The sequence below is a fragment of the Carcharhinus amblyrhynchos genome, chromosome 4, assembly GCF_965287045.1.
Source record: "Carcharhinus amblyrhynchos chromosome 4, sCarAmb.v2.hapA, whole genome shotgun sequence".
NCBI lineage: Eukaryota > Metazoa > Chordata > Chondrichthyes > Carcharhiniformes > Carcharhinidae > Carcharhinus > Carcharhinus amblyrhynchos.
In genome coordinates, this window is record NC_137327.1 from 16,505,340 (window position 1) to 16,649,518 (window position 144,179).

At 42.6% G+C, this 144,179-nt stretch overlaps 2 protein-coding genes across 2 annotated transcripts; one reads left to right on the forward strand and one right to left on the reverse strand.

Annotated features, from left to right (window-relative positions):
• Positions 1–17,880: 17,880 nt before the first annotated feature.
• Positions 17,881–80,336, reverse strand: LOC145341803 (solute carrier family 66 member 2). The gene is made up of 5 exons (XM_080186747.1): positions 79,763–80,336; positions 78,914–79,361; positions 68,351–68,484; positions 41,023–41,239; positions 17,881–21,132 (listed from the first exon to the last, which is right to left on the reverse strand). Exons 2-5 carry the CDS (start codon positions 79,114–79,116, stop codon positions 20,958–20,960), a joined length of 729 nt encoding a protein of 242 aa, XP_080042873.1. The 5' UTR covers positions 79,117–79,361; positions 79,763–80,336; the 3' UTR covers positions 17,881–20,957.
• An 11,186-nt stretch (positions 80,337–91,522) lies between these two features.
• hsbp1b (heat shock factor binding protein 1b) lies at positions 91,523–106,375 on the forward strand. The gene is made up of 4 exons (XM_080186748.1): positions 91,523–91,642; positions 98,083–98,149; positions 101,459–101,556; positions 104,738–106,375. The coding sequence occupies exons 1-4, from the start codon at positions 91,598–91,600 to the stop codon at positions 104,747–104,749; spliced, it is 222 nt and encodes a 73-aa protein (XP_080042874.1). The 5' UTR covers positions 91,523–91,597; the 3' UTR covers positions 104,750–106,375.
• Positions 106,376–144,179: the final 37,804 nt, after the last annotated feature.

Here is a 144,179-nt window from a genome sequence, read left to right on the forward strand (position 1 = left end):
GTTGTCCAAAAAAGATATATGCTGTCAAAGCTTTTCAATCTGTACTCATCAGGACAGACACAAGAATATTAAACTTCAAAGGTTTATACGTGCTTGAGAAAAGATGCTGATTAGTTGGCAAGTCAACTCTGATCGATTCAGATTTTACCATGGAGAATGCGCTAGGGATCAATTGCCCCAGATGGTGAAAGGGTGCAAATGATATATATATATAGGCTAGAATTTTACTGCTCGCCCGCCACAGGAATTGGGGTGGGCAAGGGGTGCATGATGGAAAGGTCTGTTGTCCTCAGGCAGGATTTTATGGTTACGGGACGAGTGTGGCCATAAAATCCCACCCATTATGTTTTTCAATGTTTCGTGAGAATGTTTTAAAGTTCAACTTTGTTCCACAGGTAGTCAGTATGCCTGGAAGGAAAACATCCCAGATGCCGGGAGAGCAGAATAATTACTCATTTCAACTTTGCAAGTAGTTATGCGAAGTAGAGTTAGTGGAATTTTATTTACTTAAGTTCCCTTGGGATTTCAGATTAGCATAGTTGACAGGGTCGTGTGATGTTGTGGTCACGTGTAGTCCTGGATTTGTAGAAGAGAGAAATGGGATTTTTGTAGAAAGGTGTTGAAGTTTGGCTGTTCTGGTTGAAGTTAAAATTTTATAGGCTGCTGGAAGTACTATATCTCTCTAAAAATTGCAAGAGTTTCTACAGTCATTATGGCAAGTATATTTGTGATTGTTAACTATATTTAAAATTGGTTTTAGGTCTGTAAGAAGAATGTGCTTATTTGGAATTCAAATAATGAAATGCTAGAAATTAGAGTTGTTTCTTTTCACATTGGGTAGCACAGTGGTTAGCATTGCTGCCTCACTGCACCAGAGACCAGCTTCGATTCCAGCCTTGAGTGACCGCCTATGTGGAGTTTGTACATTCTCCCTGTGTCTATCTGAGTTTCCTCTGAGTGCTCTGGTTTCCTCCCACAGATATACAGGTTAAGTGGATTGGCCATGCTAAATTTCACTTGAGTGTCCAAAGATGTATAGGTTAGAGGGATTAACAGGGTAAATACTTGGGGATAGGGCAAAAGGGTGGGCCTGCGTAAGATGCTCTGACAGAGAATGGGTACAAATCCAATGGGCTGAATGGCCTCCTTATTGATTGTAGGGATTCTATAATTCTATCTTTAAAGATTCCTCAACTGTTAAGAGTTAAGCTGCTTCATTCTGTTAGAATTATGCTTAGATTGTGTTATGGGATAAAGCTTGTTTTGATAAAAGATCCCTAATTTGTTAGTGGAATTACTCCTGGAGTGAATATTCTATCCTCACGTTTATGCCAAAATAGAAAAATTGTTGGGATCTATTCTGGCGTCATAACATACTGTGGAGTTCTTGTCCAAGAACATACCAGATCCTCCCAACCCCCCCGGAGTTTTTTTTTAAAAGCTATCTAATAGCTATCCCAATTAGACCATTGTTTGCTGTGTATTGCACATATGCACAAATGGACTTAAGGCTGCCATATTTGGACCTGTAAAATGCCCCGTCAACCTCAAATTGACCTCAAAGGGTAAAGTATCTTAAAAAATTGAGCAACAGATGAAGCCAGTTGTCTCACGCTGCTACAATGCAATAGCAACACAAGTGGTATTTTCCACTAACAGCATGCTGCTGTTAAGCCTACAAGATGTTCCGCCGACCAAACAAATTATTAATGTGGTATATTACTTTCATTGTTAATGTGATGCCAACTACATACGCTATATGTCTCAGTAACTGGTGGATCAAATCAAACAGCATGTTCCTTCAGCTGATTGCAAAAGGCAGAATATTGACTGTACACAATCAGCCCTTGCTTACAAAACTCTGAATGCTGGATGTGATTCTGCAATTGAACAGCATTTGCTGAACATTCTGAAGCCAAGAATAATACTAGCAATCAAGTTAAGATTATCAGTCAAGCTTGCATCTGGCTTGCTTCCATTTGCTAGAAAGTATGTTCATATGTTCATATATGTTCATATGCAGGAACCTGTCCATTTCAGGCAAAAGGAACATGTCCAGGCTTAGCACCTTTTCTTTGAATTAAACAAAAACTCTGGGTGGGGGGGGGCGGTGTGGCGGTGTGGAGCGATTCCAATCAATCAGCACTCTTTACCTATGCAGTATGAATTTGTGTTCCCTTTGAAATTTGACATTCTAATATTTGGCCTGATGGGCGCAAAATGAAAAAATTTTGACAGCATGTGGGGTTTTTCAGCAATACTCAAGTCTGTACTACCAGGTAGCTATGGTTGGTATTTTACTACTTCCTTCAGGCAAGGCTTGTAAAATCCCACTTGAAACCAATGGAGAATTTCATTCTGTGCACCGTGCCCACTCCGAATCTGGGATGGGCGTGGTGCTAAATTTTGAGCATATTTCTTCATTATTTGAATAATCCATTAAAAGTGCATCATTTGCAATGGACCCAAGTCTTGAGAATTTCAGCAGCAACTTACTTTTAAATAGCACCATTAACACTGGAAGATATCCAAGGCATTTTACCAGAGTGCAATAAAGTAAACATTGACACCTAGAACAAGAACATAAGAACATAAGAACATAAGAAATAGGAGCAGGAGTAGGCCATCTAGCCCTTCGAGCCTGCCCCGCCATTCAATAAGATCATGGCTGATCTGTTGTGGCTCAGTTCCACTTTCCCGCCCTCTCCCCATAACCCTTAATCCCCTCTCTTATCAAGAACCCATCAACCCGCTTCTTAAAAATATTTAGCGAGGCAGCCTCCACCACTTCAACGGGCAGAGAATTCCAGAGATTCACCACCCTTTGAGTGAAGAAGTTCCTCCTCAACTCCGTTCTAAACCGCCTCCCCTTTATCTTGAGGCTGTGCCCCCTAGTCCTACTGTCTTTTTTGAGCGGGAAGAGTCTCTCCACCTCTATCCTATCCATCCCATTCATCATCTTATACGTCTCAATGAGATCTCCCCTCATTCTTCTAAACTCTAACGAGTACAAGCCTAGTTTATTCAGCCTCTCCTCATAGCTCAATCCCCTCAACTCCGGTATCAGCCTAGTAAACCTCCTCTGCACTCCCTCCAGGGCCAAAATATCCTTGCGCAGGTGCGGCGCCCAAAACTGCACACAGTACTCCAGCTGCGGCCTCACCAATGCCCTATACAGCTGCAGCAAGACCTCCCTACTTTTATATTCAATCCCCCTCGCTATGAAGGCCAGCATCCCATTCGCCTTCCTGACCACCTGCTGCACCTGCAAGCTGGGTTTTTGCGACTCATGCACAAGGACCCCGAGGTCCCTCTGCACCGTCGCCTGCTGCAGTTTTTCGCCACGTAAGTAATAGTCCTTCCTACCATTCTTCCTACCAAAGTGGACCACCTCACACTTGCCAACATTAAATTCCATTTGCCATTTCCTGGCCCATTCGCCCAGCCTATCTAGATCCTTCTGCAGACTCTCCACACCCTCCGCACAATTTGCCTTTCCCCCAATCTTGGTGTCATCAGCAAATTTCGACACCCTGCACTCGGTTCCCTCCTGCAGATCATCTATATAAATGGTAAATAGCTGAGGCCCCAGCACCGACCCCTGGGGCACCCCACTAGTCACCAACCGCCAATCCGAATAGCACCCATTGACCCCCACTCTCTGCCTCCTATTTGACAACCAATCCTCTATCCACGCTAACACCCTACCCCCAACTCCATGTCCCCTGACCTTCTGCAATAACCTCTTGTGAGGTACCTTGTCAAACGCCTTCTGAAAATCCAGAAAGACCACATCCACCGGCTCTCCTCTATCCACTGCCCTAGACACATCCTCATAGAACTCCAGTAAATTTGTCAGACACGACTTCCCTTTAATGAAACCGTGTTGCGTCCGCCCTATCAAGCAATTCCCTTCAAGATGCCTCGCAATTTCCTCCTTAATGACGGATTCTAACATTTTACCTACCACAGACGTTAAACTAACCGGCCTATAATTCCCCGCCTTTTGCCTAGCGCAGGTGACTAAAGGCTTGGTGAATGAAGTATGTTTTGAGGAAGGGAGGTGAAAAACAGAAGCTTAAAGAGGAAATTCCTGTGTTTAGGAACTTGATGGCTGAAGAAATGGTCTTCACAGGTATAGCAAAGGGAGGGATTACATAAGACTCCAATGTTCTTTGAAGGATTCTGAGGTATTCATAGGGGGCAATAAGAGAAGCCATTTTAGGTGATTGTCTATCTAATACTGGATAACTGAGGGGAGGACTAGAGAAGGGAAACCTCCCTCAGTTGGACAATGGAAGAGAGGTGTTGGAGGACATGGACAACCGTGTCAAAGACTATAGAGAGATTGAGAAGGACAAAGAGAGTTAGTGCACACTGATCACTGTCTCATGACACAGGGGTTAATTCATGTCTTTGATTAGGGCCATTGTTAAGCTGGAAGAGTCACCAAACCAAGATGAGGTTCAAACAATGAGTTGTAAGAAAGATGGGTAAGAACTTTGGAGGGGACAATTCATTTAAGGACTTTAGAGAGAGAAAAGGAGTTTGGAAATATGGTGGGTGGAAGAACTGAGGCATCAAGTGGGTAATGATGGCAGATTTTGAAGAGAGGGATATCATACTTGAGAAGAATGGAAAAAAAACTGCCGAAAGTTGCAACACAAAGAGAACTTCATGGTACTTTGCATGAAACACCGAAAGCTAGTACACATGTATAGTTATCAGGATGGCTAATGGAATATTGACCAATAATTCAAGGGGGTTGGAAGAGTAGGGAAGCTTTGCTGCAAATATACAAGATACTGGTAAGACCACATCTGGAATACTTTGAGCATTTTAGTCCCGTTGTTTAATGAAAGATATAATTTCATTGGAGGCAGTTCAGAGAAGGTTCACGAGGATGATTCCTGGTATGTCTTTTGAGAAAAGGTTAAACTGGTTGGGATTCCCTACTCACTGGAATTTAGAAGAATAAGAGGTGATCTCATTGAAACATATAGAATTCTTAAAAGAGTTAACAAGGTAAATGCTGAAAGGACATTCCTCCTCATGGGAGAGTCTAGGACTAGAGGAAATAGTTTCAGAATAAAAGGGATCCAATTTAAGACTGAGGTGAGGAGGAATTTCTTTTCTCAGAGGGTTGTGCGTCTTTGGAATTCCTTGCTACAGAGAGCTGCAAAGGCAGAGTCCTTTTATCATCTGTTCATGTGGTAGGGTACTCTGGTGCAGTGAACAGAAAGAAATCCCACAATGCCAGTTTAATGTCCAAACAGGTTTATTTGCAGCAAAAGCCGCAAGCTTTCGGGACAGCTTGTCCCTTCATCAGGTGGCTGGGCGTTCTGGGCGAGAGAATGGCCAGCCACCTGATAAAGGGACAAACTGTCTCGAAAGCTTGTGGCTTTTGTTACAAATAAACTTGTTTGGACTTTAAACTGGTGTTGTGGGATTTCTTTCTGTTTTACCCCAGTCCAACGCCGGCATCCCCACAGCAGTGAACAGAGATATGGCTCGCTGCCAAATTCTCTGCTGTGGCTTCCAGCGGCAGTGGGGTTTGAAAGGCTGGAAAATTCCAGCGCTTGTGTATATTTAAGACTGATATAGATGGATTTTTGATCAGTAAAGGAATCAAGGGTTTTAGGGAAAGGGCAGAAAAGTGGGAATGAAGAATGTTGGATCGCCATGATCCTATTTAATGGCAGGGCAGCCTTGAGGAGCTGAACAGCCTAATCCTGTCCTATTTCTTATGGTCTTATGGAAACCATTGCAATATCAATTAACAAGACTTTTAAGGGTTACAAAACTATGCTGGATAGATGGGAGTTTGAGATACATGTGATTATCATTTTGATTGGTGATACAGGCTTGCTGGGCTGAATGACCTCCTCCTGTCACTTAGGGCAGGATTTTCCCACTGCATTTTGCCCCAAAACTGGAAAATCCCACCTGAGACCTTTGTATGACCGGTGCCCCACACCCCCCCTCGCCCTCTACGATTCCCATGTTGGGCGAGATGGGAAAATTTCCTCCTTTGTTCTTTCCCACATTGCTATGGAGGCCAGTATGGGAAGGTGGATATCCAGCTGTTTAATGGGAATTGCTTGTATCATTTCTGATGATATTGAACATATTCCCCGTCAAACTTTTTATTTCTTGCTCTCATTATGCCTCCATTAACAGCAGGGATGTAATCATGTATAAAAACGAAGCTGATTGAATTCAGGGATTGTCCTAAAGTTAATTATGAATTCTGAAACATAATGATCATTTGTTAGTACTTGCAACTTCAGTTAATGATGAGAATTGAAATGACAGGAGTTGTACTCTAATCATATTTCTCAATATGCTTCTCCTGTGGCAAATATCACTTTTAGTTAGATGAACTGAAAATGATAAAAGAAAATGGTCCTTCCAATCCATATTACAATGTGTGATGCAGTAATGACAATAAAGAAAGGCTTCGGCCACTGGTCAATTTGGCACTGAACCTAGTAGAGTAGTCCATCCAACCAAATACTGAATGACGAGCTGGAAGTACTTGTTGCTGGGGGTGTGACTGCAGGATTGGTTTGGATTCTTGTTGCTGCAGGATATACAATTCAATGGCGCACAAGGATGGTCTCTGGCACATGATGGCAGAAGGCAAGCAGAGAATTTCTCAGATGTTGACCGACAAAATTCTTGCTATGATCCCAACCGATGATAATACTGGACAAGTCAGATTCCAGAGTGAAAACTAGCTTGATAGGTCCTAATTTTGTTTTTTTCCCTTGAATTGTGAAGATCAGTTATTGAACATATTCACAAGGGTCCGCCAGTGTACTTTTAACACAAAGAGTAAAATGCTTATTAAAGAAGAGAAATGGTCTCTATTACACTGGACAAAAAGGTTGGAAAAATTCCAATAGAATCTCCAGAAAAATTATTCAAACTCACGCTGTTACTGTCTTACCAGTGATACCCTTACAGACACAAAATCCCAGGGGAGATTTACCTCTATTACAACACCAAGGCTTCTTGCTTGGGCTGACTCAGTTGTAAATGGTTTTCTTCCATCTGACCTCTATGCATTCACTAGATGGCTTTCTCCAACTGGTATCTCTCCCTGAGACACTCAAAAGAATACATTCTGAACTCTTAATTACTTCAACTTCTAAGCAAACATGAGTTCCCCAAAATTCTTGCAGGCTTTCTTATCAGAGAGTTTAGAACTTCTGCCTTCACTCACTGGCATATGCATACTGACTGAACTATCCTTCTGTCTTTCCCTGTGTGCCTGTGTATCCCTGGACTCTTGTCACTTGGCAACAGTAGTTTCTTCCTACTTTATATTTTTTCCTAAATTCACTGAACTACTAATCCCTTTGTAAACCATCTCTTCACTTCAAGTGTTACAAAATCCCACTAAAAATTCATGTTCACAAACAGGACCTCCAAACTTCCTGGCACCAAGCTCACAAAGCAATCTCTAAATTAAACTAGAACCTTTCCAACCCACAAATTCAAATATAATTCAAAGTTAAAGATGCAGATTGGTCTTAACACTCTTAGATTAGATATGCCAGAGTAGAGGGTTCCTGCTGGGTTCACAAGGATGCCAGTATAACCATTCATTGGTGTTATATGGAGAGAGGTAGCAGTATCTCAGAATGCTACCTGTCACTCCCATGCCAGTGGAACAATGCTGCCAAAGATTTAATGATCTGATAAGAACAGCTATGGTAAAAGGAGTATGAGTATTGTTCCACTGTGGCAAGTCTGTGGTGGAGGATAGAACTGGAGCCAATCTTTACATACTTTTACTTACAGATTTACACTTTACAAGCATACACCTCCTCACCCAACAACCAATGTTTTAGGCTGTGTCTACTTATAGGGGGCTCAAATGAATGGCCACCACCTCTATATATTTGAACACAATTAATATATAATAAGCAACCATTGGGAACCTCCTCCCCCCACCCCATTCCTCCATCAAACCTCCTCAGCATTTAAATGGAATGACATTTTTCTTCACAATGCACAATGTTCAGTGTCGCTGCAAATCTTCCACATGAATCCATTGTTTGGAATTCACCTCACAAGCCCTTCTTTCAACCTCAGCCAGTATTGTATGTAGTTTTGATGTCCTTATCTGAGGAAGGACATCCTTGCTATAGAGGGAGTACAGCGAAAGTTTACCAGGCTGATTCCTGGGATGGTAGGTCTGTCATATGAAGAAAAGCTAAGTCGGTTAGGATTATATTCACTGGAGTTTAGAAGAATGAGAGGGGAATCTCATAGAAACTTATAAATTCTAACAGTGTTTGACAGGGTAGATCCAGAAAGAATGTTCCCAATGATGAGGGAGTCCAGAACTAAGGGTCATAGTTTGAGGATAAGGGGTAAACATTTTAAAACTGAGGTGAGGTGAAACTTCTTCACCCAGAGAGTGGTAAATGTGTGGAATTCATTATCATGGAAACTAATTAAGGCCAAAACATTGTCTGATTTCAAGAAGAAATTAGATGTAGCTCGAGGGGCTAAAGGGATCAGGGGAAGGAGGGAATCAGAGTATTGAATTTAATGATCAGCCATGATCAAAATGAATGGCAGAGTAGACTTTAAAGGGTCGAATGGCCTACTCCTGCTTCTAGTTTTTCTATGTTTCATTCATTGGTCCCTCTGATAGAGGTTTATAAAATAATGAGAAGCATAGATTGGCTAGATAGTCAACATCTTTTCCCAAACGTAGGGGAGTCTAAAACTAGAGAACATAGATTTAAGGTGAGAGGGGAGAGATACAAAAAGGTCCAGAGAGGCAATTTTTTCACACAGAGGATGGTGAGTGTCTGGAAAAAGCTGCCAGAGGCAGTAGTAGAGGCAGGTACAATTTTGACTTTTAAAAAGCATTTAGACAGTTACATCAGTAGTATGGGTGTGGAGTGCCAAATGCAGGCAATTGGAATTAGCTTAATCATTAACAAAAAAGGTGGCATGGACAAGTTGGGTGAAAGGCTTGTTTCCAGGCTGTAAACCTCTGTGACTGAATCGATACGCTATCTGGTTGCATTAGCTGTCCACTGCCACTTGAAAAATTCCCTTCAGTTCCTTCCTTCACTGATTTCTATCAATACTGGTGCAGCAGAAACTCAGATATAGATAATTGACACATTATGAACAATAGGCCAAAAATTTGAGAAAGCCCTGGATGACAACTGCGAAAGTAGATAATGGCGATGGCAGAAAGCCAGTGATAACAGCAGATGAGAGCATTTATTTCCTCCATTTCTTTATTTCCTTAACATTACTCTTCAGTCTCACCACCACATTTCCATATCATCATAATTTCCTTATCGAGTCTGTATTCAATATTTCACTGCAAGCAAACCCTAAATCCCTCCTGTCAGTTGGTAACAGAATGTTTTGCATGAATATCAGAGACGCTGCGTGATGTGTATGTATAACTCCACGAGGATAATTTATTTGCAGCAGTTCATGCTGGAGATTTCCTTCAAGTGGTTTCAGTTATACATCTTATAGTTCCCGCATGGACATGAGTGATACATTCATTTATAAAATGGAACATTATTCTTTCAGCTGAATTGAATTATCAATTACAAAAAAATGCATTTTGAAGAATAGATCAGTCTTTGTTACAATGCTCAATTCCTCACGCTATCCAAACTCTATTTTCCCTGGCCTTGTAGAAATGGGAGTGCAGGCAGAGTACCTGGGAAATAGGGAGGGGGGCATCAGACTGGCTTCTGGACACATTCCCATTGCTGGGGAAATCTTCCCAGGTAACATGTAGTGGCCAGTTAGGGTGTTAATGCTTCAATTAGGGGCAATCACTAGCACCAATGCACCCCTCCCCAATGAGCTCAATGCATTCTAAGCCCGTTTTGAGCAAGGGGCCAGCGAGAGCATTCCCTCCAGCCCAGAGGCCTTGGGCGAACCTATATCTGAGATCACCATTGCAAATGTCAGAGTAGCGTTCTCGATGGTCAATCCACGGAAAGCCACTGGCCCAGGCACGTGTCCAGATCCTGCACGGAGCAGCTGGCGGGGTTATTTGTGAATATTTACCCTCTTTTTACACCATCTGCTTTAAGAAGATAACCATCCCAGAACAAAAGTAAAGCCAGGCAGCATGCCTTAATGACTATTGTCCAGTGGCTCTGACATCCATCATTATGAGGTGCTTCAAAAAGTTAGTCTTAGCACAAATCAATTCCGGTCTTCCAGAATGCCTGGATCCACTACAGTTTGCCCACCACCGCAACAGGTCCACAGCAGATGGCCTCAATCCTGGAACATCTGGATTACAAAAACACCTATGTCAGGCTCCTATTTATTGATTATAGTTCAGCCTTCAACAGCATTATTCTGAAGAAGCTCACCTCCAAATTCTGTGGTCTGGGACTCGGTTCCTCCCTTTGCAACTGGATCCTGAACTTCCTAACCCACAGACTGCAATCAGTAAGCATAGGCAACAACATCTCCTCCATCATCATCTTCAGCAGTGGTGCCCCACAAGGCTGTGTGCTCAGCCCCCTACTATATTCCTTATACATCTGTGACTGTGTGGCCAAATTCCCCTTCAACTCGATTTTTTAATTTGTTGATGACAGCACCATAGTCGTTTGGATCTCAAACAATGATGAGACAGAGTACAGGAAAGAGACAGAGAAGCTGTTGAACTGGTGCGGCGACAATAATCTCTCCCTCAATGTCAACAAAACAAAGGAGATATTCATTGATTTCAGGAAGCATAGAGCAGAACATGTCCATGTCTACATCAATGGGAATGAAGTAGAAATGTTCAAGAGTTGCAGGTTTTTGGGTGTCCAGATCACCAACAGCCTGACCTGGGCCTTCCATGCTGACACTGTGGTTAAGAAAGCCCACCAATGTCTCTACTTTCTCAGAAAACTAAGGAAATTTGGCATGTTAGCTACAACTCTCACCAATTTTTTCAGATGCACCTTAGAAAGCATTCTTTCTGGTTACAGCTTGGTATGTTTCCTGCTCTGCCCAAGACCACAAGAAACTACAAAGGGTTATGGGTTGCAAATAAAGCGCCATCCATTACACAAACCAGCCTCCCATCCATTGACTCTGTCTACACTTCCCAATACCTCAGAAAAGCAGCCAACATAATTCAGAACCCTATGCACCCCAGACATACCCTATTCTACCTTCTTTCATCGGGAAAAAGATACAATGTACCAACAGATTCAAGAACAGCTTCTTCCCTGCTGCTGTCAGGCTTTAGAACAGACCTACCTTGCGTTAAATTGATCTTTCTCTACATCCTAGCTGCGACTGTAGCATTATATTCTGCACTCTCTCCTTTCCTTCCCCACACATGGTATACCTTGTGTGTATAATGATACTTTTCACTATACTAACACAATGTGACAATAATAAATCAAATCAAAAATCAATTCTGCAGCATCATCTGAACTTTCTCACCAGGGGACTGGTAGCCTGCAGCAGTTGTCAGCTTACTGGAGGAAGCCTCTCCCTATGGCAAGCTGAGGGAGGGAAGAAGGAGGAGGTGGGCGAAATTCTTGTTGAGTCTAATTGGACCGACAGCATTGGGTGCGAGCATCCCTCCCAGAAGATTGAACCATTAATCTTGCTAATTGAGAATCTCATTTGGTTCTGACATTGGAGTCCTGAAAGCCTGAGGGAACTCCAGTCCGTGCTCTCAATAAACACATACTGAATACTAGAACCAGTTTCAATGTAGTTTTGCTCTTATTTTATTTTCCAAGATGATCAGGGCAAGAAATTCATAGCCATGGCATGAATGGAGGTGGCTGATTCCCCATCCCAGCATTCTCGCTGTGCCATCAGCCACCATGACCCACTTGGTGCACCATCTTGAGAAGGACACTCACATGGAAGCATCCACTGCAAGCACTGGAAATGATTAAACTATACTTGCCATGATGTTACTCAGTACCAACAGCTGGTGGGATGCTCATTCTCCAAATATTAATCCAAGTAGGTCCATTCGACTAATTCATACATACCCCAACAAAAGATCGAGTATTCGGCTTATAAGAGCCCAGTACTAATGGCATGTTAAGAGCTAGACACATAATTTGCAAGTAAAAGTTTATTTATTAGTTGCAAGTAAGGCTTACTTTAACGTTACAATGAAGTTACTGTGAAAGTCGGCACACTTCAGCACCTGTTCTGGTCAATGCATCTAACCAGCGCATAGAATCATAGAATCACTACAGTACAGAAAGAGGCCATTCGGCCCAGCAAGTCTGCACTGACCACAATCCCACCCAGGCTCTACCCCCATATCCCTATATATTTACCCACTAACCCCTCTAACCTATGCATCTCAGGTCACTAAGGGCAATTTTAGCATGGCCAATCAACCTAACCCGCACATCTTTGGACTGAAGGAGGAAACCGGAGCATTCGGAGAAACCCATGCGAGATTATGTTGCAACTGTATAAGGTGCTGGTGAGGCCACACTTGGAGTACTGTGGACAGTTTTGGTCTCCTTACTTGAGAAAGGATATATTGGCACTGGAGGGGGTGCAGAAGAGATTCACTAGGTTGATTCCAGAGTTGAGAGGGTTGGCTCATGAGGAGAGACTGAGTAGACTGAGGCTATACTCATTGGAATTCAAAAGAATGAGAAATCTTATAGAAACATATAAGATTCCACTGGCAGGTGCAAGTAGAACTAGGGTGCATAGCCTAAAAATAAGGGGAAGCAGATTTAGGACTGAGTTGAGGAGGGACTTCTTCACACAAAGGGTTGTGAATCTGTGGAATTTCCTGCCCAGTGAAGTAGTTGAGGCTACCTCATTGAATGTTTTTAAGGCAAGGATAGATAAATTTTTGAACAGTAAAGGAATTGAGGGTTACGTTGAGCGCGCAGCTAAGTGGAAGTGAGTCCACAAAAAGATCAGCCATGATCTTATTGAATGGTCGAGCAGGCTTGAGGGGCCAGATGGCCTACTCCTGCTCCTAGTTCTTATCTTCTTAGGTTCTTATGTTTCCTGGTGGTGAAAGGTCCAGGCAACGGGAAAATCTATGGAAAACCGTGGGACCAGACAGAAGATTGCACAGCCGGCCAATGGCAGGCCACTTCCGCCGCTGCAAAACACATAGGTGCGGAAAATTCCACCCCTTATTTCTAGTATCCAAAAATAAAAATAAAGATTAATTAAAATTACCACTGTTACCTGACACATAACTGAGGCGACCAATACTGTATACAATACTTCAGATGGGGTCTCACCAGTGTCCAGTATAACTGAAGCATAATCTATCTTCACATACATTAGGATTAAATAATTTAAAAAATATATAATATTAATGTAATTAATATGAAATAAGCAAGAAAATACATTTTCATTCAGTACTTTAATACAACACTCCAATAATTCTCTTCCTTATCAGCAATGAAATATTAAACAGGACATCAAAATGAAACATTCTCAAGTTATTTAGTAGAATAACAAACATTGTAGAATGCAAGATTTTTTTTAGTAAACAGGATAATTCATAGATACATTCTTAAAAGTTATATTTGTCTTGGAAGGTTAAAAAAGACCCAAAGGCAGTTCCTTGCACAGGTCAATATAAACTCGTCTACAATGTGTGTAGACATATCAGGGGAAATTTTGAGGAGTTTCCAGCTTGGTGCTTGATCAGATAAGGAGTGTGGATCAATTACACGATCCATTCATCTAGTAAGGCATTGGAACTCTTTCTTCACAAAATCACTCCCTGCATTAAGCTGGGCACCATTCAGTGAACTACGAGGTAGAGCCCTAGTAAAAAATTCAGCTGTGTAGAACAAATGGCATAACAGAATTCAACCGGAGGCAATTAGAAAAAAAAATCTCACAGATTTAACACCAGTGATGTTGGCAGCACACAAAACAAAACTGGAAATCATCAAACAAGTAGCAGATTTCTCATTCCCAAGTACATATTCTGGCAATCTTGTGTCGGCCACTAAGTACTGTATCTGAAATTCTCCACTCAAGTTCCAACTAATGGGGGAATCACAGAATCCTACAATGCAGAAGGAGACCAATCCACCCATTGAATCTGCATCGACCTCAATCCCACCCAGGCCCTATCCCCATAACCTCGTGCAATCCCCCTGACACTAAGGGACAATTTAGCATGGCCAACCCACCTAACCACGGAGAACATTTAGCAGACGGAAGTTACATGTGAAGTTTCACCATTGTTACTTATTTTTTATTCATCTGTGGGGCCTGGGCGTCACTGGCTGGCCAGTGTTTAATGCCCATCCTTAGTTGACCATAGGAAGTAGTTGAGAGTCAACCACATTGCTGTGGCTCTGGAGTCACATGTAGGCCAGGCAAGGACAGCAGATTTCCTTCCCTAAATGGCATTAGTGGGTTTTTCCGACAATGGTTTCATGATCATCAGTAGATTCTTAATTCCAAATATCTTTTGCTGAATTCAAATTCCACCATCAGCCATCACAGGATTTGAACCCAGGTCCCCAAGACATTAGCTGAGTTTCTGGATGAATAGTCTAGTGGTAATACCGCTAGGCCATCGCCTCCCCTCTTTGCATCATACAAAAAGCTGTGGTTAAGGTTCAGTGGTGTAGCATCTTGGCTCTTGGCATAAATACAGAGGTTTGACTTAAACTCTTTTGCTGCTGCTTCTGTCAGTCTCATGTAAAATCTGAGAGTGGTTCTACCTTAAATTCACTCAGAGGTACCCAGCATTAATATGTACATGAAGTCACAATTTAAAACAGAAATCAGATTGAGTACAGTCTTGTTCAATCACCTGGACTGTATATTGTATCACAAATGACTTCAAAGAATACTTGTCCTGTATTAAAGCCTCGTAAATATTACCAAGCTGCTGAAACTAAAGCTGTGTCATGCATATATGAATGAGTAGCTGAACTAAACCAAACTGCAGTTTTACCACATAATATATATCAAACTGGGTCATTTGGCATGATTTTTTTTGAAGCGACTGACTACAATCTCAGAATGTGTAATGAAATCAATACCATAGTGACTGTAGGCAATGGTTCATGCCAAAACTTAAAAGAATAAAACTAAAATACTGATAAAAATGACTGAAAACCCATTTCTGCACAGTGGGAGAAATGTGTACTGCTTCCAAAGATATTTTGTTAATTCAGAGGATCAACATATTTGAATTATTAAAAGGCTTTGGCGAAGGAAGTGATAGATGAATGTCAAACTATGGACTGCACATGAACTTGCAACGTTTCTTCAGGAGTTACCTTAATATCATCCTCACCATATAGAAGCACCTATTGGATAAGAGTTCAAAAGCAATAGACAATAATTGGCACTGGTGTCTCAGGTAAATTCACTGCCAGTGTATGACCCATGTACAAAAATACATGATTAATAATGTAATATAAAGTTGCCCAGCCCTGCTGGGTCTCAGTAACGCTGAACCTGAGAATTACAGCGGCAGAACATTCTGTAACAGCACAGGCTAAAAAATAAAACCTTTCAGAAAGGTGACAAAAAGCTTCGCCACCTATAATTGCAAGTGTTCAAGCCATGTGATTTTTTTTTTGCATTGCACTAGTCTGCTTTATTTATGTAACTTAAATATATTTTGGAAGACCAAGCTGAAGCTTTTGTGCAAATATTCGTAGAGAAAAAGGAAGAGAAAATCATATGCAAAAGTTTCAAAATGTGCAAGTTGCAATCTCACTAATTGCTTGGCTATTCACTGTTGGTGTAGTGTAGCACTTACTGTGTCACAGCTGCGGTGGTGAGTAAGAGGACACACCATTTTTGTAAAGTTAGCACTAACACCACAATGGCCTTTCCTATGCTGTAGGAAGTTCAATTGTCTGACTTCCTTCTAGGAGTTAGGGAAGAGGGATAATTGGGCACTGGCCTGAACTTGATTAGCAAATAGTTGCCCATAGCCTCTGGATATCCTATGTATTTAGGGGACTCAGATTGTCTCTTGGAGCCAGTTGCCTAGTGGGTTCATCTCTGCCCTCTGAGGGCTGGTGTGCCTCATGTAACTGGGCTAAGGATATCCAGATTTGCACCAGCTTCTATCTGGGATGAGGAATTCCAGGGACAACACAATCTCATGTCTGCCTACTCGGAAATAGCTAGGATAGGTAAAGTGCAGAAGGATGCGCCATCTTTACAAAGATTAATGGGATTTCCCAACCAAAGTTGACCTTTATCCAAACTGATCCACCAGACTTTTCCTGGAGGCACAAAAAAAGCCTGGTGAAACTGCTTAAAAATATCCGGCATAGTAGCTGCTGAAATAAAGGCATGAATCAGTCCTGGGAGGCAGACAAAAAGGCCAGAATCTTATTTCCAATCATGCCATCAAGAGTTTCCCATCCCACTGCAGTGAACAGAGATTTCTGGGTGCTCCAACCTCGCTGCAGTAGGAACATGATGTGAACAACTGGTAAGATTTCTCCCAAAATGTTGGATGGGCTTTTCTGACCCCTAGCAGTGGTGGGCACCGTTGCCGTTGACTTTTTATGGCCACGCCAAATTTTCCCATCTCACCTGCAACAATGCCCATTGGGGTTGAGGCTGGAAAATCTCGTTTATCTTCTTTTCAGACTTGATACTAAATGATATTAATGAGTAAATAGTCAATGAGTAAGGTCGAGGTAAATTCCGCAAACGTAAAATCCTGCAGTTAAAATTTTAGGAATCAGGATGAGAATGCTGAATGAAATTCCTATTGATGTGTTGGTTGGATGATAGATCGCAACATTGTACATTTTGTTTGGTTAAAATAACACAAAACAAAATGTGCCAATGCTGACAACTAAAAGTAATAACAGTCTTATCTTTAATACCAAAACAAAATGCAGTGAGAATTGAGCTCTGATGAACGGTCATTGATCTGAAAATTTAACTCGCCCCACAACTGCTGCCTGACCGATGGGGTGTTTCTAATATTTTATGCATATTTCATTACTGCTGCCATTCCAATTTTTGCTCAGAACCTAATATGGTGTAAGGAGCAAGGTAGAGGGATAATTCTAGCTAATAGCTCTGAAAATCCTTGTGATGAAAGACTGGGGGTGATTGTCAACTGCTTGTGATCCTTAATCACTCGAAAAAGAGATGGGCAACAATTGTAAATCGCTCTGTGAGGTGTGTGTGGGAGATGGACGCAGATCTTCCTGATGGAGCTTTCAGACGAGCCTACAAATATGCAAGTATCCTGCTCATCTGAAACCGGGGCAGAATGCATAAAAATGCAAGTCACTGCTCTCGCTGGCTGTTGGAATCAATTGCCATTTTTAGGTCGACACTGAATCCAGCTATAGAGGGCATTATGCAGCATGATCAACAATTCTTAATGGACTGCTGCGGATGGTTCCCAAAAAATTCTATTTTGTTTTCATGGGCAGAAGGGGTTGAACTATGAGGAGAGGCTGAATAAACTAGGCTTGTACTTGTTGGAGTTTAGAAGAATGAGGGGAGATCTCATTGAGACGTATAAGATGATGAATGGGATGGATAGGATAGAGGTGGAGAGACTCTTCCCACTGAAAAAAGACAGTAGGACTAGGGGGCACAGCCTCAAGATAAAGGGGGGGCGTTTTAGAACGGAGTTGAGGAGGAACTTCTTCACTCAAAGGGTGGTGAATCTCTGGAATTCTCTACCCATTGAAGTGGTGGAGGCTGCCTCGCTAAATATTTTCAAGAAGCGGGTTGATGGGTTTTTGATAAGAGAGGGGATTAAGGGTTATGGGGAGAGGGCGGGAAAGTGGAACTGAGCCACGACAGATCAGCCATGATCTTATTGAATGGCGGGGCAGGCTCGAAGGGCCAGATGGCCTACTCCTGCTCCTATTTCTTATGTTCTTATGTAGAAGCAGAGGTATTGTTTGGGTATACTGAGGGAGAATTCAGCATTGCAAATGCACCTAATCAGGATGCCTCTCACACTGTAGGAGGAAACCGGAGCACCCAGAGAAAACCCACACAGACACGAGGAGAATATGCAGACTCCACACAGACAGTGCCCCAAGCCGGGAATCGAACCCAGGTCTCTGGTGCTGTGAGGCAGCAGTGCTAACTACTTTGCCACTGTGCTGTCTGTATTGCTTTTGTATCCCGAGAAAAGGGCCACAGTCTACTGCCACCCTGCTCCCATCTGGGAGTCAGGAACGCACCTCGTTCCACCAAATCAACCTGAGTTGCTTGGGAGCTGGCCAATCTCTTGCCCTCCTGAGCTTCACAAGCTGCAGCTCACCAACAGCCTGTAAGTGAGGCCCAGGCTTCGAGTGGCCTGCGTCTCTCACATTGGCAAGTGCGGACAGGCAGCCTGGTCACTCTGACCCCTTTCTGCCCATTGGCAGCAGATGGTGAGGATCAATTGTGTGCAGTTTTGGTGTCTTTATTTGAGGAAGGATGTCCTTGCTATAGAGGGAGTGCAGTGAAGGTTTACCAGGCTGACTCCTGGGATAAGACGTCTGTCATATGAGGAGAGACTAAATCAGTTTGGATTATATTTACTGGAGTTTAGAAGAATGAGAGCAGAACTCATAGAAACTTATAAAATTCTAACAGAATTAGGCAGGGTAAATTCTGAAAGAATGTTCCCAATGGCAGGGGATTCCAGAATTAGGGGTCATAGTTTGTGGATAAAGGGTAAACCTTTTAGAACAGAGGTGAGGAGACATTTCTTCACGCAGAGTGGGTGGGGGTGGGGATGTGTGCAATTCACTGCCACAGAATATAGTTGAGGCCAAAACATTGTTTGATTTCAAGAAGAAATTAGGTATAGCTTTTGCAGCTAAAGGGATCAAGGGAGATGGGAGGATATTGAATTTGATGATCTGCCATGATCAAAATGAATTGTGCAGCAGGCTCGAAGGGCCAAATGGCCTACTCCTGCTTCTAGTTTGTATGTTTCTATATTTCTAATTCCGAGTAAAAAAAAGAAAAAAGATGTTTCCCTAAACTCTCCAGAAAGGCAGGTAATGTTGCAACAGAAAACCAAGTTTTAGATTTAATCAGCACAGCGTCGCTGCAAGTGTAACATGCATACAATCTCTCAGCTGCAGAGGATGTGGGACAATGAATGCATTGATATCAGACTGTTACCTTCTTATCGAAACAAAAAGTGCACTGTGTAAGTATTAAGAATTAACTTCCTTAATGTTATCATAAATAATCGTTTGGCACCTGAAAACTTAATTTCCTTTTAAGATAGTTAAAAAATCCTACTAAGCCGGAAATATTTTTTGAAACACTTTTCCAGTAATAATCTGTAAATATTCTAGACTCTGTTGTATTTTCAGCAATAAAGGACATCTTTATCACATTCATTATCCAAGGTTACTTTTCCCCTAATTATCCAATCACATTCATTCAGTGCACATTACAACAAATTGAATTTGTGTGTATGTTTGGTTTGGAAATTAGAAAATCACTAATCACGAAACAATTTAATGCGGGGGGATGGGAGGGCAGGCGGGGAACAGGCCAAGAATAAAGCCACGTGGTTGTTGCATTAAAAAGACAATCTGGCTGGATTTTCTGGCCCCAGTTGCCACCACCAGGATTGTCGTGTTCCTCCAAAGGTTAACAGGCACCCTACAGGGCTGTTAAACCTCCCAGTGACATGTCCCATCATGGAAGGACTGTAAACTCCTGCCAATGTGAAACACAAAGCACAGCAAGTAGAAATGTTGTAAAACAGTAGAAGCAACATCAATAAGGCATTTTCACTGTTTCCAATGCATTGTGTCATGCAGTAAAATGCTGGAACTGATCCTTTAATAGAATCCATTGAAAAATAAATTCTCACTGGTTTAGAGTCTAAATTTGCTGCAGTTTCCCAGGACTTCCAATGATCTTAAATTAAATTCTTCTCTATATAAAGGCAAAATTCCGCGGATGCTAGAATCTGAAACAACAACAGAAAATGCTGGAGAAACTCAGCAGGTCCGACAGCATCTCTGATGAAGATTCAAAACGTTGGCTCTATTCGCTCTCCACACATGCTGTCAGACCTGCCGAGTTTCCCCAGCATTATCTGTTTTTGTTTCTTCTCTATATAGTTTGGTTTATGATGGTGAGCCTGCAGAATTCATTATCACATAAAGTCTGTATGTGTTTTCAAGAATGAGTTGGATATAGCTCTTAGGGTGAAAGGGATCAAAGGATATGGGGGAAGGCGGGATCAGGATAGTGAATCTGATGATCAGCCATGATCATAATGAACGGTGGAGCAGGTTCAAAAGGGCCGAATGGCCTACTCCTGCTCCTATTTTCTATGTTTCTATGTTTTAAAATTTTGTCATTAAATATGACACACAGAATGCTATAAAGACAGTATCAATTGGACTTAGATGTTAGACATTCGCCCAAAAGTTTTAAAAGATTAAAAAAGGAGTGATTTTCTGAACACTTGCTGACAATGGGGAACTAAGCCCATCACCCGTGCATAATGGAAAGTGACAGGCAAGGCATTGGCAGTGGGTAAAGTTCCTGCCACCAACCAGTACACAGAAAGTTTAGGCTATAGTACAAAATTAATTTTATGTTAAGGCTTGAGGAGATTTTTAGAACTGTTCTGTTCATCCTGTCAGACCTGACTGTCTGCTTTTAACAAAGCTGTGTGCTTTCTCTGTTCTTGCTGCTGGTGTCCTTGTTTGTCTCTCCCTGCTGATAGCTAAAGCACAAAAGACATTTAAAGCTACCTCTTCCCATTTCATGTTGGGGGCCTGGTTTGGTGGTTGATTCGGACACTTTAGGCAGAATGCATCCTGTAAGAAACAAATTATGACAGGAAATGCTTTCTTTGGTTAAGGCACTTTAGACACTATAAATAATGTCACAGAGCAGCATATTCTTCCATAGAAATGGGAAGAAAAATATTCTAGCCACACTGTGCGCAGAATTGTACACCCCAGGCAGCCATTCTCTGCCACTATGCTATCTTGTTAGATGTATTTTTCATGTTCTCCTTGTCCGTAGATGAACACCTGAAAGAAAATTGCAATGTCAATGCAAATTTGAATAGTCCCACAGACCCAGAATTGTACTGGAGTTGCATTAATAATGAAGTACGTAGTCTTAAAGACATCACCCAGGGTCCACAACAGCACCATCTTCACACTGGAAAAGAGATTAAAAAAAAACAAAAATTATTCTGCTGCATTCAGGTAATGTGATTTCTCCGATGCAAATTTATATTCACTATATTAAATATCAATTAGCAACTTGCATTCTACATAGCACTTTTAACATAGGAACAGATTGCAAGGCATTTCACAGGGATGTAAGGAGATATGAATTGGGTAAAAATTAGAATCGTACAATCTGTAGTACAGAAGGAGGCCATTTGGCTCATCGAGCCTGCACCGAAAGCAATCCCACCCAGGTTCTATCCCCGTAACCCCATGTAGCCTCCTAATCCCCCTGACATTAAGGGATAATTTATCACGGGCAATCAACCTAACCCACATATCTTTGGAGGAAAACAGAGCACCTGAAGGAAACCCACACAGATACGGGAAGAATATGCAAACTCCACACAGTGACCCAAGCCAGGAAGCGAACCTGGGTCCCTGGCGCTGTGAGGCAGCAGTGTTAACCATGGTGTCGCCATGCCACCTCTTAGCTTAAGACTTAAAAAAATTAACAACCCACATCACCCTAACCCACTACCTTCTTGGGGTTAACAGTACAGAAAGAGGTTGCTCTGCCCGTGGTGCCCCTGTTTGCCCTTTGAAAGAACAATCTAATTAATGGCACTCTCTTTCCCCACAATCCTGCAAACTGAGGTTCAGGAATACAGCTAATTATTTCCTTCTAAACCTTACTATTGAACCTGCTCCCACCAGTCCTGCACTCTGGGTCACAGAAACTTGACGTGTAAAACAAATTCTCCTCATCTCTTAACCCCCCTTTGGGTCTTTCGCCAATTATCTTCAACTCCCACTGATCATGCAATTCACATGTCATCCCTTTATTTCTGCATCATACCAGAGTACTGACCTACATATCACCATTTTCACAAACTTTTTAACTCCCTGACTTTTTTCACTCATTTCCTTGCTCCTTAACTTTATTATTATATACACACCTTAGTCACACTTGTCTCTGCCATTTTCTTTTTATCTAGAGGTGAAATGTAACTCCAACATTGTGTGCAACAGGCAGTAGCAAAGGGAAATGAACACTCAAGCAAGGTAGAGAACAGTTGCTTATTTGCTACAACTCATTTTGTTCTGCCAGCCCCCTCCTGCCGAGGGTAAGTTTGTCCCCTATCTTTTAATTATAAGTATTAAAATGCAAAGTATGTGAATCAAGTCAAGAAACAAGTCAGCAGCAAGAGCTTAAATAAATGGAATTTGAGCAAATAACAGATTGCACAAGTGTCCACACATTAAACTCTCCTTTTTAGTACATCATCATTTGTGGCCTTTGTTAGAGTATTATCAGATTAAAGACAAACCTCATTTTAAATGATATTTATTAGTGTCACAAGTAGACTTACATTAACACTGCAATGAAGTTACTGTGAAAATCCCACTAGTCGCCACACTCCGGCATCTGTTCAGGAACACTGAGGGAGAATCTAGCATGACCAATGCACCTAACCAGCACTTCTCTCTGACTGTGGGAGGAAACCAGAGCACCCAGAGGAAACCCATGCAAACGCAGGGAGAACATGCAATCTCTGCATTGACATTGACCCAAGCCGGGAATCGAACTCGGGTTCCTAGCGCTGTGAGGCAACAGTGCTAACCACTGTGCAACCATGCAACTCTTAGCTTGAGATTTTAAAAACATCCCACACCACCCTAACCCACCACCTTCTTGGGGTTAACAGTACAGAAAGAGGTCGCTCTGCCTGTGGTGCCCCTGTTTGCCCTTTGAAAGAACAATCTAATTAGTCCCATTCTCTTTCCCCACAATTCTGCAAACCAGGGTTCAGGAATACAGCTAATTATTTCCTCCTCAACCTTACTATTGAACATGCTCCCCTCCTGCATTCTGGATCACAGCAACTCAACGTGTAAAACAAATTCTTCTCATCTCTTAATTCCCCTCTGGTTCTTTCGGCAATTATTTTCAACTCCCACTGATCATGCAATTCACATGTCATCCCTGTATTTCTGCATCATACCAGAGTACTGACCTACATATCACCATTTTCACAAACTTTTCTAACTCCCCAACTATTTTCACATAGTTCCTTGCTCCTTAACTTTATTATTATACTGCACGCTTTAGTCTCCACTTGTCTCTGTCATTTTCTTTCTTACTCTTGCAACTTGGCCAACGTTGTCTACCTGATACACTGTGGGAAAGGATGTCCCGAGGCGTGGTATATTGGGGAGACCATGCAGACGCTACAACAATGAATGAAAGAACAGCGCTCGACAGTTATCAGGCAGGAGTGTTCCCTTCCAGTCGGGAAACACTTCAGTGGTCACGGGCATTTAGCCTCTGATCTTCGGGTAAGCGTTCTCCAAGGCGGCCTTCACGACACACAACAATGCAGAGGCGCTGAGCAAAAATTGATAGCCAAGTTCCACACACATGAGGACGGCCTCAACCAGGATCTTGGGTTCACGTCATACTATCTGTAACCCGCACAGCTTGTCTGGGCTTGCAAAATCTCACTAACTGTCCTGGCTGGAGACAATACACACGTCTTTAACCTCTGCTTGGCCCTCTCTCTGCTCACATTGTCTGTACCTTTAAGACTTGATTACCTGTAAAGACTCGTATTCCAACCATTATCTTGTAAATTGAGTTTGTGTCTTTATATGCCCTGTTTGTGAACACAAGTCTTCGCTTACCTGATGAAGGAGCAGCACTCTGAAAGCTTGTGCTGCCAAATAAACCTGTTGGACTTTAACCTAATGTTATGAGTCTTTCTACTGAATTTTCTTTTTATCTAGAGATGAAATCTAACTCCAACATTCTATGCAACAGGCAGTAGCAAAGGGAAATGAACATTCAAGCAAGGTAGAGAACACCTGCTTATTTGCTACAACTCATTTTGCTCCACCAACCCCCTCCTGCCGAGGGTAAGTTTGTTCCCCCATCTTTTAATTATAAGTATTAAAATGCAAAGCATGTGATTCAAGTCAAGAAGCAGGTCAGCAGCAAGGGCTTAAATAAATGGAATTTGGGCAAATAACAGATTGCACAAGTGTTCACACATTAAACTCTCCTTTTTAATACATCATCACTTGTAGCCTTTGTCAAAGTTTTACCAGATTTAAGAAAACCCTCATTTTATAGTTCATTTTGAAGGTTAAAGTTTATTTATTAGTGTCACAAGTGGGCTTACGTTAACACTGCAATGAAGTTACTGTGAAAATCCTCCAATCGCTACAATCCGGCACCTATTCGGAAACACTGAGGGAGAATTTAGCATGCCCAATGCATCTAACCAGCACGTCTCTCGGACTGTGGGAAGAAACCAGAGCACCCAGAGGAAACTCATGTAGACGTTGGGAAGATGTGCAGACTCCACAGACAGTGACCCAAGTTGGGAATTGAACCTGCATCCCTTCGCAGCAGTGCTCACCACTGTGTCATCATGCTGCCCACATTATGGCTATAATTAAGTACAACTATAAAATAAAAAAACTTCCACCTCTGTTCACTATGTTGATCTCTAGTGATCTGACAGCCACACCTCATGTAGCTCTGCTTATTACTCAGTCGCAATGATCAATCACTCTTGCTGCATAAGAAACATTACTGTCTCTAGATCAAATAAGTTCAGTTTTCAAATTAAGCTAAAACTAAAATGGCTATCACGTATAAAATGCCCCAGAGCATTTCACAGGACCATTGTCAAACAATATTTGACATGAGCCACTTAAGGAAGTACTGGGGTAGACACCAAAAGCATGGTCATATGAGTAGGTTTTAAGCATCATCTTAAAGAGAGGTTTAAAAGTTTATTTATTATTAGTCATAAGTAGGCTTACATTAACACTGCAATGAAGTAAAAACACCCTAGTCGCCACACTCTAGCGCCAGTTTGGATGCACTGAGGGAGAATTCAGCATGGCCAATGCACCTAACCAGCACGTCCTTTGGACTGTGGAAGGAAACCGGAGGTGCAGACATGGGGAGAAACTCCACACAGACTGTGACCCAAGCCAAGAATTGAATCCTGGTTCTTGGCACCGTGAGGCAGCAATGCTAGCCACTGTGCAAGGTAGAGAGATTTAGAGAAGGAATTCTGGGGCAGCTGAAGGCATGATCTCTATTGATGGAGCCATTGAAATCAGGAAAGATCAAAATTGGAGGAGTACAGATATCCTGCAGGGTTGTGGGGCTCAAGGGGATCACAGAGATAAGCATGATGAGGCCATGTAGAGATCTGAAAATAAGGATGGGAATTTTAAAATCAAGATGTTGGGAACCAAGAGTCACAACGGCAAAGAAACAAACCCAGTTTTTGCTAACTGCAGAAACAATTTAATAGCACAGGCTCCAAATTTCAATTGCTACATTAAAAAGACTACTTGCTGATGGCCTTGCAATTAAATATTGTTAAATTTATCTGGCTCTGGTGATTTACTGAATTTGAATCTGCAACTTTAAAGACCCTCATAACAAATTTCCACATGAGTTCTTTCATCTGTGCACTGTATCTGTGGTGGAAATCCCAGGAAAATAAAGTTGTGGCAAATGAGTGGGAGAATCTCATGGGAATTGATGCCTCTGACAGTCAGTGCTGAACACTAACACCTCCTTACACTGCCCAGAGCTGTGTGTCTTTCTTGTCTGTACCTTCCACATGATCTGTTTCCTTGTAAAGAGGAGCCTTTGACCTTCGTAAACATGTAACCCAGCCACGCTTTGGTAACTTTGATTAATAATACACTTAAAATCCTTGGAGTGGGTGCATTTTTTAACTGGGATAAACAAAAGCCGCTTGACAACGATCATGGTTTGTTCCCCAATTGGTATTAAATGTCAACAACATTACTCCAGTGGATAAAACATTTCAAACTATAGGTAATTACTTTCGCGAATACAGCAACAATCTACTAGATGAAGTGGGTAATTATAAAGGTGATATAAAGCTTACTGAAGTATATCTCATTATATGCCAACCTGAGTAACGTACACCCTGGACAATTTTTCTCCACAAAGTTTCTTTTCTTTTCTCTGCTCCTGAAGGCTCCTTGCTAGGGCATAATGTCTGACCAAAACACTCTGGCTTTTGGAAGAATACTTTACTATGACAGACATTACTACCAAGACCAATGTTCGTTCTCACACATGGACACGCTTTTACAAAGGTCACTGAAAGCCTAACATATTTTCCTTTTGTAAATAGGCCACACTGAAAGCAACTGAAGTGTCCCAACACCATCTAGTTAAAGTTAAAGTTTATTTATTAGTCACAAGTAAGGCTTACATTAACATTGCAATGAAGTTATTGTGAAACTCCCCTAGTCGTCACAGTCCAGCACCTGTTGGGGTCAGTGCACCTAACCAGCATGTCTTTCAGAATGTGGCGTCAACTAATTCAACACATAGCAGGGGTAAATCCAGGGCTTTCCATGTTTTTTGACTCAGCTAGTCACTAAATGAATTGAGTGAGTCACCAAAGAAGCTATGTGAAGACTGGATTTCAAATGAACCACTGAAGGGGATAATGCTTTGGCTGAAAAATGCAAGAAGGCAAAATTGATTATTTAAGTTGTCTCCCTCTTGTTCATTTGTGGCATTTCAAAGGTGCCCACAGGCAGTGAAAAGTACCATGATAAGTTCATTCTTTTCTATCTGAGAAGTGCATTTTTATGTAAGACTAATAACTGAAAGTACTAAAATATCGGTAAATTGTTAAGCGATTGTACTTCCATTCTGCAATATTGATGATGGTGAAAAAATAACTTGCAATTTATTTCACAGCTGGACTCCCTGCCTTCACCCTTGGCTAGGATTCTCTGATCCCACTGTTGCGAATGGAGGTTAGGCTGAGTGTCAGTTTCTCCGTCTTCCTGGCAAGACAGGAGAATTCTGGCCATGTCTTCTGTGACTTGGGATGTTCGAAAGGCTAAACAATCAATTAAGTACTTTTGGAGTGTAGACTCTGTTATTATGCTGGTAAATCCAGCAGCCGATTTGCGCCCAGCAAGGTCCTAGGTGATAATGACCAGAAAATCTGCTTTGCTATTAAGTGGACACATGGAGAACTCCCTGTTCTCATTTGAAGGGCACCATTGGCACTTTTTTAGATTCATTTGAGCAGATAAATTTGGCTTAATGTCTCATCCAGTCAGTAATAAATGTAGCAGTGCATTTGTATGACATTGTTTGACTGTCATTTATACAAAGATGGTAACAGAATGCAATTTCATTTTACCGTACCCAGCTTAAGGCTTTCATCTTGATTTACCATCAAAGTCAAACAGTGAAACAAAGTCTTCAAATGTATCTCTCACCCGCAGAAATATGTGAAATGAAAATGTGATGGCAACTTAGATGAGGTGTGAAAGAATTGAGAAACACAGAAAAGAAATAAAAGAAACAAACAAAAAGGGACCCGGGTTCAGTTCCTGGTTTGGGTCATTGCCTGTGTGGAGTTTAACCGTTCCCCATGTGTCTGCGTTGGTTTCCTCCGGGTGTTCCGATTTCATCCCCCTTTCTGAAAGACTGGTGCTGGTTAGGTACATTGACCCAAACAGGCGCCAGACTGTGGCGACTAGGGCAATTTCACAGTAACTTCATTGCAGTGTTAATGTAAGCCTTATTTGTGACTAATAAATAAACTTTAAAAGATCTTGTATAATAATTACTTGCTGAAATTAGCTCATAGAATGGCATTTTCTTGCCCCACCCACCACGGGAATCGTAGCAGGCAGGGGTGGACCATGAAAAGATCCGTTGACCTCGGGAGGGATTTTCCCATCCAGGGGGCGAGTGCGGTTGGAAAATTCTGCCCACAGTGTTAAAATCTACAGGATGTTGTTTTGGGGAAGGTATTTCCTTGGAGTTTAGGGACATGTATAGATTTGGATGAGAAGGGTAACTTAAGAATACTGTCTGGGTAACCATTATTGTTGTTAATTGTAAATGCTGTTACCCTCTCTGTTGTGTGTTTTAAAGTTTGAGAAACATTTTGTAACTTGAATAACTTACAACGAGACTGACCATTTTCCTCATCAGGTTTCATCGCTTTTCTCATAGTGTTTCCAAATCACAAAATAAATAGCTAAGAGCTGGCATTCCAAGTTTCCCCTTTGGAATTTGGGTGCCCTTACACCGAACAACAGTGGGGTTCTTAACGTTTGCATGGACATTTTGGCTGGCAAGACAATGGGAATCAGCCAAAAAAAGAAGCATGATCAAGAAACGGGTAAACAAAAACAGTAAAATTTGGAAATGACTGGGATACTGGGTTTTGTATTTATGAACATGGGACTGCAGCGGTGTTGGATTTTGATATTTTTGAACTGTTTTTGAAGCAGTCAGCTGCTTACTGAGACCAAGTAGACACAAGAAATGACAGCATTCTTTCTGGTTGTAGCACAGCTTGGTATGGCTCCTGCTCTGCCCAAGACTGCAAGAAGCTACAAAAGGTCATGAATGTAGCCTAATCCATCACGCAAATCAGCCTCACATCCATTGACTCTGTCTACACTTCCCGCTGCCAGGAAAAAACAGCCAGCATAATTAAGGACCCCACGTACCCAAGACATTCTTTCTTCCATCTTCTTCCGTCGGGAAAAAGATACAGAAGTCTGAGATCACGTATCAACTGACTCAAGAACAACTTCTTCCTGCTGCTATCAGACTTTTGAATGGACCTACCTTATATTAAGTTGAGCGTTCTCTACATCCTAGCTATGACTGTAAAATCACATTCTGCACTCTCTCCTTTCCTTCTCTATGAACAGTATGCTTTGTCTGTTTAGCACGCAAGGAAGAATACTTTTCACTGTATGCTAATACATATGACAATAATAAATCAAATCAAATCAAATTTTTAAAAAACATACTACAGTGTTCCTATGACCAGGGAGGTGGGGCAGGCTGGGGAAGGGTGGGGTTGAGGGTGGGAGTGGCAGATGTATGTTGGAGGAAGCCTTGTCAGGACTGGAGGAATATCCCATGCTCTTCTGGCCCCCACGTGGAAAGAAAAAGAAAAAAAACTTTAAAATATTTTGCAATATACCTTTCTTGGGCTATAATCTCCCCTGCTTTTTTCACCTGGCAGGTAACTGACATTGACAACCGACTCAAGGCAGTTACAATTGCAGTTGTGTTCTGACAACATCAGTTGAGTCGCTAAAATTCAGGAAATGTCAACTGCAGGCATCTTTCATTGCAACAGATTAACCGGACAATTTGAACTGTCCACTCACCTGATTGGGGGAGAAGGTAATTGTATTGCAATATAGAATCCCGACAGTGTAAAAGGTGGCAATTCAGCCCATCAAGCCTGCACCAAAACATTCCCAACCAGGCCCTATCCCCTTTATCCTCCGACACTCAGGGGCAATTTAGTGTGGCCAACCCACCTAACCTGCACATCTTTGGACTGTGGGAGGAAACCCACGCCAGTGCAGGAAGAATGTGCAAACTCCACACAAACAGTCACCCAAGGCCGGAATTGAACCGGGTCACCGTAAGGCAACAGTGCTAACCGCTGTGCCACTGTGTTGCCCAGGTACTAAAGGTGTTAAAGAATGCAGGAGTAATATTTTAAAAAAAAAGCATTTCAATGTGCTATATATCGCGCATGGATATGTAGTAAAAAATAGTTGACATCTGAAATAAAAACAGAAAATGCTGGAAAATTGCGGCAGGTCTGACAGCATCTGTGGGGAGAGAATAGAGCCAATGTTTCGAGATTGGGTGACCTTTTGTCATCTGCTTTGATGGGCTGGCACAAAAATAGACCAATAAATTAACACACTTAATATAAAATCAAACCAGTACACAGGAAGGGCTGGCTACAAAACTGTAATCTGAGTCTTGGAAATGATTAACTCTGAAGCCCTACTTTGATTACTATTTTGAATATCTGTCTGTCAACTAACTTTTCCCCCTTTGCTGTTTTTCATAGTTGTGTTTGCTATGCTCTACACATTTGCCATGTAAATGCATTGCTACTTCTGAGATTTCAGTCTATTAAGGAGATTTCATGCGGTGGTAATATATTTTTTATTCATTCACAGATTGTGAGAAATCACTGGCAAACCCCATTCCTGATTGCTATTGAGACGATGGCGAGTTAATCACCTTATGAATTGCTAACACACTTCTACAGGCCAAGGAAACCTTGGTTTATCCGAGTGATATCTATGAAAGCCAAAGGCCACAAAAAACTGAAATAGCAATCAGTAAGTGAAATAGGATTTGTGTGATTTAGAGCAGTGTTGCTGGTTCTCCTGTCCTGTAGCATTGTTTCAGATGGGTACCTTACAGATGCAAATATGACTGTGGAATAGCAAAGAAAAAAAAGCAAGATCTGCACAAATAATGTTCTCTTTGAAGTGGTACTGATGGTGTATAATATTTCCCAATGATAGTTTAGCAAAGCCATAAATGCAGGACCTGACTTGTGACAAAATTAATTTGTTTTATATCATCATCAGATGTGAGCAAATCAATGGAAATTATTGATGTTTCATCTGTAGTACTTTATAAGCAACTTAACATTCCTGTCGGTTCCTTATACTTCCAAGTAGGTCATTAGTCAGGGTTAGATAACTGAAAATGTAGTACATTCAGTTTCCATGTAATGAAGAAATGTCAGGCTAGTTTAGGGTTGTATTTTCTCCGGCTGCAAAATTCTGAATAAAAAGCTGAGGGGAATTTTAACCAGGCCGGGCGCATTATGTTTGGTTGCAGACGGGACGGTGGAAGCGTGAGTGCATTGAGAATCCCACTCCATAGCTGATTCCCACAGTAACTTGAGGCCAGATACTCTGACTTCAGCTGGGATTCTCCAGTCCCGCTGCAGGGAACAGAGATTTGGCTGAGCGCCAGATTCTCCATTCTCGCTGGTAGTGACGGCAGGTCCTGAACAGTCGGAGAATTCCGCCCCCAAATGCATTAGGCCCTTTGTGCCCAACTCCCAGGATTTTGGTAATGTGCACTGATTGCTAAATTGAAATGGTGGCTGGAATTTTCCACAGTCCGCTCCCTCCAATGATGGGATTTTCACAACTGCAAAGGAGGCTCACCATTGACCGCTGGGGGCATCTTCCAGTCCTGATGAAGCCAATAACAATTTGCATGGTTTTGCCCGTACCACTGCTAGGGAACATATGGCGGGGTCAATTTCGACGAGGTAGGGAGATTCCACCGATGGTAGGGGTCAGGAAATCAGCCCAGTATTTCCACACACTTTCAAAATTAGTTTAAAGTTTATTTATTATTATCACAAATAGGCTTACATTAACACTGCAATGAAGTTACTGTGAAAATCCCCTAGTTGCCACACTCCCGTGCCTGTTCGGGTACGCTGAGGGCGAATTTAGCATGGCCAATGCGCCTAACCAGCATGTCTTTCAGACTGTGGGAGGAAACCGGAGCACTGGAGGAAACCCATGCAGACATGGGGAGGACATGCAAATTCCACACAAACAGTGATCCAAGCCAGGAATTGAACCCAGGTTCCTGGCGCTGTGACGCAGCAGCTCTAACCATTGTACTACCGTACTGCCCATTAATTAAAACTGTCTCCACAGATTTCTCAAGCTTCCTCAAACCTGCCAGCAAAAGAAAGATGAGAACAGAACAGCAACTTATTAAAAGTAATGGAAATACCGCAATAGGTACTTTGTATTCAGAGCTGCTTTCTTATCCATTGATTGTTGGGAAGGGGTTCATTCACAGTATCTCTGCTGGGAGTACACTTCCTGAAGCTCATTAAAATGAGTGGTATTTTGGTTTCTTCTGACTGGAGCTCAGACAAGGAGCAATATGATTAGCACATCAGCAGTGCTGGGTTGTAGAGAGACCTGCAGCTGGACAGAGAGGAGAGCTGCAAGGGGACTGCACCTCACCACAAGAGGCACTACCCACAAGACAGGAGGGTACACACAGAGGCTGAGTGTCCTTGAGATGTCAGAACAGTGGGGTGCTTGAGGACGACCACCGGATAGTGGTAATCCCCATTCCAGGAGAATCATAGAATAGATTTGCTCTCCACTACTCTGCAGTACATTCTGAAATGGCTATACAGAATGACCATCAATGTAAGCCGTCACTGGGGAGAATCTGACCAAAAAATAGCAGTGTTGTTTCCAGCGAGAAAACTGGTGTGCTTCTCTCCAAACAGGCCGCTTTTCTGTCCAGATCTTATGACACTCTGCTGAATAGAATCAAAGGGGCACGTTTCGCGCCATAATTTGGGAGAGGGGATTCAAAACACCAGCAAAACTCAGCTGCACTGAGATCAGGGTACCATCAATCATAGCAGGAATAACCCTCTCCCCAGCCCACCACAGAGGTCTCAGGAGCTCACCTCCCCACCCTGATCAGAGTCATCATTTCTTCCCCCCCTTCCCCCTCTCCAATCATCAGCCTCTCTACCCTGTCAATCATTGATCACTGGCATCTTCCACCCCCTTTCCCCCAACCTCCAATCATCAGCTCCTTCCCTCCCAATCATCAGTCATTGGCACCTTCCATCCTCTCCAGGTCATTGGCCCCATCTCCTGTTTGTCGCCTCTCCTGCCCTTACTCCAATCATTGGTTCCTTCTCCTCCTTCATCAGCCCCTCTCCCATCCCTCATCCCACAACAGTCATTGCTGGCATCGCCTGCTTCTCCATTCACTCCTGGCACACAACCAAATCTGAATGAATTCCACCTCCTCTCCATCATGAGTGCAGGTTGGCACTGCTAGGTTGGCATGGGGACATGCCAGCCTGGCAGTGCTGACTTGAGCCAAGGGGCAGTGCTAGAGGGCACTGCCAGGCCACTGCCTGGCAATGTCCCTCTCCTCCTGGGCTATACTCATCTTTACACCCCACCCCCTCCCCGGGAAAACCCCCACGACAGGTTCACTTCTGGGTGGACCTGTTGTAAACGGCGCAAGTGTGACATCACAGCAGCATCCGCTGAATATCGTCTGCTGAGAGGGGATGACCTGGGCAGAGTGCTTGCTAAAGTCATGCTAATGTATTAAAATGAGCTTCCTGTGGTCCCCCAGCATGTTTCACACTACTCTGCTGGCGAGGTGGATGGGAGTTTAGAACTCGGAAACTTGCTGGCATGAATCTCTCCGGATTTTGAATGCGCACCCATGGGCATGGGCTCAAAATTGCCCCCAATTCTTTTGAAGCACTAGACCTACAAAATTTAAAACAGGGTAAATGAGCACAAATAGGTCTGGGCTCCAATTCTGACTCAATGGCCTAATAAGCTTCTGTGTAGACATCACTAGGCTATGTGAAGGTTTGGCAGTTTTTCACCATTTCCCGGTGGGCATTGCAGTTATGTATAAAATTGCCTCATTTATCGAGGCAATATTAGTTGCTAGTGTTGGAAATAGATCACCATGTTGACAGTAGTAGTGTGATTAAAGCTAGGCAACTTCATTGTAGCAGAGTTGTCATCCCACATCAAATCCTCCACCAACATTTTAAACCCTGAGCTGTGAATACCTGGTTCCTTCAATACTGGGAGAAAAAAATAAACAGATATTCCATTTCCTAGTGCTGGTGAACAGTCAGGTGTCTGCTAACTCCAAAATTGGGGCCAGTATAGTCTGATTTTGCAGCCTTCACCATTAACCTTGAAGACAACCATCCACAAGGATCTGGTGATCTCTGTATATGGTTTACTTCTTTCCTGATGATACTCAAGCAAGGGGTTTCCTGGCATGGGAACAGGCAGGTAAGCAGCTAGCCACATTGAAATATTCATGGAAAGCAAACCGGGAAGTTAAAAAACACTTAATAGCTCTAATTTTAAATTTCAGGTGGCAAAGTAAGTAATTATGATTGGATTAAGTTAGAAGTTAAAATATTTTTTTTTAGAAACGAAAAATATACTTCTCTTAATAAAAAATATGGATTCCATTTTTGATTACAGAGACATTTGACTGCATGGTGGCACAATGGTTAGCACTGCTCCCTCACAGTGCCAGGGACCCAGGTTCAATTCCAGCCTTGGGTGACTGTCAGTGTGGAGTTTGCACATTCTCCCCGTGTCTACATGAGTTTCTTTTGGGTGCTCCGGTTTCCTCCCACAGTGCAAAGATATGTGTGTTAGGTGGATTGGCCAAGCTATAATTAGTGACCAAGGATGTGTCAGTTAGATGGATTATCCATGATGAATGGGTGGGGTTACAGGGATAGAGTGGATAGAGAGCCTGGTAAGATACACAGTTAGAGAGTCAGGGCAACTCAGTGGGCCAGAAGAATGGCCTCTTCTGTACTGTAGGGAATATATAATTCTATGGTGAGTTTTCAGGACCAGTGAGGATGTTTAACAGTAGTCACAAAATTAGTAAGCCATTAAAAATCCACTTATACCTCATTCAAAAAGGTGCAACAATTACATAGATTTTTACAGTGTGTCTGACAACACGATAGTGGAAATTTTTGTCAAGTCATGCTTGCTCTAGAAATAGTCATGTGAGAACTTGTACCTAACAGACCAGCAGATACAGTGCATTTGCAGACTCCTAAAACTAATCACTCTCAGTAGGGTGAAGACAGTGAACACTGATCATTTCACCATCATTACCACTTCAAAAACAAGGCCTACTATACTTGTCATGAATAAGCAACAAAAGTCAGGGATAGAATTAAAATACATTATCACAGATAATCCATAAATGTTTTAACATCTTTGAAAATCTAGAACATTACAATTACTCAGCGAGAATAAGAATATGCATGGGATGGAGAGGAAATTTCTGCAAAAATATTGGGCAGAGTACATGAAACATTCAATAGTCTGTGTCGCTGTATTATTATCTTCCTAAGGGGCAGCCAGAATCTGAATAAAATATTTCATTCAGGGACCATGTCCCCACAATGATATCTTATGGTGTTGCAATAAAGCATTTGGTAGCATCTGCTGACAGGAACAAAACAACAATCTCCCAAACCAGGAAATATTTGTTACTGTTTTTACACAAAAGAATGTGCTTGCACATTTTGATTTTCAATGCTAATTGATCACAGATTTGCTATTGAATAAAGCTAATGATGCAAAAGTATTAAGGGGGAGATAGTGGCATAGTAGTATTGTCACCAGATTAGTAATTGAGAAACCCAGGGTAATGCTCTGGGGACCTGGCTTTAAGTCCCACCATGGCAGATCGTGAAATTTGAATTCCATAAAATTCTGGAATTGAAAGTCAAATAATGCCCATTGACAATTGTTATGAAAATCCATCTGGCTCACAAATGTACTTTAGGAAAGGAAATTTGCCATCCTCACCTTGTCTGACCAACATGAGACTTCAGAATCTTAACTGCCCTCTAAAACAGCCGAGAAAGCCACTCATTTCAAGGGCAATAAATAGTGACCCAGGCAGTGATTCTCACATCCCCTGAACAAATATATATATATTCAGCTTTTTAACATTTGACCACAATGACTTAATGGATACTTCATGGCAACTTGAAGATTTATTGAAAATGAAGAATTATTTATAACTATAGGTTTAACAGCACAATGATAGAGGCCTAGTCCCAACAATGCCTCACCCGAAAGATCCCCCAACAATGCCTCCCAATTTCCAGCCCCAGGGATGCATGTCCTTGCTCCCGATTGGTCAAGTTTTTGCGCGCTCATGCTCCATTGGTTCTGGCCCGGTCATGTGGTCCTCAAAGGATTGCTTCTTAAAGGGGCCAAGCTACCACATGATCTGTGCCTCATAAGGGATGTATATTGTGTAAGATAAAATTAGAACAAGCTTTGTTTTCATTAAACAAAGTACAAAATTTGTTGTTCAACAAATAAAGGAACTATAGCACATTATTTAAAATTGAAATAATCATGAACCTACCAAAAATTCAAATGTAGGTTATTAGCACAACAAATATCTGGAGTGTATCTAGAGTGTTCAGGTTACATCTTTAAACATAGAACTAATATAATGTGCACTCACGATATTGGTAAATAGGGTATTTTACAAATTATTAAATAAGTTGTAACTGATTTCAAGTAATCACTTGAATCTTTGCAGAAGCATTGGGGGTTTGAAGGGGAATCTATTCTAGAAATATGAAATTTTGTAAATGTGTGATTTGCAAGAAGGAACCTTTATTTGTTTCAGTCTAGTTACAATTGAATCTTCTATGTTCTTTATACACAATGCCATTCATTTATAATGAGGTTAACTGATGGTAGACCAAACCGTATCATTGAGCTACAATCAACGCAGGGCAGCACGGTGGTACAATGGTTCACATTGCACCAGGGACCAGGGTTCAATTCCCGGCTTGGGTCACTGCCTATGTGGAGTCTGCATATTCTCCCGTTAGCTGCGTGGGTACTCTGGGTACTCTGATTTTCCCCCACAGTCTGAAAGACATGCTGGTTAAATGTATTGGCCATGCTAAATTCTCTATCAGTATACCTGAATAGGCTGGCGTGTTGCAACTCGGGGATTTTCACAGTAACTTCATTGCAGTGTTAAGGTAAGCCTACTTGTGATTAATAAATAAACTTAAACTTTAAACATTTCCAATTATAGGGTCAGAGTCAATCGGCATAGAAAAGGCCCTTCAGCCCATTGAGTCTGCATCGACAATAACTACCACCAAAGATGTGCTAATCCCATTTTCCTGCACTTGTCCCATATCCTTGAATGTTATGATATTTCAATGGCTCATCCAAATTGTTTTTAAAGGATGTAAGGTTTCCGGCCTCCACTAACTTCCCAGGTAGTGCATTCCAGAATCCCACCGCCCTAGCGGATATTCACAATAACTTCAATGCAGTGTTAATGTAAGCCTACCTGTGACACTAATAAATAAACTTAAACTTAACGTAAATCCCCTGAATGAAAAGGTTTTTTTCACAAATCCCCTCTTGAATCTCCTACCCCTTACCCTTAAACTATGCCCCTTCACGGTTGACCCCTTAACCAAAGGAAACAGCTGCTCCCTACTCACCCTGTCCATACCCCTCATCATAACTTTATATACTTCAATCATGTGCCCCCTTAGCCCTCTCTGCTTGAAAGAAAACAATCCAATACTTTTTTTTAAATCATAAAGTGCCATAATGAACCAGGTATAGGCTTATACATGTGTAAATTGTATCTCATACAATTGACCAAACTAAAGTTTATTATTTATTAATTAGTCACAAGTAAGGCTTACATTCACACTGTAATGAAATTCCCCTAGTCACCATATTCTGGAGCTTTTTCAGGTCAACGCACCTAACCAGCATGTCTTTCAGACTGTGAGAAGAAACCAGAACACCCAGAGGAAACCCACACAGACATACCCACACAGACATAGGGAGTATGTGCAGACTCCACACAGAGAATGATCCAAGCCAGGAATCGAACCTGGGACTCTGGCATTGTGAGGCAGCAATGCAGACCACTGTACCACCGTGCCACCCTACAGCCATGTTTTCTGGAAGCTACAAAACATACCTGGCAATATCTCGTTCCTTAATGTGCACTTCAGTAATTTAGTTTTATAAGAAGTGTGTTAGCTCTGTATTTAAGATTTTAGTGTCAACCTGTGCTGCTGTTATTTAATACAATAAGCTATAGTGCAATTGGAATGGTGTTCCTGACATTAACATAGTTAAATGGTTTATGCATGAGTAACTATTTCAATCTGATGGATTGTTCATCTCTAAATCCGTACTTTAGTACAGAGTGAAACTTGGCACAAGTAGATAAATCCCAATGGTCTGGGCTGTACTAAGCCCAGAATCAAAAGATTTGTCTATTGATCTTTTATGCAATCTACCCAAGAGAACTACAAATATTTCATCAATAAGCAAACTCAAGATTGTTGAAACCCTAATGATGGCATCCAATCTGTTACATATTCTGCCTATTTTCCTTTGTATTGGTTTCAAAGGGAAAAAAGAAAGTTGATTGAGGTGGCTGATCAAAAATGCCAAGTTGACCATCCAGCAGTGAACATTCAACCGTGCCCAAACCAGATTTATGCTTCAGTTACATCTTCCCTTCGAAGGAGCAGTGAAGATATTTTAGTCTGATGCCCATATTGGAATTACCCAACTTTGCAATTACCTTCCATAATTTTCATAAAACAAAGCCTTGTGCAAGATTAAAAGACCGCAAAAACCCACTTATTGTCACTTGCATTTCTCAATTTTAATAAAATACATAGCTTCCTTATTGTATATATTGTACTTATCACATGGTTATTGTTGTTGTGTTTGCATGATATCAACATTTAGGACACTCAATTATTTACCAATTTCATAAACTTTTGGGAGCTACCCTCCATAATAATAAATCATAAAGGGTTCTGCAATATATCACAGTTAATTCTATAAGCTATTGGGTACAGAATCAGGCCATTCAGTTTTACTAGTCTATGCTGCACTGGCGACGCTTTATGTTAGCATCCTCCCAACCTTGTTTAACTATCAGCATTACCCTCTACTCTGATTATCTAGGCCCCCTCCCCCACCTTCCCCCACCCCAAATGCTTCTATACCATTTGCCTTAGTACTCCCTGTGGTAGCAAATTGCACATTGTCATCAATCTCTGAATTCCTCCATTGATTCCTTAGTTACTATCTCATATTGATGGGTCTCTCACTTTGCTCCTTCCCACATGTGGAAACACTCCCCCTGTGTCCACATTACCAAAACCCTTCATAATTTCAAAGAACTCTAATAGCTCATCCCTCAGGTTTCAAGGTAAAAGAGAGGCGCAGCCTGTTCATTCTTTCCTGATAGATATAGTTACAATTTGCTGGTATCATTCTTGTAAATCTTTATTGCACCCTCTCCCTCGATATTATTTTAATGATATGACAAGTAGAAGTATACACAATACACGAAGTATGGTCCAGCCAAGATCTGATGCAAGTTCAGCAAAACTTTACTTTGTAGTGGAGGCAGGTAGGCGACAGACATGGCACACCTCTAGATGGCATGGTCACAGTGGTTAGCACTGCTGTCTCACAGCGCCCGTGACCCGGGTTCAATTCCCGGCTTGGGTCACTGTCAGTGCGGAATCTGCACATTCTCCCCATGTCTGTGTGGGTTTCCTCCGGGTGCTCCAGTTTTCTCCCACAGTGCAGAAGACATGCTGGTTAGGTGCATCGGCCATGCTAAACTCTCCCTCAGTGTACCCGAACAGGCGCTGGAGTGCGGCGACTAGGGAGTTTTCACAGTAACTTCATTGCAGTGTTAAGAACATAAGAACATAAGAAATAGGAGCAGGAGTAGGCCATCTAGCCCTTCGAGCCTGCCCCGCCATTCAATAAGATCATGGCTGATCTGAAGTGGATCAGTTCCACTTTCCCGCTTTCTTCCCATAACCCTTAATTCCCTTGTCTGTCAAAAACCTATTTATCCGTGACTTAAATATATTTAGCGAGGCAGCCTCCACCACTTCAACTGGCAGAGAATTCCAGAGATTCACTACCCTTTGAGTGAAGAAATTCCTCCTCAACTCCGTTCTAAACTGCCCCCCCCTTATCTTGAGGCTGTGCCCTCTAGTTCTGCTGTCCTTTCTGAGCGGGAAGAATCTCTCTACCTCTACCCTATCCATCCCTTTCATTATCTTATACGACTCTATAAGATCCCCCCTTATCCTTCTAAACTCCAACGAGTACAGACCCAGTCTATTTAATCTCTCTTCATAGTCTAACCCCCTCATCTCCGGTATCAGCCTAGTGAACCTCCTCTGCACTCCCTCCAAGGCCAAAATATCCTTGCGCAAGTGCGGCGGCCAAAACTGCACACAGTACTCCAGCTGCGGCCTCACCAGTACCCTGTACAGTTGCAGCAAGACCTCCCAGCTTTTATATTCTATCCCCCTCGCTATAAAGGCCAGCATCCCATTTGCCTTCTTGATCACCTGCTGCACCTGCAGACTGGGTTTTTGCGACTCATGCACAAGGACCCCCAGGTCCCTCTGCACCGTAGCCTGCTGCAGCTTTTCGCCCTTTAAATAGTAATTCCTCCTATTATTATTTCTGCCATAATGGATAACCTCACACTTGCCAACATTGTACTCCATCTGCCAGGTCCTCGCCCACTCGCTCAGCCTATCCAGATCCCTCTGCAGACTTTCCACACCCTCCGCATAATTTGCTTTTCCACTCATCTTTGTGTCATATGTTCTTATGGTGCTGCAAGTAGACTTACATTGGCACTGCAATGAAGTTACTGTGAAAATCCCCTAGTCGTTACACTCCGGTGCCTGTTCGGGTACACTGAGGGAGGATTTAGCATGGCCAATGCATCTAGCCAGCACGCCTTTCAGACTGTGGGAGGAAATCGGAGCACCCGAAGGGAACCCATGCAGACATGGGGAGAATGTGCAGACTCCGCACAGACAGTGACCCAAGCTAGGAATTAAACCCTGCTCCCTGGTGCTGTGAGGTAGCAGTGCTAACCACTGTGCCACCGTGCCACCGACTTAAAGTCTTAAGGCATAATCTTACTGGCCGTTCACATCCCACTACTGCTGCAGCGAGGATGGAGAATTTGGTGTTCTCTGTGGTGAAACCAGAAAATCCCACCAATGTGATAGCTGTAAAATCCTGGCCTTATTTGTTAATATAAATTGGCTCTTGTGTTTTCTGTCTTGCAGTCAGCTCGCTTCTCCATTCTGTTACTTTTCCCCAGACACTGCATGCTCTGACCTTATTCATTAGTCTATGACGTGATACCTGATAAAAGGATTTTTGGTACTCTAGATAGGTTCTACTTACTTCATTACCCTAGTCTATGCTTTCCATAAATGTTCAAAATGAACACTACCACTGTTATCTTTTTAAAATACTCACGCATATTATTTTTAGCAATGCTCAAGGACTTCCAAAATATTTGAGCTTCTAAAAACAAAGAACATTTTCTCACCTCATTCCAGCTGTTGATTTGTTCTTGAAGTTCCGGAAAAGCTGAGGAACTCCCAACATGGCTTCAATGAGGACAGCTGAGAAGCCAAGGGTTTCCACGTAGAGTTGAGAGTCAATCAGGAGATATGTAGTAACAAGGCAGAACACACTGAAGGTCAAACAAAACTGGATGTAATCAAGGAACCGGCTCCAGGCCCAAAAATATCTTGGATCAAAATCTATGAGAAAATAAAACAATTTTGATTATGTGTGCACCTATTGAACTAACTCATTGTCTTAATTTATCCCAACAGCTGAGACAACAATAGTCTCTAACAAGGCGCTGTATATATGCTGTTATCTCATGATTGATATGAGGGATATAAGCCCTGTAGTTCCCATTGCAAGTGTCACAGGGTCTCGGCAGATTTTGTATCCTTTCCTAACTGCACCGGTGGTATACAGCAAATAGACTGCAGCAGTTCAAGAAGACTGCTCACAATCACCTTCTCAAGCGCATTATGCAACAAATCCTTGCCTTGTCTGTGATCCTGACATCCCAGGGAAAAAGAAAAGAGCAAGTGCCATGTCACATTTAAAAATTATACTGCCCCCTTTGCCTCTCTCTGTCTCCCTAACCCTGAAGGTGGCATGGTGGCACAGTGGTTAGCACCGCTGCCTCACAGTACCAAGGACCTGGGTTCGATTCCTGCTTGGGTTGTGGCGTTTGCACATTCTCCCCATGTCAGCATGTGTTTCCTCCAGGTATTCCGGTTTCCTCCAAAAGGCATGTTGGTTAGGCCCACTGGCAGTGCAAAATTCTCCCTCAGCGTACCCGAACAGGTGCCGTAATGTGACAACTAGGGGATTTTCACAGTAACTTCATTGCAGTGTTAATGTAAGCCTACTTATGACCAAGTAAACTTTACACTAACCAAGAGTCCTGAAAGTTAATGTGTACACATATACATAAAACAATTGCACAGAAGTAGGTCATTAGGCCCAATGAATCAGTATTGGTATTAACCATCATATAAATAATTAGTCCACACCACATTTATAATATTCCTTCATGCCCTGATGTCAGTGCAGCCAGGCTTTGTTGGTGTATTTTGCACCCCCCCACTTCGTGATTTGCTCCCCCGCACCCTCCTCAACTTTGATGATGTAAAACAGGGCCCCTGTTCATTTTTGACAGAGTGTGGCACGATCTGGAGAAGAAAACAGAAACAAGCCATTTTTCTTGCCACAACCAATACTCTACAATGCTAAATTCCAGTAAGATCACCCCGAATGTGTCAATGATCTTTACACGGAAAGTGCGATTCAATTTTGGACAGGATACATCAATCATCTTTGCAGGATTAAGAAAACAAGAAATACACAAAATTGCATCCTTCAGGGTCCCTTAAAGAAAAGGAAGCAAAGCAATTAGTCAAAGCTTGTCAGCACTATGCATTTTTAATGTAGCTAGGGGGAGCTGACAAATTGTACAAAGGTGAGTTTTCTGTTGTTGCTCTGATGATACATGACATACCACTTCCTACGACTTTGGTAGGAATAATAGTAGGAAGGACTACTACTTACAGGGCGAAAAGCTGCAGCATGCTACGGTGCAGAGGGACCTGGGGGTCCTTGTGCATGAGTCGCAAAAACCCAGCCTACAGGTGCAGCAGGTGGTCAGGAAGGCAAATGGGATGCTGGCCTTCATAGTGAGGGGGATTGAATATGAAAGTAGGGAGGTCTTGCTGCAACTGTACAGGGCACTGGTGAGGCCGCAGCTCAAGTACTGTATGCAGTTTTGGTTGCCGCACTTGCGCAAGGATATTTTGGCCTAGGAGGGAGTGCAGAGGAGGTTCACTAGGCTGATACTGGAGTTGAGGGGGTTGAGCTATGAAGAGAGGCTGAATAGACTGGGCTTGTACTCGTTAGAGTTTAGAAGGATGAGGGGGGATCTTATTGAGATGTATAAGATGATGAAAAGGATGGATAGGGTAGAGTTAGAGAGGTTCTTCCCGCTCAGAAAGGACAGCAGGACTAGAGGGCACAGCCTCAAGATAAGGGGGGGGGGGTAAGTTTAGAACAGACTGAAGGAGGAACTTCTTCACTGAAAGGGTGGTGAATCTCTGGAATTCTCTGCCCGTTGAAGTGGTGGAAGCTACCTCGCTAAATATATTTAAGACGCGGGTAGATGGGTTTTTGGTAGGCAAGGGGATTAAGGGTTATGGGGAGAAGGCGGGAAAGTGGAACTGAGCCACTTCAGATCAGCCACGATCTTATTGAATGGTGGGGCAGGCTCGAGGGGCTGGATGGCCTAGTCCTACTCCTATTTCTTATGTTCTTACGTTCTTATGATAAGGAGTATCCAAGTACACAATCATTTGGATTTTGTGGTCGTAATGACAACAAAACTGTCAGTGTTCACCGACATTACAACTGTGAGGACGATGGAATCTAATGGTATCCACATTCACTCAGTTAGAGGTGAAAAGCCTATGTCAGTCATAGCCATGCTTCCTCACAGGAGATACCCTAGAATTGTCACAAACAGAAATCCAATCCATTACTCCAATCCATTACTCTGTAATGTCTCTCTTAAAACCTCTAAAACAATTATGGGTGGGACTTTCCAGTCCTTCTTGCCAGCAGGACCTTCTGGTCCCACCAAAGGAGAACCACCACCCCCTCCCCCCCACTCCCCCTCCCCCTCCCCATAGCAGCAGAATTGGCAAATCACGCAAAATGGTGTGGACATCGGTTGGACTGGGACTGGAATATCCCCCGGTGGCCAATGATGAGCCACCTCCGCCACCAGAAAACATGCGGCATGAGGGTTGAGGTAGATTGGTGGGCGGGGGGGGGGGGGGGAGGTGCGGTGGCAGAGGGGGAAGGTGGGAGGTGAAGCGGATGGCCAAATCCTGCCCTTTGCCTTTTTGATCAGGTGTTAGTGAGGCCTTTGGTCATTTTTCCTAATATCTCCTTATGTTGCTTGGTGTCAAATTTTGTTTGGTAACACCCCAGTGAAGCATCTTGTACTTCATATAATCTTAGAACCCCTATTGTGCAGAAGGAGGTCATTCGGCCCATCGAGTCCACGTCAACTCTCTGGTAGAGCATCTTACCCAGGCCCACTACACCACCATACCCCACCCCTTTCCATTCCCCATAATCCCAACTATTTAGCCTGGTAATCCCCATAACCTATATATCTTTGGACACTAAGGGGCAATTTAGCATGGCCAATCCACCTAACCTGCACAACTTTGGACTGTGAGAGGAAATCAGAGCACCCAGAGGAAACCCATACAGACACAGAGAGAATATGCAAAGTCCACACAGACACTACCCAAGGCTGGAATTGAACCCAGGTTGCTGACACTGTGAGACAATAGTGGTAACCACTCTGCCACGGTGCCATACTTCATGTAGCACTTCAACATTGTGAAGTATCACAAGTTACAGACTCAGAACTTTATGAGTTCAAAGCCCAATCCAGTGCTTGAGTGCAAGTGGATTAGAGTACATTACCTAAAATAATATTCTAATGCAATACTGAGGGTATGCTGCATTGCTGGAGGTGCTATCTTTCCGATGAATCAACAAATTAAGGCCCTTCTATGTTTTGGTAACTTAAATTGAACTGAAGTATTGTGGCCAATGCAACCTTCTGGCCCCACATGGATGGTTAAAGAAAATGTTGTCCAAATATTTAGCCCTTGGGCCCTTTTCCAGCGAGGCTAACTTGGTCGAAAAACCACAACTATTTCCCTGCTTAGGCCCACAGTTAAAATAGCAGTCAACAGCCTCAATGATAGTAACAGAAGAGCGGTTTCTAATTCAAGACTGCAGGAAAATAGTGGGATATCAAATGTCTTTTCCATCAGTGCGGCCCAATTGATGTTAAGCAGCTTGAGCTGTGTTGGTAACATCTTTCCAGGCTGATTACCAACATGAAAGAATTCAATGCGTGACCTTGGCACAAACAAATCACGCCAACATAGGACAAGAGAATAGAACATATGGCACCGTTTAATCAACCATACAGAAACAAGTTGTGTGATGATCTGAGGCCAAGAAGACAATGTTACATTGGGGAAAAAGGAATCATGAATTAATCTCGAGGTTTTCTTTCACCGGGATTAGTCTTTGCTTCATTTTCCTCTCAAAGATAGAGACACTGAAGGGATAATTTTGATGACATTGTGAAGGGAAGCTCTAGTGGTCATTTTATTGTGTTTATCGGCTTTTTTCTTTTTATGTTTTAAAACGTTCTCAGAAAGCAGCTGGAGAGAGAGAGAGTACAGTTGAAAAGCCTAACTTCATCTTTGCAAATGTTCAGTTCCTCTGTGTCCCCATCTCCGTTCGATGGTTCTGAGATATGATCACCGAAAACAACAACCTGCAACCTCTATTTTTCAATGTGGGTTGACATTGGATTGATTTACTTTATAAAGTGACTGTAAATTTAATTGGAAATTATGATCAATGAACGTGTCAACAGTTGAATTATTAATCCAGTAACTTTGAGATAAACTGGGTGACACCTTGTATTATTTTGGATCAAGCACATTCAATATTTGTGTTCATTAAGACAAGTTGGTACAAATCATTTCATTTTTTTTCAGATTGAGTCTCACATGATGTTATACACTTTGATGTCTCAAATTACAAAAACAGAACAGAATAGAGAAATTGTTCAAAAACAACCTATAATTAATTCAGTTCTACAAAACTCAAGGACAGCAAGTGGAAAAAAATGTTTTCAAATATTATTGGGAAACCAAACTAGGTCTGGCAGTGAACCAGTTAGCTGGTAAAATTCCATTCTGCATTCGGGTGACAGAGGTTAAATTTTACCTAACTCACAATGGAATACTCACAGCATTGCAGCATGCATGACAAGGCAGAATGAAAGGGTGTGGGGGCTTAAATTACAGCCTGTAGATGAATTCCGAAATGGATTGAATGTTGCTGGCCTGAATTGGTCATTAAAATCATTTCTGGCACTGTATCCATGACCAGGCTGCAATGCTCCTGCTGCTTATGTCCTTTTAACTATGCCTTCTCAGTGACATCAGCATGTTTCTTCCCGCTGTTTCTGGCAATACTTATGTCGCTCCTCATCCTCGCTGACCCCAGCAGTAATTCCAGTGATGCATTACTGAATCAGAAGGTGCTTTCACATTGATGTGCCACAGAAGGTGCCAGGGTCTTCCAGCCCTGAAGAGAGAAGTGCCAACCAACTGAACCATTCAGCCCAGATACTGGAAGAGCATAAGATATAGGAACAGAAGTAGGCCATTTGGCCCATCAAGTTTGTTCTGCCATTCAATCATGGCTATGATTCTCATCCCCATTTTCCTGCTCTCTCCCTGTAATCCCTGATCCCCTTCTTGATCAAGAACCTATCTATCTCTGCCTTAAAGACGCTCAGTGACCTGGCCTCCACAGCCCTCTGTGGCAATGAGTTCCAGAGAGTAATTAGCTCTCAATGATATATTTATACGTTTTGGACGAATGAATAATTTTGTGCCTATAAAAGGAAGTTGATGGTTTTTTTAAAAATAATTTATATATAGTTGTTCATTTTTGTAGTGGTGCGGCCCTTTAATGGGCGAGGTTTCGGCAGGGCATGTGATCATTCGGCCAATTGGGCCGAAGTATGCAAATCCTGGGGTTGAGGTGAGCTCTCCCAGGCAGTCTAGAGACTGGACCCAAAGTAATTGGTAGCATCTTTCTCACTCTGGGAACAGCTTTTTTATGTTAATAAAAAGTTTGTTTAGTTATTCCACTTGGTGGTTGTCACTTTTTCCAAGATCCAACACTTTCTTTCCCTGCCCCCCCCCAACTCCTAGTGTTAAGATTGTAACTCTGATATTGACTGTAATATCTCCCATAGTTTAATATATCCATTACTGTCTGCTAGAGACCCCTAAGGTGAAAGCCTTCCTCCATACCACCTGGAACAAGTGCTCCCAAAATTATGAGCGGATTGAAATAGCAAAAACCCATCATTGACCTGTACTGGCTGCTTGTGAAAACTATAACCAGTGGAACCAAAATCTGGCCCAGCTATTTGGAATACATTTTGTCCAAACTTCAGTCTTCATGGTTCAATAGCTCATCATCACTCCCTCAGTTTCAAAAGAGACTTATAAAATCACAACCAAAAGAGAAAATGCTGAAAAATCTCAACAAGTCTGGCAGCATCTGTAAGGCGAGAAAAGAGCTGATGTTTCAAGTCCAGGTCACTCTTTGTAAAATCACAGACACACCCAGGTCACACGTTAGTCACATAAAATGAGAGCAAAGCCCCTTGACAACAATTAACTTTGATTTTATACACCGACCTTTGGATGCACGTTTTATTCAACTTATTTATTGGAGGAAACGACTGCGTGAAATAAGTAAATATATCTCCATGGACGGTACTAATGATATGGGAATACACAACAGTTTCAGCTGACTACTGATCCAAATTTACTTTCTGATGGAGAACCAAAGAACAAACTATGGTGCAGATTTTGCAGTAAGCTTTAATGGTAAGACTGTGAGTGCTCACCATTATTGTGGAGTAAATAAGACAACAACTTCCAGCTGTCATGTATGTGCAATGACACAAGGAAATCTGTAAGTTTCTGTTTGAGTTTCTCAAACAAAAGTACATAATCTGAAAATAAATTCAGAAGTCTATTTGTAAATTGGCTATCGACATATTTTTCCACCAGAGCAAATACTAATGGCATTATTATGGGCATTAGTCAGAAAAAATACCCAAAGTTAATGTAAAACAGAGTAGGACATCTGAAACAAAAACGTAACAGTTGGAATTCTCCGATTTCATACGGCCTAACACTGTTGCCAACGAGAGCAGGGAATTTGGCGCTCAGCCAAATCTCCGTTCACTGCAGCAGGACTGGAGAATCCCAGCTGCGGGTGAGGTCAGAGAATCTGGTCCTATCTTCTGGAAACATACAACAGGTGGGGCAAGATTAATTTAAAGTTAAAATTTATTCATTAGTCACAATTAAGGCTTACATTAACACTGCAATGAAGTTAATGTGAAATTCCCCTGGTCGCACCTGTTCGGGTCAGTGCACCTAACCAGCACGTCTTTCAGAATGTGGGAGGAAACTGACGCACCCAGAGGAAATCCATTCAGACACGGGGAGAACACACAAACTCCACACAGTGATCCAAGCTGAGAATCAAACGCGGGTCCCTGGCGCTGTGAGGCAGCAGTGCTAACAACTGTGCTACTGTGCCACCCCTCTTCATCTCTTTTGATGAAGCAAATGCATCCAAACCGCTAACTCGGCTGTCCTCTTCTCGCAGTCCTCCTGTCAGTTTCCAACATTTTCATCCTTAAAAACGATGGTTAGCATTGCTGCCTCACCGTGCCAGGGACCCTGGTTCAATTCTGGCCCCAGGTCACTGTCTGTGTGGAGTTTGCACATTCTCCCCATGTCTGCATGGGTTTCCTCCAGGTGCTCCAGTTTCCTCCCACACTCCAAAGATGTGAAGGTTAGGTTGATTGGCCATGCTAAATTGACTTGAGTGTCAGGGGGATTATTAGGGTAAATGTGTGGGGTTATGGGAATGGGGCCTGGGTGAGATTGTGGTCAGTACAGACTCAATGGGCTAAATGGCCTCCTTCTGTACTGTAGGAATTCTATGATTAAAATAATTTGCTACGACTAGGGGAATGTCCAAAAATCACCTGAAGACATTACAGAAATTCTGCTTCATGAGGTTTTCATACTGGCTGCATATGAAAACTGTAACCAGTGGGGCCAAAATCTGCTCCCAAATAAACCTGTAGGACTTAAACCTGGTGTTGTGAGACTTCCCATGGTGCCAAAATCTGGCCCAGCTATTTGGAATACATTTTGTCCAAACTTCAGTCTTAGCAGTTCAGTTGCTCATCATTGCTGGCGTTCATTTCCAATCCTTAGAATTTGTTTCCTGGAAAAATTGGACATCACCATAGCAGAGTTTCCTTGCATGACGTTTGAAGTTATAATTCCATGCCTCTTGGGTATATCAGCATGCAGCCTCACTACTCTGCACATCACGTTTTGCTACTGAAATTTAGGAAAAAGATACTGATGCAAAATATCGATCTGCACAAATTAAGAGTGCACTAATAAGCAACTTTAGTGCTGAATGTTTGCAGTCAACAGCTTTATAGAATAAATGATGCATTCATCCGTATTATGAATTTATCTTGACTGCGGAGCTGCCTGCTTTTATGATGCAGAGGCTGGATGTTGTTCGATGTTGACAGCTGGATTCTCAAAGATACCACGATTTTTTTTTAAAAATCACAACTACAACTGATGGTGACAGCTAACTAGTTTATTTCAACAATCACACTCAAGCCCTAACTCCATAACCCCACTTTTCTACTCCGCTAATCCTCCTGACACTAAGGGCCTTATTTTACCATTTTGATTCTGCGTGCTGGACAGACTTGAAACTGGAGGTGCTTCAGATCTGACTTTTAGACCCATTCTCAGGCACCCCCATGCGCACTCTGCCTGCAAAAATATCAGCGATTCTGAATCGCACTGCAGAAGCCAGTAGGCAGGGTTTAACATGCCCAAACTCCTGCAGTTCCGATCAGCGTTTCCAACTGCGCTGCTCCCTGACACATCTCCTCCGGGCTGCATGATGCCTCTTCCTGGCCCCCACAGACATTGCCCCACTCCCCCAACATTACTGACCCCCTTATCCCCCCCACTCCTCCCGCCACCCAGACTGATTGCAGACCCCTCCCACCTTTCCCCCCACTGATCTCAGGCAGAGTGGCAGCAGACCCCCCCACTTCCTCCTCACTGATCTCAGGCAGAGTGGCAGCAGACCCCCCCACTTCCTCCTCACTGATCTCAGGCAGAGTGGCAGCGGACCCCCCCACTTCCTCCTCACTGATCTCAGGCAGAGTGGCAGCAGACCCCCACTTCCTCCACACTGATCTCAGGCAGAGTGGCAGCAGGCCCCCCCACTTCCCCCTCACTGATCTCAGGCAGAGTGGCAGCGGACCCCCCCACTTCCTCCTCACTGATCTCAGGCAGAGTGGCAGCAGACCCCCCACTTCCCCCTCATTGATCTCAAGCAGAGTAGCAGTGAACCCACATTTCCCACCTCCCACCGATCTCATGCAGAGAGCTGTCAGACACTCGTCACTTACTCCTCACTAACTGGAACGCCTGAATCGGACTTTTACGGAACATAGCTGTTTCATGGCGATTCTGGATTGGCAAATGCAGTGGGAAAGGGGGAAGTGCTGGTAAAATTGGGTGTGCAGCCAATTAAGTCAATTTAAATGCATGCAAATACATTTAAATAGCTGTTGTGCCTGTTTCAGGCAGGTCCCGATTGCTGCCATTTTCGGGCCTTGGTAAAGGGGGAACCGGCGTGGAGGTGGGCGCGGATCGCGCTACTCACCTCGCGCCCAACTTTACCAAGTTTTCATGCCCGAGAACGGGTGCAACACAATGGTGAAATACGGCCATAGGAGTCAGTTTAGCTTGGCCAATCCACCTAACCCGCACATCTTTGGTCTGAGGGAGGAAACCGGGGCACCCAGAGAAATCCCACACAGAAACGGGGAGAAACGTGCAAACTCCACACAGACAGTGACCCAAGCTGGAATTGAACCCAGGACCCTATCGCTTTCAGGCAGCTGTGCTAACCACTATGCCACCGTGCAAAAAAGGGAACTGAAACTGCCACATATGATATTAAGTGTGCTCCATCAAAGCATTTTTTTTCCTAAGAATGGACACTTTCCTCCCATTGTGTATTTCATTTGCTGGATAGAGGGGCTGGGAAAAAGAAGCAACAACAAAGCTTTGTAAAAAAAAAATTGTTTAATGCCAAAACACGGACAAAGAAAATGTAACTCAGCAAACGTAAAATATAAAACATTCAACAATGCATGGGTCTAATATTGCTTACTTATTTATTGAATTCAAGTTTAGAGATAATTTTTTTAATAGACCACAGGAAAAGAAATAGAAGGTTAGAGGCACTTGATACTGCAAAGGCAATGAGCCCTGATAACATTCCAGCAATACTACTGAAGACGTGTGCTCCAGAACTTGCCACTCCTCTAGCCAAGCTCTTTCAGGACAGTTACAACACTGGCATTTACCCAACAATGTGGAAAGTTGCCCAGGTATGTCCTGTACGGTACAAATCCAACCCAGCCAATTACTATGCAATCAGTCTACTCTCGATCATCAGTAGAGTGGTGGAAGGGGGTTATCAGCAGTGCTATCAAGCAGCACCTGCTCAGTGAGAGTCAGTTTGGGTTTTGCCAGGGTCACTCAGCTACTGACCTCATTACAGCCTTGGTTCAAACATGGATGAAGGAGCTGAATTCCAGAGGTGAGGGGAGAGCGATTGCCCTTGACATCAAGAGTGGCATCAAAGAGCCCAAGCAAAACTGGAATCAGTGGGTATCAGGGACAAGCACTACGTTGGTTGGAGTCATACCTGGTACATAGGAAGATGGCTGTGGTTGTGGAGGGTCAGTCATCTCAGCTCCAGGACATCTCTGCAGGAGTCCCTCAGGGTAGTGCGCTGGGCCCAACCATCTTCAGCTGCTTCATCAATGACCTCTCTGTCATAAGGTCAGGAGTAGGGATGTTCACTGATGATTGCAAAATGTTCAGCACCATTCTGGACTCCTCAGATATTAAAGCAGTACATGTTCAATTGCAACAAGATCTGGACAATATCCAGGCTTGGGCTGACAAGTGGCAAGTAACATTCACACCACACAAATGTGAGGCAATGACCATCACCAATAAGAGACACTCTATCCACCACCCATTCAATGGTGTAACCATCACTGAATTTCCTACTGTCAACATCCTTGTGGTTATCATTGACCAGAAATTCAACTGGATTCATCACATAAACACAGTGTCTACAAGAGCAGGTCAGAGGCTAAGCATGCTACGGTGAGAAACTCACCTCCTGACTCCCCAAAGCCCATCCATCATCTACAAAGCACAAGTCAGGAGTGTGATGGAATACTCCCCACTTGCCTGGATGGGTGCAGCTCCAACAACAGTCAAGAAGCTTGCCACCATCCAAGACAAAGCAGCCCGTTTGATTGACACCACATCTACAAACATCTAATCCCTCCATCACTGATGCTCAGTAGCAGCAATGTGTACTATCTACAAAATGCACTGCAACAATTCACCAAAGATTCTTAGACAGCACTTTCCATACTCACAACCTCTTCCATCTAGAAGGACAAGGACAGCAGATACATGGGAACATCACCACCTACGAGTTCTCCTCCAAGCCACTCATCTTCCTGACTTGGGAATGTATTGCCAGTCCTTTGCAGTCGTTGGGTGAAAATCCTGGAATTCCCTTCCTCATGGTATTGTGGTCAACCCACAGCACATGGACTGCAGTAATTCAAGAGGACCTTCTCAAGGGAAACTAGGGATGGGCAATAAATGCTGGCCAGCCAGCGATGCCCGTGTCCCACAAATGAATTAAAAAAAGGAACAGGAGTAGGTCATTTGGCCCTTTGAGCCTGCTCCACCATTCAATAGGATCATGGCTGATCTAACATTTCTCATGTCCACTTTCCTGCCCTTTCCCCGGAACCTTTGGTTCCCTTATAGATCAAGAATCTATCTATCTCAGCCCTGCTGCACTGGTCGAGTTGCATAGCAGGGTGGGAAATATGAACAGGAGGGGAAAATCTCTCGCCTTTCCCAACATCTGCCCCGTTCTGCTGGCATAGTCAGCCTCGCATTCTTCCCGGGTACGAGCCTGATTTAAATGTTGATGAGCTTATTTTAATGTAATTAGTGAGCCTGGAATTCCTGGGGCTGACTTATCTTTCGGACCTCGGTGGTGGAGGCCCTCACCAGTGAGGATCACAGACAGTCCCCACCAACTTTGGGGGGAACCTGATGTGACGGCTTTGCTGGTGGTATGGGGGACCATTGAAGCACCATGGGTTGTCTTGGGCAGGACCGGGCAGTGCCCATTGGGCAGTTCCAGCATGGCACTGCCTGTCTGGAACCCTGGCAGTGCCAGGCTGGCACTTCCTCCATTTTCCCACCTGTTTGGCAATTAGAATTTTTCTGAGGGACTTCCGCTCAATATCTTTCCTTAGATAAGGAGGTTAAAACTGCTCACGGTATTCCACATGCTGTTCTCATCAGTATCTTGTACAGTTGCAGCAAGATTGCCCTTCTCTTATTCTCCAACCCCCTTGAAATATGGGCCAACATTGCATCAGCCTTCCTGATTACCTGCTGCACCCTATGTGTTAGAGTTTCTGTGTTTCATGCACAAGTATCCCCAAGTTTGTTTGTGTTGTAGCTTTCTGCAGTTTTTCTCCATTTAAATAATATTCTGTTCTTTTGTTCTCCCTTCCAAAATTAACTTCACATTTTCTCACACTGTACTCCATTTGTCAACTTTTTGCCCACTTACTTAACCTATCGATAAATCTTCGTAAACTGTATCCCTCGCACAACTTGCCTTTCCACCTATTTTTATGTTATCTGCAAATTTGGCTCCAGTACACTTGCTTCCTTCTTCCAAGTCATGAATATATATTATAAACAGTTGCAGTCCCAGTGCTGATCCCTGTGGAACCCCGCTGGTTACAGGTCACTAACCTGAAAAAGGATCCCTTATTCCCACTCCCTGTTTCCCATCCATCAGCCAAGTCTCTATCCATGACAACATACTACCTCCAACACCATGGGGTCTTGTCTTATGACTTAACATTTTGTGAGGTACCTTGTCGAACACCTTCTGGAAGTCCAAATACAGCACATCTACAGGTTCTCCTCTAACCACTGTTACTGATCCTTGAAAAACTCTAATAAATTAGTCAGATATGATTTCCCTTTCGTGGAGCCATGCTGACTCTGCTTGATTAGATTATGATTTTCCAAATGTGTTTCTATTACTTCCTTAATAATCAATTTCTCCAAAAACAGATATTAAACTAATTGGCGTAAAGTTACTTGTTTATTATTTCTCTCCCTTTTTGAATAGGAGTGTCATACCGGTTGTTTTCTAATTCTCCAGTAGGATTTTTGAAAGACTACAACCAATACATCCAATATCTCTGTAGCTACTTCTTTTAGGATCCTAGGGTGCAAGCCAACAGGGCCAAGGGACTCAGCTGCCTTTAGCCCCCATTAGTTTGTCTAGTATTACCTTTACATCTGAATGACAACCATCTATTAAAAATTCTGAATTTAATGTACCACTGGAGTTCATGCTGAACTATACAATTAAGTGGTTGAGTAGATCATACTCTTTTTGTGGAGCTTCAGTTCTGAAATTTATTTCCATGGAATTAAAATTTGATGCCAATGACTGCTGATATTCCCATATGGACACGCCAGGTGCACTGATCTCTTTCTGGCTCCTTCTCGAGAGCAGATGCAAAACACCAACTGAACATTGGGAACAAACTACAGAGAACTGAAATCTGAAAGCTACTCCACATGACAGTAGAAGGTGCAATTTTTTTTTGTGTGCATTACTTGCAGACACTTTTAATCATTGTTCTAGCCATGGATGGCAAGCGCTTGCCTGTCACAAACACACTCTCACTGGAAGACTTAACTAGGAAAACTGATGTCATTGCCTGTCAAGCACAAACATTCCAGAGAAGTCTGTGATAGAAAAGTGGGTCCGTACTCATTGGAGTTTGGAAGGATGAGGGGGGGATCTTATAGAGACGTATAAGATAATGAAGGGGATGGATAGAGCAGAGGTAGAGAGATTCTTCCTGCTTAGAAAGGATAGCAGGACTAGAGGGCACAGCCTCAAGATAAAGTGGGGGGGGGGCGCAGTTTAGATCAGAGTTGAGGAGGAACTTCTTCACTCAAAGGGTGGTGAATCTCTGGAATTCTCTGCCCATTGAAGTGGTGGAGGCTACCTTGCTAAATATATTTAAGTCACGGGTAGATAGGTTTTTGATAGACAAGGGAATTAAGGGTTATGGGGAGAAAGCGGGAAAGTGGAACTGATCCACTTCAGATCAGCTATGATCTTATTGAATGGCGGGGCAGGCTCGAAGAGCTAGATGGCCCACTCCTGCTCCTATTTCTTATGTTCTTATGTAAGTGTTATTAAAAATTGAAGTATCACAGCATTGGCTTCTTTCATTCAGCACAATATGATTAAAGTGCAGGTTAACTCATAGACAATGGTTCCACCTTGCATTGATACATAGAGCCTCAAGCTTAGCGGGGAACATTTTTCTCTGCTGTCCACCCCATACCTTTTCTGAAGAATGGATGATTTTAGTAATGGGAGGTGGCACCTTGATCACCTCGTAGACGCTGTAAATAGCCGCTTAAGTATGCCAGCTGGAACATTTTGGGAATGGGATGGCACAATGGTATGTCACTGGACTAGTAATGTTCTGGGGACCCAGATTCAAATTCCACCATGGTAAATGGTGAAATTTGAATTCAATAAAATCTAGAATTGAAAGTCTAATGGTGACCATGAAACCACTGTCAATGGTTGTAAAAATCCATCTGGTTCACTAATGTCCTCTTATGTTCTTATATTCTTAGGTTCTTATGTGCTTTAAGGAAGGAAATCTGCCGTCTTTACCTGGTCTGGCCTACATGTGACTCCAGGCCCACAGCAACTCTTAACTGCCCCCAGAGACGGACAATAAATGCTGGGCAGCCAGCAATGGCCACATCCCATGAACAAAAAAAAACACTATATTAGTTACTTCGAATTTTCGGAAACAAAGCAGACTCTGTGCCATGCACATTCTGTCCAGCCTGTGGACAGCCTAACTGGTGATCCTTAAAAATAATCAAACATATAAGCAGCAGTGGGCCAGAAGACCTCCAGATATCAATCTAGCAACATAGACAGACTGGTTTTGGTTATTAGGAGCAGGAAAGATCCTCCCAGATCCAGGAAAATAATTCAGCCCAATGCTGGCCACTGGGTTCCACCCAACCCCCATCTCCCCATTCCTCCAACCTCCACCCCACCCACTCCACACTATTTTACCACCAGCCTAGCCCACCCAAAGGAGCCAATGGATTTTCAGCCCCCATTATGGCAACCTGCCAGTGAACACTGACTGAATGCTCTCAGGTTGTGCCACGCTGACAAGGTTCCAGCTTTGAAATGGTGCTGGTCTGCCAAGGCTGGTTTCTGCAGCTCTATCAAGTTCACGATCATTCTGGATTGAAGTTAACAATTGCTCCAATATCTGTTGAGGTCAACATTGTGAAGGCAAACACTTTGATTCAAATGTAAACTGTATGGATTCTCAGGCACTTCCATCTCTATATTGAGCTTTAACACTTGTTTTATGCCGTTCAAAGGAAATTAATCCATTTATAGGACCATAAAACCATAAGGCATAGGAGCAGAATTAGGCCACTCGGCCCATTGAGTCTGCCCTGCCTTTCAATCATGGCTGATTTTTTTCTCATCCCCATTCCCCTACCTTTTCCCCATAACCCTGGTCCCTTATTAATCAAGAACCTATCTATCTCTGTCTTAAAGACACCTAATGACCTGGCCTCCACAGCCTTCTGCAGCAAAGAGTTCCACAGATTCATCACTCCCTGGCTGAAGCAATTCCTCCTCATCTCTGTTTTAAAGGATCATCCTTTTTGCCTGAGGTTGTGCCCCCTAGTTTCCTACTAGCTTTCCTACTAGTGGAAACATCCTCTCCATGTCCACTCTATCCAGCCCTCGCAGTACCCTGTAAGTTTCAGTTAGATCCCCCCTCAACCTTCTAAACTTCAATGAGTATAGACCCAGAGTCATCAACTGTTCCTCATACAACAAGCCCCTCATTTCAGGGATCATTCTTGTAAACCTCCTCTGGACCCTTTCCAGCACATCCTTCCTAAGATATGGAGCCTAAAACTGCTCACAATACTCCAAATGGGGTCTGACCAGAGACTCATACAGCCTCAGAAGTACATCCCTGCTCTTGAATTCTAGCCCTCTCGACATGAATGCTATTATTTGTCTTCCTAGCTGCCACCTGAATGTGCATGCTAGCATTAAGAGAATCTTGAACAATGACTCCCAAGTCCGTTTGTGTTTCTGATTTCCTTAGCATTTTTCCATTTAGAAAATAGTCTATGCCTCCGTTCCTCCTTCCAAAGTGCATAACCTGACACATTTCCACATTGTATTCCATCTGCCACTTCTTTGTCCATTCTCCTAACCTGTCCAAGTCCTTCTGCACCTCCCCCCTCCCCGTTTCCTCAATACAACTGTCCCTCTATATATCTTTGTATCATCTGCAAACTTAGCAACAGTGCCTTCCGTTCTTTCTTCCAAATCGTTAATGTATTTTGTGAAAATTGTGGTCCCAGCGTTGACACCTGAGGCACACCACTAGTCACCAGCTGCCATCCAGAAAAAGACCCTTTATCCCCACTCTTTGCCTTCTGCTGGTCAGCCTCTATCCATGCCAGAATCTTACCCTTAACACCATGGGCACTTAACTTATTTAACAGTCTCCTATGTGGCACCCTTGTCAAAGGCCTACTGGAAATCTAAATAAATCGCATCCATTGGTTCTCCCTTATCTAACTTCCTTGTTGCCTCCTCAAAGAACTCTAACAGATTTGTCAGACATGACCTCCCCTTGACAAAGCCGTGCTGACTCAGTCTATTTTATCATGCACTTCCAAGTACTTTGCGATCTCATCTTTAATAATGGACTCTAAAATCTTGCCAATGACCGAAGTCAGGCTAACTGGCCTGATTAATTTCCCGTCTGCTGCCTCCCTCCCTTCTTAAACAGCAGTGTTACATTCGCTACTTTCCAGTCTTCTGGTATCCTCCCTGCCTCCAGTGATTCCTGAAAGATCACCACCAATGCCTCCACAATTTCCTCAACTATCTCTTGGAGCCCTGGGGTGTAGTTCCCAATCCAGAATATTTATCCACCTTCAGACTTTCAGTTTCCCCAGAATCTTCTCCTGAGTGATGGCCACTACACTTACCAGTGCCCCCTGACTCTCCTGGAGCTCTGGCATTCCACTAGTGTCTTCCACCATGAAGAGTGATGAAAAGTAACTATTCAAGTCCTCTGCCAATGGTTTGTTTCCCATTATTACTTCTCCAGCCTTTTACTTTTCCAGGGGTCCATGTCTATTTTTGCCTCTCTCTTACCTTCTATATTTTGAAAAAAACTCTTCCTATCTTCTTTTATGCTGATGTAACACTGACAGGATCGATCTCCATCAAACAGAGCAGTGTTTCAAACTGATTCTTTTTAAAGAAGCAAGCAGATAACAGTGTGAAACAGCTTGGGTACTCAGTCAAAGGACAGACTATACTATTCTTGTTCTAATTCTATTGGCATAACTGTGTTCCCAGTATATTTCATTCGGAATTTGAATGAGGTTTAGATTTGGGAAAGATGAAAACCACAAAACTACTTTCCTATAAATATTCCAAATTTCTCCATTAGATCTTTTTACTGTAACTTTTCCAACCTATTAAAAATTACTAACTATGTAAATTGAGGACTGTTGGGCTTAATTTTAACTCTGTGTAAATAGGTTGATTTTGAAGAAAGAATGAAGAACAGTTCAGCACTGGAACAGGCCCTCTGGCCCACCTAAGTTGTGCCGACACTAATGTCTCTCTGGTCTAATATTTACTTGACTCTACATAGTCCATATCCCTCTATTTCCTGCCTATTCATCTATCTATGATGTGGAGATACCGGCATTGGACTGGGGTAAACACCGTAAGAAATCTCACAACACCAGATTAAAGTCCAACAGGTTTATCTGGTAGGAAAAGCCACTAGCTTTCAGAGCGCTGCCCCTTTGTCAGATAAGTAATGTTATCTGACGAAGGAGCAGCGCTTTGAAAGCTAGTGGCTTTTGCTACCAAATAAACCTGCTGGACTTTAACCTGGTGTTGTGAGACTTCTTACTGTATTCATCTATCTATCCAGATGCCCCTTGAACATTGTTATAGAATCTGCTTCCTCTGGCAGCATGTTCCAGGATTAACTTGTCTCTTACATCTCTGTTAGACTTCCCCCTCTCACTCTCAACCTAGGCCCCCGATTAATTGACACTTCGATCCTGGGAAAAGGTTCGATGGACCAACAGATTTTTCTTATTCCATATTTTCTTGTCTGTTGTATGAACATCCACCATCTTAAATGGTGGATGTCACTGGATTGATTACTATCTTCTGTATATTGACTTTATCTTACCAAGCTTCATTACTTGGTAATGATTACATAAAGAAAAACAACGTAATTGAAATTAATTTGGATCTCATGTTTCCCATGATGCTGTGACATCTCCAGAGTAGTTCACCTCAAAATCGTCAATGCGGAGACATTACGGATAGGTTAATCCAGTCCACAGAAGTCAAATGATCCGATCTTGCACATTTTTATCAAAACACTCCAAACAGCAGCCTGAATTCTATGAATTGTTTATTATTGATTTTAACTTAATGTAGTTACACTGATGCATGACAGCAGAATGGTTCTGGCTTCGTGAATAAATCAGCAAACCTTTGAAGTCAGGCAGAGTGAACCACTGAAGTCCCAGAGCTTATTATTCCTGCTGATTCTCAGAAGCTCTACAAGGAAGGTTTGAGGTATATAAAAAACAACTTGTATTGATATAGTGCTTCACTGTGTTCTCAAAACATCACAAAGTGCTTCACATCCAATTAGTGTCTGAAGTGGAGTTCTGCGAGTCAACCTGTGAGCTAATTTGCATACAGCAATGTCAGACAGCAAGCAAGATAAATAACCAGTCTGTTTGGGTGGCGTTAGTCAGGGGAGGCCTGTTAGCCAGGACTCCTACAGAATTCTCTGCTCTTTATTAATGGTGTGGTTAATTATGCGGCACTCGTCATTTTCTGATGAAGGATATTCGGATAGTGCCGTGAAAGATCTTTGATTAAAAGGGAAGACTTTGAAGTTATGCTTTGAAATGTTAAAGGCTTTGCAAGTTGTTTCTGCGAAGGTAGGGGGGTGCACTTCATTGTATGAAATGCAACCGTCGTTACCGAGAGGGTTCATCTCTGTGCTGTGCTGGCTGATACCAGCAGGATGAGAGATCCCCAGCATTGGAAATAGCTCCTGAGCTCTGCAGCCCTCTCCCCAAGCTCCTTTATCTCTCTCCCCTCCTTCTCAGCAACGCTTAAAACCTACAAGCAGGATGTTCTGGTCAATCCTGGCAGTGGGATCTTCGGGTCTGGCCGACAGCGACCTCCATAACCCTTCCATCTCCCCACTGTGGGTTCCTTGGCTGTAGAGGGTGCAGGCAATGGGAAGCCTCGTTGACAGTGGCTGGACTGCTGGAAGATTTCACCACCAGCCAATGGTTGGCCATCTCCACCACCGTAATAAACACTGTGGGGAGGAGATGAGGGGGGTGCAATCCCGTCCTACCTCTTTGACCAAGCCTTTGGACACATGATTAAATATCTCCTTATGAGTTCAATCCCAAATATGCCTGATGACGCTGCCACAAAGCATCTTGGAGCATATGACTGCATTAATGGTTCTACATAAATACATGTTGCTGTTTTTGTTGTCCTCGATCATTTGCCATTGACTCTTACTGGGAAATATGTGAAGTAAACATAAAGACATGCGTTGTGTAGGGCCAAGCTTGGTTCTGATGTCCATAACCTGCCAGTGAGTCAGGGACCAAATGCTTTTTCTTATGGGGCAACCTTGAACAAGTGGTCACAGGTGTAGATTGAGAGACGGTAGATTTAAAACTGAGATGAGGAGGAAATACTTCTCGCAGAGGGTGGTGAACTTGTGGAGCTCACTGCCTCAAGGCGCAGTGGAGTCTGAATTGTTTAACGGTTTCACGAAGGAGATAGGTATATTTCTTATAACAAAAGGATAACGGGATATGGGGAACAGGTGGGAAGGTGGATTTGAGACCATGGAGACATCAGCCATGATCTGAATGAATGACAGCACAGGCTCAAAGGGCTGAATTTGCCTCCTTCTGCCTCTAATTCCTACGTTCCTATGTTGAGCCTGCAGATGCTCACACCTAATTAAAACATAAAGAATGTCCTTCAGGAAACAATGGTGACTAAATTTATGTAAAAAAAAAGACCAGATGGCAAAAAAGTTCCAAACACTCAAAGTCTGTGTTCCTCACAAAGGAATCAGGTCTCAACTCTGCATTAATCAAAATATTAATAACGATTCATTTTGTGCTGTGTCAGTTTAAATGTGCCGCATGAACCCCCGTAGATGTCTTATTTATCTCCCTTAAAAATAAGACACTTTAAAAAATCTATTTGACAACAACACATAAAACTAAAATAACAACAAGAACCAAAGATTTCCCCTTTCATAAAGATGTGAAGTAAACATAAATCCGAACATAGTCCCAGTGATTTTTGGTGAAAGAAGAATAACTTTGTTAGCTCAAATTTCACACTGGCACATCTTCTATTCTAATTATCAGTGAAGAAACAGCTCAGTTTATTTATTTTCTTCATTAAACAGTTAAAGACTTTCAACAATACTCGAGTCAGAATGTCAAACACGTATGAAAGTGGCCTCATGGGAGACAGGAAGCATACTGCATCGCCAGTTAGCATTGACTCAGGTAGTATTCATGTAATTTTCATGCTGCCTGCTGATTATCATGGAATCCTTACGGTGTAGAACGAGGCCATTTGGCCCATCAAGACTGCACTGACAACAATCTCATCCAGACGCTATCCCCATAACCCAACATATCTACCCTGCTAATCCCCCTGGCAATTTTTCAAGGTTAATCAACCTAATCTACACATCTTGGACTGTAGGAGGAAACTGGAACAACCAGAGGAAACCTATGCAGACACAGGGAGAATGTGCAAATTCCTCGCAGACAGTGACTGGATTTGAACCCGGGTCCCTGGCACTGTGAGGCAGAGTGCTAACCACTGTGCCACCGTGCCACCCCAGTCAGGCATGCAATCAATACCACTCATTCATCGCATACTGTTTGATCAGTTGGAAACTGGACTTCTTGTAATGGCCACTTAAAGGCAGCAAGCACCCCTTGAAGTGAAGTGCATACTAGGTGCAGGCAACAGAGGAAACCTCCTTAGAAGAAAACGGCCGTAAGATCTACAGATTGGAATCCAGGTTTCCCGATGTTGCCTTGGGGACCCTGGTGTGGAGATGCCAGTGTTGGACTGGGGTAAACACAGTAAGAAGTCTCACAACGCCAGGTTAAAGTCCAACAGGTTTATTTGGTAGTAAACACCACTAGCTTTCGGAGCGCTGCTCCTTCATCAGGTGAGTGGGGAGTTCTGATCACAAACAGGGCATGTAAAGACACACACAGTTTACAGAATACTGATTAGAATGTGAGTCTTTACAGCTAATCAGCTAATCAAGTCTTAAAGGTGCAGGCAATATGGGTGGAGATAGCATTAAGCATAGGTTAAAGAGATGTGTATTGTCTCCAGATAGGACAGTAAGTGAGATGTTGCAAGCTCAGGCAAGTCAGGTGGGGTTACAGATAGTGTGACATGAACCCAAGATCCCGGTTGAGGCTGTCCTCATGTCTGCAGAACTTGACTATCAGTTTCTGCTCAGCGACTCTGTGCTGTCGTGTCTCGTGAAGGCCGCCTTGGAGAACGTTTATCCGAAGATCAGAGGCCTCAGCCAGGATCTTGGGTTCATGTCCCTTTAAGACTTAATTAGCTGATTAGCTGTAAAGGCTCACATTCTAATCAGTATTCTGTAAACCGTGTGTGCCTTTATATGCCCTGTTTGCGATCAGAACTACCCACTCACCTGACGAATGAGCAGCGCTCCGAAAGTTAGTGGTGTTTACTACCAAATAAACCTGTTGGACTTTAACCTGGTGCTGTGAGACTTCTTACTTGGATGCCCTGGCCCAGACAGTGAACAGGATGGGCATCCTCATTCCCCTGAGGGCAGGAATCAGCTCTGGTGACAGTGGGAAGAGGTGACCGAGTCAACGGGCGCCATTTTGCAGGTCCATTAGCCACAGGTGCAAATCCCGTCATGGCCACAGCATCTCCTGAGAGGCTGAGGACAGGATTTGCGCTGGCAAGATTTCCAATTGTGATGTTCCCAGGCCCTTCCCGAGGATGCAATCAGGTTCACCGCCCAGGAAAGGCTTGAACACGTGAACCTAAATCATTAGCGAGGTTTAAGTCAAATCCTCAGGCCTAATTGTATCTTCTTGCCCTTCAGTGTGATACCACGCAGGCACAAAGTACTACTACTGTCTTTTGAAAACAGGAAGCAGGTGCCACGAGGGAGGAAGGAGGTGAGTAGTCCTCTTCACTACCAGGGAGGACAGTGTCCAGTGGCCAGCTGCAGAAGGGTATGGTTCAAGGGTGTTAGGGTGGGGAGAGGCCTCCTCCGGGATAGGGCCCACTGCTAGTGTGTGTTGTCCTAAAGCCTTTAGCCTGTCAACTTTAAACCGTGCTCACAGCCTCAAATGAGTTTGCAGCCTATGTAGTAAGGAACTGAAAATGAGTCTGAGTTACTGAGCTGTTAGTGGCATGATGGTATAGGGTGTCTGTGGGTGCAGGGCTCATGGGGGAAAGGGTGTGATGAGACTGAAGGAGACCAGCTTCAGGAGCTGATTGGATGAGACACCAAGACAGAAAGTAGGAGTGTGACCAGCCTTGGGGTGGGTGGGGCTGTGGGCAAGCATCTAGGAATTATGGAATGGCTGCCCAGATGTCTTAAGTGTAGAGTCTTGACAGCATTGAGATCACAGGAGTTCTGAGTAAGAACAGTGCCTATTAGTGTTGCCTAACTCTGATTCAGAGAGTAATTGTCTCCTCTAACATTCCTCAGACTCATGTTTGTCAAACTAATTGGCCATCATGAGATAAGATAAACATAAGAGAGGGGATTAAGGGTTATGGGGAGAAGGCGGGAAAGTGGAACTGAGCAGCGACAGATCAGCCATGATCTTATTGAATGGCGGGGCAGGCTCGAAGGGCTGGATGGCCTACTCCTGCTCCTATTTCTTATGTTCTTATGTTCTTATAAGCCTTAACAATCAATGTCAATTGCCCACATTTTCAAAGTCGAGGAGAGGGGTGAAAGCTTGTATCAAGGATTAAAGGTTAGGCGCAGGGGATCAACATAGAATGTTTAAAAAAGTTGAAAGTTTATTTTATTAATGTCACAAGTAGGCTTACATTCATACTGCAATGAAGTTACTGTCAAAATCCCCTAATCGCCATACTCCGGCACCTGTTCATGTACACAGAGGGAGAATTTAGCATGGCCAATCAACCTAACCTGCACATCTTTGGACTGTGGGAGGAAACCAAAGCACCTGGAGGAAACCCACGCAGACACAGGGAGAATGTGCAGTCTCCGCATAGACAGGGACCCAAGCCAGGAATCAAACCGAGTCCCTGATAGTTCTGGAAAGCAGAAATCATCTACAATAATGTAAGAAGCAAGTACTTTATTTAAGAGATAGATTTGCACAAGGGCCCAGATAAATCAACGCAACATGTTTCCGAAACTAAATGATGCCATTTACATTTCACCCATGAAGCGCACAGCTCTTTGATAATTAAAGTAAAATGATAGAAGACATTCAAATTTTATTTTTGAAGCTCACAGATAATTAAAATTGAATGGCTTCTTCATAACTAAATTATTTAGACTGATGCTATTAATTTTTTAATTGCTTTCAGATTAATCAACATCACTGACTTAACTCTGTCTTGCTTAGCACTGGTATTGTAGCACATCAAGTAATAATGCATTTTATGCCGGAATTGATACCCAGCTGAGTTCAAACATATTGTCCACAAACAAAATGCACTTAACATTTTTTTTCTGTTGCACAGTAATAATTGCCAATAAGTTCTCAAAATTGTTTCCTGATTGCTTCTTTAATTCAATTTAATTCATTGTGGAGGTGATGGCCTGGTTGTATTATCGCAGGACTATTATTTCAGAAACTCAGCTAATGGTGGAATTGAATTCAATAAAACTAAAAATCTGGATTAAGGATCTACTGATGACCATGAAACCATTGTCAACTGTCGGAAAAACCCATCTGGTTCACTAATGTTCTTTAGGGCAGGAAATCTATCGTCTTCACCTCGTCTGGCCTACATGTGATTGCAGAGCAATGTGGTTGACTCTCAACTGCCCTTGGGCAACTATGGGTGGGTAATAAGTTCTGGCCAGCCAGTGACACCCAGGAATGAATTCAAAAAATGGCTTAGTTTGAACCTCTACAGATTGACTGGAGCAAATCCCAAATATTTTTTATCCTCACTTGTTTTTGCATTGCACTGCAAATACAACAGAAGTGTAAAATGCATATAAAGCATCAGAAAATATAATCAACAAACTTTTCTACATATAATGTATGTTTTTAATAAATAATAATGGCATTTTAAAACACTCAGTACCAGGCCTCTTGCTTCTTAGAACTATGTCCTCTGCTTTTTATGGTGTATATTAATGATTTGGATGTAAATGTAAGGGGAAATCATAGAGAGTTTGGCAGATAACACTAAAGATTGGTGGCAAGGAAGACTGTTGTAGACTGCAGGAAGATATCAATGGACTGCTCAGCTGGGAAGAAAAGTGACAATTGGAATTCAACTGAGGAGGTATTGTACAGTGCTAGAGTATTTGACTGCAGATCAAGAGGTCATGGGTTCAAATCCGAATGCACTCTTCAGCGTTTGAATGACATTGGGGTGGGACAGTGGCGTAATGGTTAGCACTGTTGCCTCACAGCGCCAGGGATCCGGGTTCAATTCCTGGTTTGGGTCACTGTCTGTGTGGCGTTTGCATGTTCTTCCTGCATCTGCGTGGGTTTCCTCTGGGTGCTCCAGTTTCCTTCCACAGTACAAAGATGTGCAGGTTAGGTGGGTCAGCCATGCTAAATTGCCCCTTAGTGTCAGAGCGACCAGATAGGATAAATACATGGGGTTATGAAGATAGAGCCTGGTTAGGATTGTGGTTGGATTCAATGGGCCAAATGGTCCCCTTCTGTACTGTATGATTCAATGATTGAACCCAGAGGAATGCGAGGTAATGCATTTGGGGAGGCCAAACAAGGCAAAGGATTACACAATAAATGGGAGGATACTAAGAGAAGAAGGAAGAGACCATGAAGTGAATGTCCATGGATCCCTGAAGTTAGCAGAATAGATTAATAATAGAAAGTAAACATAGGAAATAGGTGCAGGAGTAGGTCATTAGGTCCATTCAATACAATCATGGCTGACCATCCGCTTCAATGCCTCTTCCTCACACTATCCCCATATCCACTTGTGTCATTATATTTAGAGATTTGTCAATCCCTGCTTTAAACATACTCTTTGAGAGGAACCCCAGGTCACTGCGTGCATCTTACGATTTAAGAAATATCCCACACATTTATTCCTCCTGCCTAAGTGGATAACCTCACATTTTTTCACATTATATCACATTTGCCATGTTCTTGCCCACTTACCAAATCTGTCCCAACATCCTTGAATCACTTTGCATCTTCCAGAATAGTAACGACATGAAAATATTAGAGAAGCGCAATAAATTTCTGTTTGTTAAATATTTTATGTACAATTGGAAAAAGTAAGCTGCTTAAAGGGAGGGACAGTTTGGTCAGGCTAACGGAACTAGTGCTTTTGAGATATTGGTGAACCTAGCCACATGGCATGCAGATGTTTACCTAAGGCAAGCTGATAACAATGAGGAATGGAACATCGGTGTAGGGCGCTGGAGGTTTAAGGGAGGAGGAAAGGTGTGAACTTTGCATTTATAATTCTGAAAGGTAGTCCGCAACCCTCCGGAGTATATCAAAGTGCTGCTGCTAGAGGGAAAAGTCAGAGAGATTCCCGCTGGCAGTGCTGATCTCATCCTTTTCAGCTCATTAAAATGAGTTATCCCTCTCCATACGGGAGATAGATAGTTGAACGGCCCAGATGTATGACCCACTGCAACTGGATATCAGCTATTCTCCTGACAGTGAAGAGTACTTCCTGCTTTGGTGTTATCTTGTTGGCTTGTGTTGTGTCTGTGTCTCCAGCACATTCTCACTCAGTTATTTCAGCATTACATTAGCTCTCAGACTCAGAACATTTCATCAAACTCCCATTACTGGAGTTATTAATGTATATTTTTCGTGCACAAGCTGTAACATTTAATGGAGCAAAAAACTTGTTTCACCATCCAGGATCTACAAATCATAGTGGATTGCATGTGGGAGTGGCAGGATGACCATGTTGGATTCAAATGAGAGAGAAAGGGAAGAATATGAAGGAACAGAAGAGTGAAGGAAGGGAGGGAAGAAGATGAAGGGAAGAAGAGTGAAGGAGAGGAGGGAAAGAAGATGAATGGAAGAAGAATGAAGAGAGAGGGAAGAAGATGAAGGGAAAAAGAATGAAGGAGAGGGAGGGCAGAAGAGTGAAGGAGAATGAGGAAAGAAGATGAAAGGGAAAACCTTTCTGCCTTCTAGGAAGGCTCAGAGTTGAAGAGGAAGAGGAATGTTTAAAAAATGGAGCCAGAGTGAACAGTTGTAAAGAAAATTAACACTGACAGAGACACTGGTCAGAATTTTACCACGCCACAGGAATCGGAGTGGAGCTAGGGGTGAAGCATAGGGAGGTCTGTTGACCTCAGGTGGAATTTTATAGTTTCGGGATGAGCGAGCCTGTGAAATCCCACCCACTGTTGTTTCGCTTATTCTAGTTATTATCATGGTATACAGCAAAACCATCATTCAAACTAATATTCCAATTTTTTCTTGAATGTCCTGAAAGATTATTACCATTTCTAAATTATCATTTTTAAGCCCCGACCACTATAAACACTACTAGTGCCATTAAAAGCTTTCATATCTTTCTAATGTAGCAGTGTGTTCCTACTGGCTTAGATAATATCCAGCTCCTTTATTCTATGATAAATCCATACAAGTAACTTTCTGTCTACAACACGTTTTGCTACGCTCCTCAATGGCAAAAATGAAGTTCAAAAAATTGTGTGCCAGTTGGGACTGCCTTAAATGACAAAGTACTAACTTTCTAGGTACAAGACCACAGGTCTGGGATTTTGATATTCCGTTGTGTATCTTAGGGTCCAATTTAAATTCCAGTTTGATGCAGATCTTTTGTCCCCAAACTATACAGTATGATTCTGAAAAGGGAAAAGTTTCAACTCCACTTGTGAACAAACTTCACAACAAAATGAACATTTGCTCTCATTCATCAACTCCAATATGATTTCAGTGTCCCTTATTTAGAATCTAAAATGACAATTACTTATTCCCACATGAATATTATTGTCAACACAGGAAAGTACAAACCTGTAAAAAAGTGTCGACTGGTGCTCACTCTGGAAGATCTCTGCACAGTACAGCACAAGTGTAACAAGGCCAGCATGGTGATTATCAGGACAATACTCTGCCAGAGGAGGGTAAGTTCAAAATGTTTTCCAAACCTGCAGAGACAATGAGTGACGTCGTTAGAAGTTTCCATGAATCTTAAAATGTTTTTAAGTGTCTTAAAATTTTTAAATGTCTTAACCCAATGGTCGGTGGGAATTTATCCAATGAGTGGCTAACAGGTAAAAGGCAAAGATTCCAGGCTTTGCTGAATGAGCTCACTTCAACCAAGTTAGATGTGACAACTGGCTGCAAGACGCCCCTGTGTAAAAACGGAAAATTAACCAGGCCCCTGAGTGCTACTCAATAATCCCATTTGAAAGTGCATCAACTAAACACTCAGCCAGGATACTCCATGGGTGGAATTTTCCCATCCTGCCTACCACAGGAATCATAGTGAGCGGGACACGGACCATGCTAAAGTCCGTTGACCTAGGGCGGGATTTTCTGGTCCTGGGGCAACCGCAGCTGGAAAATCCCTCCACGTGTTCGAATAGTTTAGTGTGAATTCCTGTAAAAACTTGCATTTTATACACAACACCATAGAGTCAGAATGGCTTTGTGAAGGGGAAATCATGTCTGACTAAGTTATTTGAATTTTTGAGGTGGTAACGAGCAGGATAGATAAAGGGAACCAGTAGACTTAATAAACTTGGATTTCCGAAAAGCATTTGATAAGGTACCACACAAAAGGTAATAAGTTAAGAGCACATAGTGTCAGGGTAGTATATTAGCATGGATATAGGATTGGGTAACTAATGGAAGACAAAAGGTTGGGATAGGTGGGGCATTTTCAGAATGGCAACCTGAAATTAGTGGAGTGTCCCAGGGATCAGTACTTGGGCTACTATTATTTACAATATATATGAGTGACTTGGGTGAGGAAAGTGCATGTACTAATGCCAAGTTTGGGGATTACACTAAAGTAGGTAAGAAGGCAAATAGTGAGGATTACACAAAGAGTCTACAGAGGGATATAGACAGGTTAAGTGAGTGGATCGAAACTTGGCAGATGGAATATAATGTAATAAAATGTGAAGTTATACACTCTGATAGGAAGAATAAAGGAGCTGAATATTATTTATATGGAGAAAGACTGCAGAAAGCCACCAAAGAGAGGGATTTGGGAGTCCTCATAAATAAATCACAAAAACTTTAGAGTTTAGAAGAGCGAGAGGCAACCTTATTGAGACATATAGGATTCTCAGGGGGTCTGACAGAGTAGATGCTGAGTGGTTGTTTCCCCTTGTGGGAGAGTTTAGGACCAGAGGGCATAATCTCAGGGTAAGAGGTCATCCATTTAAGACAGAGATGAGGAAAATTTTCTTCTCTCAGAGGGTAGTGAATCTGTGGTATTCTTTACCACAGAGGGGTGTAGAGGCTGGGTCGTTCAAGGCTGAGATAGACAGACTTTTCATCAGTCAGGTATTTAAGGGTTATGGGGATAAGGCAGGGTAGCAGAGTTGAGGGTTTTCATGTCATGATTTCATCGAATTGCTGAGTATACTCAATGGGCCAAATGGCCTAATTTTGCTCCTATGTCTTCTGGTCTTCTGGTCATTGTTGGAGATATATTGGAGATTATCCTGCAATTTGCAAATCATACTTCAACAAAATGTCAAAACGTTTAGGAAAGAGCACTCGAAAGCGATGCCAGAAAGTTAAATGGTTTCTAAACATTGGCGACACAGCTGTCTTATGTGTTATCTGTTTCTATCAATTAACTGCGTCCAAATCTTCAAGAAGCCATAACAACAAGAGTAGTAAGACCCACATTTCATTTTTCTATGACAAGTTAAATAAGAGCACAAAAATCAAGGTTGACATTTCAATGCAGTACTGAGGGAACACTGTGCTGTCAACACTGCATCTTTGGTATGGTGAGGCCCCATCCAGCTGCTTGAGTGAAAGCTCGAGTGGCACTATTTTGAAGGAGAGGAAGGGAGTTATCTCCGGTGTCCTGGTCAACATTTATCCCTCACCACCACAAAATAAACAGACAACCTCATCGTTATCACATCGATGTTTGCTGGAGTTGACCGAACCCATATTGGCTGCCACACTTCCAATAGTACTTCGCTGGGTTTAAAATGCTTTGAGGCATCCGGTGGTCACAAAAAGCACTTTGTATCAATGCCAGTCTTTCTTTACTTCTTTTACAGATCTTGTATCCTACAGCTGACATCTCAGATTTATAATGTACTACCTTATTTTCTTAATTTCCAAGAAAAGGTAATGATTGAAGAAGCCAAGAGTTATCTTGAAGAATATCAATTCTTGTCTCACAGATGAACAAGGAAGAGGAGAATGTCATTCTGCCCTTTTCCATTTAGTAAGGTCGCAGCTGATCTGACAGTCACCTCAAATCCTCATCCCACCTACCCCTGATAACCTATCGCCCCCTTACTTACTGAGAATCTATGCACCTCTTCCTTAAAAATATTCAAAGACTCTACTTTCACTGCCTGTTCAGGAAGAGAGTTCCAAAGACTCACAACTGTCTGAGAGAAAGAATTTTGCCTCATCTCTGTTTTAAATGGGTGACCTTTCATCTTTAAATAGTGACCCCAAAAGAGGAAACACCCTTTCCACAGCCACCCTGTCACAGGATCTTATATGTTTCAATCAAGTTGCCTCTTACTCTTCTAAACTCCAGCAGATACAAACCTAATCTGTCTAACCTTTCCTCCTACAACAACCCTTCCTCCCATTCCAGGTATTAGTCTAGTAAACGATCTCTGAACTGCTTCCAATGTATTTATATCCTTCCTTTAATACAGTACCGTCTCTTTATTAAGTTATTATAGTATGTTATTGTATTTGTAAAGAACTGTTACGAGAATGTACATACAGGTGCCACATTTCACTGCTACATTGCAGTCATGTGCCAGGTTACAATCCATGAGTCTACATGGAGAATGGCAAAAAGTACTGTTACAATCCCAGTTTGTGTTGCAACTGGGTGGCAAGATCCCAGAAAGGGACCTTGGCTCAAAGACCATAACTTTTATTTTTTTAATCAAAAGTGGAAGAAACGTTGTCACAGGCCCACTAATTAGTATTTACCAACAAAAGAAAACATTTATTAAACATGAAAGAAATAGATTATAATACAATACTGCTTTATTCTCCCCTTAACAAATACACACAAGTTTTAAGATTAACAAGGATGACAAAGTGCATTTGAAGCTGTAAAGGCCTCATTAGCACACAAGTTTGTGGTTTGTAGATTCTTCCTCTGAATCACCCCAGATGATTTTGATAGGGCAGTCTTCACTTCTCTTTTAGCAATAATTCCTGTCAGCATTTCGAAACAAACCCCTTTCCGTTGCACTTGGTGACGGATAATGTCACTTGAATCGCCACTGCATATTGGCAGCATGAAATGACTTCCTCAGCCTGCTACTCAATTTTTAAAGCAACATTTGCATGGTAATCTGAGGCAGACTGGGCACCTTTCAGCTTCAAAAATGAACTTATCGGCATTCTTGCAAATAGAGCCAAGCCATTCGTTCAACTTGCAAGCTTAGCACAGAATAGAGAATATTAAATTCATTCCGCAGAAACAATGGCTATCCTGATCAGATCATTGTTTGTTGTGCATGTATCGCACAAACTCACAAGTGGCTCAAAGCCCAACACTTTCAGAACTAAAAATTACCCAGTCTACCTCAAATCATCCTGAGGAAAAAAAGTATCTCAAAACTTTGAGCAACAGGTTATGCAAGCCACTTCACGCAGTTACAATGCAATGGTGATATGGATGATATCCCCCGCTGATTGGATGCTGACTTCAGCCCAGAAAGATAGTCTGCCCACCACGCAGTTAAGCAATGTCATGCATGAATTTCAGTGCTGGTGGAATGACAGGTATGTAGGCAGTGCATCCTAATCTCTGTCTGATCAATGCAAACCACATATTTGTACCAGGCAGACAGAGTATAGGCTATACTCAACTAGTGTGTAACAGCCCTATCAGGAGCTCTGGGTTCAAGTCCCATTCCAGGACTGGATAGTCACTGAAGATGTCTGTGTAGCATGACCAAACAGGTTTATTGTCAACTTGTAAATCCTTCCGATACACCTAAGGTAGGCAGTAAGAGTGAGAGAGTTTCCTGATCAGCCAGAGGCAGGCAGTCACTGCAGTGCAACCATAACCCCATGTTAAAAGGCTCTATGTGCAAGGCCTTATCATGGGTTCTGTTATTTCTCTCTTGCTTCAAGGGACTTTTTAAATTCATTTCTAGGATATGGATGTCGCTGGCTGGGCAGCATTTATTGCCCTTCCTTAGTTGACCTTGGAGGGCAGCTGAGAGTCAACTACATCGCTATGGCTCTGGAGTCAAATGTGGCCGGACCAGGTAAGGACAGCAGATTTCCTTCCCTAAAGGACATTAGTGAACTAGATGGGTTTTTCTGACAATCAACAATGGCTTCATGGTTATCAATAGATTCTTCATTCCAGATATATTTTATTGAATTCAAATTCCACCATCTGCCGTGGTGGGATTTGAACCTGGGTCCACAGAACATTAGTTGAGTTCCTGGATTAAAATTAAATCTAGTGAAAATACCACTAGGGCATCACCTAGGACCAATAAGAGTACCCAATTTACACTACCTGACTAGTCTTTTACCCAGAAATATGTGGTGTGTGCATTCATATAGCTCAAGACTAACAGTTACTGTTAAGATGTTTAGAACTTGCAGACAGCACTGCATCTAAATATTTAAATTAACTGCAAGTAGGTATAAAAGTATCAAATACACCTGAGAGCGCTTAACAAAGTGCTTTGACCTTTCACTAGAGTTACACTGCAGTTTAGAAGTGAGCATGCCTCTCCCAGCCACACACTGCATCCCTGGAGCTAAATTGGATCCTAATTCTGGATTTATAATACAACTTTAATAAGACGTTTAAGTGACAGTATGACTGGGAATCATGCTGAGCACATTAAAGCCATGAAGTGTGAGACCTCTCCAGCAGCTCATTTCACACTAGTCTGCGTTCCTAAAGACTGCAGTATAAATTCTGCCTAAAAGTATAACCTTCCCTGATATAAGTAACTTCTCAATAAATGATTATAGCTACTGAGTTTTGACTGTGATTAGTCCAGAGGCAGTAGCGAAAGAAGCAAGAATAGTGAGAAAAATGCGGAGAAATTTGGGATTTTCAATCTTGGAAGGAAGTCATTAAGAGAGGACCTCATCACATTAAACAAATGTAAATTACATGGAACAAATAAATCTGGATCAACAAAAATAGTTTGTATTTATCTGGCACAAATGTCTGTGGATGCTTCATAGAAGACTTACCATAGTTTGACATAGCCCTTGAAGAGATATTAAGACAGATGTGGTCAAAGAGAAAGGTGTTAAGGAGCATTTTAATTAGAAAAGAATGCTAAAGAGGACTAGGAAGAGAATTACAGAGCCTTGTGTGATGATAGAACGTAGAACATAGAAATTACAGCACAGTACAGGCCCTTTGGCCCCCGATGTTGCGCCTGCCTGCGAAACCAATCTAAAGCCCATCTAATCTACACTACTCCAATATCATCCATATGTTTATCCAATGACTATTTAAATGCCCTTAATGTTGATGAGTCCACTACTGTTGCAGGCAGGGCATTCCATGCCCTTACTACTCTCTGAGTAAAGAACCTACCTCTGACATCTGTCCTATATCTAACACCCCTCAATTTAAAGCTATGTCCCCTCATGTTAGCCATCACCATCCGAGGAACAAGGTTCTCGTTGTCCACCCTATCTAATCCTCTGATCATCTTGTATGCCTCTATTAAGTAACCTCCTAACCTTCCTCTCTAATGAAAACAGCCTCAAGTGCCTCAGCCTTTCCTCATAAGACCTTCCCACCAAACCAGGCAACATCCTGGTAAATCTCCTCTGCACCCGTTCCAATGCTTCCACATCCTTCCTATAATGCAGCGACCAGAACTGTATGCAGTACTCCAAGTGTGACCGCAGTTCTGTACAGCTGTAACATGATGATAGTGGTGTAATTGATCTATTTTTCTTTGTTTAAGGGGAATGTTTAAAATTTCAGCTTTATTTAGCAGGCAGTTGGTATGTTTGGGAAACATTTAGCTCAAGGGCTCTAAAAGCAATTTAATGACTCATTTGAACTGGGAATTTCTTACTTTGCTGGAGCTAATGGACATTTGTATACCCAAAAGATTCCTTGGGAAGTTGATTGACAGGGTCATGTGATAATGTGGTTAATGTTCAGAGCTGGATCAGTAGCAGGCAGAAAGAAACTTTTGCAGTTAAGAGTTGCAGTTCTAGCTGAGAATTGTTTGAAGATATGGACTTTTGTAAGCTGTTCTGAAATTCATTTTCACTCCAAAAGCTTCAACAGTGTTTATACTCATTATAGCAAGTATATTTATGGTTGCTAACTGTAATAAAGTGGCATTTAAGTCTGTAAGAGGAACGTTGCTCATTTAGAATGGCGCAGTGATAAATTAGAAATTAAAGTTGATTCCTTTTATTTTTAAATATTGTCCAACTGTTAATAGTTAAGCTGCTTCATTTGTTAGTTATATTTAAACTGTATTAAAGTTTGTTTCCATTAAAGATCCCTAATTTGTCAGTGGGATTACTCTTGGAGTAAAGCTTCCTATCCTCACATTTATGCTAAAATGGAAAATTTGTTGGGGTCTAATCCAGTTTCGTAATGCAATTTGGGGTTCTGGTCCAGGAACCAAACACTTGGTAGGTGAAGGCATACCGATGGTGCAGCACTTAAAATTCAGGATGCTCAAGTGTCCAGGGTTGGAGGAGTGCAGATATCTCAGATTGCGGGGCTTGAGCAAATTGCAGAGATAGGAAGGAGCAAAATCAGGGAGGGATTTGAAAATGGACAAAGTTTAAAAACTGTAAGTTGCTTAACTAGGAACCAATGTAGGTCAATGGACGTACACAGGGAGTGATGGGTGAATGAAACAAGATACAAGTTTAAACATGGGCAGCAGATAATCTCAAATTTATGGGAGAATAGATAGAACAAGAGAGGCCAGCCAGGATGTGTTGGAATAGATTAGAGGCAACAGAGAGAACATAACTCCCCATGTATTTAATGGAAGTGGAATAGGTGCAAATAGTGAGATATAAACATGATACCAATTTCAGAATAATAACCCAGACTGACATTTGGTCTTCTGGATAAAGTAAATCAATGTGCAGGGAACGGATCGAGGTATATAAAATGCCAAATGATAAAGTGGACATTAAACAGATGTTCCCCCTTGTGGGACAGTCTAGAACAAGAGGTCATAGATGTAGAATGAGGGGGTAGGTTCAATACTGAGATGATGGGAAACTACTTCTCTCAGAGGGTTATAAAATAGCACTGCTGCCTCACAGCGCCAGGACCAGGGTTCCATTCCTCACTTGGGTCACTGTCTATGTGGAGTCTGCACGTTCTCTCCGTGTCTGCGTGGGTTTCCTCCAGATGCTCTGGTTTCCTCCCACAATCCGAAAGGCATGCTGGTTAGTTGCATTGGCCATGCTAAATTCTCCCTCAGTGTACCCGAATAATACCTCTGCACCTTCTGCCCAGGAAAACAAAGTAGAATTTTTTGGGGGCTGTTTTGGGAGCTGCCTGCAGCAGTCCTTTAAGAATTGTTGATTATGTTGCATAACACCCTCTATTACCAGATGCAATGTGGACCTAAAATTGGTCTTCCTAAATGATCCCCTGGTGTACCCAAACAGGCACCGGAGTGCACCGACTAGAGCATTTTCACAGTAACTTCATTGCAGTGTTAATGTAAGCCTTTTTGTGACACTAATAAATAAACTTTAAACTTCTATCTGTGGAACAGACTGCCCTAAAGTTCAGTGAAGGCAGAATCAAGAAAGAAAGGAGAAATAAAGGGCAATGAGGAGCTGGCAGGAAAGTAGAGCTGAGACTAGGATAAGATCAACCATGATCAGTTAAATGACAGAGTGAGCTCGAAAGGCTGAATTGCTTACTCCCACTCCTACTCCCCATGTTCCTATGTAAATAGAGCCAAAGACCTGGAATATTTTAAGATCTAATGCATAACAGCTACTTTTTTTGCTTTGTTAGAAGTTATTTGAGGTCTGACTTTCTATTATAGAAAGGGTATTAAGAGCATAAGAAATAGGAGCAGGAGTAGGCCATCTGGCCCTTCGAGCCTGCCCCACCATTCAATAAGATCATGGCTGATCTTTCGTGGCTCAGTTCCACATTCCCGCCCTCTCCCCACAACCCTTAATCCCCTCTCTTATCAAAAACCCATCAACCCGCATCTTAAAAACATTTAGCGAGGCAGCCTCCACCACCTCAACGGGCAGAGAATTCCAGAGATTCACCACCCTTTGAGTGAAGAAGTTCCTCCTCAACTCCGTTCTAAACCGCCCCCCCTTTATCTTGAGGCTGTGCCCCCTAGTCCTACTATCCTTTCTGAGCGGGAAGAGTCTCTCCACCTCTATCCTATCCATCCCATTCATCATCTTATACGTCTCAATGAGATCTCCCCTCATTCTTCTAAACTCTAACGAGTACAAGCCTAGTTTATTCAGCCTCTCCTCATAGCTCAACCCCCTCAACTCTGGCATCAGCCTAGTAAACCTCTTCTGCACTCCCTCCAAGGCCAAAATATCCTTGCGTAAGTATGGCGCCCAAAACTGCACACAGTACTCCAGCTGCGGTCTCACCAATGCCCTATACAGCCGCAGCAAGACCTCCCTACTTTTATATTCAATCCCCCTCGCTTTGAAGGCCAGCATCCCATTTGCCTTCCTGACCACCTGCTGTACCTGCAAGCTGGGTTTTTGCGACTCATGCACAAGGACCCTGAGGTCCCTCTGCACTGTCGCTTGCTGCAGTTTTCTCCACGTAAGTAATAATCCTTCCTACCATTGTTCCTACCAAAGTGGACCACCTCGCACTTGCCAACATTAAATTCCATTTGCCAGTTCCTGGCCCATTCGCCCAGCCTATCTAGATCCTTCTGCAGACTCTCCACACCCTCCGTGCAATTTGCCGTTCCACCAATCTTGGTGTCATCAGCAAATTTCGACACCATAAACTCGGTTCCCTCCTGCAGATCATCTATATAAATGGTAAATAGCTGAGGCCCCAGCACCGACCCCTGGGGCACTCCATTAGTCACCAACCACCAATCCGAACAGCACCCATTGACCCCCACTCTCTGCCTCCTATTTGACAACCAGTCCTCTATCCACGCTAACACCCTACCCCCAACTCCATGTCCCCTGACCTTCTGCAATAACCTCTTGTGAGGTACCTTGTCAAACGCCTTCTGAAAATCAAGAAAGACCACATCCACCGGCTCTCCTCTATCCACCGCCCTAGACACATCCTCATAGAACTCCAGTAAATTTGTCAGACACGACTTCCCCTTAACGAAACCGTGCTGCGTCTGCTCTATCAAGCAGTTCCCCTCAAGATGCCTCGTTATTTCCTCCTTGATGACGGATTCTAACATTTTACCTACAACAGACATTAAACTAACCGGCCTATAATTCCCTGCCTTTTGTCTGGCACCCTTCTTAAACATTATTCTTCTTAAACTTCTTAAAATTATTAAACTAGAAAGAGTGCAGGGAAGATTTATTAGGATGCTACTGGGACTTGATGGTTTTGAGTTATAAGGAGAAGCTGGATAGACTGGGACTTTTTTTCCCTGGAGCGCAGGAGGCTTAAGAGTGATCTTATGGAGGTCAATAAAATGACCAGGGGCATAGTAGATATGGTAGCCATGATGTGGAGATGCCAGCGTTGAACTGGGGTGGGCACAGTAAGAAGTCTCACGACACCAGGTAAAGTCCAACAGGTTTATTTGGTAGCATGAGCTTTCAGGGCACTGCTCCTTCATCAGGTGTGACTCATCTGATAAAGGAGCAGTGCTTCGAAAGCTCGTGCTATCAAATAAACCTGTTGAACTTTAACCTAATGCTGTGAGACGTTTTTATCATAAATCGATTGTTAACATTTTTCCCCAAAAGTAAGGGAATTTAAAACTACAGGGCAAAGGTTTAAGGTGAGAGAGGAGAGATACAAAAGGGTCCAATGGGGCAATTTTTCACAACGAGAGTGGTGAGCGTCTGGAACCAGCTGCCAGAGGTAGTAGTAGAGTCGGGTGCAACTTTGTCTTTTAAAAAGCATTTAGACAGTTACATGGGTTCAGAGGGATATGACCAAATAAGGGCAATTAGGCCTAGCTTAGTGGTAAAGACTGGACGGCATGGACAAGTTGGGCCGAAGCGCCTGTTTTCATGCTGCAAATCTCTGTGACTATCAGTTCCTTATCCTTTAGGACCCTGAATCTCATCCTGCCACTGTCGGCAGCCCTGCAGGAAAAGTTAAACGGGTGGTGGGGGGAGGAGGAGAGAGGCGAGGTAGAAGGGTCCATTACATCTAGTGGGAAGCAAAACTTTGTCCTGGAATGAATGCGCTGGCGGAACACTCACCAGAAGAAGAGGCGCAGGATGTTCGCCAGCAGCAGCAGGAGGCACACCTGGGTGGAGAAGCCCTCGGCGTTGCCGCTCTTCTGGATGTCGCGGTACTGCGGGATGTAGGGGACTGCTCCCCCGAACACCATGAAGAGAGAGGAGAGCCAGGACAGGATAGCCCAGGCGGGATATGAGCCAAGCTCAGACTCTGCACCAGCCATTGGGGTGGGGGAAGAGGGAAATGAGAAAACACAATGAAACCACACAACACACAACAAGCGTCACTATCTCAAACAGCTGAGCTCAGAAGGGGCAGAAAGTGTCAAGAGAGTCAGCAAAGCACAAAGTCACTGCTGGCTGGATGAGCAGGAACTGTCAAGACAAGTCAGGCGTCGGCAAATTCCTTTTAACCGGCTGGGTCAGGAAGTTTCTGTGTTCCCACGCAGATTTCGCATTTCTTCCTGTTCTGTGGGTTTAAATTGCAGTTTTAGTGTATGCCTACTTGTGGCAATAATAAATGAACTTTAAACAGGACAGTAAAACTACAACGTTTTTTTGTTTAGATGTTTCAAATCCCACTATTTGCAATCAATTTTCATATATTATTATTTATTGTTTCCCCCCCACCAGGCAATGTGTGGCAGAGTAAAACCCTGCTGAATGTTTGTTGCTGATATGATGGTCGGGGGCGGGGTGGGGCCAGCAAGTGCCCAGTGTTACAGTCTGAAGAGAGGACAGTTTTACTGAATGTTCCGCCTTGCATTTAGCCCCGGCGCCCCCCTGCCACCCACAAACCCACCCGCCCCCCCCAACCCCGTTAAGCGTCCGTCTACAAATCAAATAAAAGTTGTCTTTAGTCCAATTTACCTTTTAGCATGTTCGGACCGATTCCGGAAATCCTCCTCAGCTACATAGCATCCAAAGACTGTACTTCCTGCAGGATAGAAATACAATCCTGCTCTCAGCCCCGTAACCAGCTCCTGTGTGGCACGGTTACTCTGTCAACCCTGTAAGTCTACACTCGGCAGGGCAGGCTGTGAAGCAGCGGCTCGATATCCAGAGGTTCAGAGCCTGCATTGGACACTTTCACTTTCTCATCAACTTGGTTTCAAACACCGTTTCCAAACTTGCGTTGAGGGGAGTCAGGTCTGCCCGGCGCGATGCTGGAACTACCCTTTCCTATTGCTGGTCACACAATTTGTTCGTCTGATTGTGGTTCCACTTCCTCCGCAGTTAATAACGAGTCAACGTTTATTTAGGAAGTTTAACTATTCACCACATCAAGCGTTGGTGTTAACATGCCCTGGTGTGCGTGACTGAGAGAGAGTGTGTGTGTGTGTGAGAGAGTGTGCATGAGAGTGTGTGTGAGACTGTGAGAGAATGTCTGTGAGAAAGTGAGTGTGTGTAAGAGAAAGTTTGTGTGAGAAAAAGTGTGTGCGTGTGTGTGTGAGAAGTATGTGTGTGTGTTGTATGAGAGAATGTGTGTGAGTGTGAGAATGAGTGTGTATGTGTGTGTGAGAGTGTGTATGAGACAGCAAGTATGTGTGTAAGTGTATTTGTGTGTGTGAGGGAGAATATGTGTATGTCTGCGTGTATGAGAGTGAGAGTGAACGTGTGTGTGTGTGAGCGGGTGTGTGTGAGAGAGAGGAAGTGTGATTGTGAGTGTGCGTGTGAAAGTGTATTTGTGTGTGTGAGAATGTGCGTGTGAGAGTGAAAGTGTGTGTGAGATGGTGTGTCTGTGTGAGAGAGGAACTGTGTGTGAGAATAAGTGTGTGTGTGTATGTGTGCGTGAGTGAGAAGCAGTGTGTATGTGAGAGAAAGTGCGTGTGTCTGTGTAAGTGAACAGAAGGAGATGCACTAACGCTAGATCATTCTAATTATAGAATAGATAAAATGAGCAACCTAACCTTTCAAACAAAGTTACGTGGACTTGGGCAAAAACAAAATAGAGCGGATTGCCGGAAATCTGAAATTTAAACAAGACATAGCGACATACAGGAAATACTCAGGAGGTCCGGAAGCATCTGTGGAGAGAGAGCAACAGAGTTAACGGTTCCTGCCGCTGACCTTGAGCCTGACCTCCTGAGTGTCACTAGCATTTTCTGAATTGTATGCTGGAAGCTACTCCTTGTTATATCTGTCCTGTTTCCCTGCATGTGAAAGTTAGTTTCCCTCACTGTCGGAGGAGGCGGGGGATACAATTAGGACGCACAGTGTCCCTGTGGAATGGTTCAGAGGTTCAGGGTAATACTTGAGGCTCCTGTTGGCAAACCCGCCCCCCGTCCATTTATAAACGTGTTAAGTTTGTGCAAATTGACAGTTTGGCTGAGAGTGAAAACTAGCAAGTGCTCCACAAGCTTCTCTCCCCATGGACTCTGGCTGACCTCGCCCGCTCAAAGTGGGGTCCAAGGGGCTAAGCTTTGAGTGAATGAACCTCAAGCGAACTTGGCCATCCCGAGAAGACCTCTGGCTTTCTTCCTTGTCCTTCAGACCCCACATCCTGTGCAGACTATGTCGAGACTACCACGTGGTGCTGTGTCAGCCAGCCCGTGCTGTCGCTGCTCCTGAACTCCTGAGTCACTAGCAGCACATTACACAGCTTCTGACAGCAATAGCCGCAGCTTAGGAACCAGCTGAGCATCGGAGGAGCACGCTGGACTTTGCACTACCTTGCCTTAATTCACTGCAAGAGTTGATTTCCCCCAAATCGCCCCATTTAAAAGCAGGAAATAAATGACGTTTTCTACTGTGCTGTTCAGTGAAACTTGAACGACAATGGATTTTCTGATGATTATGTTGGAGTGGCCAGAGGAGGTTATACATGAAAACTTCCATCTGTACTGCACGTGGTGAAAATAATTTATTATCGCTGGCTACTTGAGAGATCTTGTCCTCGGCAGAAATTGTTTTGTTTTCAGGGCTATTTTAAGCAGTGCTCATTCTATACATAGAATAGAAAGATAGACGTGGGACGTTGTTACAAAAATAGGTTGACAATTAGAATCAGTAACCATGAGTGCAGAGGGAAACTTTGACTCTATTCACTTGAGCCACTTTTGTTAAATATAGGGCGGCACCATGGCACAGTGGTCAGCACTATTGACCTACAGTGCCAGGGACCCGGGTTCAATTCTCGGATTTGGGTCACTGTCCGTGTGGAGTCTGCACATTCTCCCCGTGTCTGCGTGGGTTTCTCCTGTTGCGCCACTTTCCTCCCACAATCCAAAGATGTGTGAGTTAGGTGGATTGGCCAAAGTGTCAGGGGAATTAGCAGGGTAAATATAAGGGGTTACAGGGATAGGGCTTGGATAGGATATTGTTGCTGCAGCGTCAATGGGCCGAATGGCCTCCTTCTGCACTTTAGGGATTCTATGATTCTAGGCCATTTTACCCAAAGCGACAGAGGCCAATGATATTGTCAATCGACTTGTAATTATTTGTGATGATACATGCTCCGCTAGTCACAAATCCTAGAGAGAATACAATAAAATTTAGCACCAGTCCTTATTTACCCTCTCTGCACATACAACATTCATGAGCAACCTTTCTACTTCATTTCAGGAATGAAGAGCAGCAGTCACAGATCTCAGAATTCACAAGGGGACAAAGGAAAGAGAGAATATGGAAGTGAAAGGAGCTAAGACAGAAATAGCAGGAGGTGGGAGGCTGGAAAATTCTTGTAGTGGGAGGACAGACATTTTTTATGATGGTCAGTCAATGGGACAAAGGGTGGGATTTTCCCTGAATTGCAGTAAATGCAGTAGTCGGCACAAAAGAAAGTGGGGTGGATTCTCCAGCCTTGACCATGGCTGGCATTCTCTGGTCTCGCTCACAGGGTGGCATGCTGGCACAGTGGTTAGCACTGCTGCCTCACAGCTCCAGGGACCTGGGATCGATTCCCAGCTTGAGGCACTGTCTGTGCAAAGTTTGCATGTTCTCCCCGTGTCTGTGTGGGTTTCCTCCGGGTGCTCTGGTTTCCTCCCACACTCTGAAAGACATGCTGGTTAGGTGCATTGACCTGAACAGGCACCGGAGTGTGGCGACTAGGGGAATTTCACAGTAACTTCATTGCAACATTAATGTAAGCCCTCACTTGTGATTAATAAATAAACTTTACTTTTAGTTTATGAATAGAGATTTGGCTGAGCGCTAAATTCTCCATTCTCACTGGCAATGGTGGCAGAGTGTGAATGGTTAGAGAATTCCGGCCATAGTGTTTTTCTTGTTTGTCGGTTCTGCATTTGTCAGTTTTCACGCCATGTCTTCCACTTCCCACCTCATTAATTATGCAAGGAATACATTGCTGATAGTTGGCCTCTGACTCACTTGCCATGTTGTGACCTTACTCTTGGCACCATATTAAAATTGCACCCATAAGCACCGATTCTCAATCTATGAAGCCCGGGACTGCTGCACAATGCAGAGATGGCCCTCAAAGACAAGGAGTCTGCTTCCTCCAAGTTCCCAGGGATGGCTGCTGGATGCAGTGAAGGCCTGTCACTCTGTCCTCTATCCCAGCTCTGGCTGCTTTGCAGAACCATTTCTTGCTTATTCTTGGCAGTGTGAGACTGAGGCAGAGGTGTTCTCCTATCTCGTCTGTATTCTTGAAAGGTGAAGAGGACAGAAGGTGAAGCATGTGTCCATGCATGGAGAAGGGTCATATGTCATGTTACTCCATATGCTCTCTGCGTGTCGGCAGGGATTCCATGCTATGAACCCATCTATTTAGAGTCTTGTCATCTCAAAGTGACAAGACTCAACCACATTATTGCCCTGCCATTCAAACTTTCAGCCTCTCTCGCCTTGTAGTTGTGTCTACCGTGGGGACCAGGCTCTTGTCACAAAGTAGGGATACAGCACTGAGAATCCCCTTAGCTGAGTGATGCCAAGGTCACTTGTACAGATTTCAAATGATGATCTCTGGCAGGCAATACTGCCCTTGAACATCCTCTGCAAACACAAATATTTGCTTTCGATAATGTGAAGGGAACCAATTGGATAGGAGTGAGAGGTACTGAAGCTGGGGTGTGCTCTTTATTAGTAATGACCAGTGTCCTTGAGAGCTTCATGGTGTCTGAGCATTTTGGACTTGACAAGGGCTGGCCATGAGGGCATAATGCCTGAATTAAAGAGGAGACAGTTCAATATCTGGCAGGCAAGTGTTTGATATTGTCAAGCTCAGCTGGTCCACATCCATGTTAATCTGAGGATAATTGCAGCCCAGGATCCCTAACTGAGACTGCCGGATGTCAGTGATTTGGCAAAATGCACTAAAGATGACTGAGTCATCTTGAAATGGATTCACAGCAGTGGAACGTCATGGGCTGCCTTGTTCCACGTTTGGCTTATCTGATGCTCCATCAATGTTATACAGAGTGCATTGCTCTGTTGCTTGAGATGGGTCTCCTTAAGGGGCCTTTTTAGATTGAAGACATTCAGCTGCAAGCCCATTGAGGATTGCACAACAGCTCCTCCATCTTGTGAGGTGCCTTTGCTACTGGGATGCTGGAGAGAAGCCATCTGGCCCCTCAAGCCTGCTCCACTATTCAATAAGATCACAGCGGGCAAATTGGACTTAGCTCACCATAATCTTTAATTCCTTTATTGTTCAAAAAATTTTTAAAAAAATTTTATTCCAATCCAATCAAGTCAAATTAAATCCAATTCAGAGTCCCAACAAGTTGAGACATTCCCGATCCAAGCTGACAAGACAGGGCTCTCACCACCTGTCTTGGGCTTTCTATCCTTGCCTTAAACACCTTTAATGAGGTAGCCTCAACTGCTCCACTGGGCAGGGAATTCCACAGATTCACAATCCTCTGGGAGAAGATGTTCCTCAACTCAGTTCTACATCTGCTCCCCCTTATTTTGAGACCATGTAATTCTAGTTTCACTTGCCAGCGGAAACAACTTTGCTGCTTCTATCTTATCAATTCCCTTCATAATCTTATATGCTTCTATAAGATCTCCCCTCATTCTTCTGAATTCCAATGAGTATAACCCCAGTCTACTCCGTTTCTCTTCATAAGCCATCTTTAGTTAGAAAATGGATATTATTTAAGGAGGTTGCTGAGGCTTCTCTTCTGTGAACTATCACTTTCTAACAGGCTTCTGCAGCTTGTCCATTTGCCAAATGCTTCAGAGTTTGTTAAGATTCTGGGGAATACCTATGCTGAAAACTAGGGGTCTAAACAAAGAGATTGATCAGTGCCAGTTTGCAGGGTTAGTCTCGCAGGAATAGTCTCGCATGATTGCTTCACTTTCCTGATTCCCTTCATTATCCCGGAAATGTTCTTACCGTGCCTCGACTGTGTTTCTCTCCTCATTTGGGAATGCACATTTCAGCTGGATGACTCTTTATTCCACACCCCACCACCGCCACCCCCCCCCCAACAATCCGAGAGCATGTACCTTCCCTTCAATTTGCCTGCAGAGCCCTCACCAACGATGCTTCACCTTATTTTAATTTTATACTGTGCCACTGCTGCAGGTTGAACCTTCGCTGCCAGACCAGCTAAAACCTCTCTGTATGAGTATGGAAACCCACCCATCATCCTGGGAGCTTAATCTTCCCTCAGCCGGGAAACACACCTTTGGACTCAATTAGCTCTGCTTCCCATACTGCCTCTCCATTGGATCTGGCCCAATCATGTGGCCCTCAGGGATCACCCCCTTAAAGGGGCCACACTACCACACTCTCCCTATAATCCTCATTCCTTTTTTGCTTGTTGTAGATATTCATTTGTTAGCTCATGAACATTTTGAGGTGGATATGCCTATGCATTGTGTGGATCTCACCGTTCCCCATTTTGAGGGCACCTAGATGATAAACAATATACCCAGCCCATAGCCTCAATACCTCCTTAGAACCTTTTCCCCACCCCACTCTACATTTCTCACTGGAAGACAATGAGGAAACCTAAATATTATTTTCACTTAGAAGGTCAGTAGGGCATGGAATGCTTTATCATAAATATTATAAACCCATTTAGGATGTATGGGGTGTCAGGGAGGGGTAGTACCTCTGGTGGGGGAACATGTCACGTTCTTTTCAGGGTGGTTTGTCCACCCTTTGTCCCCACCTGACACTCAGCTCTCACCTGTGGCTCCCCATCGCTGTTTGCATGCGACAGTGGCCACACCCCGGGTAATGGCTTCGACAAGCCGGCTAAACCAGGTGAGGGTAGCCAACAGGTCTCAACACTTGGTGAAATGTCTATCCCAGCATGTGAAGACAGACTCCGATGGATTGAGCAGACTAGACTAATGGAAAGTCCAATGGTCAAGAAGGCGGTCTCTGCAAGCGTCGTGGAACGCGAAGAGCAGGACAAGATTCAGAAGACGTCCTGGTTATCCACTGTGCCTAGTCCCATCTCTAGCCATCTTGACTCTTGTCTTGCCACTGGATCCAGATGGGAATTGGGAAGAAAGAATGAGCCTGACGCTGCACAACTTTCCCTCACTTCAATCCAAATCAAGTGCTAGTCTCGACACTATCATCATCATCATCATCATCGTCCTGTTCAACCTTCGAAGTCCTGCGGTGATGGGCGAGTGACGAAGCAGCAGGTGTGGATACACTGGGAGCTGTAGTCACGAACCTGCACGCAGGCAGCTCAGGTCTAATGGTTGTTTTCCACTGACCGAAGCAACAGTGAAACTTGGCAGCTACCTGGGCTACTGAGCAGTCCTCTTCAGGAATGCACTGCTCACCTCTGTAGAATGAGGAAGGGGCTAGAAAAGGTGCCCTAAACATTGCCTGCTTCACTACACCTTGGCCAGTTTACCGCATCTGGTGGGAATCCCATCATTTGGTTGAACAAACAAAATAAAACACAAGTTGATACCACTCACATTTTGGACAACCCTACAGCAGACAGACCAGAGAGGAGAACAGCCTTAGTTGCCAGAAAGCTTGCAAGACACAACATTGACATTGCAGCCCTGAGTGAAACTCAGCTTGCCAACGTAGGTCAGTTGACTGAAACTGGAGGTGGATACTTTTTTCTGGAACGGTCACAGTAGCGATGAGTGTCGTGATGCTGGAGTGGATTTGCTGTCAGGAGTCACCTTGTTCAGAAACTTGCTAGTTTACCCAAGAGCGTGAACGACCTTATGACATTGTAGCTTCCGCTACATAACAGAAGTCAAGCCACCTTGATCAGTGCCTATGCCCCCACAATGAACAACCTGGACGAGATGAAAGACAAGTTCTATGAAGAGCTAGATGCCCTACTATCAGCAATGGGTAGTACTGACAAGCTGATCTTGCTTGGCGATTTCAATGCAAGAATAGGGTGTGACTCTGTAACCTGGCTGGAGGCACGAGTGGGCAAATGTAACAGTACGGCCTACTCTTAATGGAGACCTGTGCAGCACATGACCTCCTCATCACCAACACAACCTTCCGTCTGCCTACCCGCAGAATTTTATGCATCCGATGGCAAGGCAAAGTACCAGACACTGAAGTTCTCTCCAGAACAAGTCTACCATGAGTCCACATGCTGCTGATGAGAATGCAGGTCCGGTGGACAGGTCATGTCATCCGTATGCCAGATGAGCGCATACCCAAGCAGCTCCTTTTTGGGGAATTCTCTGCTGGAAGATGCTCGCATGAAGGGCAGAAGAAATGTTACAAAGACACACTCAAGGCCTTCCTGAAATGTCTTGACATAGACATGACCACCTAGGAAAAGCTGGCACAAAACTGCCCTACCAGGCGCTGCCTCATCCACAGGGGCTGTCAAGCTTGCGAAGCAAGGAGCATTGCTGAAGCACAACTTAAGTGTGAGGGCTGCACAAGTCCAGAGCCACCAGCACAACAACTACAGTGTCTACACAAGTCTGTCCAATATGTGCCAGGAAATTCCGTGCCCGAATTGGCCTGATCAGTCATCTTCGGACACACCGCATCCAGCCTCAAAATGACTAAAGGTGTCAAGGTCCTCATCGACGACGATGGATGAATAACAACAACATAAACCCACTTAAAATAAAATTGTACAGATACCTGAAAAAGATAAGGGTTGGGGACTGAGATTGAGAGTTAATAATTGCAGTTGAATAACTTGTACCAGTGGCAATGAACATCCATGGTAGGAGGAGGGAAGGGGGAAAAAAATACTGCTTAATTGTTTGTTAATCTATTTATGGCAAATGTTAACCATAACTTTAAAGTTAAAATAAACCACCGAGTAAGGTTGGTGTACTGTTGACTATATTATACCACAGGGTTTATCTTTAAATCTTGGATTAGTTATTTTGCCTCTATTTCTTTTTAAAGGTCTCATGCTATTCAGTCTTTTCAGACAAAAGTCTGTGAATTTATTCTCTGCCCCGTGACAGTGCTGCTATGTACTTTGCTGTTAGGATGCCTGGTATTATGTTAATGTTGATGTAGTTGTTACATGTAATTTTCTTACAGAAACAGCTGTAGGGGTTCTTCAAATATTGTTATTGAAGTGTGATTTAAATTTCTGGCAGATCTGATGTCGGAGACCTTTCCTTCCCTGTCCCCTCTTCCATAAAAAACATTCTTTCTGGTTGTATCACAGCTTGGTATGCCTCCTATTTGCCCAAGACCACAAAGAACTACAAAAGGTCATGAATGTAGCCCAAACCATCATGCAAACTGGCCTCCCATCTATTGACTCTGTCTACACTTCAAGCTGCCTCAGCAAAGCAGCCAACATAATTAAGGACCTCATGCACCCCGGACATTCTCTCTTCCACCTTCTTCCATTGAGAAAAAGATAAAAAAGTCGGAGGTCACGTACCAACCGACTCAAGAACAGGTTCTTCCCTGCTGCCGTCAGACTTTTGAATGGATTTACCTTGCTTTAAGTTGATAGCTCTCTACACCATGCTATGACTGCAACATTACATTCTCTCATTTCCTTCTCTATGAACAGTATGCTTTGTCTGTATAGTGTGCAAGAAACAATACTTTGCACTGTATGCTAATACATGTGACAATAATAAATCAAATAAAATCAAATCAAATCCTATTCTGTCATCATCATTCTCCTTCTTCGTGCCTCTCTCCCAGCTGTTTTCTTCTTGCCACCATTCATTTATTGGGTGGATCATTGTAAGAACAAGTTCAGTATGAGGATTACTCAGTGAGAGAACAAGTTCAATCAGGTGAAGGAGTCGTTCAATGTGAAAGAAAGTTCTTCTCTGCTTATTATGTTCAATTATTTTTTGCTTAACCTAAAGATTTGGGTTTTTTGATGACAGCACACAACCTGAAATGTTATTTCTGACTCTCTCCCCTCCACAGATGATGTCAGATCTACTATTTCCAGAATTTTCTGTTTCGGAAACAGACTCGGTAGCCTGGTGTGCCACACCTTTGGCGATTGACATGCATTCAAAAACTAAAACGTGATTATTCTGAAATGGAGTGAGCTGGAAGGTATTTTAAAACAGTTAGCAATCAAACCATCAGGTTGTTTTCAACCAGTGGAACATTGTTAGTTGGTGGGGAGCAGACTCACCCCAGTACGATGATGGAGATAGTTGAAAGCTTCAAGTTTCTAGGTGTTCAGATCATCAACAATCTGACCTGGTCCCTCAACGCCAACATCATAGATAAGAAAGCTCATCAACGCCTCTACTTTCCCAGAAGGCTGAGGAAATTTGGCGTGTCTACAACGACTCTCACCAAATTTTACAGATGCACAGTTGAAAGCATCCTATTCAGATGTATCACAACTTGATTTGCCTCCTGCTCTGACCAAGACTGCAAGAAACTACAAAGGGCTGTGAACATAGCCAAGTCTATCACAAAACCAGCCTCCCATCCATTGATTCCATCTACACTTCCCATTGTCTCAGGAAAGCAGCCAGCATACTCAAGGACCCCAGACATACTCTCTTCCACTTTCTTACATTGGGAAAAAGATATAAAAGTCTAAAAAAGAACAGCTGCTTCCCTGCTGCCATCAGGGAATCCATTTAATGGATCTACCATATATTACGCTGATCTTTCTCTAAACCTAGCTATGACTGTAACACTACATTCTGCACTCTCTCCTTTTCTTCACCCCTATGTACTCTATGAACAGTATGTTTTCTCTGTATTGTGTGCAAGAAACAACACTTTTCACTGTATCCCAGTACATGTGAGGGTGAGGTAGCTAAATGGATACAAAATTGGCTTGATGACAGAAGCCAGAGGGTGGTTGTGGAGGGTTGTTTTACAAACTGGAGACCAGTGACCAGCAATGTGCCTCAGGATTCGGTGCTGGGTCCATTGTTATTTGTCATTTATATTAATGATTCGGATGAGAACATAGGAGGTATGGTTAGTAAGTTTGCAAATGACACAAAGATTGGTGGCATAGTGGACATTGAAGAAAGTTATCTCCAATTGCAGCAGGATCTTGATCAATTGGGCCAGTGGACTGACGAATAGCAGATGGAGTTTAATTTAGACAAATGCTAGGTAATGCATTTTGGTAGATGGAACCAGAGCAGCACTTACTCAGTTAATGGTAGGGCGTTGGGGAGACTTAGGAACAAAGAGATCTAGGGGTGCAGGTTCATAGCTCCTTGAAAGTGGAGTCACAGGTGGACAGAGTGGTGAAGAAGGCATTTAGCATGCTTGGTTTCATTGCTGAGAACATTGAATACAGGATTTGGGACATTTTGTTGAAGTCGTACAAGACATTGGTGAGGCCACACTTGGAATAATGTACAGTCCTGGTCACCCTATTATAGAAAGGATATTATTAAACTAGAAAGACTGCAGAAGAGATTTACTAGGATGCTATTGGGACTTGATGGTTTGAGTAATGAAAGGCTAGAAAGACTGGGACTTTTTTCTCAGGAGCTTAGGATGATCTTACAGAGGTGTATAAAATGAGGAGCACAGATCAACTAGATAATTGATATCTTTTCTCAAAGGTAGGAGAGTCTAAAACTAGAGGGCATGGGTTTAATGTGAGAGGGGAGAGATACAAAAGGGTCTAGAGGGGAAATTTTTTTCGCACAGAGAGTGGTGAGAGGCTAGAACAAGCTGCCAGAGGTAGAAGTAGAGGCTGGTACAATTTTGTTTTTTAAAAAGTGTTTAGACAGTTACATGGGTAAGATGCGTATAGTGGGATATGGGATAAATGCAGACAATTGGGACTAGCTCAGGGGTTTAAAAAAAGGGTGGCATGGACAAGATAGGCGAAGGGCCTGTTTCCATGCTGTAAATCTCTATGACACTATGACAATAATAAATCAAATCAAATAATACTTTTCACTGTATCCCAGTAGAGGTGACAGTAATAAATCAAATCAAATAATACTTTTCACTGTACCCCAGTACAGGTGACAATAATAAATCAAAGCAAACAATATTTTTCATTGTATCCCAGTACAGGTGACAAGACTAAATCAAATCAAACAATACTTTTCACTATATCCCACTACAGGTGACAATAATAAATCAAATCAAAGAATACTTTTCACTGTATCCCAGTACAGTTGACAGTAATAAATCAAAACAAACAATATTTTTCACTGTGTCCCAGTACAGGTGACAATGATGAACCAGTTTCAATGCCCATTGTCACTGTGGGGGACTACAATTCCCATGATGCAGCGGAAGCCGCTGTGTTCTCGCGAGATCCCGGCACTGGCGGTGGGGCGGGTGTGGCGGAGTCGGGCTTGTTGTGGTAACCAAGCTGCCCAGCAATTAGACTGGAAACCATGTCGGAGACCGACCCCAAGACGGTGCAGGACCTGACCGCCGTGGTGAGTGTGCTGGAGGGTGTGCGAGGAGCGGAGAGGGCAGCTGCTTGACTGGAGCCTCACTCAGGCTGTGTGGCTGAGAGCAGGCCTCAGCCCTCCTGACTCCGTCTCCCCGGCTGAAGCTTGACCCAGACCCCAGAGACAGGCTGGCCCTGCCCTAATGGGAGAGGAGAGACCAGCTTCACCCAGACCCCAAACACAGGCTGGCCCTGCCCCAATGGACTGAGAGAGGGGAAAGCTGCTTCACCCAGACTCCAAACACAGGCTGGCCGTGTCCCGATAGGAGAGGAGAGACCAGCTTCACCCGTGGACTGGCCCTGTCCTAATGGACTGGGAGAAGGGAAAGCTGCTTCACCCAGGCTCCAAACACAGGCTGGCCCTAACCCAATGGAGGAGGAGAAACCAGCTTGACCCATAGACTGACCCTGCCCCAGTGCGAGAGGAGAGACCAGCTTCACCCAAGCACAGACTGGCCCTGTCCCAATGGATTCAGAGAGGAGGGGTCAGCTTCACCCAAACACAGGCTGGCCCTGCCCCAATGGATGAGGAGAGACCAGCTTCACCCATAGACTGGCCCTGTCCTAACAGACTGGGAGAGGGGAAAGTTGCTTCACCCAAACCTCAAGCACAGACTGGCCCTGCCCCAATGGATTAGTCATGATGTGGGTATGCCGGCGTTGGACTGGCGTAAACACAGTAAAAAGTCTGACAACACCAGGTTTTAGTCTAACCGATTTATTTGATAATAGACTCACAAGCTTTCGGGGTTAGCCCCTTTGTCAGGTGAATGGAGAGTTCTGGCCTCAGACAGAGCATATAAAGCACAGACAGTTTAGAGATTACTGATTAGAATGCGAATCCTTACACCTAACCTGCTGTTCAAGACCTGAAGTGGCTGACAACGTGAGTGGAAGGAGCACTGATCACAGGTTACAGAGATGTGTATTGTCTCCAGACAGTACAGTAAGTGAGGTTTTGCAAACCCAGGCAAGTCACGGGGGTTACAGATAGTGCAACGTGAACCCAAGATCCCTGTTGAGACCGTCCTCGTGTGCGGAACTTGGCTATCAGTCTCTGTTCAGCGACTCTGCGCTGTTGTGTGTCGTGCAGCACGGGATCTTGGGTTCATGTCGCACTATCTGTAACCCCCATGACTTGCCTGGGTTTGCAAAACCTCACTTACTGTACTGTCTGGAGACAATACACATCTCTGTAACCTGTGATCAGTGCTCCTTCCACTCACATTGTCAGCCACTTCAGGTCTTGAACAGCAGGTTAGGTGTAAGGATTCGCATTCTAATCAGTAATCTCTAAACTGTCAGTGCTTTATATGCTCTGTCTGAGGCTAGAACTCTCCATCCTTCTGACGAAGGGGCTAACCCCGAAAGCTTGTGAGTCTATTATCAAATAAATCGGTTGGACTAAAACCTGGTGTTGTCAGACTTTTTCCAATGGATTAGGACATCATCCTCTCCTAATGGACAGGGAAAGGAGAAACCAGCTTCACCCAAACACAGGCTGGCCCTGTCCCAATGGGAGAAGAGAAACCAGCTTCACCCAAGTCCCCAAATACAGGCTGTCCCTGTTAAATGGGAGAAGACAAACCAGTTTCACACAAACACAGGCTTGTGCTGCCCTAAGGGGACTGGGAGAACAGAAATCAGCTTCACCCAAACACAGATGGCCCTGTCTTAATGAGAGAATGAAAACAACTTCACCCAGATCCCAGACACAAGCTGTCCCTGTCCTAATGGGAGAAGACAAACTAGTTTCATACAAACCACAAGCTGGCCCTGTCCTAATGGGAGAATGAAACCAGCTTCACCCAAACCCAGGCTGGCCCTGTCCTAATGGGAGAAGAGAAACCAGCTTCACCCAGATCCCAAACGCAGGCTGATTCTGTCCTAATGGGAGAGGAAAACCAACTTCACCCCAAACAAGACTGGTCCTGTCCTAATGGGAGAATAAAAGCAGCCTCATCCAAACCCCAAACACAGGCTGGCCCTATCCTAATGGGAGAATGAAACCAGCTTCACCCAAATACAGATTGGCCTTGTTCTGATGCGATTGAGAGAAGGGAAACCTTTGGCAAGAAAAGGATGAACTGTGAAAGATATGCATGAGAAACAAAGCACTTCTGATAGGGCATTTGAGCTAGGATTTTTTTTTGCCTTTATTTAATGTTTACAGTAAATGGCGTTTCAGGTCTGCCTTCCTTTTTCACATTGCTTTTAAATATTCTATTATAAATTGTAGACTTTACTTCTCATTTAGTTGTTGCACTTTTATCTAGTTGTCAGCTCCATTTGGAGGTATTCCTGGAAATTTGATCACATGAAGGGTTTGACACATGACATCTGAATTTATGTATGTAGAACATAGAACACTACAGCACAAACAGGCCCTTCGGCCCACAAGTTGTGCCAATCACATCTATACCTACCAAGCCGTAGAACTATCTGTAACTTCCAATGCCATTAGATCCCATATACTCATCCAGAAGTCTTTTAAAAGACCCCAGCGAGTTTGCCTCTACCACCACCGACGACAGCCAATTCCACTCACTCACCATCCCCTGAGTGAAAAACTTTCCCCTAACATCTCCTCTGTACTTGCTTCCCAGCACCTTAAACCTGTGTCCTCTCGTAGCGACCATTTCAGCCCTGGGAAATAGCCTCCGAGGATCCACCCTATCTATTCCTCTCAGCATTTTATAAACGTCTATCAGGTCGCCTCTCAACCTTCGTCTCTCCTGGGAGAAGAGACCTAGCTCCCTCAACCTATCTTCATAAGGCATGCCTCCCAATCCAGGCAACATCTTGTAAATCTCCTCTGCACCCTCTCAATAGCTTCCACATCTTTCCTGTAGTGAGGCGACCAGAACTGCGCACAGTACTCCAAGTGGGGTCTGACAAGGGTCCTGTAAAGTTGCAGATATGATCAAGTGAACTCTGCAAATATAACTGATTATACCTACTGAAAGATGAGCTGTTGAAATACTCTGCCCCATTTTTTTTCCCTAAGAACTTGCTTTCTCCAATTGGCTTTGTGTCACCCTATGTATAAAATGTGTCATCTTGAGCTTACCATTCCAGCTCCAAGTTGAGTGTCGTCTGATTCTGACCTCCTGTAGATCCTGTTTATTAGCATTTAACCCTTGGTTGCAGCGATTTCAATTCTCTCGCTGTTGGCCTTCCGGACTACCTGTATAAGTTGCAATGCCTGGTTCCTTTATCCCCATTGTTAAAAGTCTCTTCAAGCTTTCAGCTTTTTACAATTTGTGCATTCAGTCAGTTGGCCTAATTCTTCCATCATTTGGCCGTTTTCTCTCCTTTGAACCAAAGTATTGCATTTTGAAGTATTGTACAAATTAAAATACGTTAACTCCTGAAGAGAACCCGATGCTGTGTTCCTTATTTAGAAACATTGAAGTTCAGTGATTGGTTAAAAAAAATGCTGTGTTATTGAAATGGAGGCAGCTTTATCGCTGCTATTAAAATTAAACTCAACAGCCTGAAAAGAAATTTAGATCTTCAATCTACTGCAAACTCTTTATTGCCTTATGAAGTTTAAAATACTCATTTCTATTATTACCTTTCTGTATACTATTCAAAATGTTATTTTACAATTTTCTTTACGTGTGAAAATTAAGTTTGCCCATTTACCCTGCATCTCCAGCATGCAGCTGGGACCCATGCCAAAATTGATTTTCAATCATAGAATCCCTACAGTACAGAAGGCCATTCGCCCCATCAAGCCTGCACAAACGACGGCACCCTTCTCCCAGACCTTCCCCTTGTAACTCCATTGAGTAATAAGGAGACATTAAGGGGTAATTTAGCATGGCCAATCGTTGGACTGCATGCTGATGTCAAAGCCCATTTCATATAATAAAAGCAAAAAACTCGAAGTGCTTGGCAAGCATCATGGTTGTGGAAAGAGATGCATCAGGAAGGCGATCAACTTAAAGCATTAACTCTGACTCTCTCACTGCTAGACCTGCTGAGTACTTCTAGCATTTTCTTTTTTTTCAGATTTCCAGTATCTGCAATATTTTATTTCCACTTTATATAGTTGTAGAATGATTGAATGTTCCAGCATAGAAAAAGGCCATTTATCCCATCAGTCATTGGCTTTGCATAAGGTACTTAGTCTAATAGAAGTCTCTTAGTCTCACCCTTTAAACAGTTATCTAATGCCCTTTTCAAATAATTTATGGCCACTTCTTCAACAATGACTTATGCTATCTGTATTGACTCATCCTTGGTGCAGAATGTTTTTTTTCCCCCGAACCTTCCTTTTATTTCAGTGATCTCAAATTTATGCCCATTCATTAGGGAAAAGGCTTAGGCCATTCAGTTGATTGGCTAACCTTTTTAACTCCCATGTCACCTCATTCCACAACAACTTAGCCGAACAAAAATCTATCTGTTTCAGTTTTGCAATTTTAAGTTGGCTCCTTGTCCTAACAGCTTTTTCTGGGAGAGAGTTTCAGATTCCCAGTCTCCTTTGTGTGAAAAAGTATTTTCTGACTTCACCCATGAAAGGCCTAGCTCTAACATTGTTCTACACTGTCCTATTGTTGCAACTGTATAGGGTGTTGATGAGATCACATCTGGAGTATTGTGTCCAGTTTTGGTCTCCTTATTTAAGGAAGGATGTGGTGATCTTGGAGGCAATTTAGAGGAGGCTCACCAGATTGATTCCAGGAATGAAGGGGTGATGTATGAGGAGAGGTAAGCAGTTTGGACTTGTCCACGCAAGGGTTTAAATGGATGAGAAGGGATATGATAGAGGTATATAAAATTTTAAAATGGTGGATAAAATAAATGAAAACCTAATGTTTCTTCTTATGGGTCAATCTAGAATAAGAGGTCAAAGGTATAGGTTGCAAGGTAGTAGATTTAAAACTGAGATGAGGAGGAACTACTTCTCACAGAGGGTGGTGAATTTGTGGAACTTGCTGTCCCATAGCGCAGTGGAGTCTGAATTGTTGAATGTTTTCAAGAGGGAGATAGATTTATTTCTAATAAGAAAAGGGAAAGAGGGACATGGGGCACAGGTAGGGACGTGGATTCAAGACACTTGGTCTTGCTATGATCTGATTGAATGGCGGAGTAGGCTTGAAGGGCTGAATTTGCCTACTTCTGCTCCTAATTCCTATGTTCCTGTGTTAGCAAAGGAAAGTTTCTCTCTATCTACTCTTTCGAACACTTTAATCATAAATAGCTCAATTAGAACACCACTTAATCTTTCATACTGAAAGCAATACATCCCATTCTCTGCAACCTTTTCTTACAATTTCATCCTTTTAGCCCTAGTATCGCTATAGTGATTCTGCATTGAAGCCCAACTAAGGCCAATATATCTTTGGAATTGTGGGGCCCAGAATTGAACATAGTAATCTAAAGAGATCTAATCAAAGCTGTATATGGAAAACCTAACTTCCATCCCTTTGTAATCCAGTACCATTGAATTAAAGGCCAAAATTTTTAATATATTTAATTATTTTTGTAACTTCCCACTAGTGCAATACTTCTTCCTAGTTCCACCTAAAATATAGTGCTTCAGTTTTTCTGCGTTAAACTGCAGGTGCCATCTATCTGTTCATCTTGTGAGCCGATCTGTGCCCTCTGGCTGATTTTCACAATCCTGCATTCTAATTTGCTTTACACCCCATTTTGAGGTACTCAGCAAATTTCAATATTGTTTTCTTAATTTCCAGATCATAAGAGCAGCTCCAGTAAAGACTTGCATGAAGCTTCACTTGCCACAACTTTACTGCCTTTTTACCCTTATCATTTGCTCTACCCGCGTGGAAAGAGGAGAAGTATCACCACATGCTGCATCCTTGGCACACACTTTTGTGTTTTTGGAAATTCATTTAAATTAAATTCACTGTACTTTAGATCTGTTTTCTGTTAATTGTTCAAAGATTTCTATACATCTGTTCTGGATGCCAATACTTTTAGAAATAAATGCTGATAGGCCCTGTTTGACTTGTACACCAGCCTTGGCTCAGTGTCTGTTGACTGAGTCTGTCAGTTGTGGATTTGCTGATACTCAAAGCTAACATTTCAATGCAGTACTCAGGGATATTGCAGTGTCCTAAGGTCTGCACATCAATTATTATACAAAGATGTTAGGCTGAATTTTCCCATCCCAGCTGTCACGGGATTCGTAGCGGGCAGGACATGGAGCTTGCAAAGCTCCAATGACCTTGGGTGGGATTTTCCGGCATTGGAGTGTGTGCGACCAGAAAATCCCGCCCGTTATGTTAATACTTTTATTATTTAATGATGTGTTAATGCTTTGAATAAAGGTATAAAATAGGCAATTATAGATATTACACTCTCATTGACTGGTGCAAAAGGTTTTATTAAAGAATTTCAATATTTTCGAAGCTTTGAGCTGGTTAAGCATAGTTCATTTGTATTTTTCAGGTTACCACACTGCTCCAACAGATGCAGGACAAATTCCAGACCATGTCCGACCAGATCATCGGTAGAAATATCCTTGCTTTCAAAAACAAATCAAGTTTCAAGTGTACATGCTTGACAACATGAGATGAAGTTGATTGGGTTTCAAAGCAGTCTAATTGGTCTACTAATGCTTGTGAGCTGCAGATTCCAAATTCAAGCTGATTTTGCAGTGCACGTAAAAGTTTAAGTGAGTCAATAGCCTTCAATTAGAAGTTTTGTTTGGAATTTATTTTGCATAAATTCCATGCAAAAGTTAACATGATTTTGTGTACAGATTTCAATGCCCAACCTACATGATAATTTTGGCCCTAGAAGACCTTACAAATCAGTTATGTTAAGGGGTTGCCTTTGAAGGTAAGACCTTTATCAGCTGTAACCCTACAGCTCAATGCTCTTGCATTAATTGCCTTTTTGGACTCTCTTCTTTCTGACATTGGAGAAGGTTTGCAGCAATAGAGGCAGTTCCCTGATATAAACGGGACATTGGAAGGGACTCTGCAGCTAAAGAGTGACATTATTGTACTGATGATGAAAATTCCGCTTTTAAGAAGACACTGTGGCGACATGACATTGATAGTAACTTGTTTGTTTTACGATGTTTTTCATCAAATGCAAAAGTAGAAGACTGAGATCATTTTGAAACAATACAGTCGGATTTAACTTCATTGATGATGTTCATGTGGTGATCATTCAATTGTAAAGATTGCCCAACCATTGCTAAAGTCACAACCTGGTAGTATTATGTATTTGCATGGTTGAATATGTTTTTTGTGATTGGTTGAATCAGCTGTGACAATCTTTCCCATCTACAGCAATATATTGTGAATAGGAATGCAGTACTGCTGACGATTTGTATTTGTAATTCAAGCCCACAGAGTTCCCATCCTGTTCGCAAGGCATGAAGGAAGTTTGGATAAAGATACTTTGTCTACTGAGTACAGATCCAGTTGTTAAAAATACAATAACTGATACAATATCTGAACTGATGCACTGCTTACTGGCACTTTTAATGTGCTCCCACTTAAAATTTGAATTCTAAACATCTGATTGATTGTATTGTTGAATATAACATATCGTTGAATGCCTGACAATGTGCTGTGCTCACTGGCAGCTTAGACATCTAGCATTCTGCCCTTTAAATAAGAGCATCTTGTTGACGAATGTACTGAAACCAGCTTGTATTATTAGATTTTACAGTAGTACCAAAATTACTTTGGTGACATCAGAAGATTTTTTTAAGTTTAACAATATCTGGCGGTCTTGGATACATTAATCAGTAGGTTGGAGTTATCCATGAAGGACATGACAGAGGCAGTCATCATACTTTTGCTTTTTTTTCTCTACTGAAATGATGTTAACAAAAAGTGCTATTTGCACAACATTCATTCCTGTCTTGTTTGTTTATGCTGAGGCCTGGTTTCTTTGAAAAAATGCATTTACACAGCACTGTTAGCATTCAGAAACATTCTCGGGTGCTCCACAGATCCTGACTAAAGAAGGAGAGATTAGGAAGGGTAACCAAAAACTTGGCCACTGAGGGAGATTGCAAAGCAGAGGGATTTCAGGAGGAAGTTGCAGAGTGTAAATAGTTGAAGGTATGGCCATCTGGCTTAGTGTTATGTAGACAACCATTCTTGTGAAAATTAGTAGCTCCGTTAGCTCTCTTTTTAAGTCCTGATTTAAGAATGTTTTGAGTTTCTTAACATGTAGAATGTGGAATTTTCTGGTTGTACAAAATAGAACATTTAATTCCTAAGATCTGGGTTTGAATCCGGTCTGGACTGATGAACAAAAAATAGCTTTACCAGTTGTAAAAGGTTGTAAATGAAAACACTGGGCTATCTGATTTCATTTCTAATAGATACGAGCTCGTAGCACAGCCTTTTCCCAAAGTAGACAATAAATTAGCATTCTAATTCTGAGACTGATGGCTAAAGTGGAAATCATCATACAAATTCTGAAATAAACTATTGAGGCAGATTATTGGGGAAGAATTTGGTTTCGCCCATAGAATTTCAGAGCTTTTTGGCCTCCACAGAAAATCGAGTATTCTTTTTGCTTGCCCTGATAATACTTCCTTTATTCATTTCAGGAAAGGCCAGCATTTATTGCCCAATCATAATTGCCCTTGAGAAGGCGTTAGTGAACTGCCTTCTTGAACCACTGCAGTCCATGTGGCGTAGTTACACCCACAGTGCATGAGGGAGGGAATCCCAAGATCTTGACCCAACGATAGTGAAGCAATTTGACATACTTCCAAGTTGGCAAGCTGTGCAGCTTGGAGGGAACCTCCAGGTGGTGGTGTTTGTCTGCTGCCCTTGTCTTTCTAGATGGTAGTAATCATGGGTATGGAAGGTGCTGTTTAAGGAGAAATAATAGTAGGAGGGATTACTATTTAAAGGGCGAAAAGCTGCAGCATGCTACGGTGCAGAGGGGCCTGGGGGTCCTTGTGCATGTGTCGCAAAAACCCAGTCTGCAGGTGCATCAGGTGATCAAGAAGGCAAATGGTATGCTGGCCTTTATAGCGAGGGGGATAGAATATAAAAGCAGGGAGGTCTTGCTACAACTGTACAGGGCATGGTGAGGCTGCAGCTGGAGTACTGTGTGCAGTTTTGGTCTCCGCACTTGCGCAAGGATATTTTGGCCTTGGAGGGAGTGCAGAGGAGGTTCGCTAGGCTGATACCGGAGATGAGGGGATTGGACTATGAAGAGACATTAAATAGACTGGGTCTGTACTCGTTGGAGTTTAGAAGGATGAGGGGGGATCTTATAGAGACGTATAAGATAATGAAAGGGATGGATAGGGTAGGGGTAGAGAGATTCTTCCCGCTTAGAAAGGATAGCAGGACTAGAGGGCACAGCCTCAAGGTAAGAGGGGGACAGTTTAGATCAGAGTTGAGGAGGAACTTCTTCACTCAAAGGGTGGTGAACCTCTGGAATTCTCTGCCTGTTGAAGTGGTGGAGGCTACCTCGCTAAATATATTTAAGTCACGGGTAGATAGGTTTTTGACAGACAAGGAAGTTAAGGGTTATGGGGAGAAAGCGGGAAAGTGGAACTGATCCACTTCAGATCAGCCATGATCTTATTGAATGGCGGGGCAGGCTTGAAGGGCTAGATGGCCTACTCCTGCTCCTATTTCTTATGTTCTTATGTAGTCTCTGACCTGTTCTTGTAGCCACAGTATTTATATGGCTAGTCCAGCTTAGTTTCTAGTTGATGGTAACACCCAGGATGTTGACAGCGATTACTTTTAATGAGCAGATTTTTAACCATTGCTGAGAAGTATACAGTTTTCCCAAAGAAAGTTAAGAATGATATTTCTTTGACATCTTTCACTTGACGAGATGAGTGCTCGTATTGATGACCTGGAGAAAAACATTGCTGACCTCATGACGCAAGCAGGAGTTGAAGAAATAGAAGGAGGAGAAAACAAGGTAAATGTTAAACATTTAAAAAACACTCTTTTACTTGCTCTCTCTTCCCCTGTACTTATCTGATAAACCAGCCTTCCTTCAAGTTTGAAATCCTTTGAATGACTTGATGAGCGATAGCAATTTTATAGTTATTTGATTTTCGATATGAATACAGATTTTAGTAGTTAGAGGGGTTTGAGACACAAATGAGTACTAATGATGGATGCATTGTGTACTCAAATGCACTGATCTTCCATAATTCAAAATAATTGCATTTGACTAATATATTTAGTATCGTGGGTGCCAAGGCCTTCATGTCAGATGTGTTCTGCTAGAGCCTGAAAATTATATAAGGGTTTTTATGGCTTTTATGACTTTAATTATAAACGGAGTAGATAACCAGAAATTCAACACTGTTATAAACTGAATTTATAAAGATAATAGACATGGAAATGTCTGCTTGTCCCAGTGCCTGGGTAAATTTGATTAGTGAGTTGCTGAGCTGCATGGGCAGGAAAATCCCATGTTTGATAACATGCCCGAATGGGTGGAGGTTACAAATGCCTTAGTACGGTTGAGGTAGGGAAAGGATAAAATAACTCCTGATTGCTATCTCATGACTTTTGCTGAAAGTAGGCACATGTAGATATTTGGTCTAAGGGTCAGCTGTGATGCCATTGAGATTAAGTAACCAGGTAACACTCACTCTTTAGGTTCTCCTTCATAGCCCTGCTTGACTGAGCTGATGGAATGTTTAAGTTAAGTCTATTTATGCGTGTCATGAGTAGGCTTACATTAACCCTGCAGGTAAGTTACTGTGAAAATCCCCTGGTTGCTACACTCTGGCACCTGTTCGGGAACACTGAGGGGGAATTTGGCATTGCCAATGTATCTAACCAGTGTGTCTTTCAGACTGTGGGAGGAAACCAGAGTACTCGGAGAAAACCCATGCAGATATGGGGAGGAAGTTCAGACCCCACAGTGTTAATTGATCAGTACAATATTGTATTCTAACAAGGAATTGAACTTTTGAGAAAGGAAGCTATGGGGATATGTGGATTCAGAATTAAATACGCCTATATTTAAAAGAATAAATATTGACCCATTTTAATTTCTGCAGAGCAGATCTAGTTGATTTACATGTCCAGTGGCAGGCACATTTAAACTGTTGACTAGAAGGCAGCATCTAATATAATGCAAGAATAAGATTTTTTTAATCAGCTAATTGGAATGTGTTCATGATGTAACTGTTTGTCTCTCCGTCTCAAGTTCATTGTTTAGAAACTGTCCTGTCCCAAGTTGCATGGAAATGAAGTAAGGGTGCATTATAGTAGTACAATTTCCTTATTGTCTGTCACTATTTAAATTTTCTTCCGCTCTTGCATCTCTCACAAATGGTAGCTTAGAACAACCATGGAATGTGTATATTTTTGGAATGATAACATGATGAAACTTGCTCACAATAAAAGAAATATCCAAAGTGTGCGTTTCTCAGAAATAATTCCAGTATCCAAAATAGGTTCAAGGCTGTATTAATGGGCAGGGTTTGCACTAACAGACTGAAGACAATTGTTATAGGAAATAAAATGCCACTTTAAGTGTGGTAGAGCGATTGAGGAGGAAGACTCCATTGCTTCACTTGAAGTGCACTTCTTCAATGCTCCTCTTCTTTTTGTTGTTTTGCATTGTTATTGGTGGCTGGAAGTAGATATGAGGGTGAATTTTCCAGTTCTACCCTCCATGGGATTTGGAACGGGCAAGGGGTGGACCATGGAAAGATCCGTTGACCTGGGATGGGATTTTCTGGTTTTGGCATGAGTGTGGCTGGAAAATCCCACCCATGGTGTAAATAGACAAAACAAAAGGAATCAGCATTTGAAAATATTTCATTTCTATTAATATCTTCAGGAAGTAAAACCTGTTTACTGGGAAACTGCGATACAAATTGCACTATTCCTGTAAAACCTAATTCAATTTCACTTTTTTGTCTTGAAATTAACTTTGGATATATGGCTTATTCATTAAAAACATTACATAAATTAATAATGAGGTCTAACTTAATTATAATGTATTAAAAACTATTATAATGCATTGAAATAATCAGATAGAGTCCCATCTTAAGTACATATCCTCATCGGTTCCTCAAACTTCTGTTAAAAGTCCTTTTAGAGAAGGACACAAACTGTTTCGAGAGCCAACTTGACCTGTATCTGAGAGATTGTAGCCTTCTCCCTCAACACATACAACAGCAAAGCTGCGACAAGACTCGATTTTCAACTTTCATGATGCTTTTTCATCAAAATTTTTCGAAAGCAGAATTTGTCAAGAAAGATTTGCTCATCAAATAGCCTTCTGCTTAGTTCAATAATCGAGTCTGGTTTCCTAATTCAAGACCAGGAGAGACCAGCATAGCACTCTCAGCTACAGTCGTGTAACAGATTTTTGTGATTGTGGTGTCTACTGGAAAGGATTTTAATCTTCTGAAGCAGTTTTAACTCTGTATGCCCCTTAGCTGGGTGGCAGGGTGGCACAGCGGTTAGCATTGCTGCCTCACAGCGCCAGAGACCTGGGTTTGATTCCCAGCTTGGTTCATTGTCTGTGTGGAGTCTGCATGTTCTCCTCATGTCTGCGTGGGCCCCCATTGGGTCCTCTGGTTTCCTCCCACAATCTGAAAGACATGCTGATTAGGTGCAGTGGCCATGTTAAATTCTCACTCTGTGTACCCGAACAGGCGCCAGAGTGTTGTAACTAGGGGATTTTCATGGTAATGTCATTGCGGTGTTAAACTAAGCTTACTTGTGACACAAATAAATAAACTAACGTCTGTCTAGTTTCCCTCCAATTCAACCTATCATTTGCTTTAATATCAAGATACATGTAGTTAGTAACTATTTCAGTGTCCACATCATTAAACTTGAGGACCCCCAGTGCAATAGGAAAAAAACTGGAATCCCAAATAGTATGAAAAGTGACATTTGGTCATTGTAAATTAGACTTTTAAATTTGATTTATTATATATTGGTATACAGTGAAAAGTACTGTTTCTTGCACACTTTACAGAAAAAGCACACTGCTCATAGAGTACATGGGGGGAATGAAAGGAGAGAGGCCCTTACGATGATAGTAAACACCTTGAACTTGGGTGATTGCAACATTGTGTGCTTTTCCAATTTAATATTGTTTTTGTTTTCTCCTTCCACAGGCTCCCAAGTAACCTGAAGAGGATAGTGGGAGGCTTTTTCTTGACACCTATTCAGCTTATTTACTTAATTCAAGAGTTTGTGCTGTGCTAAAATGCATTTTTTATATTGAAAATAATGGGTGTATTAACAGCTGTATTTGAATTGTCTTTTGTAAGAAAATGTATTGCTTAAAATTTAATATACGTTAGAGAATTGTAAACTTGTTTAAAAATTGAGTACCAGGTGTTGAATTTTTTCCAAATAGAAGACAATTTTGATGTAGCTAATTAAACTCCATTCTCTGACAACTGAGATTTTTAAAAATATTTTTCATTAAATTATTCACAACACTTTTGAAATTAAGTTGATTTAAGATCCAATTTAAACTATATTTGTGCCATTGTTGTGTTTTTTGTCATGTGATACTTTCAGTAAAAGACCATGAAGGCCCAATTTTCCTACTTTTGATACTGTGCAGAAGCCAGTCCAGTGTTGTCTTACAGAAAATTGCAGGGCAACTCCTGTTGCTAAGGACTCTGTAGCTGTTACTAACCTGGTGATGCCGAGGTAGATTTGCTCAAAATGGTAATATAATATGCCAGTGGTCGTTGTAGGTTTACTCTCAATGTTGGCTTTATTGTCTTATGACTGTTTATCAAGCGAGATTGCTCTAGGATGTCGGTGCTTGTACTTAAGTTGTTAGTGGACACCATATGTTTTTTCAATGTAATTAAAATACTAAGAGTTAGCAAATATAACCAACTTATAGGTTTTATTAGTAACAGGATATCCTAAATGGTGAAGGGGTAAAAGTTTCATTACTTGTCCAAAGCTGCTTGTGCAATTGTTACACATATACAAATCTTTTTTTTTAAAAAGGATTTTGTAGCATAAATTGTTTTTTCTGAATGCGTTTAAAATCTTATCTGCGATAAAAGTGCTGGCATAATTTACCTGGTGGGACTGATCACGATTAATCTGGATTTAAAAAAAAGGCTGAAGGTTTTTAATTGGAGCAGATATATTGATCTGATTATCTCATCATACTTTGGTTATTAAACAATTGACCTTCTGTACATCTATGTATGTGTTAAAATGGTGTGTCAATGTCTGTGTGTCACAGAATCCCTGCAGTACAGAAGGAGGCCATTTGGCCCACCAAATTTGCACCAACAGCAATTCTACCCAGGCCTTATTCCCAAAACCCCACATATTTACCCTGCTAACATACGCATCCCAGGACACTAAGGGCAATTTAGCATGGTGAAAAAACCTAACCCATACATTTTTGGACTATGGAAGGAAACCAGAAAGCCCAGAGGAAACCCATGCAGACATGGGAAGAATGTGCAAAGTCCACACATATAGTGATCCAATCCAGGAATTGAAAACAGAACCCTGGACTTGAGGCAGCAGCGTTAGCCACTGTGTCACCGTATTGGAGTGTGAGAAAGTGTGTGTCAGTGTGTGTGAGAGAAAGTGTTCTTTTATTTTTACTTTGTTTGGTCCTGACTTCTAGTGCCTGGTACTTTACAATGTTCTTGACTTTCTGTTGACATTCCCTGTCATAGCTCCAGCCAGTGTTTAAGCAGAATGTTTGGAGATTGTAATAAAATGTGTAAATCATTAGTCCAAGGGTCAACCTGATCTAAAGGTGATGGATACTCTGGTGTTGATTTATTTCAGGTTACTCTGCTGCGGGTCGTAGTCTTAAAGTTAATTGCTGTTTGCATCGTTCTAGATATCTATCCCCAATAGACATGTCCAATAAATCTCCCTGGACTGAAGTTTAGAAACACTTAGCAACATTTCCAGGCTCTTATTTAAAATTTAAAAGTTTTTTTTTACCTTTTTTATCTTTTATGGGTTCTTCATGCAGTTTCTAACAAGCAGGTGTCTAGATCAGTTTGATCATAAACTGAACACGCATTCTGTACTTTAGAATACCTTGACATTTAAAAATAATCTTCTGAGAGTTAAGGTGGTGATTGATCTCTGTTCTTGAGGGGCATTGAAGACAAAACCTCTCAAATCTCATGAAATGTAAAGGGCAGTTTGCGTTATCACCAACCTCGTGCAGCATGATCACAAGACTTGCACAGTAAAATATATAATACTTGTTAGTCAAAATCCTGTTGTATAAATAACTAGATTTGAAACTAAGCCATACAAACAAAGTATTGTAGAAGTTAATGTTTCTGCACCTTTTGTAGATTGCACACAGTAAGCAGGTACTTGCCTGACTAGATAGCAGAAATGCCTCCAACACTTCACAGACAGTGAATTGGAAGTTAGTGATTTCTTAGGTAAACGCAAACTTGTCAGCTATTTTGCTCACAACAAGATTTCCCAAAACAGCAATACATTTCACACCTAGTTAATCATTTCTATGCTGTTGGCTGAGGAAAGACAGTTAGAGAAATTACTACTCTGAACAGTATCTGTCTGAATCAGCAGAATAAACACTGTTCCACCTTCAAGGATTTGTATATATAAACACCAAGATCTCTGCTGCTCCTCCCAAAGTTATGGTGCTTATAGTATACAATCCATATGAATCTTCCCAAAGTGCGTGACCTCTAATTTCTCTGCGTTGAACTCCATCCTGTTCATCTCCTGAAGTCTATAACTATCCTCATTGCTATCTGTCGCATTGTCAAGTTTAATATCAGCAGTATTATAATGCTGTTTCCCACTTGAGATCGGATCATTTCTAAATATTGTAATGGATAATAGACTCAAAGTTGATTGCTGGGAGCATCACTGCAAATCACCTTCCATTTTTAAAAATTTTGTCCCTAATTATTGGCCAAATCTCTCTAGTCAAGGATCTCTCACCCAGACCATAATGAGACAAATAATACCCACTTCCTCTGATTTTTCTTTGCAATTTTCCAATGGAGGATCATTCCAAATTGATTCAGCACAGGAAACCCTGGAGGCGTCAGCGAAGGGAATCTCTGTAGAAGCCACGGATGGTTTTTTTTCCACTGGTTGCTGTATTCTGGTATGTGAGGAATTTAAAAGTCTTGAAGCTTCTTTGAAAAGCTCCAGAGAGAAGGTAAGGGGTTAGTGTGGATGAAGGGAAAGGGTGGGTGAGGTAGGTGAGGAAGAAGGTGGGACTGGATATGCTAACAGGATAAGATAACTGGGGGAGTAGGGTAATTGACAGACTGGCAGCTGATAGAATGGCGAGATCATATCGGGGAGAATGGGGCATCAGTGAGATGCTGTGTGAGATTGTAGTTTAATATTAGTGACTCTCCAATCCTCTGGCACTAACATATCTAACAAAGTTTGAAAGGTTTTATTGTCGCCAATTACTTTGCTTCTCCACCATCCTTTTTTCAGTAGGCCAGGATGCATTCGATGCAAACGAGATGACTTGCAGTGTTCAGTACAAAAATAGATGGAAAGTCAAGTTGCAAGAGGGGAATATAAGTTAATTAAGTGGGCAAAAAGTTGACAAATGGAGCGTAATGTGGGAAAATGTGAAGTCCATTTTGGAAAGGGGAGCAAAAGAACAGTACTATTTAAATGGAGGAAAGGTGCAACACAAAGAGACTTGTGGGTACTTGTATATGCAACTCAGAAAACTAGCACACAGGAGCAGCAGGTAGGTTAATGGAACATTGGCCCTTATTGGAGTACAAAAATAGGGTAGTCTTGCTGCAACTGTACAAGGTAAGACACATCTGGAGTACCGTGAGCAGTTTTGGGCCTCTTATTTAAGGAATTTATTCATTGGAGGCAGTTCAGAGAACGTTTACTAGGATGATCCCCGGTATGGAGCAATTGTCTTACGAGGAAAGGTTAAACAGGATGGGACTCCTCATTGGAATTTAGAAGAATGAGAGGTGATCTCAATGAAACATAGAATTCTTAAGGGGCTTGACATGGTAAATGCTGAGAGGATATTTCCCTTCATGGGAGAGTCAAGGACCAGACGGCATCAGAATAAAGGGGCACCAATTTAAAACTGAGTTGAGGACAGAATCATTGCGTATATTTAAGACTGAGATAGATGGATTTTTGATCAGTAAGAGAACAGGGTTATGGGGAAAAGGCAGGAAAGTGGGCATGAGGAATTTTGGATCAGCCATGATCCTATTGAATGGCAGGAGCAGGCTTGAGGAGTTGAATGACCTACTCCTGTTCCTATTTCTTACGGTCTTATAGTATATCTTCTCTAACATTATGGTATTTGTTACTTTCCTCAACTTTTTTGTAACCTTATCATCTACTTTTCTTGTGAAACTAAATACAAAGTTTTCATATTTTAGTCATGTCTTCTTTTAGATGAAGATTTCCCTTAGGCTTATCATAGAATGAATCATAGAAACCCTACAGTACAGAAGGAGGCCATTTGGCCCATTGAGTCTGCACCAACCACAATCCCACCCAGGCCCTATGCCCGTACCCCTACACATTTACCCACTAATCCTAGCCAATGCATCTCAAGACACGAAGGGCAGTTTTTTTTAGCATAGCCAATCAACCTAATCCACACATCTTTGGACTGTGGGAGGAAACCAGAGCACCCGGAGGAAACCCACGCAGACACGAGGAGAATGTTTGTGTGGAGTTTGCACAATGAATGATCCAAGCTGGGAATCGAACCCAGGTCCCTGGAGATGTGAATCAGCAGTGCTAACCACTGTGCTACCATGCTGCCCATTCATTCCTAACTAACTTCTTACATTAGATGGTTCAAATAAATGTTGCCAATTAATCTGTAATCTTTCTTTGTCTCCCATATTAACTTTTTCAATTCCCTCCTGTACTTTCATAATCTTCCTTTTATTAGGAAGATTCTAAGTTATTAAGTAATGTTCCTGGCAATTGCCAAGACTCCTTTTCTGATTTTATTTTAACTTTCACTGCCTTAGTCACTCAGGACAACAAAGAGTTTAAGTGGAAACTTTTAGGAGGCTAGCACAATTTTCATGACAATGGCCGATTGCTCCCAAAATATCCCAAAAATATGAAACCGTTATTTGTCTTGATCTTCCCTGCTTAAACTCTTTGAAATCTGGAAGTCAGAAATGGAGATATTTTGTTCAGTGGGTGCACTCTCTTATATTGCTGGAAGACATTGAGGCATCTGTGTGAAGTGTCTAAAATCAGATTGAAAATTGTCTAGCAGACTATGTCGCACAAACTTTATCATTGCTGAATAAACGTGACTACTCTTCTAGCTGTGAGCTGAAGACATTTCCATACCATCTTGGTATCAGAAAGGCAGGAATGCCACAGTAACTGAAGACTTTTGGGCACCCACCCAAAATAAATATTTGATTTGATTTATTATTCTCACATATATTAGCATACAGTAAGAAGTATTGTTTCTTGCATGCTATACAGACAGAGTATACTGTTCATAGAGAAGGAAACGAGAGAGTGCAGAATGCAGTGTTATGATCATTGTTAGGGTGTAGAGAAAGATCAACTTAATGCAAGGTAGGTCCATTCAAAAGTCGCATGGCTACAGGGAAGAAGCTGTTCTTGAGTTGCTTGGTACTTGACCTCAGACTTCTGTATCTTTTTCCCAATGGAAGAAGGTGGAAGAAAAATAAACATCTGGAGTGCACGGGGTCGTTGAGTTTGCTGGCTGCTTTGCCAAGGCAGCGGAAAGTGTAGACAGAGTCAATGAATGAGAGGCTGGTTTGCCTGATGGATTTTCTTTGGTACTGGAATGATGGTTGTCTTCTTGAAGCAGCTAGGGACCTCAGATTGTTGTAAAGAGAGGTTGAATATGTCTGTGAATACCCCACCAGTTGATCCATGCAAGATCTGCGTGCCTATCCAGGCCGGTCGCTTTCTGTAGGTTGATCTTCGAGAAAGCTTTGAGAAATATTGGCTGAAATTTTACTGCCCTGCCCGCCACGGGAATCTGAGTGGGAGAAGGATGGACAATGGAGAGGTCCATTAACCTCAAAGAACAAAGAGCAGAGAAAATTACAGCATAGGTACAGGACCTTTGGTCCTCGAAGCCTGCACTGACCATACTCTTCTGGGGACCATATCTCTCTATTTCCACCCTATTCATATATTGTCAAGATGTCCCTGAAAAATCATTATTGTATCTGCTTCCACTACCTCCCCCGGCAACGAGTTCCAGGCACCCACCACCCTCTGTGTGAAAAAAACTTGCCTCGTATATTCCTTTAAACTTTGCCCCTCTCACCTTAAAGCGATGCCCTCCCCGTAATTGATTCTTCCACCCTGGGATAAAGCTTCTGACTATCCATTCTGTCCCTGCCCCTCATAATCTTATAGACTTCTATCAGGTCACCTCTCAATGTCCGTCATTCCACCTCTGGTGGAATTTTACAGTTTTGGAATGAGCAAGGCTATAAAATCCCAACCATTGTGCAGTGACATCCAGGCGGAAGTGTCCGAATTTGCCTTTTGGGATTTTTCAGTGCTGACACTGACAGACTTGTATTCATGGCAGGCACTGGCACTTGCCAATTGAGGCTGATAATTTTAGCAAATGTTTCATGGGGGAAAGGAGAATCCGTGGAGAGAGAGCATCTTGTAATCTTTCTTCCGGTCTCCTTGTTGCTATTGTACGACTCATTGTGAGATACTCAACACACTGTAAAACTGTCGACTAAAACAGAAAATTAAAGGAGTCTATGCTCTGAAATTGCTTGGTGACTAATTTCACAGAATCACAGAACTGTTACGGTTCAGAAGGAGGCCACTTGGCCCAATGTGTCTGCACCGGTTGGTGCTGTTGATGCATGAAGAGATATAATGCTCAGTCAAATAAAATAAAGCGTAAGCATCCAACTAAAGAAAAAAAAACAAGTTATCAGGGCTTGTCAAGTGGCAAATTCACTTTGATAAATTCAAATATGCACTTTGAACCTTCAAATGGTTAGGAACATATATTTATATTCCGTTCCATGTGGACCGTGCCTAAAGGCAGGTCCTTGCATGCTGGTGCTTCAACCCTGAGCTGTTCTCTTGGCAGTTTTTGTGGGTGATGGTTTGCCATTGCCTTCCACACTCAGGGGCCATTGGCCAAGTCTATCTGAGCCCAAATAGGAATGAAACACAAGGTAATTTTGAACCATGTTGCTAGCTGCACAGCTAACTGGCTGATTCTCTCCTCCGAGAAAGGATTATCCTTTCCTCATCCTCATTTTATGCTGCGATTGAAAAAAAGCACAGTAATTTGAAGATTTTAATGTCACTTTTACTTCATTATACCCGTTGTATATTCATTCCATCATTCAAAAGATGACTCATGATTCATCTTAATATTGTAAGCTGCTATTTTATTTATAATTTCATCTTCATAACGAACTTCCTCATTAGTGATTAAGTGGCAGGGACTGTTAATAATTTATGTAATTCAATATAACTCCATGTCCTTAGGCTGCATCATCAAAATCAGCGATTTCATTTTGAATAGATCAGTGCTTACTAATGAATTCACACTTTTTAAGGTTCTCGTGAATACCTTGTTTTTAAATGCAAATCACGATGAATGTCTTTGGAAGCTAGCTTGACATGTTAATTGATAGACTGATATCATTAGAGTGCATTCAAATAATGAAGTATTTTTAAAGCTTAATTTTCTCCCCCGGTGCTTCAACGAATGACTTCTTTGCTAATTTACAGACTGTGAGAAGGAAGGTTTAACATTTCAGGGAAATGTTTGCATTGATTGATGCCACCTGAAAATTAAAACGTTGCTTTAAGCACGTAAAATATATATGGTTAACTAATGGACCACAAGATGGATTGGGAATGATATTTGACCCATTATAGTTTATACCTGCAGCACAATTCTGCTGTATCTAATCGTTACTTATATGCTTCCAAATTTTTCTTCTGTCACTTAGAAGGTCCTTCCAAGTGTTGTTCACTCTGAAAGTTAGTTTTTTTGTTATTTGGAGTCAGTAGTTCCCTTGTTCTGTCCCCACAACTTAATTACTGAATCTTATGTACCTCTGTACTCAGTTGCCTTGTTTTTAGACTGACAAATATCTGCAGCCTATCCTTCCAGGAATTTCATTTTTAATTTTAATTACTTAATTTGTGTCACACTGCAGTGAAGTTACTGTGAAAATCCTCTAGTCGCCATTATCTGGGTACACTGAGGGAGAATTTAGCATGACCAGTGCACCCAACTTGCCCATCTTTGGATTGTGGGAGGAAGGCGGAGTATCTGGAGGAAACCCACGCAGACATGGAGAGAACATGCAGATTCCACACAAACAGTGACCCAAGCCGGGAGTCGAACCCTCGTCCTTGGCACTATGAGGCTGCAGTGCTAATCATTGTGCCACTGTGCCATTTATCTCATTCGTACAGTGCTTATGGATTTAGTTCTCAAGGTATACTCTGACCAGAGCACTGCACAGTTCGATTATGACTCCCTGTCACATGTAGATTGATAGCATTTTTCAAAAAGAAAGGAATCCCCACAATGTCCACAGAAAGAAAACTGCTGCACAAGACTTCAATTCTTAAAACTTACAGTAACAAACCAACTATCCTTAACATAACTCAAACAACAGGTGAAGGATATTTCAAATAAAAATGTAAATTTCATTATAAATAGTTGATGCAACCAAAAAAAAGAAACACCTCATGTGGTGATACTTCCTATATAACCGTGGGATGACAATTTCACAATCTTCCTAACTCAGTCTCTGTTTTGTAGGATTTCACACTTCCCATTTAATTGTTTAAGTTCTTGAGTCACATTCCATTCAAAGTCCCCAGACACGATTACCACTGACATGTGCCAGTTTTGTACATCAGTAAACCCCCTCTCACACGGTTCGCGAGAGTTTTTGTGGCACAGAATCACCAGGGACTCCCTTTCCTTACTCTTTTAAATAGATGGTTGACCTCTGGCTTCACTTCAACAGCAACAATGATTATTGCCCAATTCCTAATCTCTCAATCTTCCTGTCTTCAGTGTTGTGTCACCTCCAGCTGTGTAATACTTAAAGTAACACAGTCTCTGCACCATTCAGAGAGATTTACTTCAACACTAGGTTCCGTTCAAAGACTGCCAAATAGAAAACTGTTCCATTTGGAGAGAGCCTTGTTTGTTTTCCCTTTGCACAAATTCCCAGTCTTCAAACAGAAAAACATGCTGATTTATTTAATTTATTATTGCCACATGTATTAACATATAGTGAAAAGTATTGTTTCTTGCACGCTATGCAGACAAAGCATACTGTTCATAAAGAAGGAAACAAGGCAGTACAGAATGTAGCATTACAGTCATAGCTAGGGCGTAGAGAAAGATCAACTTAATGTGAGGTAAGTCCGTTCAAAAGTCTGACAGCAGCAGCAAAGAAGCTGTTCTTGAGTCGGCTGGCACGTGAGCTCAGATATTTGTATCTTTTTCCCGAGGAAGAAGGTGGCAGAGAGAATGTGGGGTCCTTAATTATGCTGGCTGCTTTGCTGAGGCAGCAGGAGGTGTAGACAGAGTCAATGGATGGGAGGTTGGTTTGCGTGATGGATTGGGCTACATTCACAATCTTTTGCAGTTCCTTGCGGTCTTGGGCAGAGCAAGAGCCATATCAAGGTGTGATACAACCAGAAAGAATGCTTTCTGTGTTGCATCTGTAAAAGTTGGTGGGAGTCATAGCTGACACACCAAATTTACTTTGTCTTCTGAGAAAGTAAAGGCGTTGGTGGGCTTTCTTAACTATAGTGTCAGCATGGGGGGACCAAGACAGGTTGTTAGTGATCTAAAAACTTGAAGCTCTCGACCCTTTCTACTTGGCCCCTGTTGATAAAGACAGGGGCATATTCTCCTTTACGCTTCCTGAAGTCAATGACAACCTCTTTTGTTTTGTCGACATTGAGGGAGACATTATTGTTACTGTACCAGTTCACCAGATTCTCTATCTCATTCCTGTACTCTGTCACGTCATTCTTTGAGATAACCCCTTTGCTGCGATTAGCTTTTTATTCACCCGTTTATTCTCAGCTGTTCATCTCCAACCCGACCCCTAAAGATGTCATGAGCAGGAAGCCAATAACCATCTTTTAGTGCCCCCCAGCACATAGGACAGAACAAGCAGACAGGAAGAGTGAGACATTTTGGTCTTAAAGGCATATCTTGCAATTGAAAATACAGGTTTTGCCCAGCACATGGGTCATCACACTTACATCCACTTTTCTCAATCAATGTTGAAATTTGCCATGTTTCCAGCGTTTAAGAGAAAGCCAGACTGGCAAACAGAAATGTTGGATGCAAAGAACAAAATATGCTGGCAGTACTGGAAGAGGTTTAATTGGCTTCCTGATTATCTGGTTATATCAACATATAAATTGGACTCTGTGGGTGATAAGCCAACATTAAAATAACATTTTTAATTGTCGCTGCAGTTTTCTTGTTATGACATTTTCTGGAGGTCTTTGAAATAAAATTGTTGAGTGTTAGGTGAAGAACTGGATGCATTTAGCACAGAATGAGAAAGTACTTTTTATATGGACTTAAAATCACATGTATGTATCCAGCAGTTAAGAATTATTTTGAGTTTGTTCTAAGCTGTGTATATTTTTTTTTACTCATTTGTTGGACATGGGTGTTGCTGGTTGGCCATCATTTATTGCCCATTCCTACTTGCCCTTGGAGGGCAGTTGAGAGTTAACCATGTTGCTGTGGCCCTGGAGTCACATGTAGGCCAGACTAGGTAAGGATGGCAGATTTCCTGCCTTAAAGAACATTAGTGAACCAGATGGATTTTCCCGACAATCAACAATGGTTTCATATCTCCTGCCGTATTGAATGCTCATTCACTATTTACATGGAAGTTGTATATATTTTTGGACCTCATTTAAAAATATGACCTGAATCCCATGGGCGGCACGGTAGCACAGTGGTTAGCACTGCTGCTTCACAGCTCCAGGGTCCTGGGTTCGATTCCTGGCTTGGATCACTGACTGTGTGGAGTTTGCATATTTTCCTCGTGTCTGTGTAGGTTTCCTCTGGGTACTCCGGTTTATTCCCCCAGTCCAAAAATGTGTGGGTTATGTTGATTGGCTATGCTAAGAAATTGCCCCTTAGTGTCCAGGGATGCATATGTTAGAGGGATTAGTGGGTATAATATGTAGAGATATGGGGTAGGGCCTGGGTGGGATTGTGTTTGGTGTAGACTCGATGGGCTGAAGGTCCTCTTTCTGCATTGTAGGGTTCTATGATTCTACTATTCAGGAACATTTTCACTGCGATATCTGCAAATATTCTACCACTTGCTCTCTTATGTTTCTACAGATGGAGGGAGGATGTTCCCAATGGTGGGAATATCCAGAACCAGGGGTCACAGTCTGAGGATAGAGGATTCAGGACAGAGATGAGGAGGAATTTCTTCATCCAGAGAATGGTTGGACTTTGGAATTAACTACCACAGAGAGTAGTTGAGGCTAAAACATTGTGGGTGTGATTTCACCAGCCATTCACACCACGGGTGCCACTGCAATGAAGTCGGAGAAATTGGTGCCCAACCAAATTTGCATTCACTGCAGTGGGATGGGAAAATCCCGCCAGTCTGAACAGCTGCCACATTCCGGCCTGTATGTTTTAGATCTAGCACTTGGGACAAAGGGGATCAAAAGATTTGGGGGGATTGGAAGGATCAGGCTATTGAATTGGAAGATCATAATGAATGGCGGAGCAGGTTCGAAGGACCGAATAGCCTCCTCCTGCTCCTATTTTCTATGTTTCTTTGTTCATCTATTCAAAAGTTGTTCCAGTTACATTCAGGCTGAGCATGTTGACACTCACACCAACGTTGAGCTGTGCCAACCTTAGAGCAAAAAAAACCTTCAAGGAAACTTACAGAAACTCATGAATTATTGAAAATTATTTCACTTACTTTCGCCGTTCAAAACTAGTTTTGTGCCTGGCAATTCTAATGCATATATCCACACTGCTACTGCCATCTTTTGGCATAAACTGCTACATAACAATGTGCATCAAGAGGACTTTCACCCATACTTATTAACCACTACCTGTCGACTACTTTGTACATTACCAATCCCCATTGTTCATTCCACACTATTAAGAAATATTCAATACTGATGGTTCTTAAACATACCTACATTGAATATCTCCTACAAATATTAACATACAGCAACTGCCAGAATACTGACATACACCCAAAGAACTGAAGGGTATACACAGCTGGCAAATGTAACTTCATTGGATCATATATTCACTGAATTTACTTTCATATCATAACTGCTGAAATGTCTTGGCAACTACTCCGAGGGAAAAGGTACCAACACTGCGGAAAGCTTGTACTATTTCAGCGCAGCAAGTGTACACAAGTGAGTGGACACACAATATTCAGAAGTATGAACATACAAGAATGTATTGATGCTATGGTTGGTGGGTCTATACAATTATCATGGGGCACAGCCGGGGAAACTAATTTGAATGCACGGGGTTATGGGGATAGGGCAGAGGAGAGGTCCTGTGTGAGATGCTCTTTTGGAGGGTCGGTACAGACTCGATGGGCTGAATGGCCTCTTTCTGCACTGTAGGGATCCTATGGTTCTACTCTATGGTTGACTTAAGAACAGCTAATCTGGTTCCGCTATTTTAAACAGGGTTGTAGAGATAAACCAGCAGACTACAAAGACTACAGGCCAGTGAGTCTCATATCAGTAGCAGGGAAGCTATTAGAGAAACCTCTGAAGGAAAGCATCTATCTCCACTTGGAGAGACGAAGCTTGATCGGGGATAGTCAGCATGGCTTCATCAATGGGAGGTCATGCCTAACAAATCTGAATTTTTTGAGTTGTATAGAGGAGGGTAGTGCAGTTGATGTAGTTTATATGGATTTCAGTAAACCCTTTGATAAGGTCCCACATGGGAGACTTATAAAGAAGGTAAATTCATATGGGATACAGGGTTATTTGATAAAGTGGCTTCAAAATTGGCTCAATTGTAGGAGATAGAGAGTGCTGACAGGAGGCTGCTTTAGTGACTGGAAGAAGTCTCACATCACCAGGTTAAAGTCCAACAGGTTTATTTGGTAGCAAAAGCCACTAGCTTTCTCGCTAAATATATTTAAGACACGGGTTGATAGGTTTTTGATAGGCAAGGGGATTAAGGGTTATGGGGAGAGGGCGGGAATGTGGAACTGAGACAAGACAGATCAGCCATGATCTTATTGAATGGCGGGGCAGGCTCGAAGGGCTAGATGGCATACTCCTGCTCCTATTTCTTATGTTCTTATGTTCTTAAGTTCTTATGTTCTTTCAGAGCGCTCGTTGTGCCTTCATGAGGCCTGTGGGATTTCAGTTCGCAAACAGGGCACATAAAGACATAAACTAGTGAAAGCTAGTGGCTTGTGCTACCAAATAAACCTGGTGTTGTGAGACTTCTTACTGTGTTTATCCCAGTCCAACACCGGCATGTCCACATTAGTGACTGGAAGCCAGTGTCCAGCGGGTGCCACAGGGATATGTATTGGGTCCCCTATTATTCATCATTTATATACATTACATCGATTACATATGTGGGGGGTTTGCGTTTGGCACAAAAATTGGAAGGGTGGTAAACAGTGAGGTGGATTGTCTTAGACTACAAGAAGATAGAGACAAAATGGTCAAATGGACAGACAAGTGGCAAATAAGTGGCAGATAGAATTTAAACCCAGAAATTGTAAGGTGATACACTTTGGGAGGAGTAATTTGACAAGAAAGTATCAATGAATGATAAGACACGAGGAAGTTTGGTGGAACAATGGGACCTTGGTGTGTTTGTCCACAGATCTCTGAAGGCTGAAGGGCATGCTAGTAGGGTGGTGTAAAAGGCATATGGGTCACTTGCCTTTATCAATCGAGGCATAGATTACAAAAGCGGGGAAACCATATTGGAGTTGTGTAGAACTTTAGTGAGACCTCAGCTAAAGTACATTTTGCAGTGCTGGTTGCCAAATTATAGGAAGGATATAATTGCCCTGGAGGAGGTGCAGAGGAGGTTCACCAGGATGCCGCCTGGGATGGACCATTTAAGTTATGAAGAGAGGTTGGGTAGGCTTGTGTTGTTTTCCTTGGAGAAGAGAAAATTGAGGGGCAAACTGCTCAAGGTGTACCAGATTATGAGAGGCATGGATAGAGTGGATAAACAGCAGCTGCTCCCCTTAGTTGAAGAACCAGTCACGAGGGGATATAGGTTCAAGGTGAGGGGCGGGAGGTTTAGGGGAAATGTGAGGAAAATGTTCTTTGCCCAGAGTGTAGTGATGGTCTGGAATGCGCTGCCTGGGAGGGCGGTAGAGATGAGTTGCCTCACATTCTTTAAAAAGTATCTGGATGAGGACTTGGCACATCATAAGATTCAGAACTATGGGCCAAGTGCCAGCAGATGGGATTAGGTGGGAGTTCAGATGTTTCTAATGTGTGGGCTCGATGGGCTGAATAACCTCTTCTGTGATATATGATTCTGATTTTATGATTCCATGGAAAACCCACACAACATACCATAATAGACTGTGGCACAGCCAAAAATATTCAACTCAAGTCAGTCTCCCCCAAATAGAATTTTCAACTTTGTGTCTCCAAACGCTTCAGTTGAAGAGTTTCCTGAATTTTCCCTTGCTTTGTTTAAATTCCTTGGACTGACTGTCCACTGCCCTCTGCTGGTGAGTCCTGATTTTACACTAAACAAAAGCAAAATAACGCACGCGCTTTTTTCAATCTTTAGTGGGACATGGGCACCACTGGTTGGGCTAGCATTTATTGTCCATCCTTAGTTGCCCTTGTTCAGAGGGCAGTTGAGAGTCAATCACATTACAGTGGCTCCTGAGTCACACGTAGAGCAGACCAAGTGAGGACGGCAGATTTACTTCTCTAAAGGACATTAGTGAACCAGATGGGCTTTTCCAACAATTGACAATGGTTTCATGGTCATCAGTAGATTCTTAATTCCAGATTTTTTTTTATTGAATTCAAATTCCACCATTGGCTGTGGCTGGATTCGAACCTGGATTCCCATAACATTGGCTGAGTTTCTGGATTAATAATCTAGTAATAATGCCATTAGGCCATCACCTCCTCTGCATATCTGAAATGAAAACAGAAATATTCAGCTGGTAGTAGTAGAGGCGGGTACAATTTTGTTTTTTAAAAAGCATTTAGATAGTTACATGGGTAAAATAGGTATAGAGGGATATGGGCCAAACACAGGCAATTGGGATTCGCTTAGTGGTTAACAAAAAGGGCGACATGGACAAGTTGGGTTGAAGGGCCTGTTTCCATGCTTGTGTACCTCTATGACTCTATGGTCAAGGAGTAACTGTGGAGAGAAAAACAGAGTTAATGTTTCAAGTCAATGAACGCCCATCAAATGTGGGATAAGTTAGAAATGCAATAGAGTATGAATAATGAATAGATAATAAATGCCTAGAGAGCAAGGGGGAAGAAGATGGTTAGATCTCAGCTGGAATATTTTGCACAGTTGTGGGTACCACGCTGCAGGAAGGATCTGAATGCATTGGAGAGAGTGCAGAAGAGCTTTAAAAAATAGTTCTAGGGATGAAAAATTTTAGTTGTGAGGATAGATTGGAGAGGTTGGGACAGTTGCCCTTGGAGAGAAGAAAGTTAAACAGAGATTTGATAGGGATGTTTAAAATCATGAGGGGGCGGGGCAGAGTAGACAAGGAGAAACTGTTCCTGCTCGTAAAAGGAACAAGAATGAGAGAGCACAGATCTTAAGTGATTTACAAAAGAAGCAAAGGTTATGTGCAAAAATGAATATAAGGGAAAGGCAGAGGAATGGCATTCAGTCACAAAGGCTCATTTGGAGAGCTGATGCAGACACAATGGGCTGAATGGCTTCCTTCTGCTCTGTAATGATTCTGTGATTCTGAGATAGGTTTTAAGCAAATGAAATGGGGGACAATGGAAAAAGAACAAAAGGGAAGGTCGGTGATAGGATGGGGAATTCGAGATAGACCATTTAGGATGGCGATGAGGAGACATTTCTTTACCCAAAGAGTGGTGAACCTGTGGAATTCTTATTACAGGAATTAGTTGATGCCAAAACATTTGTATTCAAGAGGCGGCTGGATACGACACTTGGGGCAAAGGGGATCAAAGGTTATGGGGAGAAAGCAGGATTAGGCTTTTGAGTTGGATGATCAGCGATGATCGTGATGAATGGCACAGCAGGCTCGAAGGGCTGAATGGTCTCCTCCTACTCCTATTTTCTATGTTTCTATGGAAGGCTGGAGAGAGGATGACATGACCACAGGGCTGAAACGCTGGAGGGAATGGCCATATAATGAGTGAATAATTTTGTTGGAGGAAATCTGAATTGCACAATGATGAACAGCTGCCATTTGAAAGCAGGGACAAGAGAAAAACCACAGTAAACCCAAATCCAGCAAAGAGACAGGCAGCAAAATGGGGGCAGAGGCTACAATCTGAAATTGTTTGACTCAGTGTTGAGTCGGAAAGCCTGTTAAGGGTATGGTCAACAGATGGGTTGGCATTCCTCAAGCTTGCTTTGAGCTTCACTGGGACAATACAAAAGATCAAGATCAGAAGAGGTCAATGCAAGAGCAAGGTGGAGAATTAAAATGACATGCCATTGGAAGCTTGGGGTCAGGCTTATAGAATCATAGAATCCCTGCAGTGCAGAAGAGGCCCATCAAGTCCGCACCGGCTCTCTGACAAAGTGTCATACCCAGGCCGTCTCCCCATCCCTGTAACCCCACACATTATTCATGGCTATTCCAACTAAGCTACACATCTTGAGACACTAAGGGGCAGTTTAGCATGGTCAATCCACCCAACTTGTGGACAGAATGGAGTTGTTTAGCAAAGCTCTTGATTTCCCCAGTGCAGGAAAGACCCACATTGTGAGCAGCTAATATAGTATATGAAACTGAGAGAAGCACACATAACTTGCTGTTGCATTCAGAAAGAATGTTTGAAACTTTGGAAGGTGAGGAAAAGAAGTTGAAGTACTATTTATGTTCAAGTATTTATTTCCTACATTTCAACAATGGCCACATTTCAAAGGTTTTTTAATTAATTCGTGGGACATGGGCATCATTGACATGTTAGTATTTATTTATCTCTAGTTTGCCTTGAGAAGGTGGTGGTGAGCTGCCTTCTAGAATTGCTGTAGTCCATGTTCTGTGGATTGATCCACAATGCCATTAGAGTGGCAATTCCAGGATTTTAACCCAGCAGCTGCAAAGGAATGACTATATAGAACATAGAGCAATACAGTGCAGTACAGGCCCTTCGGCCCTCGATGTTACGCCGACCAGTGGAATCAATCTAATGACCCTCTAACCTAAACTATTTCAATGTTATCCATATGCCTATCCTCTGACCATTTAAACGCCCTTAAAGTTGGCGAGTCCACAACTGCTGCAGGCGGGGCATTCCATGCCCTTACTACCCTCTGAGTAAAGAACCTACCTCTGACATCCATCCTATAATTACCACCCCTTAATTTCAAGCTATATTTCCAAGTCAGGATGGTGGGTGGCTTGGAGGGGAGCTTGGAGGGGTAGTGGTGTTTCCATACATCTGCTGCCCTTGTCCTTCTTGTAGGAAGTGGTTGTAGGTTTGGAATGTGCTGTGTAAGGATCTTAGGTGAATTGCTGCAGCACATCTTGTAGATAACGCACACTGCTGCTACTGAGTGTCAGTGATGGAGGGAGTGAATGTTTACAGATGTGGTGCCAATCAGCTAGGCTGCTTTGTCCTGGGTGGTGTCAAACTTCTTGAGTGTTGTTGGAGCTGCACACATCCAAACAAATGGGGAGTATTCCATGACACTCTTGACTTGTGCCTTGTAGGTGGTGGATAGGCTTTGGGGAGACAGGAGGTGAGTTACTCGCTCAGTATTCTTAGCCTCTGACCTACTCCTGTAGCCACTGTGTTTATGTGGTGAGTCCAGTTAAGGTCTGGTCAGTGGTAACCCCAAGCCATCCAGCGGTTCTGAAAGGTTTCTATGATCATAAGGTTTGAAATTCTGATGTAAGTTTGTTCAGTAAAGCACAACATAATTTCTTTTGTCCTGTTTGAAATAGAGAAAGGAATTTGACAGATTAATATACGTGGCAACCTTAATTACTGAGCTTAAGTCATTGTACCAACAAGAAATAGATTGTTATTAAAGTCATGAACTGTAACATGAAGTTTACGTCCTGTGCCCCAGGGAGTTAATTTGTCAGGATGCGACAGTTATCTGATTTCTCATTGAACCAAGTAATGCAGTACATACATCTCTGAGATGGTATTACAATGGAGAAAATCTCCTATTTTAATCACTTGTAGTTGTTACATTATAGGCTCCCAGATAATAACATTGCTCTGCGGATGTGAGTGGTATCTTTTATTTTTGCAGAATGCAACTCTTCTCCGAAGAAAGCAGTCGATTTGAACACTTTTTAAATGTTACAAAGTAGATGATTTCACGGAAATGCTTTGTTCTGCATTATCTTGTGTGGACTTCCATTTCACAAGGTTATCCTCACAGAATCGAGAGCTTTTTAAACAAAGAGAAAGCCTGGTGGATGCTGAAAAGAATCTAATGACTCCAAATAAATCATATTGTCGGCAAGGATGCAGAGAAGGCTAGGTTCTCTTGGCTGATGTCATTCCAGTCCTTCCATTGTGTTGCCTGCATGGAGAATTCCACCAAGGCCCTTGTAAACACAAATACTCTCAAAAGAAAACATTAAAAACCCATGACTCCTGTCCCAGGTTACATATTTATCACTAACATTTATGGCCAAAGAATGAACGCATGAATTAGGAGCAATAGCAGGCCAATCTGCCCCTTGAAACTGCTTCCCCCTTCGATAGCATCATGGCTGATCTGGTTGTGGTCTCAACCTTACTTTCCTGTCCACCCCCGTAACCTTTGACTCCGGTCCTGTTCAGAAATCTCAGTCAACCTTGAACAAATTCAACGGCCCAGCTTCCACGGCTTTCAGAGGGAAAGAATTCCACAGACTCCCGCAGAGAGAACGATTCTCCTTATCTCAGTCTACAAGGGGCAGCCCCCTGGTTCTAGACTTCCTCACAAGGGAAAACATCCTCTCAGCATTTACCCTGTCAAGTCTGCTTGAGATCCTATGGGCAGGATTTTACGGGCCTCACTCATCCCGAAACCGTAATATCCCACCTGAGGTCAAAGGACCATCCCATTGTCTGTCCCTCGCGTGCTCTGATGCCCGTGGTGGGTGGGTCGGTAAAATTCGGGCTTATATGTTTCAATCAGGTCACCTCTCATTCTTCTAAACCTCAATGGACACTGGCTCAACCTGTTCAAAGTTTATAAGATAATCCCTGCTGCATAAGATATATCTGTATAAGATAACTTTATTCCAGGAATCCAGGAACCTTCTGAAATGATTTTAATAAAATTTCTTCATAAAGAGACTAAAACTGTACACAGTACACCAGATGTGGTCTCACCTATGCCATATACAACTGTAGCCTAACTTCTGCTTCCCCACTTTCATTCTCAATTCCTCTTGAAATAAACACCAACATCCTAAATGCCTTTCTCATGGCTTGCTGTACCTGCATACCAACTTCTTGTGATTCACATGCTAAGATACTGAGATCTCTCTGTACTATAGAGTTCTGTAGTCTCTCTCCATTCAAATAATAGATTGCTTCCCTAGTCTTCCTGCCAAAGTGGACACATTCATATTTTCCCATTCATCTGCCCGTTCATTCAACCACCTAAAACCTTCTGCAGACACCTGACATCCTCTTGACAACTTACTTTCTTACCGATCTTTAAGTCATCAGCAAATTTAGCTACAGTACTTCTGCATCCATCATCAAATCATTCATATAGATTATGGCTATTGATAATGTTTCTATATTAGATAAAGCTCTAGGGGCTAAAGGGATCAAGGATATGGGGGAGGTGGGGATGGATAAGGGGGGAGCAGGATATTGAATTTGATGATCAGCCATGGTCATAATGAATGGTGAAACATACTTTAAGAGTCAAATGGCCCACTCCTGCCTCTAATTTCTATTTTTCTATATTATAAATAGTTGAGGCCCCAGCGTTGATCACTGTGGCTCTCTACTGGCAACAGTTTGCCAGCCCAAAAATGACCCATTAACCCTTACTCTCTGTTTCTTATTAGCTAACTAATCTTCTATCCCTGCTAATATGTTACCCCTGACATAATGGGCTCTTATATTGTGTGGTAACACCTTGCCAAATGTTTTTCCTTGGAATCCAAGTACAGCACATCTACAGGTTCCCCTGTATCCACCCTGTGCTTAAATTTCTCAAAGGATTCTGGTTATTTCGTCAAACATGATTTCTCCTTCACAAAACAATGTTGAGCCTGCCTGATTATATTATAATTTTCTAAATGACCTGCTTTTACCATCTTAACAATGAACTCTAGCATTTTCCCAATGATGGAATGGTTGAAAATTAAAAATGAAAGGGAGAAAGGGACTTAAAATAATCACAATCACCAGGGAAAAGACACTGGGAAACTAGCCTATAATATTCTGTTTCCATCCTTTCTTGAATAGAGAATATATATTAGTGATTTTCCAATTTGCTGTGATCATTTCAGAATTTTGGAAGATCATAGCTGATGCGTTTTGTATCTCAGCAGCGAATTCTTTTGGAACCCTAAGATAGAAACCATCTGGTCTAGGGGACTAGCCAATCATTAGTTTTAATAGTTTTCCCAGTATCTTTTCCCTAGTGATTATGATTATTTTAAGTCACTTTCTCCCTTTCATTCTTAATTTTCAACTATTCTTGATTAAGTTTGTATTTTCTGCAGTGAAGACATACTTCCATCATTTCTCTATTTCCCATTAGTAATTCTCCAAGCTCACCCTCTGAAGGACCAACATTCATTTTAGTTACTCTTTTCCTTTTTGAAATACTTGTAGAAACTCTTAATATCTGTTACATTGTGAGCTAACTTTCTCTCATACTCTAATTCTCCATCTTTTTAAAAAATAATTCTTTGCCGCTTTCTAAAGTCTGTCTAATCTTCTGACTTCCCATTAACCTTCGCAGTATTTTATAGTTTTCCCTTCAATTGGTTATCCGCAGATGGTGCACCCCTTTCACAGAGTCTTTTTTAATTCAGTGGAATATGTCTTTACTGAGAATTATACACTGTTTCTGTACTGTTTTACCTTTTAACCTATTTTCCCAGTTCACTTCAGCCAACTCTGTCCTCATACCTTTGCTATAGCCTTTATTTAAGATTTTAGTCTCAGACTCATACTTCTCATCCTCAATCGGAACATGATATTCTATCATATTATGATCACTGTTGCCTAGAGGTCATAAATTAATGTTTCATTGCATATCACCAGTTCCAGAATAGCCTACTCCCTAACTGCCGCTAGAATGTACTGCTGTAAGAAATTGTTCTGAATACACTCGATGAACTCATTCCTAAATTACTTTTGCTAATCTGATTCATGCGGAAGGTAAGAGCGCATGGTATAGTGGGTAATATTTTAGTGTAGATAAAGGATTGATAATTTAACAGGAAGCAGGAAATAGGGATAAACAGATATTTCTTCAGGTTGGCAAGCTAAAATAGTGGAGTACTACAGGGATCAGCGCTGTATATGGTGTGCAGAGGATGCTGAAAGTCTTCAAAGGGATATAGGTAGTCTAAGTGAGTGGGGTCTGGCAGGTGGAGCACAATGATGGTAAAAGTGAGGTCATCCATTTTGATAGGAAATACAGCAAAATAGACTATTATTTAAATAGTAAAAAATTGCAGCGTGCTGCTGTGCAGAGAGGCCTGGGTGTCCTTGTGCAAAAATCACAGGAGTTGGTTTGCAGTGCAGTAGATAATTAAGAAGGGAAATGGAATTTTGGCCTTCACAGCTAGAGGGATGGAGTTTAAAAGCAGCAAGGTTACGTTGCAGCTGTATAAGGCAGTGAGGCCACACCTGGAGTTCTGTGTCTACAGTTCTGGTCTCCTTACTTGAGAAGGGATACACTGGCACTAGAGGGGATGCAGAGGAGATTCACTAGGTTGATTCCAGAGTTGAGAGGGTTGGCTGATGAGGAGAGATTGAGTAGACAGGGGCTATACTCATTGAAATTCAGAAGAATGAGGGGAGATCTTATAGAAACACATTAGATTATGAAGGGAATAGATGGGATAGAAGCAGGGAAGTTGTTTCCACTGGCAGCTGAAACTAGAACTAGGGGGCATGGCCTCAAAATAAGGGGAAGCAGATTTAGGACTGAGTTGAAGAGGAACTTCTTCACAAAGGGTTGTGAATCTGTGGAATTCCCTACCCCGTGAAGATGTTGAGGCTACCTCATTGAAAGTTTTTAAGGCAAGGATAGATAAATTTTTGAACAGTAAAGGAATTAAGGGTTATGGTGAGCGGGTGGATAAGTGGAGCTGAGTCCATGAAAAGATCAGCCATAATCTTATTGAATGGCGGAGCAGGCGCGAGGGGCCAGATGGCCTACTCCAGTTCTTAGTTCTTATATTCTTACATTCTTATATCAATGACATGGATAATGGGACCAAATGTATGGTAGCTAAATTTGCAGATGACACAAAGATTGGTAGGAAACTAAGTTGGTAAGAGAAGGTAAATGGTCTGCAAAGGGATATAGACAGATTAAGTGAATGGGCAAGTTTTGGCAGACGGGGAATAATGTGGGAAAACATGAATTTGAGAACTTAAGCCGGAAGACTAGAAGCAGTATACTATTTAAATGGAGGGGGATTGCAGAACTCAGTTGTACAGAGGGATTGGGTGTTCTGATACATAAAAGATTAGCATATAGGTACAGAAAATGATTGGGAAGGCAAATGGAATTTGGGGCTTATTGCAAGGGAATAGAATATAGAAATAGGAAAGTTTCACTGCAGTTGTACAGGGCTTTGGTGAGAGGAACCTGGACGACATTGTGTAGTTGTGGTTGAAATAAGATATGAATGCTTTAGAAGCAAATTAGAGATAGTTCACTCAACTTATTCCACGGATAAGGTCTCTCTCTCTTTCACATCTACACCCTCCTCCCCCTTGGCATCATTATCCAAATGCCATGGGCCATGATCATCTCTTATACTAGTGGAAAAATGAATTAAAAATGAAATAAACATGAGTGACCTGCCAATCCAGGACTGGGAATAACGCCTCTGAAAGTATTTTCCTCAAGTCACTGCTCCTAATTAGGCATCCAAATTGTGGCCAGCAACAGTTTGGAAATCATCCAAATTAGAAGCTGAATAAAAATTTAGCTCAAGTAAGTCCCACAAATAAAAGATATACAGGGATTTTTAAACACCTATAGTAGCTTAATAGCCCTGGAAATGATGATAAATTGTAACCACTGAAACAGCTGCAGCTTACGGCATTCATTCTGAACCGGAAAGCATGTTTCGTTACTATGCTGCATCTGAACAAGTGGATGAAATGTTAGCTTTCCAGGAACAACTATCTGAGTGGGCGAGTGTCATAACTCTTTATTTGGCAGGAGTGCAATGGTGTCAAGTGGAAGGAATGGGGATTGTCAGGAAAGTATATATGGTTGTATGATTACTTCGCACTGCACTGAGGGGGTACGGTGTAAAATTCCAGCCTCAGAGTCCACACACAATAATATGGAAATCGAGAGATTACTCTCAGTGATTCTACACTCCTCCAGAGGGTGCGCTGTTGAGCTTCTACCACCCCAATCCCAAAGCAATCAGTGAATTCATGAAAACTTGCACTTTTGCCTCACTGTAAGAACCTATGAAAAACTTACTTCCTGTTGAATGTGGCTTAACAGGGTTTTTGGTCAATGCTCCAAGTTTATAATTATTGCTTATCACCCTCATGGGGGCTGAAGTTTCAGCTAATTTCACATTTATGGAAAAGTTAAATTTCTCCATTATGATAAAAATTCCACGCAATTTTAAGCATTTTTTAAAAGTTGGTTTATCTTTACCTTAGCTTCAATCATAAATCATTCAGAAGCATTTCATCTGCCATTTAAAAGTTATCCCAAAATGTGAAATACAAGTGGCTTTTAACTTGCTGATTTGCTGTCTGTGTGAATACGCCCATGTGATTGGCCAGTGCTTTTCTTCTTGCTGATGTCACTGCTGCTGCTCTTGACTTGGCACCAGATTTAAGATGCCATCGGGAAAGGGGAAAACCACAGCACAGGGAGAGCTAGACCTTTGTTGGCAGCATTTACTCAGGTCTTATAGAGACTTACAAGATAATGAAGGGGATGGATAGGGTAGAGGTAGAGAGATTCTTCCCACTTAGAAAGGATAGCAGAACTAGAGGGCACAGCCTCAAAATAAGGGGGGGGGGCAGTTTAGATAAGAGTTGAGGAGGAACTTCTTCACTCAAAGGATGGTGAGTCTCTGGAATTCTCTGCCCATTGAAGTGGTGGAGGCTACCTCGCTGAATATATATAAGTCACAGGTAGATAGGTTTTTGATAGACAAGGGAATTAAGGGTTATGGGGAGAAAGCAGGAAAGTGGAACTGATCCACTTCAGATCAGCCATGATCCTGTTGAATGGCGGGGCAGGCTCGAAGGGCTAGATGGCCGACTCCTGCTCCTATTTCTTATGTTCTTATGTCAGCAACAAACACTGTTGCTTTGCTGCGGACCACAAAATATAACCCTTTTTATTGGAAGTTCTGATGTGAATCTACTTTGCTGAAAAGTTACACCTGGAAACATTGGGCTGGATTTTGCTTTCAGCAGTGAAAGAATAGCAGCAACCATTCACCAATTTTATCATCCCATTACCTTCCCCCAAATGCATCAAGAGTTCTGCACTGGCTTTTATGCTTTTTGGCTCAGTCATTCATATATAAAGTAAAGTTTATTTATTAGCCACAAATAAGGCTTACATTAACACTACAATGAAGTTACTGTGAAATTCCCCCAGTCGCCAAGAGATGATGGTTCTGCTCGGGTCAATGCACCTAACCAGCACATCTTTCAGAATATGGGAGGAAACCAGAGTACATGGAGGAAACCCATGCAGACATGGAGAGAATGTGCAGACTCCACACAGACAGTGATCCAAGCCGGGAATTGAACCCGGGTCCATGGTGTTATTTATATATTTCAAACCTAGTTATTTACATGATGTGTTTACAGATAACAGCTCATTTAACTTTCTCCATCTTAACAACGGGGATGCAGGTTTGATTCCTGGCTTCGGTCACTGTCTGTGCAGAGTCTGCATGTTCTCCCTGTGTCTGCGTGGGTTTCCTCCAGGTGCTCCGGTTTCCTCCCACAATCCAAAAGACGTGCTGGTTAGGTACATTGGCCAAGCTAAATTCTACCTCAGTGTACTTGAACAGGCACGAGATTGTAGTGACTAGGGGATTTTCACAGTAACTTCATTGCAGTGTTAATGCAAGCCGACTTGTGACTAATAAATAAACTTTAAACTTTGAGATCTGCTCTGGTTCTCTGATTTTTTTTGTTTAGTCATTCATGTATTTAAAACGTGTTTATTTTACACAGTGTGTTTGTAGATAGTTTATTTAACTTTCTCCACCTTAGACACCAGGGTCCAGAAATTAATCTGGGCCTGAAGCAGGGTGTTAATGGACACTGGATCCTGGGTCTCATCAGTTTTATTTTAGTTTTTGATTTATTAGTGTCACAAGTGGGCTTACATTAACGCTGCAATGAAGTTACTGTGAAAATCCCACAGTCGCCGCACTCCGGCGCCTGTTCGGATACACTGAGGGAGAATTTAGCATGGCCAATGCACCTAACCAGCTCATCTTTTGGACTGTGGGAGGAAACCAGAGCACCCGGAGGGAACCCACACAGACACGGGGAGATTTGCTGACTCCTCACAGATAGTGACCCAAGCCAAGAATCAAACCTGGGTCCCCTGGCACTGTGAGGCAGCAGGGCTAACCACTGTGCCACCTCCCACCCATGACCACTGTGCCACCATGCCACCCATAAGCAGTGTGCCACTGTGCCACCCATCAAAGGGTGCACCACCACCAAATTGGATAAGCCAGCCACTCATTGGACTTGCATTTATCCAGAGAGTGGTCCAGGGATTTGTTTGGAGCTGATTGTAAATGGGAATGGTAAAACCAGCCGCAGCCTTGAGAGGGGTTCCAGAGGTCCGTGTGAAGTGGGGCAAACAACTGTGATTCTCCTGGACCAATCAAAACTGAAGCGTAGTTAATGAGCAGCGCAGAAACTGAACAAGGAAATATCACTTCAATTAGCCGACTAAATGTTGAAGTATAGCAAATGAAATAATGAGAGGGAAAGAAAAATGGGATTAAGAGAGGTAAAGGAGACAGACATTATTATTTTTTAACCTCCAAAAATAAGTAAAATTTGAAAGAATGGGAGTTTACCAATGATAAGAAATTAGTTGCTGTGGACATTGGGACTCCAATGTTGCAGCAAGGAGCGGGTCCCAAGACTGCGCTTGCCGACAGCAGGACTTGCTTAACAATTTCACCCGAGGCAACTTTCTAGTTGGCCAGCCATCCTACAACATAATTAAGGAAAGTGGGCAGGATCCAGGTACCGCTGGCCAAATCAGAGAGCTCCGAAACCTCAGGAACATCCATAGGGAGATGTGGTCATAGCTGAGGAATACAATAGATCCTGGGAGCCAGGCCACCGCAATTTATAAAAGCGTACAAATCATCAGGGAGCTGAAAATTGGAGGGAAAGATTTCCATGGTGATTGCTGAGGCCACAGGGACTCCCTTTCCTATCCATGACCCTCTCTAGGCCATGGAGTCTGGGGCCCTGGTTGTCTTCAGGGCTGCTACAGGAAGGCTACCTCAATTTGGCTGACGACCCCTTGATGTAGTGGGGTTGCTCCACCATCAGTTAAATGCTAACGTCCCCACAAAATGGCTCCAAATTGGGCCTTTAATTTTGCTAATCAATTGCCTACCAACTTGGAGCAGGCAATCTGTCCACAAATCGGCCCACCTTTGGGATAATGCTGGGTAAAATACTTGCTGTTATTTGTCAGAATTAAGACTTTGCACACTGTGAAGAATTTAAATACACTGGGATGAACAAAACCAAACCTTTTCTGATATTTTTAGTACCATGTTTAGCTTTTCAAAGGGAACTGGATCATTACCTGAAAAGGAAAGATTTGCAGGATTATGGCGAAATAACTGGGAGTGGGACAAGGTGAACTGCTTTTTCAGAGGGCCAACACACACATGATGGGAAGAATGACCTCCTTCTGTACTGTAACTGTCTTGAAAACATATCAAGGTTATTCAGTAAATTAGAATATTTTCTGCTGGTAATATTCTTGTTATATATTTTAAACCGTGGGAATATGTGAGGAAGATAATTAAGGCAGGGACAGAGTGACTGTGTGAATCTAGCTAGCAAATTTGATATGTTAATGAGCTTTGCAACACTGCAAATGGATGGTTAGCCAAGGCAATTAGTAAGAATGGAGACAGAACACAAACAGACCTGAATAGGTTGTTAAAGATTCAAGGGAACAGATGCAAGGTGTGAAGGAAAGGTGTCATTGGGAAGGTGGATGAAGGGAGTTTGTTTTCCTTTTAAACTCTACAAGTTCAAATAGAGAGATGGAGTTAATTAAGTCTGAGAGAGCACGGTTCTAAAGAAATTAAGTAAGATAAGGGAGAGATCAAAGGGAAAAATATAATTAAAGGGATACTGAAACTTATACGGGAGCCACTGTAGATCACAGACAACATCAGGAATAACTCTTTATCTCCCAGCAAACAATGAAGGAAGCCAGACTTGAAACACAAACTCTTAGTTTTCAAGAACAGGGGTGGGCAATTTAGCTCCTCAAGCCTGCTCCGCCATGTAACACAATCATAGCTGATCCTATCTTGGCCTCAACTCCACTTTCCTGCCCATTCTCCATAATCCTTCAAACCCTTACTAATTAATGATCTGTCCACTTCTTCCTTTATCTAGTCAATGTCCCAGCATCTATCACGCTCTGGGTAGTGAATTCTACAGACTCATGACCCTTTGAGGGAAATAGTTTCTCCTCATCCCTGATTTAAATCTGCCATCTTTATCCTAAAACTATGACCTCTTTTTCTAGATAGCCCCACAAGAGGAAATATCCTCCCCACATCTATTTTGTTAATCCCCTTTATCATCTTGTACACCTCAATTAGTTCTCCTCTCATTCTTCTAAACTCCAGGGAGCATAGACCTAAACTGCCCAATCTCTGTTTGTAAGATAAACCCCTCGTCTCTGGAATCAATCTAGTGAGCCTCCTCTGAACCACCGTCAGTGCAACTACATCCCTCTTTAGGTAAGTGGACCAAAACTGTACGCAGTATCCGAAGTGTGGTCTCACCAATGCTTTGTACAGTAGCAACAACACTTCACTATTTTTATACTCCATTCCTTTAGCAATAAATGCCAAGGTTGCATTTGCTTTCCTTATTATCTGCTGTACCTGCATTCTAGTTTTCTGTGACTCATGCACAGAATATCTAGAGGCAGAGCAGAAATGCCAGAAAAGGTTGGTAGGGGAAAATTGTTTGTTTCTGTGTCAGAAATTCCATATAATATAAGAACATAATAACATAAGAACATAAGAAATAGGAGCAGGAGTAGGCCATCCAGCCCCTCGAGCCTGCCCCGCCATTCAATAAGATCATGGCTGATCTGTCGCTGCTCAGTTCCACTTTCCCGCCCTCTCCCCATAACCCTTAATCCCCTCTCCTATCAAAAACCCATCAACCCGCATCTTAAAAATATTTAGCGAGGCAGCCTCCACCACTTCAACGGGCAGAGAATTCCAGAGATTCACCACCCTTTGAGTGAAGAAGTTCCTCCTCAACTCCGTTCTAAACCGCCCCCCTTTTATCTTGAGGCTGTGCCCCCTAGTCCTACTGTCTTTTTTGAGCGGGAAGAGTCTTTCCACCTCTATCCTATCCATCCCATTCATCATCTTATACGTCTCAATGAGATCTCCCCTCATTCTTCTAAACTCTAACGAGTACAAGCCCAGTTTATTCAGCCTCTCCTCATAGCTCAACCCCCTCAACTCCGGTATCAGCCTAGTAAACCTCCTCTGCACTCCCTCCAAGGCCAAAATATCTTTGCGCAGGTGCGGCGCCCAAAACTGCACACAGTACTCCAGCTGCGGCCTCACCAATGCCCTATATAGCCGCAGCAAGACCTCCCTACTTTTATATTCAATCCCCCTCGCTATGAAGGCCAGCATCCCATTCGCCTTCCTGACCACCTGCTGCACCTGCAAGCTGGGTTTTTGCGACTCATGCACAAGGACCCCGAGGTCCCTCTGCACCGTCGCCTGCTGCAGTTTTTTGCCCCGTAAGTAATAGTCCTTCCTACCATTCTTCCTACCAAAGTGGACCACCTCACACTTGCCAACATTAAATTCCATTTGCCATTTCCTGGCCCATTCGCCCAGCCTATCTAGATCCTTCTGCAGACTCTCCACACCCTCCGCACAATTTGCCGTTCCCCCAATCTTGGTGTCATCAGCAAATTTCGACACTCTACACTCGGTTCCCTCCTCCAGATCATCTATATAAATGGTAAAAATCTGAGGCCCCAGCACCGACCCCTGGGGCACTCCACTAGTCACCATCCGCCAATCCGAATAGCACCCGTTGACCCCCACTCTCTGCCTCCTATTTGACAACCAATCCTCTATCCACGCTAATACCCTACCCCCAACTCCATGACACTCGACCTTCTGCAATAACCTCTTGTGAGGCACTTTGTCAAACGCCTTCTGAAAATCTAGAAAGACCACATCCACCGGCTCTCCTCTATCGACTGCCCTAGACACATCCTCATAGAACTCCAGTAAATTTGTCAGGCACGACTTCCCTTGATCAATTCTGATTATATAATTGAAATCATTATTTTAATAAAATATTTATCAGCTCAGGTGAATATAGGTTCTATCTGACAATAAGAGCAAAGAATGCTGGAAATCCTCAGCAGGTCAGGTATCTGTGGAGAGAAAAGCAGAATTAATGGGGGAATTCTTTCATCCAGGGCTAAGCACCAATGCAGGGGCAGGGATGGAAATGGAGAATGTTTCCTACCGCAGGGACCAATGGGAAATGATGCCTATTTTCTATTCCCAGTGTAATTAATTCTGTGTCTGGGGGTTATTTGCTACCTTCTGTGACGGGCTTGATGGCACACATCCTGCTATCATACCTGGGTACCAGATTGAAAAGGTGCCCAGTGTCACTGACTCACCGCTGAAGAAAGAAGATGGGCCTTCCTCAAGCTGGATGGTCCATCTGATAGATGAATCCCCCACTCACAGCTGTGGTGTTCCAGGATCACTGCAGCCTCCGCCCTGAACTCCAAAGGAAGTGCCAGGTGAAGTCATCATAGAATCTCGACATTGCAGAAGGAGGCCATTTGGCCCATCCTGGCACTTGCACCCCACATTGGTCCGAGTATATTCTGGACTACGTGGTTAGCTGCCGACATAATGGAGAATCGGGCATGGGAGGAAGATTCCAGTCAGACCTTTATTTGCATCGCAATAACGGGATGAAAATCTGCTTCCAGTGGGATTCCTTGATGGGCACAACCCATTGTAAACTCATGCCGATGCAAAACCCATTTTTGGGCCTCTTGCCCAATTTAGAATTTCATAGCCTCCCTACAATGCAGAAGGAGGCCATTTGGCCCATTGAACCTGCACTGACAACAATCCCATCCAGCCATATCCCTGAAACCCCATGTATTTCACTCTGCTAATCTCCCTGACACTAAGGGACAATTTAACATGGCCAATTCACTCAACGGGCACATCTTTGGAGTCTGGGAGGAAACCGGCACACCCGCAGGAAACCCACACAAATACGGAGAGAACATGCAGACTCCACACAGACAGTCATCCGAGGCCGGAATTGAACCTGGATCCCTGGCATTGTGAAGCAGCAGTACTAACCACTGTGCCACCTTGCCCTCCTCCCCCCAGCCCCACCTCCTGCCTGCTATTGATTCCGCGGCAGGGACATTTGAGAATTCCTCCCAAAGTTTCAGGTGGGCGCCATTTCATTTGCAGTGCCTTTCGCCCTGGTAAACTCTTTTGATCGGTTCTGTCTGTAGTGCTTAATGAGCACCACAGGATGGTGCTGTATCAGTGCCTTTCCCAGCAGAGAGCAGCTACTTTGCTGATCAAAGCTAACTAAAGACATCCTGGTGCCATTCCTCGCAGTGTTGCTCTCCCATCACCATCACTATTTGGGCACCTTCTCTGGGATATATTGTAAAGGATCCCCATGAGTGATCGGGGCAATTAATTCATTTCTTTCAGACTGTAAAATCCTGTCAGCAAATGATAAACAGAATGTCCCAAAACCTATCCATCAAACGCGCTATCGTCCTGGAACAGATTGTGAACGCAGGAAACGTGCAGGAATTAAGAGCCATTTCACCCTCACAGGATGTCTGGCATTAGCATGGGATTTCTCAGGTAAACATTGCAACCAACTGCACACTGATTGAAGAATATCCTTTCTTTTTTTCCTGCACATCTCAGCTCGAGAATGTCCGGATCTGTGTAATCAGTGATGCTTTGGGCTCTTGGAACACGGTCTATATCAAAAGAGCCTCTCTGATTTGGGTTCAGCTGCTTGGCCTTGGAGACACGATGGTGGGATGTCTTAGTACAATCTTCGTGATAGGTTAGGTGAAGATTCTGTACTCCCTAGCCACTCTGTACATTCACTGCTTATCCATGGAAAGGGCATTTTTCTGTCTTTGTGCACTTGAATTTCAACTTGTGTATTCAACACGCGTTAAATTAATTATTTTCATTCATTCATGGAACATGGAGTGTCGCTGGCATTAATAGCTCATCCCTAATTGCCCAAGAGCAGTTGAGAGCCAACCACATTGCTGTGGCTCTGGAGTCACATGTAGGCCAGACCAGGTAAGGACGGCAGATTTCCTTCCCTAAAGCACCAGATGGGTTTTTCTGACAATGGGTCATCAGTAGATTCTTAATTCCAGTTTTGTAATTTGATTTCAAATTTCAGTATCTGCCGTGGTGTGATTCGAACCCAGGTCCCCAGTAACAGCCAGGCGGGGAATCCTGATGCTCAGGATGGCAGAAGAAGGCCCCTTCATCTGACCAAGAAGATTCAGTGTGAGGTCACCTCCCAGGTCAGTGGGCATAACATGGTGTGCCACAGTTGGGTGCAGAACCACAAGAGGTTCAATGATCTACTGTAGCTGGCAAAGGTAACTGCAGGGATGGTGTGGAACTGTGTGGAGAAGTGCAGTCGAGTGCCTGTTCCCCGGATTGGGTCAGATTGTAAGGTGGTGTGTGACAGCTGGCATTAAAGCATGCAAAGCCAAGGTTGGGGTGTCTGACCACTTGGCCTCTGCGCATTGGATGCCGAGGTGTCCCACAGTGACAGGGCCAGCTAACTGGCATTTGGCAGTGGTGAGGGTCCAGAAATAGTCCTTCAGGGTGAGGGAGCAGTAATGATCCAATCTATTTGTCACTTTCAGGCGATGAGAAGCCAGTTTGTCTCAGAGCGGAGAAGGAGAGGAGGCAGTGTGCCAGCCCTGAACATCCTCATCAGCTTCGAGAGCGCGGTATTAAGCGAGATTTCCACCATCCCCAGCTCGCTACATCGGTCATGGTGAAGTGGGAGTCATGGCTGAAGATAAGAGTTCAGTGCACAGATTCTTGTGACGCTGCCCATTGAAGCCGAGTACAGATGGCACCACACACACATTTGTTTCCATTGTGTCAAATGTCTGTTCAGCATGTTCAGCATGCACAGTAACTAAGTGATCACTGAATACACTGAGATGTTTTGGCTGCTAAATTCAGAATGGGGACTCCATCCTGCTACAAGTACAGCTTTTGAAGGGTGCTGTTTGCAAAAATGTAAACATTTTTGGCACTTCATCCTCATAATCCCAGACTATAATCCTGGCCTGGAGGGGGCCAGGTTGATCCCACATTTATCCCCGTAAGCAAGTTTGCTCTGATCACGCCAGACTCAGTGCATCAGCACCGTATTGTCACTCGGCTCTGTGACATGAGAATTCCCAAGTGAGGGAGTCAATCAACTTGTCCCTTTTATCAGCAGGAGCCTGGACTCTCTGTACTGCTGTGGAGCTTGTTTCTGTTCTAATAAACTCCTGCCTAAATTTCACGTCTGCCAGAATGGCCAAGGAATCTTGAGGACTCTGCAATTCGCAACTGAAGTAGAAATCAAATTTCAGTCTGCAGTGGCAATTACTGCCTCTTCGATTTTTGATGTTTTCCAGAAAATGCAATACCTACATCAGGTGACAGTAAGCCATAACCTGGTGGAGAAATGTAGTTACTTCTGATTAATACTTGAACTCTCATGGACAGTGAATGAAGAAACTGTAATTGGCCAGCAAAAAGGGGGTTAATAAGGGCTGCAGCAGAGATTTGATTGATATGCACATCTGCTCATTCAGGAATCCTGGCTTTTATTTGGTGTAAAACTATATTGTGATCCCAAAGCCACAATGTTTAAAGGTATTAATTAAGCACCTCATTACTGTGTTGCCATTGTCTAAATGCAAAGGATCTAAGCAGATGCTTTTTGTATGATTGAGTGAGTAAGAGCGTGGAATCTGTGGTTAGAGTTAAGAACAGTGAGGTTGGAAAGACAGGCAGGGGATATGTTTGTAATGAAATGTTACAGCACAGGATTAGAGAGACCTATCGAGATTTATGGGTGACCACAGGACGGTTAGAAGATCCAAATGGCTGAACAACTATTGACTGCAGGAAGAACGTGCTGTATGAGAGGGTCATTGGTTCAATATTACATAGGCTGGAAAGCAAAGTGGTCATTCAGCACAAAGGAGTTATTTCCCTAAATATGGTGTCTTTGTCCTTTCTTTGTGTAAGCAGGTTGATAGAAAGCCTGTGAAACAATGGGAGTTTCCTGCTGGGGCTGACACTGGACATTGTGCCAGGGTGGCATGCTGGCGCAGTAGTTAGCACCGCTGCCTCACAGCACCAGAAACCCAGGTCAATTCCAGCCTCGGGTCACTGTCTGTGTGGAGTTTGCATGTTCTGCCTGTCTCTGTGTGGATTTCTTCTGGGTGCTCTGGTTTCCTCCCATACTCCAAAAGATATGTGGTTTAGGTTGATTGGCCATGCTAAATTGACCTTATTGTCAGGGGGATTAGTAGGGTTAATGTGTGTGGTTGTGGGAATAGGGCCTGGGTGGAATTGTGGTCGGTATAGGTTTGGTGGCCTCCTTCTACGACAGGGATTCTATTCTATTCTAGTATAGACTGTGAGAAGAAGGTCTGAATTTAGAGTGGGTACTACAATGAGGGTGATGGCCTAGTAGTATTATGGCTAGACTATTAATCCAGAAACTCAGCTGATGTTCTGGGGACCTGGGTTCGAATCCTGCCACAGCAGATGATGGAATTTGAATTCATTAAAAAATATCTGGAATGAAGAATCTACTGATGACCATGAAACCATTGTCCATTGTCGGAAAAACCCATCTGGTTCACTGATGTCCATTAGGGAAGGAAATTTGAGGTCCTTTCCTCGTCTGGCCTACATGTGACTCCAAAGCCATTGCAATTTGATTGACTCCGAACTGCCCTTGGATAACTAGGGATCGGCAATAAATGCCAGTGATGTCCATGTCCCATGAATGAATAAAAATAAATTGTGATGAAAACTCCACACATAAATATCAGAGGTCACAAGATAACTGTGGAATCCTACAAGTTAACATTTCCCCAGAGCATAATGTGCCTCTTATAGCCATATTATGTCCATTGTTGAAATAAATGAAGCCTACCCTATATAAAGGTAAAATTGATTTTTAAAATTTGTTTGCATGCAATATTTCGATTGTATGTCTGATTCAAAAGGCCTGAACTCAAATTATACTTAAAGACACAGTGCATGATTAGTTTTGATGGTGTCAACTTATCTTTTTCGGACATATTTATACAAACAACAGGGAAACAATTCAAGACTAGGGATAGAAGTTACACTGTATAAAAGAGGCCACTCAGCCCAACTTGGCATTTCTCTTATTAGGCCCTCCTGTAGGTTGTCTGCCTTTGGAGTCCACCTATTGTCCTTAAATGGATGGTGAATGTGGAGGCTGTCTCAGGTAAGACTGTATTGGGGAGTACTCTGTTGAGATGAGAGGGGTGGAGCAGGACCCACACTTGATCCCTGTAACTTAAATATTTTAAAGTTAGTAAGATTCCACCCAAGATTTTCAGTTTGCAAGATCACACAAGAAGGATAATAGTCTAACTCATTCAGATTGAACACAGAATAATATATACTTTTCAAAATATAGTTTTGATCACCTCAAAGACTTGACCTTGCTCAAGGCAGTCTGAGCGCATAGGGGTTGATTACTGCCTGATATAAACTATTGCTTCCTATTGTCGGTTCAAGTCCCATTCCAAAGTCTTGAGCCCATCTTGTAGGCTGCCATCTTACTGAATGAAAGCGGAGCTGGGGGAGGGGTGTGGGATGCGGAGGGATGTTTGTGTGGGACAGCAGGGGAGGGGGGACAGGTACGAATGTGCGTTCTTCACTTTCAACATAATTTGAGGCCAAATCTAACCTGCCAAATTGGTGCTTAAGATCACATGAAACTATCCAAAGAAGAACTGAAGATTTCTCCCATATCCTTGTCACGTATTTCAGCATTTGTTTGTGTGCAAATTAATCAGAGTAAAGTTTATTTATTAGTCACAAATAGGCTTACATTAACACTGCATTGAATTGAATCCCTACAGTACAGAAGGAGGCCATTTGGCCCATCGAGTTTGTGCCAACCACAATCCCACCCAGGCTCTATTCCCATAACCACACACATTTATCCTACCATCCTCCTGGCACTAGGATCAATTTAGCATGGCCAATCCACCTAACCTGCACTTCTTTGGACTATGGGAGGAAACCTGAGCACCCAGAGGAAACCTGTGCAGACAGGGGGAGAATGTGCAAACTCCACCCAAACAGTGACCCAAGGCCGGAATTGAACCTGGGTCCTTGGCGCTGTGAGGCAGCAATGCTAACCACTGTGCCACTGTATTGCCTCACTGCAATTAAGTTAGTGAAAAATCCCCTTGCTGCTACACTCTGGCATCTGTTCGGGTACCCTGAGGGATAGTTTAACACAGCCAATGCACCTAACCAGCACATCTTTGGACAGTGGGAGGAAACCGGAGCATCTGAAGGAAACCCACACAGACATGGGGAGAACATGCAAACCTCACACAGTGACCCAAGCCAGGAATTGAACCCAGGTTCCTGACACTATGGAATAGTAGTGTTAACCACTGTGCCGCTCTCTATGCTCGATATTCCAACAATGCCTATAGCTTATCAGTACTCCATTGACTGCAAAGCTTTTTAGGGACATCCTGCAGCCATGTATGCAAATAAATGCAATCTTACTTTATTTGTTAACATTTTAATTTCTTTTTCAATAAAGTTTACGGCAACATTACATGGTATGAAAACTTAAAGTCAAATGATATAACCAAGAATGTTTCTGTCTACCTGCCACACTAATTCAGTAAAATGTGGGTGAATGCTTTACAGGATTCTGAAACCACTTGTCATGCAGATATTTTCAGCAAGACAAAGTTAGTGCTTTATCATTCTTTACAATAGTCTAACAGTTTTGCACTGATTCATTGTCATTATTCACTGCATTAATAACTCAGTGATGGCTGAAAATTGTAATATGATTTCCAACACTAGAGTAGAGTCATTTATGTTAATAATTAATAGTGCTGTAATGATGAATTGAACAGATTTTCTTCTATTACTGGTCATTTGCATCTTTTCTGTTGATAAAATGCACTCAAGGGAAAATATCTCACATCAGTAACCGTTTTTGTAAAATGCCTCATATTGTAAAGTTAGTGAAAAATTGAGACTCCTATTTCTGATAGATTGGATTTTAAGACCACTTTTCAGTCTAATTTAGTCTTTTGTGACCAGGGCAGGTCAAGGATCCATTGAGTTAAAGAAAGAAAGAAATTTCATTTAGAAAGCGCCTTTCATGGCTTCTGGATGTTCCAATGCATTTTTGTAGTGACTTTTGTAATGTCTCACAAAGAGTAATGTGATAAACAATCAGATAATCTGTTTTTGGTGGTGTCGGTTGAGGGACAAATGTTGGCCAGGGAACACTGTTCCTGTACAAAAAAAACCCACAGAATTTTTATACCCACCAGAGAGGGCAGTACAGGCTGTGACTTCTAATGATGCCTCTGACAGGATAGCAGAATTGTGCTAAAACGTTATGATCCAGTCTTTGGATTAGGGCTTGAATCCACAGCATTTTGACTCAGAGGCGAGTGCTGAGCCAAAGCTGACATCTAAAATTGAAACCACTCTGTTAGGGATAGTGTTTGATTTTTGCAACTTAATTCTGATCTACATTGGAATAAAACTTTCAAATCTGAAGAGAACCAAAAGAGAAAGGAGGTTCAGAACGGAAGGGAAATTGGTATACTAAAAATGTCCATACTGATAAGAGATCTGCACTATTTGATAGGTCTGTAAACCTCATCAAACAAATTAAACAAAGGACGGCACTTCTGTCATCAAGAAGAGCGTATTTTGTCATCTGATATTTGTTTCACTGTTGTAGAGCAATTTGATTTAGTCAGCTTGCAAATAAAAAACATATAGTATGCACGAAGGAGCTGAGATCAATACATTACTTTGTCCCAGACATATGGATTATTAGCCTGTTATTCTGTGTACCTATACTTCATTGCAGTTCACACATTAAGTTTAAGTTCATTTATTAGTGTCACAAGTAGGCTTACATTAACATTGCAATGAAGTTACTGTGAAAATCCTCTAGCTGCCATATCCCGGTGCCTGTTCGGGTACACTGAGGGAGAATTTAGCATGGCCAACGCACCTAACCAGCATGTCTTTGGACTGTGGGAGAAAACTGGAGCACTCAGAGGAAGCCCATGGAGTCACAGGGAGAACATACAAACTCCACACAGACAGTGACCCGAGTCAGGAATTGAACCTGGCTCCCTGGCGCTGTGAGGAAGCAGCACTAATCAACATGCCACTGTGCTGCCAATATAACATATATTAGTTGTTCAAATTGATGACCAAGCTTGAAGAAAAATGAAGTGAAGTGAAGTGAAGAAGGAAACAAGAATTGATCAAATAAATAGGAATAAAATGTACAAGATTAAAGAAGGGAAACAAAGATTGGGATAATGAATACGATTACGAGCCAGGAATGACTTGAAGGAAAGAATGAAAAATGAACACATTTACATTGGAGTTGCTGCCTGCATCATGCACTGTTCATCCATTATACACTACAAAGTAGTACAGTGATTAAACATGCCTCCCATGGACGTATTAATGGTTGGCTACACACGCTTTATATTCAAGATTGAGGAAAATGAACATCGCACATGCTTATCTCCCACAGGACAAACAGAAATTTATATTTTGTGTATCAGTAGTCTACAAGAAGCGAATAAATGTTTAACATTGTTTCAGATACATGATAACGCTATCAACAAAACTCACAGTGTTTTCAGGCGAATACATTTTGAATATACGCAGTGAAAGATTTATTGTAGTCATATGTGCGAGTCTGAATTGGACAGTCAATCTATGTTCTCTTGACTAATAGGTAACGGGTAGTGTGCACCATCTGCTGCCAAAGCCAGTCAATGCACATTGAGCTTGTGCAGAATTCCTTGGTGCAACAACCATAGTGCTTGAACAAAAAGGGGAAGGAAAAATTACATGAATACTAATTTGTTGGATTGTTAAGTTCTGCTTGGAAGTGAAAACTTTCTCCTGTAGCAAGTCGTTCATTATTTCTTTATAATTCTGCAATGAATTCTAGTGTGTTATTTTTAACAAATGGATAAGGTTATTTAAAATTCATCGCCAGACATCAGAAGTGCCATTGCATTTGATATACTAAACTATTTAGCTACCTCTTATTAAATGTATTGAATGTTCTTTCGATGCGTGTCAGTTTGTTTTAGATCACTTGTCGAAATGTGGGGGGGGGGCATAATTTTCCGTTCCTGGTTTGCATGTGAGCAATGTGCAAAATTCAAAGTAGATAAAGCTCCAGTTACATCTACAAACCCCTAAGTATGCTGCCATGCCAAACTCAGCAGTGCACCCGTGACTGTAGTGTGCTATTTCTATTTCCTACAGCAAGCCATGCTGCAGCCACCGAATGAAATCTAAATGGTGTTAAAATTGTGCCTATTTACTTCACCTCGAGCTTGTTCAAGCCTTGAGTTATCAGAGACAAGAGGCCTTCATTTTATAAAAACCTAGATCTTAGAGGTAAAAGGACAGCATTGTAGGAAAGACCCTTGAAAAATGATTAAAAACCTAGACTGATTTCAGTATAACTAAACAACAACACTTTTAGGATGCTCAAACAGATTTCGATTTCACATAAATC

Coding starts and splice junctions, on each gene's coding strand:
- LOC145341803 (XM_080186747.1), bottom strand. CDS start 79,116: ATGGCTGGTGCAGAGTCTGAGCTTGGCTCATATCCCGCCTGGGCTATC. Junction 68,485..78,913: donor ATCCTGCGCCTCTTCTTCTG/GTGAGTGTTCCG, acceptor TTGTCTCTGCAG/GTTTGGAAAACATTTTGAAC. Junction 41,240..68,350: donor CAGTCGACACTTTTTTACAG/GTTTGTACTTTC, acceptor ATTTTCTCATAG/ATTTTGATCCAAGATATTTT.
- hsbp1b (XM_080186748.1), top strand. CDS start 91,598: ATGTCGGAGACCGACCCCAAGACGGTGCAGGACCTGACCGCCGTG. Junction 91,643..98,082: donor TGCAGGACCTGACCGCCGTG/GTGAGTGTGCTG, acceptor TGTATTTTTCAG/GTTACCACACTGCTCCAACA. Junction 98,150..101,458: donor CGACCAGATCATCGGTAGAA/ATATCCTTGCTT, acceptor GACATCTTTCAC/TTGACGAGATGAGTGCTCGT.